The sequence below is a fragment of the Talpa europaea genome (assembly GCF_964194135.1).
Source record: "Talpa europaea genome assembly, chromosome: 3".
In the NCBI taxonomy this organism is placed as follows: Eukaryota; Metazoa; Chordata; class Mammalia; order Eulipotyphla; family Talpidae; genus Talpa; species Talpa europaea.
In genome coordinates, this window is record NC_140069.1 from 49,293,293 (window position 1) to 49,437,471 (window position 144,179).

Sequence of the window (144,179 nt, forward strand, 5' to 3'; positions counted from 1 at the left end):
GCCCGTTAAAGGTTCTTTATCAATTAATTTAATGGTTTTCTTAAAATTCTCAATTACATCTTGCTTTTCTCTTCTGAGGTGTTGCCATGTATGATCTAGTATTCTCAATTTTCTCAGTTTCTGAAACTTTTTTGCTAATTTAGTTATTTCACTCAGTTCTTCAGGGAAGCTTGTGTTCATTGATAACTGTAATTGTTTTAGGTGTGGTAGTTCTTTTGTCTCTGTAAGTTGTTAAGGTAGTCTTCGAGAATGGCCATAGTTCCTTTCAGGGACATAAAGAAAATGAGTAAACACCTACTCCATGCTACCTGAGCTATTTATATATTGAGTGGTTAATATCATTAAGAGTTTCAGAATTAGAATTGTCAAGTTATTTGTCTTCTGAGAAATTACAGGATTTTTTTATATAGATAACTTTTATATAATAATCCTTTCTGTGCATTTGTATGTATAACAATTCTTTTTCTGTTTTCCAGGAATATAGTTTTGGCTTAGTTTACTTATGAATAATGAAGGTATTGAAATAACTATTCATTAAAATATCAACACACAAAAAAAGATAAATATTGTATACAATTCTACTTGTATGAGGTGTCTAAAATAGTCAGATTCGTGGAAACAGAAAGTAGTTAGATGATGGTTGCCAGGAGCTGGGAGGAAGGGGAAATGAGGAGTTGTTGTTTAATGAGTTAGAGTTTCAGTTTTGCTAGATGAAAAAATTTCCAGAGATCTATTACAAAGCACTGTGAGTAGATTTATTACTATTGAACTGTACACTTTAATATGGTAAAAATGAAAATTTTGTGTATTTTGCCACAATTAAAAGTAAAAATACACTGAAATTTGTTTCCCTTTTTGAGATGAGAAAACCAAGACCGTGTTTATAACCAAGAAATGTAAAATGCAGGTAAATTTGTTGACTTCAGCTTAACAAATTTTTCTTTTTATCTTAGAGGGTGCTGTGTCCTTCTGCTTATGTGCTGTGCTTCAGCACAGTCTGCTTCTGGAGCAGCTCTTCACCACTAGCTTTCTATTTTTTACATCCACATACATTCTTACACTTAATCTCCTTCCCAAAATTTCTTTATTGGTAGATTTTTTTAAAGTTTGAATATGAAATGAACCAAGTTGAAAATTAAGTAGGCATATCATTTAGCCAGCTGCTATCTCTTCAACCTGTTACTTGGGACATTAAAAAAAAAAAAAGTACAGAGCAGCCACTGTGCTGGTTATTGCCACATGTGTTTGAGAGTTGATCATTTATCAGAGGAAGATCAAATTGGACCAACTCAAAGATTGCTTTGGCCATGGGAATGTTTTTCTTCTTGGAACAATGTGTAAATTACTAAATGAGGATTTATCTCTAATAAATACATCTTGGTGTTATAAAGTAGGGTTTACATTGTTTTATTAATACAGAGAACTAATTCCGAGTAGTGGGTAGCTATAGTGTCTCCAAAGAGTTTGTTGTGCCAGATTTATCAGATTTTTATCATTGGGAGCAAACTGAAGAGAACCAGAGAGGACACATTTTCTTCTAACTGTCTCACCTCATATTACTGTTAATAGAGAAGGGTTTTTCACTAGTGTGCTGCATCCTACTGAAAGGAAGACCATAATCAGAATGTTTGTTTTGAGCAGATATTTTTAGCAGCAGATCCAGAAATTGCTAGTATTTTCATTTTAGAGTGTAGTTTTTAAATTTATTTATTTAATTTATCAGGATTATCCTAAGAAGAGTAATTTTGTGAATTTATGTGTGCATTATGTGCACATGCCTGTGTGTGTGTGTGTGTGTGTGTGAAAGAGAGAGAGAGAGAGAGAAAGAGAGAGAGAGAGAGAGAGAGAGAGAGAGAGAGAGAGAGAGAGAGAGAGAGAAGAAAAAGACATCCCCTTAATAACAGGAGGGGGGTAGAGGCTTACTCAGTCTATTATCATAAAGCTTTGCTAATGTAGCTTCTGAGTCATGTGACTGCAGAAACGGCTATTATCTCAATGAAAAGGAAACTGGTTTTTAGAGCAAGCAATAGAATAGAAGCAGGAAGAATTTTCGAGTGTTCCACCATGCTGGATTGTCAAAGGGGGATCTGTCTGATCAGCAGCTAAAAAAGGATCGTGAGGCTAGTTTGTCAGCTATCGGTTAGAAACAAATGATAGAGGAGATACACGGCAGGGTGCTCAGCATGTGCTTAGGTTTACATCAAGCCGCTGTGTTGGTTGGGTTAATAGAGCAGATTTATCTCTCAGGCAATAAATTTATTGTTAATTGTAGGATGGGTTTTTTTTTATTTTGAAGAGTGATGTATGGTATTTTTATTTACATCATTGTGAAGATAAAGAGAAGCTGCTGAGCTCTATTTGAACTGCAGAGGCTGTGGACAATTACAAGGTGTGTTTCACAAGTGCTCTGACTTAATATTTGGTAATGTTCTTGGAAATTCTGTGTGCGTGTGGATTGGATGTGCATGTTGTTGAGGGGAGAACTGAGAATGACAACCAGGCAGCAAATGTTCTCAGGAACAAATAGATACAATACAATCCAAATTGATTCCTTCCTGGCTCTTATTTCTTTTGTGTTTATTTAGTGATTAAAGGCGTTTTGCGGTTTCTTTATGTGACCAAGTACTTGTTTTTGATGCCTGTTTTGGGGAATATTTTGGTAGGCATTTTCTAAAATTCAGAAGAAGAATCCAATGCAAGTGTTAATCCGTAAGGAATAAATATAAGCTTTTTTTTGTATATATTTTTCAATATCCTGTCTAAATTGAAGCTTCAATGAGAGCTTTGCTGTCAATTTGACATTTTATTTTTGGTTAAGTGATAAAAGAAATCTTTCTTTTTGACTGAGGCCTAGATGAATATTTTTTAAGTTATATATGTACTACCTAACTTTCTCTGATTTATTATATTCTTAAGTTACTATATGCAGAAAGCTACATAACATGCTGTTAATCATTAGACAGTGCTTGTCCAGTTTTGCTCATGCTAATGCTATTAATTCTCTTAGCAGTCTGTACCTCCTTTTAACCTTGGAAGGTATGGTACTTAAAAATTTGAGACTGGTAAAAGATAATCATAAACTTTATCTGAAAAGAGTTAACTATTACATGATGTATATCTGAGCAATGAAATGACTAGTGTGTTTTATTTAACTAAACCAGATATGCTTAACTTAAGTATGTTTGCAAATCATATATTAGTTTTGAAACCAAAGTATATTGTATCCATTTCCCTTTTTGAAATTGACATTGAAGGAACTAGCTGGTGAGAGGAGCTCTAACATAAATTTTAATTATACTGAGGGCAGGCTATTCTCTTCCTTATAGTACAATATCTAAGTACAATATAGTTTAATAAATCATTAATCTTATTAAGTAGAATATTCTTCAGGAAAAAAAGCCACTGACACATTAGTTTGGTCTCTCTGTATAAAAAGACACCTTGGTTCAAATGAGGAGTTAATTGACTGTGGTTTTTATCACTCTGGGGTTTTTTCAAATTGTAGAACTCTCATATTCTGGAAGTATGAGACAGAGGTGCATATTGGTTTCAGTCCAAAAATCACTGACATCATATGTTAAAAATTCTGAATAATAAAATTTTAAAAGCCAGATTGTTTGGACTTTCTTTGTTCTCCATGGCTTTTGATTTATTTTATTTTATTTTATTGCCTTATGTAAAGACTTTGATGTGATCCTAGGAGTTGAAATAATTTATTGAACATCTACTATCATTACACTACAGCTTGAAACACTATGAGAAAACAAAGGCAGTTAAGATATTTAAACCAACAAGATAACTTGTAACTGACACTGGAACCCAGTTTCAATAAATGTAATTAACCTGCATTTCATAGAAATTTGAAATCATCAAAAGAAATTTTTTGTAAAACTTTCCTGACCAATCAGAAAATACATTGCTAATGACTTTATGAATGGACTTTTCACATGAACAGTTTTGAATGATAGTTTTAACCGTTTTCCATTTGTGCCTGTTTGTATTTCCTTTCTCTCATAATAGAAATAAGTTTATTTACAGTCTATTTTTTTTTTCCATTTATCATACTGTTTTTTGTGAAAGAGAACACAAACCTCTGTATTAGAAGGGATAATCTTTGAGAATTGCCAGGTTTTTTTTAATTTATTTTTTTATTTTTTACATTACTGTTCATTTTTAAACAATATTTGCCTCCCCCCACCCCCTCAGGTGTAGTCCCCATAGAGTTTCCTTCACCAATGCACCCGTTATTTACAGTATCTTTAGACTAGACTAGATTTTGTTACTAACCATGGTGATTTTTCCCTTAGGATGTTAAACATCAGCCTTTATAATTTTAATTTCATAAAAAGAGATAGGTTGTTATCTAAAAATATCTTTACTTTTGGAGATTGAGGATTGAAAGAACCCCACTCTTATTATTAGAGTTAAAAGAAGTTTTGACGTCAGGGTAGTGTCTAAACAAGCCAAATGACTAGCTTGCAAATCCTGCTGCACTTCAGAATTCCAACCACAATAATTAACCACAAGTATTATAATCAGGTCTGATCTTGTCAGACTGAGGGGGTTTGCTTCTGGAGCAATTTTTAATTTGTAGAAAAGGTAGGGTAAGAAAAGATGAAATTAAAGGTGATTTTGGTGGTATAAAACTGAGTAAAAAATATTCATAGGAGTTTCTTGTCTTTTTGAGAAAGTAAAAGTTTGAGAAGATTTAGACAGGATTAAGGCACTGGGATATATTTTGACACAATTCTCTGAAAGTCAGGGAGATATAAAATTCATGAAATGAAAAAGTTTGTGTAGTAGTTTGCAAATTGTTTTATAGGATTTACTGTAAAAATTATCACTCAAACAGTGAGGAAAGTTTAGAATCAGTTGACATCCCATATCTCACACAAGTGTTCCAGACCTTACCATTGAAGAGGCAAGATTAGGCACTTTCTATTTTAGTTGTATCAGTGATTCTTTTTTCCAAGCTTTATAGTTAACATAGGCTTATAGCTTATTAATTAATAATCAATAATAAAGTATAGCATAAACATTTGTTTTTACTTTAAAGATAATTATTACTTTCTATGTTTTTAAAAGATTTTGTCAGAAACCAAATACTATAATCTTGATCTTGAAGTAATTAATTTCTTTTTAAAAATCAGTCAAATGGAGAAATACACAGAGATAGACGCTAGATGTTCAGTTTCATCATTATAGATGTCAAATCAAATTATAATAGTAAATTAATTGCTTTGAATAACAGGTTGTAAAAGCATACTATGTGTTTTATATTTAAAATGGAGGTTTTGCCCAATAACAGACCTTAGAACTCTGACTGCAGAATTGAGGCTACAAGAGGAAGAGGGGGGAAAAAACAGTGGGGAAGGGGCACAATGGACTGTGGTGGTGGCTTTTGGATGCCTTAGTGGGTGAGGTGTGGTGACATGCACCTGAGGAGGTTGATCCTATACCTCTGAGTCACATACAGTGTTATGAACCATTGTTACCTTAGTTAGACAAAATACGGGTTTTGTTTCTGTAAATTCTTAATTTCCAATCAGACTGAAGGATAAATATGTTGAGACTTCATGAGATAAGAACAACTTTAAAATTTTTAAATTATTGACCTTCCATGATTTTGCTTTCCTATTTTGGAATTCTTGTAGTACTGTTTTAGATTTGCTGATTTATTCTGGTATGAGAAGAGCATGAACATAGAAACAAGGAGAGAACTATGTTAAGGTTGATGTGATTTTGTTTTTTAATGTTTATACTTTAATGAACTTCTGTTACCATCTCAAATATTTTAAGACTACAGCATCATTGTTTGGTTTGCACTGAAAAGAAACATGTTCATGAAAAGCAAGGCACAGCTAATTAATCTGCTTCAAAAGAACACAATATGAGGGAGAGAATTATTAGCATGAGGTAACAGATTGGTAGAAGAAATGGACTATGAATTGCTATGAGATTAGTAGTGAGGATAAGTTCTGAAGCTGTGGGATCTGGAAGGTGTGTGTAAAATATTTTCTCAGTTAGTTCCTTCTTTTTTTTGGCAAATGGAAATCTTGCTGTCTCCAAGGTCTTTTACTCACTGTAAAAGATGGAGCATGCAGGTATAAAAAAATCATAGAGAATCCAGGTCCCTTATTTAAGTTTTCTAAATTCTTGCTATGAGTGAGACCATCCGGTATTTTTCTTTTTCTTCCTGGCTTATTTCGCTGAGCATGATCCTTTCCAGTTCCATCCATGTTGCTGCAAATTGGAAAAAGACTAATTATAATAAAGTAAAAATCAAAATCAATTAAGTAACTCTAAACCAAAGACACAATGGGGGGGGGATGAAAACAAGGGGGGTGGGAATTGTGTGGGGACTGTAACCATGATAAAAATGCATACATTGTGCAAAAATGAAGTGATGTAAAAAAATTTATAAAATTTTTTAAAAAAGGAAAAAAAATCATAGAGAATCCAAATGAAGATCCTTCTTTCAGACACTGAGAACAGCCCTGGAATATAAACCACTGGTTGAAGATTTGTTGTAAATTATTTTACATCCATGCAAATTTCTCTAGAGAAATTGTCTACATAGTCTTTCAGATAGGGAGCTCTATGCTTTGTCAAACTTTACTAGTTAGTAGGCATATTTATTCCTAAATGATGTCATTCTTTCTGGTGGCTATTCATGGTGGAAGAGTTTTTACTTCAGTAAGTATTTGTAATTGGATCCTTGGGAATGAGAGGGAAAACAAGTGAAGATAGCTTTATTAGTTGTCTTTGGTCTTCCTCTGTATCCTCCTACATGTCCTATTTCTAAAATGTAAAAAGAACCCATTTCATTTTTGCACTTAAACCTTCCCGTTCATTTAAATTGTACAATTTTGTCAGCTGCATCACTATTACAGGAGAAGAGCAGCTGACCTTCCCTGGGGGTAGGGAGAGAATTGATCCAGGGACACTTACAGGACTGTGGAGGTTGAGCTGATTTTTAAGAAGATGGTATAAGATGATCACAGGGCACTCGAGGATGTACAGAATACTTCAGGCTTACACAGGCATCCAAAACAGGAGTCACTAGCCTGAGTGGCTTTTGAGCATTTGAAATATGACCTGTCAGAAATAACTATGAAATGCACTCAGATTTTGAAAAGAGAGTACAGAGAAAAGATCATAAAATATCTCATTAACTGAAAAATGTTGATTGCATGTGGAAGTGATAACATTTTGAACATATGTGTCCAATAAACTATATTACTAAATTTAAATTTACTTGTTGTTTTTGTTTTACTTTCAATGTGGCTACTAGCATGTGTATAAGACAGCATGTGTAAAAGGTGGTGGCTTTAGGTAGTAGTCTTTCTTGTAAAGAATGCATCTGTGCCATCTCTGAGGGATATGATATGGAACAGGAAGTTACAGGCTCTTTCCCAGCCCGTAGTCTCATGGTCTTCTAATCAGTAACATTCAATTAGAAGAAATTTCTAGTCCACTTTCCTTGCTAGGACATAAAAAGTCCTTTCATAATTTCCTTCTGCCCTTCCAACTTCATGCTCCACACATTCTCACCTTCTCTCACACTCTGCCTTTAATGTGCTACCACTGATTTTTCTAATTCACGTGAGCTCTGTTTCATGAAATCATGGCAAACACTGGATTAGCAAATACTGAGCCATTACTTATGGGGGAAATTTAAAGTTAAGTTTCTTCAAACCTGTGGTCACAACATTTCAGTTATTTGAGTAATATATAACCTTATTTTAAGTATGTTTTTGTCTGAAGACAATATATAGTTGATTTGCTAACATTGAACTCACAGCCAATAGCACTATAACTTACGCCTTAATGAAGTTTCTCTAACAAGTATATTTTCTCCGTGAGACACATCATGGCCTCATGTGCTTAAGAACACTAGGCAGCAGTTATGCACTATGCTTAGAGGACATTTCAAACAGATAAATCACAAAAAAAGCACAAAAATGTGAAAGAGATAAAGTTTCTCTAACAAGTATATTTTCTCCAGGAGGCACATCATGGCCTCATGTGCTTAAGAACACTAGGCAGCAGTTCTGCACTATGCTTAGAGGACATTTGAAATAGGTAAATCACCAAAAAAGCACAAAAATGTGAAAGAGATGGCCATAAATACACTTGGTACTTGGTATACAGTGTATGAGCTAAAACAAAACATCGCCTATATTTGTACAGGGATTTGTGGAGCATCTACAGTGAGCCAAGTATTCCTCTCACATTGACAATATTAATGAAGGCAGCTAACTTCTATGAGGCAATTTATATATGTACATAGATATCAAATTATATACTTCTATACTAGATCTCAATTTTCATGCAAATATGTGAAATTTGATATTACTTCAGAATTTCATAGACATGGAAACAAAAGCTCATAAAAGTTAAATTTCTTTCCCAAGTTTGCACATCTAGTAAATGGTGAAAACAAGAGAAGACCCAAGCTTATCTGTCTGAGCCCATTTTTATCTGGAGGTTCAAAGACTGCAGCCAAATTAGGCAATGCAGTAAATAGGGCTGCCACTCTCAATAGAGTGGGAAGAGGTGGACTTGTAGCTCATGGGCCACAAATTCCCCCAGATCAAAAGAGTCTGTGTCTGCTTGATAGCCTAACTACTGAAATCTGGAAGAAGTTAGCATGTGATGTGACTTACTGTGAGCAATGGTTGAGACTCACAACGTGTTTGTTGACGGGTGGCAACGGTGCTCCCTCTGTATGCCTCAATTGCTTCTGTTTCACCAACCAATCAACCTTTTAATGCTTGGTGCACATCATTCATTGCTCCTTGAGCCTGTATTACTTTGTGGTTTCTTCCTATGTGCCTTTTCAGCTTCTCTTCCCTCTGTGCACTGAATATTTCTTTCTTGTATGTTCCACACACTGAGACTGTTGGTCTCAACCATTACCATTGTCTTTTTCTGGATAGAACTTTTGTGCCAAGCTACCCCAGTAGACTGCTTGGCAAGCTGGAGATGGAATACCTGCGTTAATTGCTGGAGGAGCAGTGTCTCTTGGTGCTGTTTTAATGTCTTCTCTATGAGGAGCTGGATAAAAGCTGCCTCTTAATAGCCCGCTGAGAGTCCTTAGGAAGGGGCGGGGGCAGAGATTTTTCAGTTCGGAACAGAGTGCAGTAGAAGTAGAGTCTGGTACTATGTGACATTTACCAAGAAAAGCTATGGGACTCTGGGGTCTTGTATTTCTTCACATCTAAAATTAAGGCTGATTTAAAGTCCCTGACTTTTTTACTTGGTTGTTTGTAGAGTTTAGTCTTTCATTTAGCTCATTAGCCAGGATATGTGTTTTTTAGAGTTAACCATTGTTGAAATAGGTTATTTCTGCCAGGGTTGAAATAAAATTCCCCATAATGACCTATTCCAGAAGCCCCTCTGTTCTCCCTGGTTTGATTCTCCTGCCATCCTCACATAATTTCAATTCCCTGGTAACTTTAAGATAGTTGGAATTAGATCTTGGAACATAATTTTCTAATGTACCTGATTGGAAATGTTATGAGGGCTCCTAGGATTAGGTAACGCAAAAGACAATCTAAGTGGAAAGTTTTTTCCTATACAGGGTTATTGTGAACAGAATTACCAAAATAAGAGAAATAGACCCAATTATTGCCCCAACACAAAAGACAGAAGTTTCAGTGGAATTGAGGATCAGAGCTACAGGTCTTAAGGAAAATGAGGACACAGTTGAGCTTATGGGGGCCTGGCACAGCCCTAAGTATCTAAACTACCTAAGTTTCGTATGATTTTTAAAAATTTATTTCATATATATATTTTTATAATAGATCATTTTTGTACAGTGTTTGCTTTCTCCTCTTAGATGTAGTCCCTGTAATATTCCCACCACCAATAAACCTGTGTGCCATCACCATAGTCCCTTGTGCTCTTCCCTCTGTTTTGATCCCTCTCCCTCCCCTGCAGTATGTATGTCTCTGATTTCTCGTTGCCTGTTAATTTTGTTTTTTCATTTTTTTTCCTGATCCCTTATGTGGTTCCCCTATTCCTTCTATAAGTGAAACCATCTGATATTTTTCTTTTTCTTTCTGGCTTATTTCACTGAGCATAATCCCTAGTAGCTCCACCCCTGTTTCTGCGAATGGCATGAGTTTATCTTTTTTTGATTGCTGAGTAGTATTCCATTGTGTGTGTACACACACACACACACATACACACACACACACACACACCCCACATCTTTTTGATCCAGTCACTTATTTTGGGGTATTGGGTATTGGGGTCATTTCCATATTTTACCTATTGTATTTTTTTTAATTTATTTAATTTATTTTTTAAAAAGATTTATTTATTTATTTTATACAAGAATCGGGTACAGGCCAGATGCGCGGGAGGGTGCGAGGATTCACCAAAGACAGAGTGGGGAACAGAACAGGAAAAGCGACAAAATACATTGCTGAGAGGAGCAGCCGGTGCAACAGGAGAGGTCTGCCGCGCCGTGTGGGACCCTCGCCGGCCGACCGGGATCGAACCAGTGCTGCAGGCTGCGGACAGCTTCACAGCGCGGCGTTCAACCACCTGCACCACCAGGGGAGGCCCTTACTTATTGTAAATAGTGCTGCAATAATCATATAGGTGCAAGTATCCTTTCGAATTAATGTTTTTGTGTTCTTTGGGTAGATCCCTAATAGTGGAATTGCTGGGTCATATGGTAGCTCTACTTTTAGTAGTTTGAGTAACCTCCACACAGCTTTCCATCATGATTGGACCAGTTTGCATTCCCACCAGCAGTGTAGGAGAGTTCCTTTTTCTCTACATCCTTGCTAACATTTGTTGTTTCCTGTTTTTTCTAACATGTGCCATTCTCACTGGTGTAAGGTGGTATCTCATTGTGGTGTTGATTTGCATTTCCCTGATTACAAGTGATGTTGAACATTTTTCATATACCTGTTGGTCATTTTCATTTCCTCTTTGGAGAAGTGTCTATTTAGTTCTTCTGCCCATTTTTTGACTGGGTTGTTTACTTTGTTTTTGTTGAGTCATGTGAGTTCTTTGTAGATCTTTATGATCAGTTCCTTATCAGTTGTATGGAGTGCAAAAATTTTCTCCCAATTAGTTACTGAGATATATGTCATGTAGTGTTTTGCCTATATTTTCTTCTATATATTTTATGGTTTCAGGTCTTCTGTTTAATTCTTTTATCCATTTTTGAGCTGGTTTTCGTGCATAGTGTGAGGTAGTAGACTAGTTTCATTCTTTTGCATGTGGTTGTCCAGTTTTTCCCAGCACCATCTACTGAACAATATGTTTGGTATAATTTTATGGTTCAGTCAAGTGTACTAATGTAATACATTCATTGTTGGTTTTAGTTGGTACTTGAAAGTTGTTAGACCAGCTTGGGGGAAAAAAAAAAAAGAAGTACAAATAAGCTTAATCAAAATGATGTGAGAACTCAAAAGGAAATACAGAGAAAGTTAATGCTGATGATGCTGAGAGGACAGAACAAAACTTTGAATTTGTTTATATCATAGCACTTTAAGGTAATTAACTTTTGTGGTTCCTCTACTTGACTTTCAGTTCAAATTGGAAGGTGATCAGTTAGGTACAAGTGGTAATGCCAGTAATACCTGGCACTCCGTGTATCCCTGTCATGATGTTCCAGCCTAAGGTCTCTAGGGATGGACATTCTACGAACTTGGAGGAGGATATGTTAATTTTCTCTAATAAATTTTTTTCTAATGATTACTTATCTGTGCTATCATTGACAATTCTTCTGTTATGCCTTTTGAGATAGTTATTTAATGACTTTTATTGTTTTTTTTTATTAGAATTGTGGAATAAGCATGGAGTCAACAATCAGAGCTTGTTTTGAAGCTTAGCTTCATAAGCTTCTTTGAGTCTTTTCTCTTTGTAGAATAGGGAATGATACCTGCTTTGTAGAACTCTGAGAATTAAAATAATCCAGTGCTAGTAGAGTGTCCCAACAATTAATAATTATCACATACCTAAGAGTTCTTTTCTGTTAAGTATCCTTTCAATATACTTAGTGTGTTTTCTCACCTATCTATGTTTTGTCTCCCCCAGTGATTCCAGTCTCTTTCTCTCTCTCTTTCTCCACCTCTCTCTTGTGCGCACGCACGTGGGCACACACACACACACACACACTCACACTCTTTCTCTCTCTCTCTTAACTAAATTCTCAGTGTGTCTGTTCATTTACTAAATTCCCCACGCACCTGTTATTTCTATCTTCTGGAGCAATAGGGAGTCTGTATTTCTGTCTGAATTGCAGATTTTCAATTTTACTTTTGCTTTTTCAGTCTGAGTGTTTTTATTATTTTATTTTTAGCATTGAATCATTTGGTTGATTTATATTAAGCTGACTATCAGCTAAAACCCCCTTGTTATCTTCACCTAAATAACCTTCATCTTGGTTTTCTCTTCTTAGAACTTCATACAGTTAGTTTCCCTTCCTCTCCCCAATCTTATTACAAACTTCTACCTTTGTGTTTATGGGTAGTTATCATGTTGTTTATGAAAACTAAATTTCTTAAATTAAAAAAATACAAAACTGTTAAGATTATAATCTAAAAAATTCATAGAGAAGAATATGGGGTAAAATACATGTGTATGAGGAGATGAGACACACACCAGTGTCTTCATCAGGTGAAGAGGCAGCAAGCTAAAGGGAGAGTGCAGGATCTCGAGGCAACCACTTGGATTCAAATCTCCTGCCTGTTGGCTGTGTTTTTCCTTGGGCTTGTATTTTATTTTGTGTGTGTGTTTCTGTGTATAAAATAACAATAATAATAATAATAATAATAATAATAATAATAAAACTTGGGTAAGGAAAAAAGACAAATAAGTATGACATATGTAGTTAAGGTAGAGCTATAGGCTGTTAACAAACAGAGGAAGAAGATTAAATCTTGGGAATAGGGTCATCTTAAAAGTTAGGCAGAGGGCCGCCCCGGTGGCGCAGCGGTTGAGCGCTGGGTTGCGAAGCTGCCCGCAGCCTCCGCGGTGCCAGTTTGATCCCCGGCTGCTCCCCGGCCACTGGAGGAGGGTCCCACATGGCGCGCAGACCTCTCCTGCCGCCCGCTGCTCCCCTCAGCAGTGTACTTCGGTCCTTCTGCCTGCTCTGCTCCCCGCTCTGGCTCTGGTGAATTCTCTCACCCTCCCGCGCTTCTGACTGTACCCAGTGCTTAGATAAATAAATAAATAAATCTTTAAAAAAAAAAAAAAAGTTGATAAAGAAGCAACAGTTCCTAACCCTGTTTGAACATTTGAATTACCTGGAGGACTTTTGTGATACCAGTCAGATGTTCAAATGTCCATTTCCAGAACTACTTTTGTCATCCCAAACAGAAACTGTGTACCCATTAAACAAAAAAACTATCTGTTCCCTTGTCTTCCCAATCCCAAACCTCTATTGTATTTTCTGTCTCCATGAATTTGACTATTTAGGTACCCCATATAAATGGAATCAGAATGTGTGGCCTTTTGTGTCTGACTTCTTTTACTTATTGTTTTTAAGATTCATCCATATTGTACCATGTCTAACTATTTCATTTGTTTTTAAGGCTAAATAATATCCCATTGTGTGTATATGCACACACATTCCTTTATTGATTCTTTTATTTGATGGACATTTGGGTTATTCTGCCTATTATAATAATGCTGCTATGTATATGGGTGTACACACATCTGTTAAGTCCCTGCTCTCTATATACCTAGAAGTGGAATTGCTAGATCATGTGGTAAAACTGTATTTTAAAGAAGTTTCCCCAATGATTTTAATATATATATAGCCATGACTATGGTATACAGCAAGGGTGCTTAATTGGAGAGTCCTTAAATTGTCTTCATGGGCTAGTGACTCCTTGGAAGACTGTATGCCTAATTTTGTATGTATGTGGTTTTTACTTTTTGGCTGTGTTCACATCCTCATAACAGTTCTTAACTCCAAAGTAGTGCTAAGAATCACTGCAAAACCTAATTTTAAAACGTACAATGATTTGAATAGACATTTCTCCAAAGAAGTTGTGCAATGGCCAAATAATCACATGAAAAAAAATGTTCAATATCATTAGTTATTAGGGAAATGTAGATCAAACTAACAGTGAGATACCACTTTATATGATAGTTTTAAGAAAAGGAAAATAAAAAGTGTTGGGAAGGATGTGGAGAAATTGGAACCCTCATACATTGCTCGTGGGAAAGTGAAATGGTGTATTCACTTTGAAAGCAGTTTGGTGAATCTTTAAAAAGTTAAACATAGAGTTACCATATGACTCAACAATTCCATTCATAGGTATATATCAGAGAGAACTGAAAGCATATGTCTATGAAAAAAATTGTACACAGATGCCCAAGGCAGCATTATTCCTAATACCCTAAAAGTAAAAACAACAAATCCATCAATTGATGAGTCGATAAACAGTGTGGTGTATCCATACATTGGATTGTCTGGTCATAAAAAATAATAAAGTGCTGATATGTGCTGCAGTATTACTGAATCTTGAAATGATTGTGCTAATTGAACAAGTGAGACAAAAAAGGCCACATATTATATAGTTGCATTTATATCCAGATTAGACAAATTCATAGAGACAGATTAGTAGGGGTGCCCAGGGTATGAGGAGAGGAAGGAATGAGATAAAATTGCATATTGGGTATAGGGGTTCCTTTGGAGTGATAAAATGTTGCGGGATTAGATACGGTGATGGTCATACAACTCTGTAATTAGACTAAAAGCACTGAAAAGTATACATTAAAAAGGATGAGTATTATGGCTTCTGAATTTATACCTCAATATAAATTATACCTCAATATAAAAAGAAGACAACTTGTTTTTAAGGAGAGGATTGAACTAGTAAGATGGAGGCCTGGATAACTCTAAACTGGAGGATCCCACAGAAGATGGAAGAAGGATAGTTAAGTAGGTTAAGAGGAAGACCTATGGAGTGCTGTGTCATGGAAACCTTGGAATAGAGAAATTCAAAGAGGAACTGCTGGGGATGCAGTTATGAGTGACAAACAAAGCAGAAAGCCTTGGTAACATAACATACGGTATACCAAAATTTTTGTAAATTTGGCGTTCAAATGTCATGGAAGACTGGGGGGGGGGCAAATTCAGTGGCATGATGGGGGAAGAAATATAATTATTTTTGATCATGGAGTGAGTGGAAGGGGATAGGAATACACTCTAGGCCTGTTTTCCTTTTATTTGAATCTCAAAATTCTCTGAAAATGGTAAGGTTTTTGTAATTCATTTGGCAGTAAAACCTGACCTGAATGGATGTGAGATGATTTACAATCTTCATTTGTCCCACTTAGTGTGAATATTCATACATTTCACTGCAGAAATAATATTGAATTCAATTACAGAATGCTTCCGCAGGCCCCTGTGGAGATGTTATGAAATATGGGATCTGCCATGTATTCTCTTTCTAAAATTAAAATATAGCTATCTATGTGCATTCTGAATTCTGTAGCCCCCAAGTGTTTTGAATAAAGGACCCATAGTGTTTGGACAGACCTGGGTCTGAAGGAAAGATGTGAGGCTGGATATTAGCTAAAGAAGGATTCAGACACAGGGGACAATTTTTTTCCCAGGATGGAAATGACCTGGGTATGCTTGTCGGTTAAAATAGAGAGGATGCGATTGACAATTTGGTAGAGATGCTTTGTAGCAAAATCTCTGAGAATGTGGGACAGGGATAGGAAATGGGGTTGTTCTGGTTAGTGCTACAAGAGGTGGAATCACACTTCCTCTGAGATATCAGGAGTGAGGTTAAAGGAACAGTGGATATCTTTGTCAGTAGGGGGAAGGAAGGTTGAGTAAAATTAAGTTGAATGGACATTTGCTGAAACGATAAAAGCTGGAAATAATTCTTGGGGTAAAGAAGAGTTGCTTATTCAAGAACAAGTAAAAGGTTTGTAGAACAGGACTATGGGCCTAAGGCAAGTTTAGAAATCTTGAAATATCTGCCCCTTAGCGGTATGATTTTTCTCCATCTGTGCTCAACTTCCCATTTAAAGGATTGGAGAAATCTTGGAATTTAGTTTTGCAGAATGAATGTGTGAGAGGAGATGTGTGAAAGGGAACTGAGAGTGAAGGGGGGTTGGTGGTGGATCTAGCTAAGTAGAGAAGGAAATGAGATGAGCAAATGGGACAAGACACTAGATTTCTTAATACATTGGAAACCATTTACTGAGGAGGCAGATGCCTTCTAGGAGTTATGAAGTTAAAGTGGCGTTCAGATGAGAACATCACCAAAGGAGTACTCACACAATGCCAAGGACAGTGCCAAAGGGGGAGACAGATTACTGTCTGGATACCTCTGCGCTAACAATTGCAATACCTCTCAGATTGGGGAATAACAACAATGGGGTCTATTTAATAAATTAGGAGAATGGGAAAACAAAGAGTTTCTGAGGCCACGAGTAGCCCCTTTCTCACCCTAGATAGTGTCCGAATTCCCAAACAAAAGGCTGCTTGTGCGGGCTGGTAATGTCTCATCAAAAAAGGCCTGGAGCTGGTGACACACCAGCAAGCCGTGTGCCAGGACCCACCTCACGATGTCAGCTGCAAGTGCTTACAGGTGTGGCCAATGAGAACACTGAAGCAGCCCACAGCAACAGTCTATAGGCCAGGCTGGACAGCACCGAATCTGGACTGAACAGCAGCAGAGGCAACAACATGGCAGGCAGTGCTGGATGATCAGAGGCAATGGACAGCTTTCATAGGTGACCTGACCCGGTAGCATCAGGAGGCAGTGTCAGAGACACCAATAATTCTGCTCTTTGTAAGCTATTGATATGAACCAATAGCCAACAGTTTTTGAAACACCGGGCCTTAGGCCATCGATGCTCTTTGCAAGCAATGTCAGCAGGACCTCATGTAGCAGCCAGGTTTCTGCAAAGGTCTGTGGAGGTCTGCGGAGATCTGCTGAATCCCAGGGAGCTAGACTGCTCAAAGCTTCTTCAGAGGCAGCTGCTGAATCCTTCTTCCTCCGGCAGCCAGAGTAGAATCAATTCAGTCTGGCTCTTGCTCTGCCTTATATCCTCTTTCAGGGTCTCCCACCCCACAACCTTGGTTGAGCCATTTTCAATCCTAAGTGTTTGGTTCCTATTAACACCAGTCTGCTCGCTTCCATTTTTCAACCTAAATAATTTACCACCATGAATGAAACTGAGTTCAAACCTGGTTAGTCCATGTATTATCCAGGCACCAAATACAAAAGGAACCTGGTGCCTGCACAAAACCAACTTACTCTGTGGTCAGGGCAGGTTCATGGGCTCTAGGGCTCTGAGGAGCCATGGCCAGGCTCAGCCTCAGGGGGGCCAGGTGTGACACTGCAAAGGGGGCCTTCAGAGCACTGGGACATGGGTTCCAGCTGCTGCAGGATGGCCTCTGCTGGGATCCTGCCATACAGGCCCAGCACTACATTGGCCTCTCTTGCCAGCAGCGCCCAAGCTTCCCCATAGTCTGGGAGTAGTGAGGATTGGGGTTTGTCTTCTCTTGTGGAGGGGCAGCCTTGTTGCTGCATCCTCAATGGATTTGCATGCACTGGGGCAGCATGGCAGGAGAACCACATCACTGGCCACCTCTGTCACTGCCAGTGGGGTGCTCACACTAGGGGTGGCATGTGATGGAATGCTCACTGCTTCTGCTGTTTTTTTAGAGCAACCTGGGGCTGTGGCCCACAAGCAACACTGGGGCATTGGCTAGGGAAACTCCCATCACTGCAGCCCAAGGGACTGCTGCCTGAGCCCTAGGAGCTCTGGATCTGAAACCTCGCTTGGGCAGGGGGAGAGGCCCCTAGCTTCTGTCACTGCTACATAGTGAGGGTGGGGGGAATCAGGTTACAGGAACAATTTTGAGTGATAAGGTTCAGGGTATGGTCTTAGGAGGCAGTGGCTGAAGTAGAGATGGACTTTGTTGGAGTTGAGACTTGTGAGGAAAGGTATTAGCTCATCCACACAGACTTTGAAATCACTCAGAATAGTGACCAGATTTAGAATAGAGAGGAAGTAATAAATATCAAAATCACTAGTAAATGCAGAGGGTTAAATGGCATATTGGTAAATCTTAGACAGAAACATTGGTAGAGGATGTTCCATGGCATGGAATTCAAAGAAGCAGAGATTTTTGTACAAGCCTAGTGGCAACTCTGAGGAGTGTGGCGAATATAATCCATCTCCCATCCCTAATATGAGTATTAGGAAAGAATAAGCAACTTCTACCAGACTGGATGATAGGGATAGCCTGTATGGAGAACAAGAAAAGCTCGATAGTCTTTTAATATTCTGATAAGGGTGTAGGCGAATATGTTACTACAGAGTAAGGATTTCAAAAGGCACAGGGATGGAATAGAATTGTTATAGATTGTATTAAGGAAGAAGCACAGGACAGAATGAGAATAACTGGATATGCTAGAATACAAATAAGGGTCTTACCTATTGTTTTGTAAATTGTTTTTGTATGTATTCACATTTCTTAATGATAAAAGATACTGAATAAATGTTACTATGCTAGTTCAGATCCTATATTCTAGACTGCTAATGTTAAGATTTTCAAAAAATTAATATTGTAATCAAACTTGATAGCCATGCTTTGTGTCATTTATATAAACAGATGCTTTTACAAGTAACTAATTAAAAGAAATAAACCAGACTATACTGGAGAACTTGTTTTTGATTATAATAATCAGTTAATTAACACCAGGAATGGTATTCCACCAGCATTGACTAATTCTTTCTTGTTAACCTGACGCGGTAGTTGTAAATGCTACTCTCCTTTTCAGTCAGTGGTAGGCAGAATTCACCTGATGACCAGAGATAATCTGCAGGGGATTTTGATTTTGTTGATCTGAGGTGGAACCAGGAAATCCATATTTTGAAAGGTTCTTGGGTTGATTTGTTAGTAACCAAATTTGGGAACCACTAGTGGAACCCACATTGTGCTATTGTCTACACAATAGCATGATATCAAATGCCTAGTCAACTTGATCATACCAGATTGGACATACCATAATGTGCTGTATCCATGACTGGACATTCTGCTATCAAAATAAAAACAAAGTGCTTATAAGCATTTTAAAGATATGCAATTATTAGTAGTCACTTTAAATTATAAAATAATATCATGCTATAATCTTCAAAGTCTTAATACCCATTAATTGTGACTTTCTAGTGAGATGGGACCTATCTCACTGAGGTGGTTGTAAATGAATACAGCCTTTGGGGGAAAAAAATTGACTGTATTTAAAGATTTAAATATGGTCATGTACCCTTTGATCTAGCAATTACTTGTTTGAGATTATTATAGTTAAGCTATTGATTATTGCTAATAATCAGATAAGAATCAGTATATAAATGATATTCATCAGAGTATTATTTGTAGTAACAAAAAATGTTAACAATCTAAGTGATTAACTGTAGAAAATGGTTGAATATTTTATGGTGTCTTCATATGATGATAAATCACAAAGCCATTAAAAATTGTATTTATGAGGACATTTAATGTCATTTTAGGGACATTAAGAAAACAATTATCTATAAAATTATATATACAGGTTGTGCTTAATTATATTTGCATATGCAATACATTAAAATATATAAGTTAATGGTGATTTTCTGGGTGGTAGGAATATATGCGATTTTATTTTTTAGCATTTGTATTTTATATTTTTTTTTACTATAAGAATGTGTTAACTTAATTAAATGTAAATAAAAATACTTTTTTTCCCAAAGATTTATTTATGCATATAAGAACGGGGTACAAGCCAGAGGTGTGGATGGTGAGAGGATTCACCAGATACAGAGTGGGGAACAAAACAGGCAGACTGACTGAAATACACTGCTGAGGGGAGCAGTGGTTGAGTCAGGAGAGGTCTGCTGCGCCATGTGGGTTGCTCCCTGGCCAGCTGGGGGATCAAACTTGTGCTGTAGAGACTGAGGATTGCTTCACAGGTTGCGTCTTAACCCCTTGAGCCACCAGGGAGGCCCCTAAATAATAAAACTTTTGTTTTTAAGATTTACTTATTTATGCATACAAGAGCTGGGGTATAGGCTAGAAATGCAGTGGTTGAGAGGATTCACCAGAGACAGAGAGGCAAACAGAACAGGCAGACTGACTGAAACATACTGCTGAGGGAAGCAGCGGGAGACAGGAGGGGTCTGCTTTGCCATGTGGGTTGTTCCCTGGCTGGCCCGGGATCGAAAACTTGCTGCGGAGACTGCGATTGCTTCCTAGTGCGGTGCTTAACCCCTTGCGCCACCAGGGAGGCCCAATAATAAAACTTTTTAAAAATAGTATTCTCAGTCTAACCTCTTTAACAAAAGGAATAAGGACTGTTCATTTGGGTTGAATCATTATTAGGGAAGTCTTTTCTTGCTAATAATAATCACCAGTGTGTTTTCTAAATGATTGCAAACCATCCATTTATCTATTTCCCAATTTTGCCTGGTTATGAGCATCATACTTGATAGCTTGTGGGAGTTTTATTGTCATTATATTTTGGTTTTTGTTTTTATTTTTAACAGCTTTGTTGAGTGTAGTTTACATAATATACAAAGTTACTTTTTTAAGTGTGAAATCAATGGTTTTTAGTTTGCTCACAGGTTGTGCAATCATCACCACTATCTAGTTTCAGAACATTTTCATCAACCCAAAAAGAAACCTTATACTCATTGGCAATCACTTTCCATTTCTCTTTCCCCTTAGCTCTTGGTAACTGCTAATCTGCTTTCTGTTTCTATGGATTTGCTTGTTCTGGATATTTCATATAAATGCAGTCATACAATATGTGGCCTTTTGCAATATCCTATTAGCTACTTTTCAGCCTCTCTTTCCTACACTCCTGAAAATGTCATTTATAACACTATCATGCTAATCTTTCCAGCAGAACTGACTTTAACACCTCTGGCTCAAAACTTCATTCTACCCATGGTTTATTAAATCAGCAGAAACTACTACTCATTCTATCACTTCAGGTTTTCTGCATTCTGTCTCTTTGAAGTAGGTACTTAGTAGTATTAGGTGAATGAATGAATTCAATGAATACAACATGCTCTGCTTTATTTCTCCCTTTTCTTCCTTTCCTCAGAAAGGCAGTCACTGATTGGGGCAAGAAAATTTCTCTCTCAAATTTAGGGCAGTGGTTCTTAAATCCCAGGAGGTATCAGCTCCCGGGGAAGATTTGTTAGAATGCTGCAAATCTAACAGCCAGAGCTGAATTTCTGCATTTCTGACCCTTAGTTTCTAGGTGGCACTTTGAGAACCACAGTTGTAGGGCAGCTCTGTAGGCCCTGACAGCAGCCTGGGAGTGAAAGAGATCAAGTGAGGAAGGAAAGCTCCAGACTGCCCAATTCCCAAGGCCCATGACCAGGTAGTCTCACCCTGCAACTCTAGCCTAGCTGTGCGTTTATTAACTGTACCACTTGGGAGCCCTGCATGTATCTCATATCCTTAACACCACCTCATCTTCACTTTGAAAAATTGAACCCATTTTTCAAAACCCAACCCAGGAGTTCATAAAACTTTTGCTAAGGCTCTTCACAACAAGAAGTAATTTTTTACATATACTACATTTGACGCTTATTTGTTCTTCGGAAATTCATTTTTTGAGATTGAGTTCTGTTTCTTACTCAGTGATTATATTACAGTGTCCATAGAGCACAGTAATTTACCTTTGGCAGCTGCTCAGTAATTATCAGTGCAGTGGAACATCAGAAGGAAATAAATGCAAGCAGATTTTAAATTAAAACCCTGTAATTTAGGTTATATTTTTAATACCAAAAAGAGACCTGTATTAATTAGAAACTTAACCTTGTATAAAACTTAATTGTCAAGTGTCCAAATATGTTTTCTGCCTTAAGTAATAATCATTGCTCTAGGTTTTGAAACACTGACTTAAAAGAAAACACCAGACTGAAGAAATCATTTGCCTATGCCCCAAACACTTGTTCAATGAGTTATTGCACTTCTGAGAGCTAGCTTAGTTCTCTCCACATCTCTCTAGTCCAACTAGAACCAGTGTTTAGTTCTAGCTTAATGAATTATTAGCCTTTTGATTTAAGTACCAGACCAAAAAAATAAAATATAGTGTGCTGTCTCTATGGTGTCAAGCAATTATCTTAATTTCTCTGGTTTCATTTCATGCTATTATGTGCCAGTTATAGTTAAATAAGGTATAGTAGGCTTACAGATCTTTATCCGTTGGTTATATAATACAATTATTCTTTATTGTCAGTGCCAACAGCTTTTAGAAGTAATAACAAAAAGGGTAGAAAACAGGAAATTAAACAATAGGAGTTTGTTTTAGTCTGTCTAATGCTTGGTATAGACCATCCTTGAATCCATTATTTGTGATGCAATTTAAGCTCATCTGAGTTTAAATTTGTATTAACTATCCAAGGGGTCATTAAAAACTACCATTCTACTTATGTTTTTAGTTCCACAAAATGCAATAACACTTCCTCTGGCTCTATAAAGGCAAGAACCACTCCCCTCCCCACCCCATTTGCAGCTTTCCAGGCCAGCTCTATGTTTTTCACAGAAGTTTGTCAAAACTGGAGGAGACTCTGGCCTCTGATCTGAATAATGATATTGAAAGCTGTTTCTGTGTCCCAAGTTTGAAACTTAAACAGCAAAATAAATATCTCATAAACTATAATATGGTTAGTTTTGATTATTCCAAAACCCAACATTTGAGAAAAAGAAAATGGTTAAAATAGGTGTTTTAGCTCATTTTCAGATACCAAAGTAATTTTATAAATGCTTTCAAATAATATATATAACTTTTCAAATTCCAGTAATTCTCAGTCCATCATTCTGTATTTGTTATTTGCAACTAAAAATGCTTAATTCAGCTTTTTTTATAAGCTTTTTTTAATAAAAAATAAGATTTTTTTTTTTTTGGAGGAAGGGGCCTTAGTTGATCTGGAGCTGCCTTTTTCTGTTTTTAATGGCAGCCATTGCCTCAGAGCAAATTCTATTTGGAGTTATTGAAATTCTCAGATTAAAGAAAAGTTTATGCGAATTTGTATGGTGAAAAATGATACAGAGGTCCTCCCAACAAGCCAAGTTTGTTCTTTTTGTTCATTTTCTGCATCTGTAAAAGAGTACTAAAAAATTGGGAAAGAGCACAAAAAAAGAGTATTTCAGAAAAAGACTTGCCCTAGTAAGGAAATATAACGTAAATTTCCAAAAGGGATTGTAACTGTGTACTGCACTAATTCTTCTCTAACCAGAGGCATGTAATTTGGTTCCTGTACTTGTCCTTGAAAGTTTTGCCCCTAGTCTGTTACTGTTTGGTTGGAGATAACTCAGAAAGTTAAGTTTAGTGCTCAATGTGAATGAGAAAAAAGAAGAAAGAATAATGAACATCTTAAGTCTCATCTCTAGCACCCAGATACTGGAGTGGGAGGCAGCCGTTGTGAGGCTGGAACCCTGTGCAGAGCTGACTTGTGGGGCTCTGTGTGGTAGGAGAATGCCAGGACCCTCTCTGGGAGAGAAGCAACTAATGATGTAGGAGAAAGAAGTGTTATTTCTCTTTGGGTGCTGTTACTGGACAGAATATAGAAGCAGCAATAAATCTGTGATTTACAGAGGGGAATGAAATTCATGTGCTTAGTAGTTCAGCCTACCAGTTCAATGAAGGTTAAAGAAAACCAGAATTTATACAAAGCTAACCTGAAAGCAGAGGTTGTTTATTCATTCAACAAATACTGAATACCTATTACATACCAAGATGGTTGTAGGTGTTAGAGAATATAGCAATGAACAAAACAGCCAAGTTTTTTGTCCATGACTTTTATGTTCTAATAAGGAAGGGGTTGGGGTGAAATAGTAAAACAAACAAATATTTACTTTATCAGATAGTAATTAGAGCTGTAAAGAAATGACATATACTTAAGACAGAGAACAGTGTAGATGAGGGTGAGGGGTGTGATTTTACATAGGTGGTCAGGAAAACCTGATAAGAGTGATGTCTGTCCAGAGATTTTTAAAGCAGAACTCTTCAAGTCTTTTTTTTTAATTCTTTTTTTTTTAAAGATTTATTTATTTATACAAGGCCAGATTTGTGGGAGGGCGAGAGAATTCACAGAGACAGAGTGGGGAACATAACAGGCAAATTGACTGAAATACACTGCTGAGGGGAGCAGCGGGCGCGACAGGAGAGGTCTGCAGCGCCATGTGGGACCCTTGCCGCTGGCTGTGATCAAACCAGTGCTGCAGAGACTGCGGACAGCTTCACAGCGCAGTGCTCAACCACCTGCGCCACCAGGGGAGGCCCAGAATTCTTCAAGTCTTAATGGAGTTTTGTTACGCAACCATTAAAGCAAAATTTATGAAAAGTTGTACAATGTAGTTGTGAAAAGCACATCCTTTGGAACTCCTGGAATAACACATATTATTTATGCTAGTTATGTTAATTAACCTGTTTGGACCTAAGTTTCTTCATTTATAAACTGTAGAAGTAATAATACAGACTTTTTAAAGTATGCTCAGAATAGGCAAAACAGCTATAAAAGATTAGGGAAAAGTACTAAAAATCTGTACCTCATAAGCAATTGAAAGAAATCTATTTTAAATTAACAAAAAGTAGAAATAGTAGACAATGCTTAATTATAGACACAATTTATGTAAGAAAGACTGTATGAAACGCCAATGGAGACTGAGAGGCAAATGCATATTTTTATGTTTAAGTTGAAGGATTAAAGTAGTGGGTATCATTTTCTTTAATTGCTCATGATAACTGACTTTTTAAATTAACCAATTACTACTTTGGTTTGATAGGAAAAGAAGGCATTGACTGTTTTGAATGAAACTCGGTATTCTTGGTATGCCAGAGAAAATTTCTAGCTGGTTGTGTTATTTCAATACTTCATAGTAAATTCATTAATAGCACTAATACTCCATTTCTCTTCAGGGAATAGTTGCTCATGAGCTGAAGCATGATTTCCTTTTTGTGCTAGAATGTGATTTTCAGCAGGCCAGGCATTTTGTCCATTTGGATCATGACACTCTCTCCTGTGTCTGTACTGATGCCTGGCACAGCAAATATTTACTGAGTTCATAGTAATTGTTTCTGAAATAATACATTTTTATCTTACAGAGTGAAGTGTTTTTTATTTTGCAGTGACACTGCTACATTTTTAGCAAAAAGAAAAGTTCTTTTAAATGATATGTTCACTGTTTATAAAATTTAAATATGTTGCTTTCTCTAATCTCATAAATTTGTGTCTCTTCAATGAAGTGTTAAAAGTATAGACACTTCAGTGCTCACATTACAGTGGTTAAGAATTGAGGGACTGTTTGGATTCACTCATGAGCTCTAAATCTTGCTGTGTGGCCTTGTCTTTTGTACATGAATTTCATCATCTGTAAAATGTTGATAATCATAGGTTGTTACAAGAACTAAAGGAGTTCATATATGTAAAGTGCACAGAGAATTGTCTGCCAAAATATAAACACTCAATAAATGATAACTATTATAATTACACCTGAGCTTGACTCCTGACCTGTCATTTATTATCTCTGTGACTTGGGCAAATTATTTATGGAAACACATCAGAGAAGTTAGATAGTCCATAAGGCATGTGCGTGTGTTTGTATACGTAGATAAAAACATAAAAATGTGGGTTTTTAAAAAGCAGGAAAATATGTGCAAAGTACTTTAATGCATAAGTATTCAATAAATGTCAGCCAAAACAAAACAAAAAAACCCAATACACTATTCAATAGCAGAGTACTCTCACATATTTATTTTTAAAAGTTTACAATTGGCATAATAAAAGTACTTCTTTATACAGGTACAGACTATGTTGTCTTTGCCATTTCACTTTTTTCCTGAGAAATTAGGAAGTTTAAAATTTGTTTCATAAAGAAATTTAAAATGGGTTTCAGAATAAAGAAATATAATTGAATTTTAATCTGGGCAAGTTATGAAACTCAAACAAGTGCTACATTGTTGTTCTTAGTTTGATGACTTCTTTCCAGAATACTAAGCCTCTAGTGAAAACTGTTTTTCTGAACATTAAATAGGAACTCAGTATGCCCTGCTTAACGAGAGAAGAATTGCTTACATGATTCAGCTTCTTCCTTCAATGTTTTCTCATCTGTAGCCTTATTAAAACCTAGTCTGGCTATTCCTGGCCATATTGGCACTGGCTGATGTTGGATGTATAAGCAGCCCAGTGACTGGCTATATTAAGGAGCTTAGCCTATGAGAATTCAGAAAGTAGAAACCATCTTATGCCACTGATGTGAGACTAGACATTTTCCCCCCTGTTGGTAATGATAGTGTAGAACAGCTCTCTGCTACTTAACATGTTCTGCACTGAATTTTACTAAGATAAGACTTTAAGAGAGGATTTTCCCCTCCTTTTTAAAGAGAAATGTAGATGACGGAACTGTTGCAGCAGTTTCAGTGAACATGAATTTAGCCATTTATTTGATTATTGCAGCATGTGTTAAAGAGCTGCTGCTGCCCATTTGCAGCCTAATGTGTTTATTACAGTCTTCCCAATGGCATCTTGAAGTGTCTTTCAGCTAAAAAATTCATGAGTATTATTGGCTTTCAGTCAGAAAATGGAATATGTCTTCTAGTTACTGTCTAATATACATACCACTTTAGGGCCATTATACAAAAGTAAATCTAAGAGCAGAGCATATTGAAAAGGAAGAAATTTTTAGCTTAAACATTTGTTTATGCACTGTTATTACTGTTCCGTGGAGTAAGAAACAACATAAGAGAAGGTAGGTGCTGCCATTTTACTTGGGAAAGAATAGTTGCAGTTGTAGGACATGTTATTTCTTTAATCATGAAACCAACTGAAAACTTAACTGCTCTTTTTAATTGAAAAATCATATCCTAATAATAGTGGTTTGTGTTTGACTTAATTGCAATGAATTAAAAAAAAGTCAAGTGTACATTAAGTTGCCAAAACTAGTAAACTTAAACTGAAAACTTATTTTCTAATAGGATAACTTTTAGTCTGGATTTATATGAAGTGAGTCTCCTAAAACTTTGCAACTTAACTATTTATTGCAGTATGAATAATGTGCAGTTTTATCTGTAGATACATGCTTTCATAAGTGAGGGTAAATTACAATTTTATCCCATGAAAAGGAAGAAGCAAAGATACTGTTAAAGATGTAAAGATGAAATTAAACATGTTTTATAATCTAGTAAAAAAAATAATAACACTATGAGGGAAAAAATTTAACAACTTACTAGCTAAAATTTATTTTTGAAAAATTGTGTAGCATTTTTTTATCACTGTGTTAAATGTGTCACTTTCTTTGCCAATGGGAAAAGAAGTCTTATTTTTCTGTGTTACTCTCATTCCTGTATTAGTAAATTTAAATAGTTCTTATATTTATTTGCATGTGTGCTGTGTTTTTCTTTGTTTATTGAATCAAGAATATGTCCTTTTATAATCAGTGTATTTACTACATAGAATATTTATTTAACTCTTGCCAAAATAATGTTTGCTTTGGGTAATGTTGTCCAGTTGACACTATTTGGAAAGAGGTATTTCCTCTCCTCTGTCAATTAAATGTCTTTACCGCTGTATCATCTTACCACCTTCCAAGGTTTGTCCTACACTGTTTATACATTTCAGGTATCTACATCCCCAAAGCATATTTTGCACATTTAAGTACTAGATACTGTATTTTCTTGAATTAATCACAGTGTGGCCCAGAAATTATGCTCTTGTACAATGAAAGGATCCCTTCTGGACCAAAATACACTTTGAGGGAATAATTGTTTTGAGTTTAGCGTAAGCAAATATTATCGTTCATGTTAAAGAACTAGCAAATGCATCTTTTTTGTTGAGGTGTGCTGCTTGCTGAGTGATGGAGTGCTCTAAAAGAGTATTCTTTCATAATTTAATAGAATAGAAATGGAAAAGTGTTTAATGTTTGTGTATACTTTTAATATTACTTGAGTATTTTTCAGTTTTGCAAAGTTTGTGAAAATTGGACTACAGTACAACAAGACTATGTATCTCTTGTAAAGAGTTCAGAAAGAACCTGGAAGACTTTGGAAGTTGTAGAAGGCTTTTTGGTCTCATATCAAGAAATAGATAATTTTTCAAGCAACTCCTCCTTATGTAGCTGTTGATCTGCGAAGTTGTTGCAATAGCTCTTTGTATGTCATTTCATTATAAATTTAATATGAAAATAAGGGATTTCAGAGAGGACCTAACTTTAAAAAAAAATAATTATTGAAACTAGCAATAGAGAATTGATGTTAGATCACTTGATTATGTTTGGATTTCAGCAATAGAGTGATCCTTATTTATTTTGTAATTGAATTTGTTCAGCATATAACAAATCTGACAATTTTACAGGCTTTGTTTAGAAAATGGCTAGTACTGATAAAAGATAAAAATGCACATTATGGTTTACATGAATTTGGTATGATCAACAAACTTTAATCTTATGAGTTTGTATTGTGAACAACAGCTTTGTTACCTTATTAATTATATTGATGAATTTCATGCAAGATGAGTAGAGCTTTTAACTGTGTTGAGGTTCAGCATTTTATTTCTCATTCTAGTATTATGCTAAGGATTAACTGACTTTGTTTACTCTCCCTCCCTATATTATTACTTAAAAAAAAAACTTTTCCTCTTTTCTTTCTAGTTTATACAAGTTGTTATCAAAGGCTGTAAGAAAGGATGTACTGTCACAGTGAAAGCAGGACTATTGTTTTATTATAGATAACAAGAATGGGCAAATTGAAACTTCTTTCCTAGTCTTGTCCTTTCACAACACCCCAACATCTGGTAGAAACTGGCTTGTTCTCAAAGACTGTAATTACCATCAGATACCACCCAAGAGTTTACTATGTCATTTTCAGTTTTTGTGATTTACATTGAACAGTTCCAGAATTGAGAGTGAAACTCTCAAGAATTTTAATTTCATATGAATGTTGAAAACATGCAGAAAATGTAAGACACTATTAGTTTACGTCTGCTTGCAAAATAAAACGGTTAAATATTCAATGCTGCTCTTTAACACCTTCCATCTCTTACCTTTTCACTTGAAGTTAATTTTAAATTTTGACCTACAAAATTTGCATCAAAATTCATATATCCATATAGTTTATTTTAGCTGATATTTCTGTAAGTGTATATCTATCTAATCTAGTATTCTATGTATGTATGTATATATGTATCTATCTATCTGTGTGTCTGTATTACTCTGATTTTTATTTGCATCACCTGAGTGAAGAAAAAAAATTAACTCACCTTTCCCCACCATATATTTTACTGTGAAATACTAGCTCTTTAACATTTGCTGCCAGTGGAGCCTCACTTAGGGCATTAGAATGTCAGTAAGAATGTTCTAGATTAGAGCATCATGTTCCTCTCTGAGTGCATCCCTTTAATGAGGCTCAATGTTACTTATTTGGTTCTCACACTAAAGAGCAGGGCATGAATCCTAGTGTCTGTTCCAAGGCTCCCTCTGCTTCTGACCCCTTGGCAGACAAGAAAGAGGTGTGCAATACCGCCTGTCACACATTCTCACCTTCCTCCTTTCTCTGCTCCAACCCAAAATTCACTCCCATACCTTGTTTTTTCCCTTGGGAGTCTGTCTGCTTTTTTTCTTCCCTGGTTGACAAGCAGTGATTCAAAGGAGACATCCCCAGACACTATGCCAAACCTGCATAGTGTGTCTGCCTATCCTTGACTTGGGAAATTATTCCAGATCCCCTTCCTCTGCTTTATTTCTGTTTTTCTTTGGTGACTTAAAGGTTGTTTGGAATTGTGTACTGGGCATACACAGCCTAGGAAAATTGCTCAACAAAAAGGACAGCAGGGAAGACACAGAAAAAGAGGGAAGTAAGCATGTTCATAAAGCTCAGGTTTGTAGGTTTTGATGAAATGTATGTAAGGTACCATCACATAACAATATAAGGGAAAACTCAACACTTAAATAACTTATTCTAAAAGGAAATTGATAATGTTTTAAAGCTACCAATAGAGTGGTTTGTAAGCCAGCCTCGAGTAGATACCAAAATGAATGAATAAATAAACTGGTTTGATGATTTTACTCAGACCAGAAAACAGTAGCTCCTTGCTTCATTCTTATCTCCTTCTAGTCCCTTTGTTGTTCTATTAGTACTGTCCCTTTATGCAGAGTTATAATTATTAGTATCTATATTTTGGGAAATTTAAAGGTAGATGACCTGATGTTAATATTAAATCTCCAAACTAAGTGTGTATGTCTTTAAGTAAAACAGTTATTTTAATTGTCTGTTGAAATGCTTTCTGGTCTTTCCAGTAGTCGTCTACTTTTTAATACTCTTAGGAATACTTTTAGGAGAAAGTCACCATTTTATCAACAAGCTTATCACATATAACTCTAGATGGGACATTTTGTTCTATATCGAAGGTTATATTTTGATGAAAATTTACTTTTTTGGTTTATAGAAACCTGCTTCTAGGCTGAACATTCCCTAGGCCGTTTATTGAAAGCTTGCTTAGATTGCATGAGTAATGTCTTTTTTTAATATGGTCTTAAGTGAAACCATGGGAATTTTGGTTCCAAGAGAAATACTGAAAGTGAATGTCCATGAGGTTTCATCTGGTATTCAAATTTTCACTTCATTCTCTGCCCTTTAACATCTTCCTGCAATGCCCTGGCTCCCCTCGCCATCATTAGAACTCACACCTTCCTCAGGGCGCTGCCGGGTACTTCCTCTCTCCCCCAGCCAGCAATGTGGTCCTCTGTCCTTCTCTCACAGTTGAGAGGAGTATACATGCCAGCTGTATAATACCTTACCTATTTTTACTTACTGGAGTTTTCCCTGTACACAAATTTATCTCCTCTCTCACCTGTTTCATTTTCTTGAAAGCAACATTCCTTCTCACGGTCCTCACAGCACTGAGCTTGACTTAGACTGGCAGGCATCAGTCATTTTTTACCCCATCAGTCATTTTTATCAGTGATTTTTTTTTTCCGTATTTTTTTGGTCAGAAATTTAACATGGCTATTAACTTTAGGTTCACATTTTACTCCTCAATATGTGCAGGTTTCACTAACCCTCCACCAAACCTCCCATGCCAGTATCTTTTATCCTCTTCCTTCCTCCTGCTTCCCTCTGGTAACCAGTATATTTTTCACTCAGTCTAAGAATTGTTTTTCCTGAAAGTAATGTGCCAGTATGTTTTTTGCTTAATTGTTTCCTATAGATATGTGAAATTATTTGTCCTCCACTTTCTGACTTGTTTCACTTATCCTAATTATCTCAAGTTTCATCCATTTTGCACCAAAAGGTATTAATTCTTGTTTTTTTTTTTTTAATAATAGTTGTATAGTATTCCTTTGAACATATATTCCACAATTTTTTGGGGGGCATCAAAGTACCTTTTTTTTTAATTTTTTAAGGTTAACAAAAGGTTTATTTACAAGAGAAGGTGAATGAGGAAATGTACAACTCAGGGAGAAAAGAGGGAGATAAATTCTTAAATGTGTCCTACCCATTCTGCTGATTTGGAATCCCAAATGACCCGCGGAGACCAAACCTACCTGGCCTAGAGCATGAGCAAAGTGTGTCCGACCCCACTAACATGGCTAGTTTTTATTTACAAACAGAGAAAATGGCTGTTTAACTCCGCCCTTAGCTCCTCGCAACTTCCCTTTGGGGATCCTGGGATTTGTAGTTCCCAGTGTCTTGATGGAGTGGAGGTGGCATCCACAAAGCCTATATGGTTGGTATATTCCACAATTCTGACGTTGTACACTGTCAGATGGTTGGTTCTGTGTCTTGGCAGATGTGTACAGTGCTGCTATGACTACAGGAGTACATAAGTCTTTTCATATTGTATTTTCATATTCTTTGGGTAAATACCTAGCAGAGAGGTACTGGTGGATCATATGGGGTTTCCATTTTTTTAAAGGTATTTCCATACCATTTTCCATGGAGACTACACCAACTTGCATTCCCAACAGTAGTTAAGTATTCCTTTCTACCATATCCTCATCAACAGTCTTTTTGATATGGGCCATTCTGACAGAAGTGAGGTGATATCTCACTGATTTTGATATGTATTTCCCTTACAATTAGTGTTGTTGGGCAATTTTTCATATGCTTATGGGCCATCTTAACGTCTTCGTTAGAAAAGTGACTAAGTCTTTCGTGATGTACAAATATCTTCTTGCAGCCTGTAGGTTGCCTTTTTGTTTTTCTGATGGTTTCTTCTGAGGTACAAAAGCTTTTTAGTTTGTTCATTTTTGCTTTTGTTTCCCTTACCACTGGGGTTGTATCCTTTGTGTTAGCTGTCCTGTAGTTTTAAGTATTTCATATTTCAGTTCTTATATCCAAATCTTTATTCTGAATTAAGTTTTCTGTATGGAGTTAAGTATAGATCTAGTTTTACTTTTTTTTTTTTTTTTTTTTGGCATGTGACTATCTGTGTTTCCCAGCACCAGTTGTTAAAAAGACTTTCCTTTCTGTATTTTATGTTCATGGCTCCTTTGTCAACGATTAACTGTCTGTATTTGTGTGTGTTTATCTCTGAACCTTCTATCCTGTTTCATTGGTTTCTGTTTCTGGTTTTGTTCTCATACCATACTGGTTTCATTACTGTTGCATGTAATATAGTTTGAAGTCTGGGAGTATGATACCTCCATTTTTCTTCTTTTCTCTCAGGATTGTTAAGGCTACTAGGGGTCTTTTGTAGTTCCATACAAATGTTATAATTGTCTCTTTTATTTCATTGGAGAAAGTCACGGTATTTTGACAGAAAATGCATTGAATCTATAAATTGTTTTAGGTGATGTGGCCATTTTAACAATCCATGAGAATGTGTTATCTTTCCATTTTTTGTATATTCTTTTATTTCCTTTGACAGACATCGTTTCTCAGCCTTTTGGCTAAGATCAAGTGTATTTCCTTTGACAGAGTCTTAATGCATTTTTTCAATGATTAGATCCTTTATTGCCTTCATTAAGATGGTCTTTGACCAGTTTGCATTCCTGCCTGTAGTGTAGGAGATCTCCTTTTTCTCCACATCCTCACCAACATTTGTTGTTTGCTGTTTTTTTAATATATGCCATTTTCACTAGTGTAAGGTGATATCTCATTGCTGGGTTTTTTTTTTTTTTTAGTGTTTAATATCAAGTTTCATTATTTGATACTATATATTATAAACACCTTACATTTGAAAATATTTTACAAAAATAGAAAAATATCCAAGAGATATTATTCCAAAGGAAGGTATGCAAAATTGTCCAATAGGAAGAAAAAAGAAAAGGCAGCTGGCAAGTATGAAAACTGCCATGCTAACTTTTTTTTTCACTCTTTTTTTTAATAAATTTAATTTTTATATTCCCCATACAATTGCAACCCCCTTATTTTGACCCCAATCCCTCCCCTCCCCGCCCCCCCCCATTGCTGTTTTGATTTGCATTTCCCTGATTACAAGTAAAAAGTAAAACATCTTTTCACATACCTGTTGGCCATTTGCATTTTCTCTTTGGAGAAGTGTCTTTTTAGCTCTTCTGCCCTTTTTTTGACCAGATTGTTTACTTTGTTTTTGTTGAGTCTCATCAGCTCTCTGTAGATCTTTGTGATCAGTTCTTTTAAGATGTATTTATTTTATATATATAAACACTGAGTATAGTCAGAAGCACGGGAGGGTGAGAGAATTCACCAGAGCCAGAGTGGGGAACAGAACAGGCAGACTGATGAATTACACTGCTGAGGGGAGCAGCAGGCGTGGCAGGAGAGGTCTGTGCGCCATGTGGGACCCTCCCGGTGGCCAGGGATCAATCCGGCACTGCAGAGGCTACAGGCAGCTTCGCAGCCCAGCGCTCAACCACTGCGCCATCAGGGGAGGCCCTGTTATCAATTCTTTATCAGTAGTATTGTGTGCAAAAATTTTCTCCCAATCAGTAGGTTGTCTCTTTGTTTTGGTTAATGTCTCATTTGCTATATAAGAAGCTTTTTAGTTTGATGTAGTCCCAGCTTCATCTTTTCCTTCACTTTCTTTGCTTTGGAATGTGTCTTTAAAGATGCTACTGAGTTGTATGTCATGTAGTGTTTTGCCTATATTTTCTTATATATATTTTATGGTTTCAGATCTTATGTCCAATTCTTTTATCCATTTTGAGTTGGTTTTTGTGCATGTTTTTTGTGCACGGTGTCCATTTTGAGGTAGTAGTCTAGCTTCATTCTTTTGCATGTAGCAGTCCAATTTTCCCAGCACCATTTATTGAACAGACTTTCCTTGTTCCATTGCATATTCTTTGGTCTTTTGTCAAAGATTTGTTGTCCATAAATATGTTGGTTTATTTCTGGGTTTTCTATTTGATTCCATTGGTCTGTGTGTCTTTTTTTGTTTCAGTACCATACAGTTTTAATTACTATGGCTTTGTAGTATAGTTTGAAGTCCAGGAATGTGATTTTCTCCATTATCTCCATTTTCCTTCTTTTTAGTTTAAGATGGTCTTTGAAAGAGAAAATTAAGATGCTAAATATGTAAACATGTGCAGTCCAGATCTTGGGGTTTCTCCATCTGAGTTTTGACTATGTGTTTGGAATGGTTTATTTGGTGAGGAGACCCTTTACCCTGTTTACCTTAACATTTTAGTTAAGAGTAGGAGGAGTGTGTAAACTTGTGTATAACTCCCAGTTGTGCCATTTATTAATCCTCCCAATAGTCTGGTGATGTAGTTCCTAATGTTTACCTCCATTTTACAGAAGTAGCAACTTTTTAACTTCTTAAGGTCCCACAACTAATCAAGTGGTGGAGTTTGGAAATGGGTATCAGCTGTTAGCTTCTCTATTGCCTCTCATAGTTGGTTTTTGATGATTAAATTATGTCTGTGAATTTCTTAGTATCTAATACATACAAAATGAAGAGTAACTAAATGCTGCTTACATTTTTTATCAGTCCAAAACTGTGACCACAGTACAGGACCTTGGAACTTTGTTACATTACTCCCACCAGCAGGAAGCTTAGGCATTAGATTTCAGTATTATTCCCTCCTATGTGATCTCTTGAATAGAATGTGCTATTGATGCAACCTCCCTAAACTGATAAAATGTTTCTTCCTCTTACACATGACTCTTTAAAAAAAAATTTAACTCCTCTATCCCCTTGAATCAGAGTTGAGGTCAGAAGTAGTAAGACCAAGCATCCCTGATTACACCGAAGGAAGCACCCAGGAAGTTTGATGGGTATGTGACAGTGATGAAATGATCAGTCTTGGGTGGTGCTTTTTCAGCCCACCTTCCTCTTTGTGCTTGCTCTTGATGAAACTGTTGCTCTTTGGCAGCTTCCTAAAGTCCTTAACCTTCAGCCGACTTGCACTTACCTCTCAGATTTTGCTAATATCAAAAGGAAGAAAAGCACTAGAAAATAAAAGAGGGTGAAACCCTCTTCATTTTAGAAGCCTGGCATAAGTGGATGGGGGAACAGCATAGAATGGGAAAGACTTTTAAATACAGATTTAAACTTTTTGGGATTGCTGCCTTTTTTTCCTTTAGCAGCTAGTAATAAGCACCCTGAATAACAGCCATCTCCAGTTTCCTAAAAACTTTGTTAAGTTAGAACTTAAACCTATTACTTTTGTTCTTTGCATATTTTAACATCATTTGATTCTGCTAATAGTGACCAGTGTAAACACAGATTCTCTTATCTTATGTCCTTTTATTTTCTTACTGAAAGGAATTCAACAAACAGGAATCAGTAGTTGTCCTCCTCTGTTAGGGTATAGCATTTCCCGAATTTCTGAGTGTATTTTAAGACTTTTGGAGATAGCAGCTATAGTCAACTAAGGAAGAGAGCGTCAGGGGCAGCAGGATGTGAGAGGAAACCACCACCACCCAAGCTCACGGAGGCAGCTGCCATGGAGAGAGGGCACTGAGGGAGGAGCAGCTAGGCAGCTGCTGCCAAGAGGAGGGCCCAGGAGACTCCAGAAGGAAGCAGGAAGATCCTACATTTGAGAGGCAGGATGGGATATGGGTGTCAGATCTACCTGGTTAAGTTGATAAAATTCAAGTTAAAGGCATGACACTACCTCTTCCCCGGACTGCATGGGTGGGTTACTATAGCACATGCTTCCTATTGGCCAACCAAATACAGTGACTGGGAGGATCCCCTTACAACACCTGTGGCTTCCACATGGTGTAAGCTCCCTCCTGAAACTGGAGGCTGGCTGCAGAAACACAGGTCTAGCAGATTGCAGTTCATGGTGCTGTTGAAATACTACTTCAGTTTAAAGAGTGTGGGCCTAATGAGGTAGGATTGTTTATTTATTTTATGTTAACCTTATATATGTCCTTAACCTTTAAGCCAGGCTTTTAAAAAAAAATGCAACCTTTTCATTAGAAGATGTAAATGCTTACTAAAGTGTTTTCATTACTATTGTCAAATTTCTCATTAAAGTAAATTGTTGTAAATTGATCAGACATTTTATAATCAGTTCTTTTCACTCCCTCTTCCACCCTCCTGTTTTCTATTTTAGTTGCTGATATGTGTTCAAGATGAGTGGGATGGGAGAAAATACCTCTGACCCATCCAGGGCAGAGACAAGAAAGCGCAAGGAATGTCCTGACCAGCTTGGACCCAGGTTAGAGTCTTGCTGAAAACAGAATGAGTATTGCCCATGAAAGCCATAAACATTATCCTTTGATATTTTTACAATGACTTTACACCTGATTCAAGTATTGTTTAATTTTCTTCTTTTACATTTAAACCTTTGAACATGCATTATTTACCTTATGCTTTGGACAGGGTGATCAGTTACAGATTTTATTATTCTTTATAAGAAAAAGGGAAATACTTATGATGTCCCCATAGTACTTAACTCTTAAAACTAGCTTATTCTATATTTTGAGTTTTTCACATTCTCTTTCATTAGATCACAGAATATTACCGAGACAATAACATCCCAGAATAAAAAAAAAAAAAAGATTTGTTGTTAATTTTGTACTGGACTTATTACTCTTTTGTTTTTGTGTTTTTTTTTGGAGGGGGGAGAGGTCTTTTATTTCTTAATGTTAGATCTACCTGCTTTTTAGATGGTGACAAAGATTGAGGCTCTTAAGTGAATAAAACACAATTTTAAAGCCAGTTCTATCTAACATATCATGGGTAGAAGTGTGAGTTGTTATAACCTCCGTGCAAGGTTATTAGCAGTGTCTATTAACATTATAAATGAATGTCCTCTTTGAACTAGTAGTTCCATTTCTAGGAATTTTCAAACAATATACCTCCACTCATGTAAAATGAGGCATGTATGAGGTGACTTCTAGCATTGTTTATAATTGCAAAAGATCATCTGTGTGTTTAAAGGGAGCTATTTAAACAACCATAATATATCCGTTACCTGGGCCATAATACAGCTATAGAAAAGAATGAGAATACTTTTTATGTCAAGCTGCCTTTAATCAGGAGTCCTGATTGAGGAGGCAGTTTGGTAAAAGGAAACAATTGCAGTGGGAGAAGTTGTTTCCCTTACCTAGTGATGTCCAAGTACCACAGTGGGTGGACTTTTCCCTTTGTATTTCTCTTTCTGGTGCCCTTGGTTTGTGATACAGCGCCCCTTCCTCACCTGTTTGTCATTTATTTATTATTCTCTGTGCATATGGGAGGAGGGGAGTCATGGAGGAAAAAGGTAGTAGGGGTCCCGAATTCTATCTGCTCTTCCACACATTACAGCTGCTCTCTCCCTTTCCCTGAATTTAATAAAGCAGAAGCTAGGGATAAGAATGAGACTCAGAAAAGTCAAATTCTGATTGTTGCTTTCTCAGAAACTCACAGATAATCTTGACAAATCAGGCAGCTTCTAAAAAATGGAGAAATTGTGTTCTGTCTTATGTTTATTAGTTTATGAAAATAAAGCTAATATTTAGAGGTAAATATATGGAATGTGTTAGAAAGTATAAAATTGTAAAACTTAGAGTTGTATACAAATAATTTTATGAAATTGTAGAAAGCTGCTACTTTGAACTTTTTTATTGTACTGTTTTGAATATAATTTAGTGGGTCCTTACTTGACAGAAAAATTGCATGCTGTTATTAGCTAAGGGAACTTTTGAATTTGCTATTTTATCAAATTCAAGTGAGAAGATCTTTCCAGTTTTTATTTACTCCCTTCCATTCACTTCTAAAAATTTTAATGGGACTTAGATTATTTATATTTTGCTTATCATTTAGTTTGGACAGTTTTAACAAATATCCTAGGTCAGTTTCACTTATTTTTTAGTTCTATTGTGTAATTTAGGATTAACTAAAAGGCTGTTATTGCTAACATCCTGAAGAAGTCTAGGAAATCATAAAGAATTGTTTTAATTATTTTTATGCTTTACCAAAAATCTTTAAAATTTATACATATTATAATATTACAATAACTAAGTTAACTTTCCTGTCTTTTTCTAATCTTCAATATACTTAAAAAAATTGTAATTATATATAAAGCCTTTTTTTCCTGAAACATGCCTTTATTTATTTAACAATAAATTTGATGACCACTTCTACCAAGCATTATATTAATAAGCACAGTGGTGAACAAATCTCCTTGATCATTGTTATTGTAAAACATATAGTCCAGTGGAAGACATTGAGCACATTGAAAAAAAAGATCACATAAGTAAATACATAATTATAAATTAGAAGAAGTTTGATTTCAATGAAACATGCAGCATTAGGTTTTTCGCTCCATACTTATGTTTATATGAATAACTTTGCTATCTTTGTATTAGAACTTGTTTAACATACCTTTTTTGCATAATAGCACCTTTTCAAAGTCATAATAAAAACAAGTTTCTCCTTTTTAGCCCCAAGAGGAGCACTGAGAAACGTAATCGTGAACAGGAAAATAAATATATTGAAGAACTTGCAGAGCTGATTTTTGCAAATTTCAATGATATAGACAACTTTAACTTCAAACCTGACAAATGTGCAATCTTAAAAGAAACTGTGAAGCAAATTCGTCAGATCAAAGAACAAGGTAAGAGAACTGAATATTTTGGAGTGTTTAGCTAGTGTCTGGTTTTCCAGAAACTTCTGTGGGAAAAGTTCTTTTAATCCATTTCTTATGCTTAAATTATTGATGAGGAAATGATGTCACAGTGCAAGATGAATGCAAGTATCACTTGCAGTGGTTTATAAATAGGCTTTATATAAAATTCAACAATTCTCCAAAGACAGAGGAGTCTGAGGTGAAGCAGGGTGATGTAACTTTTCATCTAGTAAAGCTCAATTAGGTGCCCACTGACTCTCCTTCCTTACCCTGGAATTCTCATAGCTGGCACAGCAAGTGACTGTCCTCATTTGCAAGTGAGAAGTCAATTGAAGATGGAAACCAGAAGTAAGGAAGTGAAGCACCTCCTGTTTCAACTAGTCAGCATCTTTGATTAAGTCTGAGCCTCAACTGGTCACGCCACTAGATTAGAATTTCATATCCTGAATGACAAGAGATTTGAAAAGCTCAAATCGCTAGTCAGAATTCTTTTGTGAAGTTGAGATACAGAGCATGACAGCTTTCTTCCTAGGTTTTTCTTTCTTTTTTTTTTTTTTCTGAGATAATTTTCTGTTTTTCTTCTTTGATGTTTTTGCCTACAGAAAAAAAATTAAGAAAACCATATTTTAAAACACACATTGGACTTTGTGGTGCCAAAAAATATCTGTGTAGTCGGCAAGTATGAACAGTGTCTCGGTGCTCAGGGGCAGTATATGCTCTTGAAGTATTCATGCACTGCTTCCCATCAGGGCTAGGGAGATTATTATCTCTTGTAATCTGTTTTGAATACATCCTCTTAGAGTTCTTTTTTTTCCCTAACCTACCTTTTATATAAGATTCAGAAGAAGCAGATTTTAGAAAAATATGTCTTTATATAGGTGTAAGAGCCTGAAACTTTGCCTGCTCTCATCTATCATAAAATCCTAGCTGCCTATTACCATATTATTGTCATAAAATTTTCCATTTTGACACATTTGCTATTGAGCTAAGGTTTGTGTAAAACATTTTAACAAATATAGTTGCGTTTTCTAAGAACTTAAGAACATGCACATACAAAACACATTTTCTAATATCAGTCCACTTTGAAAATCAGTCTTTATTTCTAGTTTCTCCGTCAAAATTATAGCATGTAACTTTCAAGTTTCTACACTCAATGTCTGTCTCAGTCTCCCGTCATCTCTTTCCTCTGCCTTCTTTTTCCTTTGAGATTCATGAGTAATCAAAAACTCAGTTTAATCTCAACTTTGTATCCTCTTCATTTTTTTATATCAGTAAATGGATAAAATGGCATTCTTACAGCTCTTAGGAGAAATAATCAGTTAAAGTTTTAGAATGCTTTGGGCCTCCCTGGTGGCGCAGAGGTTGAGCGCTGGGTTGCGAAGCTGCCCGCAACCTCTGCGGTGCCGGTTCGATCCCCAGCTGCTCCCCGGCCACTGGAGGAGGGTCCCACATGGCGCGCAGACCTCTCCTGCCGCCCGCTGCTCCCCTCAGCAGTGTACTTCAGTCCTTCTGCCTGCTCTGCTCCCCGCTCTGGCTCTGGTGAATTCTCTCACCCTCCCGCGCTTCTGACTCTACCCAGTGCTTGTATGAATAAATAAAAAATAATAAAAAAATTAAAAAAAAAAAAAAGTTTTAGAATGCTTTGAAGTCATCATATCTAGTCTCTGATATCATCGCAGAAGTCATTAAGCTTCTTGTTTCAGGTTTCCAAAGATTTTGAATGACTCAATTTTGTGAGCATTGCATGATAGGTAGTACTGTTTACATTTTAAAACAATTGTATACATATATATACACAAATACATACATATGTTACCACTGTCTTGCACAAGATTTTAAAGTTTTGCAAAACCTTGGTAATTCCCCCTTCAAACCATAAAACACGTTAAGATGTGTCACGCTGGGACTCTGCCATACTTTCACTATGGGTTTAATCATAAAGCTGCATATACCACCGCCACCCAAGAAGCAGCAACAATAAACACCCTGTCAAGTCTTATTCTTGTAATAATGTTCCTATTAATTTGAAAAGGAATGTGTTTTGAAAGGTAAACAAAGCTGAATGGATAGTACAAATATACTTTTAAGTTCTCAACTAATCCAGTATTTTATGCATAGTACTGGTTTAATAAATTGCTATAAAAAGAATAGGGACTTTAGAATCAAATCAGACAGAAGCTAGATATGAATCTTGGTTCTGTCACTTAACAGGTTTTTTAAATTTGGGGAAATTATTTTTTTTCTCTGAGACTCAGTTTCCTTCTATAAAATTTAGGACTCACAACGTCTAGGTTGCATAGTTGCTGAGGACATTACGAGCTGTATAAACACAGTGGTACCTGTCACAGTAAATGCTTAGTAGGTACTGAGTAAATATCTTTTCCACATTAAGCAGAAAGGCCCCTTTTTTCCTTCACCTATGCTAAGATCTTCAAACAGCGAGTTCTTCCTTCTGATGAAGAATGGGGAAATGATTATGAACATCCTCCCCTACAAGTTATTTGAAGAAAGTAAAACTTTTCTGGTACCAGAGAAGTCTGCAGCCCCAAAATACACCAATCCATGCAGCTTTGTTAGGGCCAGTTTGATTTCCCTCAGCAGCTGGCAGCTTCATCAGGTTCAAGAGCAACGCATAAGATGAAGCCAAGCCCTTCTCGCTCATCCTTTTTGCCTGCCCACTTTACTGATCCCAAATCAATCAGTATAAATAAACTCTAACTACCATCTTTACAACATTATCCAAAACTAATTTGTATTTCAGTTGCAGGTATCAGCCTGAATAAAATCATAATTGTCCTAAAGAAGTCAAAGTGGATTGAATGAGGTGCCACTCTGAAGAACACATAGTGAAGACAGCCAGGCTCATATTTAGGAATCATTCAGTGTCAAAAACTGAGGCAGATCAGCCAGGCGTTGTGGGCTCTCCCACTCACATCTGCTTTCTCATTAGCTGTTCCTCAAGTTTCCATATATTTTATAGATAAAGGGAGAGAAGAAAGGAGACTTTTAAATGGCCTAAAGGATAGGAATTTGGAGGGAGAATTACAAGCTATTTAAATAAATAAGCTTTCTCTTGAGTCTAGCATTTATGGCACACATGTTTGGCAGACACTAGCTTTCCAGGAGCAAAGAGCATTTGCAGTGCAGCGGACTTCACAGAAGCAGAGCAAGCACACATAGACTCTGCACCAGCTTTTTGATACTAGACATGATGTTTCTTCCTGTTTGTTATAATGCTGATAATGTTTAAAATTTCTGGTTTCTATAATTTACAAACAGTAATCATAGATAGTAAATAAACCTTTTTTTCTCCCCTGCTTCAGCAGGCTAATGCTGCTTCTATTTCACAGGATAATAAGTAGTATGTAAATGCAAATAATTTACTTTTGGATTACTGTGTTCAATTTCACACTCCTTAACTCGAAAATTAAATAAAAGTTATTATGGAAAATACATGATGATTCCTATACTCTTAAAAAATAAAATTGAAGTATAAAGTAACTGAAACATCTAGGGAAGTTCCAAAAGTTAATTTCTCTTGTCCTGTTTAAAGTGGTATCTCCAAAAAAAAAAAAAAAGTGGTATCTCCTCTGTTAGCCCAATGTGGCCACACATTTTACTGTTTTTTCCTAAAATAATAAAATGACTTATTTTTTTGGAAAATATTTCTCACTTCCTCTAATGCCACTTTAATGCTGTGTATTTGAATACAGGGTGCATTTATCAGTTGATAAAGTTTTGATTCAACTTTCTGTTACTATTTTTCTAATAGTAGTTTAATTAGTGGATAGCAATAAGAATGAAAAAGGTACATTTCAAAAATCCATGTTGGCCAACTCTCCTGCCTGCCTGTGACTATACAGGTGCCTCTCTCTCTTTTTTCCCCTCCTTTTCTTAATAAACCTGTCCTTTTAAAATGTTTTTTAAAAAAATCCATGTTGGTACAAACTAAATTTGGAGGGGAAATTTCTTAGAGTCAAGCATCGCAAAAAGGCATTCTGGTTTCTTATTATGATTGTTCTAATGATATCATATCAATCTGCAGTGCCAGTATGAGAGCATTGGGATTCCAGATTGCTTCATATATGTGAATAACCCCTACTGTTGAGGATAGGATCAAAAAATAAATATTTTAAGAGAGGGTGAGGGATGTTGGTGTGCATGGAGTCAACACGTATCAAAAAGTGAGAGACATTTGTTAAATTTAAGAATTCTATCAGTCATTTCCCGAAAGCACAGGCATTATTAAAAATCATATAGACTTTAATTATACAAAGAAATAAAGGTAAAAAGACTAAAAGTCATCATTTCCTAATTATTTTACTATTATCAATGCTCTAAAGATTGTCTTCTATCTGTCTATCCATTAAAAATGTTATGTAGTGGTGACTGCTGCACATTTCTTTCTGGGTCCACAATCAGTAATATTAAACTGAAATTAGCCATGGCAAAAGTATTCACACGATGGAAATCTGAAAATCAGTAAACTGCAGATCAGGGCTTGATTGATTGTTTTGTTAAATGCCACTTTAGACTTAAGAAAGTAATGGAGAAAATCTTAATTAAGATTTAGCATTTTAACTTAAGTAACCATACATGCACATATCTGTATTTGTAGTTAAATCCAAATTTAGGTTTTCTTCCTAAGGATTCAGTATTGATAAGGAAACAGTTTTTGGATCGCTTCCTTGTTATAGTTTTAAACCTTAATATTCTTCTGATGTTGATTCTTTTAATACAGAAATAAATAAATAGAGGCTATCAAAACTATGCTTTGGGGACAGAAGTTCGAAATGTAGTACTTGGTGTGACTCCACCTGCACCCCTCTGACTTACTCTTTGTTTCTGCTTAATCCCTGAGTAGCAGTTTCAGAATTTTAAGGATAACTGAAGAGGGCCAGAGTCTTGGCAGTTTTTTACCTCATCCTTTTACTTCAATACAGGCATGAATCTGGTCTTGGTTTACTCTTGAAGATATAAAACTATTCATGGTTTCCATGTAATTAGAAATTTTATTTCCTTGTTTGCTGATATAACTTATAATTGGTAATATATCCTTGATATTTCAGCTTTTAATGAAGATAATTTTTTCAAATGATCTGCCTGTAACTCACTTTTATGTTTTTGTGTGGCTTAATGGCTCATATTATTAATGAAACACTTAAAATTGGTGAGCTGGGATGGAATTCCTACTGTCATTTCATTCTTGGATCTCCTTATGTTTTATTTTTAAGTATATAGAAGGGTTTTCTGTTTAACAGTTTTCAGATAAAGAGGATTTAAATAATTTAATATGCTTTAGGGTTTTAACAGTTTATGACTTGAACTGTCATTTCAAGAACTTAAACCAGCTTTCATACTCTAACTGAATGCAGAAATCCCTGTTTTCTTGATCACCTTATACTGCTATGAATAGAAGTTAATTTTCTCTCCCCCCATTTGATTTCATTCAAATGTAAACATTCATTCATTTTAATTGAGTAAATACTCTATGCAAGACAGATTGTTTTTCACTCTGGAGGAACCCAATAACCAATAAATACATAGTTCTTTAGCGCACTCACTTGGGAGAAATCAGCTTAAAAACAACCATCTGTGGAACTGTAGGGGAAGGTGGGACAATGTGTGATCAAAGACACTGATGCAGACTTTAAAGTGAACAATAACTTTGAATTGTGCCTTGCTGTCAGAGAAGATTTTAATAGGTGAGATAGTAGGGGATGGAGATGGGGAGAGGCATTCCAACCAGGGAACAGAGGAATCTGAGCAAAGGTCCAGGAGCTCTCAGGGCACATAGTGAGTGCCATGTCAGACTGTGTAGCTACTGACAAAAGATGTATTGAAATATTTGTTTGGATTTGAGACTGAAAAGGGTAGATCAACCAGAAGGGAGAATGAAGCACAGTACTGTTAAGCAATATTGAAATTTGGAGAAGGTAACAAAATATGAGAGCGCCCCTAGCCATTTCAACAGAATTGTCTTAAAGTCATCTACCATGGTTTCTAGACGCTAGAGATACCCCTGTACTAAGAATGGGTAAAAAAAAAATAATAATAATGCTGCTGATTTTAGGGAGTAGGAGTTGGGATGTAAAGGGCATATAATGAAACAAAAAGTAGAAAATACTAAGTTAAAATATTCTAGAGACTTACAAAATGTCTAATTCATCTGTACCAAAAAATAATGAATATAATCTTTCACTCACTTTTATAACTTGTTATGGGGACAAAGAAGGAGAAGGAAGAAATGAAAGGGACAAAATGATAAAGTTAGAAAGTCAATGAGGAAGACCCACAAAGACAGACTAACAGCAAGCCTGACAGAGACAGTGAAGGTGGGGGAACATACTCAGAAGCAAGGGTGTGCAAGTTCAAACACAAAGAGAAAACTTTATAGTTTCCTAGATGTTTGTTACTAATGGCTCAAAGGGTGTCATATTTGACAACTTTGGGCACTCTCACATAAGAACCCTTGAGCTGAGCCCCTTAGGTGTCAGCCCTCTACTTCCACTTATTCTCACCCTAGCTTTAGTGGTGTGGCCCCTCAAGTGAGTGGCTTGGCTGCTCAGGCCTCCCCTATAGTTGTACATGGGGAGGTGAACCAATATGCCACCTGCCCCTACTTCTTTTTCTGCCAGGGCTTGAAAGTAGTTGTATCTGCCACAGTGCCCATGGGAGCAATTTGGGGCTGTTCCCCCACTAGAATCAATTAAAAATAATCCCTAAAAACCCCCTTGAAAGAGGAGCCAGGTTGATCCTAGTGCCCCAATTTCCATAACTGCCAGTAGACTCCATGAAAAGTCCAGAAGAACCTGCAGCATAGCATACAGTTCTGTCTGATCTTTCCCCAACCCTGCCCTATTCTCCTCTTTCCTAAGCCACAAACTCCTTGAACCTAGGAACTCCCCCACAATATTACAGTGACACTTGCTTCTGTGTCTTCTACCTGGAATGCTTCTCTCTTCTACCCCCTTAGTTAGAGTGACAATATCCACCTTTATTAAAAACCACTAGGATAAAGTACTACAATTTTGTGAGTTTGTAGAGCACAATCGGTGGGTGATAATTGTCCAGGGGCAAGGATGCTTCACCCGTAGTCCATATCTCATCAGGTTGATCCACTGTTTTCCTCTCAGATTCCATATTAGTATGTATACACCAATGCTGTACTCTAGACTACTTGTTGCTAACACATATTTGTGGTTTAAGGGCTTTATGTCATTATTCATAACCTCATGCCTCCTTTTCCTGTCTATTTTATTCCCAATATAGTCCTACTCTTAACTCTTCAGGCCCATCTCAAATACTCCTTTTTCATCAAAGAACTTACTATTTCCCAGCCATCTCCTTTGAATCTTGATTCTTGTGCTATATAATCTCAGTTGGTTTTTTGTGTGTACTTCTCTTTTTCTTCCCCAATTGAATGACAAATTCTTTGATAATGGAGATTGTGTCTCTTCATGACTCACGCCTGCTGCAGTTCTGAGCACATTTGTTCTTAGTTGATGTAAAATATTTTTCTCATTGCTAATGTATGTAGTCTTCATAATGGCTTTACATGTGGGAAAAGAATACCCTAAATTTAAGAACTTTAAGTTTTTATTCTAACAATTGAGTACATTCTCTCTTGTTCAAGGTTTATAAATTATAAGCTATCTTATGACAAACAGTATTTACAACATTTTAGTTTGTATCCTGAAAGTGCATTTGTGTCTTTAGAAAATTTGGGTGGTCAAATGCCCAAAAGTAGATGACTGGATCAAGATGATGTTGTATATATACACAATGGAATATTACTCAGCAATCAAAAGGATAAACTCATGCCATTCACAGCAACATGGATGGAACTGGAAGAGATTATGCTCAGTGAAGTAAGCCAGAAAGAAAAAGAAAAATATCGGATGGTTTCACTTATAGAAGGAATGTAGGGAAATCAAATAAGGGATCAGGGAAAAAAATAATAAAAAACAAAATTAACAGGCAGCTATAAATCACAGACACTCTACAGCAGCGATGTGGGGAGAGGGATCAAAACAAAGGAGGGAAGAGCACAAAGGACTATGCTGATTGATGCATGGATGAATTGGTGGTGGGAATTATATGGAGACTACACCTGAGAGTAGAAAGCAACATTTTACAAAAACGAAGAATGATGTAAAAAAATATATATATATATAATTTTTAAAAATTGGTGTAGTGAACTGTTAGCATTTTTAGCTATTGATAAGTTTAACTCTTGAGACCCTGTTAATATAAGGATGAGAAATCTATACAGCTTGTCACCTAGACCTAGAGTATACTTTGAAATCCTTGGGGGAAGAAGTATTTTATAGTTCTTATTATGATTTATTATTTTAGTTAATATGGAATTTTTCCTAATGAGTTTAAATAGACATTGTATTAGACACACATGATATAATACATAATAAATAGAAAGCACATATTTTTTTTTAGGTTCATGCTGTGCAAATGCTAGATATATTGGTTTTGAAACAACTCACGTCTATGAAACTATCATATATGTTTAAATTACCATGAACTAAAATTTACATGTCATTCATTCTTAGTTTAAAGAATGATGTAATTTTTAAGAATGAATTCAATATTTGGGGTGCAGGAGGGAGGAGAGTACAAGTTTCCAATTGCATTATAATTTATGTACTATTTAAGTGTGTATTTTATATAATTTATTCACTGTTAAAAGATTAGAAATGGCAAAATCAGATTTATGCATAATAATTTAAACATTGCAATAAATAAAAGATATAGATCACACATAGCACTATTTGACTGCTTTTTTTAAAATTCTCTGGTTGACTTAGGGTAAAAGTAATTTTTTTTAGATTTTGTTTGTTTGATTTTTTTTTTTAAACAAATGAATTAGAACAAACCTATTTGCCCAACCTGTTGTACTGGTAGAACAAGGAAAATGGAAATGTGACTCTCTTTATGTGCTTCAGACTTAATTTCCAGACTAAAATGGATTATGCAGTAATAAATTATTATATATGCAGCTATTTTAATTGGTTCTCCCAAGAAGACTTTCCCCCCGGAATGATAAGTGCGTGTGGGGGGGGGGGTTAAAAATGCATAACATAAATTTACCTTAATAATTTTATAAAACTGTATATTAATTTTTATAACTGTATATTAATACACTGTTGTTCACTATAGGCCTATTGTTGTACAGCTGACCTCTAGAACTTTCATCTTACATGATAGAAACGCCATATCCGTGAACAATGTATGAGAGGATTGTCTTCTTAAAGCCTGAATAATATCCCATTGTGTGCATACATCATATTTTCTTTATCCATTCATCCACTGCTAGATATTAGGGTTGCGTTCCTATCTTTGCTATTATTAATAATGCTGCAGTGAAGATGGATCTGAAGTATCTCTTTGAGATCTTACTTTCAGTACTTTTGGGCATACACTCTGAGATGGGAATGCCACATGATAAGGTGGTTTTATTTTTGCTTTTTTGAGGAACCGCCATATTGTTTTCCATAGTGTCTGCATCATTTAAATTTCCACCAACATTACACAAGGGTTCCAATTTCTCTCTTTCTGCACCAACACTTGTTATTTTCTACTTGGGGGTTTGTTTGTTTGATACTGGACTAGGTATAGGTGTCAGGTGATAAATCTCATTGTGGTTTTGATTTATATCCTCTTGATGATTAATGGTGTTGAGTATGTTTTCCAGTGAGAAAGAATAAGTATCTAATATATTATTTTAGCAATGACTGCTTTCCATGTAGTCAAATATTCTAATATCATGTATTGCTATATATGACAGCGTACATGACCATAAGCTAAGACTGTATGTCTGGGGAGAAGGTTATAAAATTCAGGAAATAAGATCCCTTAAGGCAATTCTGAAGTTAAGAAAATGAGAGAGAACTACAGTGGCAGTAAAATCTTCCTGTTAGATATTTTGCCTCATTTCAACCATTTCTTCTAAATGTTTCTCTCCCTGCAGCCTTGTACTACTAGCCTTCTTTCTGTAGGTTGCAGGGAGGAAGACCTTCATCAACCAAGAATACTGATTGGTTATCTTTTTTTTTAAGATTTATTTATTTATGCATACAAGAGCTGGGGTACAGGCCAGAGATGTGGGGGTTGAGAGGATTCACCAGAGACAGAGTGGGGAACAGAAGAGGCAGAATGACTGAAATACACTGCTGTGGGGAGCAGCAGGTGAGACAGGAGAGGTCTGCTTCACCATGTGGGTAGCTCTCTGGTCGGCCGGGGATCAAACTTGCTGCAGAGGCTGCGGATTGCTTCATAGTGCAGTGTTTAACCTCTTGCACCACCAGGGAGGCCCTAATTGGTTATCTTTTTATCTGTAGTTTGGGGTGTGCAAATGGAAGCACTCACATATCACATCCTAGTTCTTTCCTCTTCTTATTACTGTTGTTGACTCTGAAACATTTTAGTTCATGTCTATTTAGAAAATGCTCATCTTCTGCTAATTACTGAGGCATTTATCTCTGGTAATAAAGTGTAGGAGTCCTTTTATTTTCTCCTGTCATCTTTTCTGTCACCCAAATGTTTCTAAAGTAATAATTCCAGGAAAACAATGATCATATTTTTCATCTCAGCTTTGTTGTTAAGAAATGGAGACCCTTGTAGCTTATGCTTTGCCATGAGTGCAAAAATCCAGTAAAGATTGACTTTTATCAGTTTTGGACCTTATTAGAGTTGCTAGTCCAGGTTTTTACTCCACAGTTGGTCTTATCAGCATGTCAGTTCTTGACATGCTGTTTTCTATTTGACAATGAAGGAAAATTCACAGAACACAAGAACTGTATTGTAATACTGTTCTACTTATAATACTGTTGATTAAAGACTGAATACCAGTTAACTTTAACCTGAGTATTGATTTTAATTTGACCTTTTTTTTATTGTGATAAAATATATAACCAAAAAAAATACCATTTTTAAGTGCACTTGAGAGGCACTCAGTTCTTTCACATCTTTAGGCAACTATCACCACTGTCTATCTCCAAAACTTTTCACCGTACCAAACAGAAACTTCTGTAAACAATAAATATTTGCCTCTCCTCCCACCAACCCCTGGTAGCCACCAACCCCTGTCTACTTTCTGTCTCTTGGAATTTAATCATTGTGAACACCTCATTTAGTGGAATTGTACAGTATTTGCTTTTTATAATAGGCCTATTGTCCTTAGCATGAGGTCCTCAAGATTCATCCATGTTGTGGTATATAACAGTATGTCTTTGCTTCTTAAAGCTGAATAATATTCTATTGCATGCATATATGATATTTTGTCTATCCTTTGTCAGTGGACATTTGGGTTGTTTGGCCTTTTGGCTTTTGTGAATAATGCTGTTATAAACATTGATGTATAGTATCCCTGCTGTCATGTTTTTAGTGTTTCACCCAAAAGTACAAAAACAGTAGAAAAATTGAGACATTAAAACTAGTAAGTAACAAATTCACCCCAGCCTTTGTTGATGATGATTCTGTAATATTTCTCCTGTGTCCATTATCTATCAATAACCTCTGGAAATGGTGGTCGTGTCTTCAACGTTGCCTTTGTTTATTATGAGAGAAAATGTTAATCTGTATAAACATTCCAAAAACATACACTCAAAACCAAAATAAAAATATGCAGTAGCTACTGCTGTGTCATTGGAGGTAATTTTTTTTAAAGATTTATTTATTTATGCATACAAGAGCTGGGGTACAGGCCAGTGATGCAGGGGGTGAGAGGATCCACCAAAGACAGAGTGGGGAACAGAACAGGCAGACTGACTGAAATACACTGCTGAGGTGAGCAGTGGGTGAGACAGGAGAGGTCTGCCTACCATGTGGGTTAATTCCTGGCTGGCCGGGGATCGAACTTGTCCTGCAGAGGCTGTGGATTGCTTCATAGTGCGGTGCTTAACCCCTTGTGCCACCAGGGAGGCCCTGGAGGTAATTTTTGTATGTCTTATACACAACAGAGATTTTAATGATTTGGAGTTAGTTGTAATTTCATTAAACACCTTAGATCCTGGGCCTCCCCTGGTGGCACAGCGGTTGAGCGCTGGGCTGCGAGGCTTCTCGCAGCCTCTGCAGTGCTGGTTCGTTCCCTGGCCACCAGTGAGGGTCCCACAAAAACAAAACAAACAAACAAACAAACAAAAAACACCTTAGATCTTAATGGAGACTGTCGTCAGGGGCTATGGAGCATTGTAGGTTAAGGAACTATTACAGCATAAGGCTCCACTGCCTTTAACCCAATTTCCTGTGTGTTCTGGCCACCTAGATGATTTCCTAACCAGGGCTGTTTGATTACTGATGAATATCTCCCAGTGTTGTCTTTTGTATTGTTTTTTCTAGTTACCTCAATATCAAAAGATAAGAAAACAAAGATGCTAAGATGTTACTGATCAGTATAAATATTTCATAAAGGAAAGCCTTTTGAATACTATTGCTGTGTATTCAGAGCATTCACTTTTTCCTGTGATCTCAAGAGGAACATAAAATAAGGACTACAATGATGGCCCCTGTAATGCTGCTCCTTCTTAGTAGCTCATTTCACAGCATCTATAGTTTGACCTGGTGTGGAGCATGGCAGAAAGTGACCACACTTTTTTGGGGTAGGAATGAATTGACTCTTCCCACTGAGAGGAATGCAGTGAGATGACTATTGGAAAGAAAGTTATAGGCTTCACAAGCAGGATGAGGTGGAACATGGGATTTCTATAGCTACCACAGTTACACAGATCAAACAGCCATTCTTATTATGACCATATATATTTAAGGGACATACAGACAGCAGAACTTTTATTCTACCAATCTGGCTGCAAAGATGAAATACAGACCATAAACCATAGTATATTATAAGCCAAGAGTCACAGGAGAACATAAAAAAGAAAAAATAATAAGTTACCCTGTAAAGTCTTTATAGGCAGAATTAAAACCACCAAGGTAATGAAGCTTAAGGTTCAGGTCCTTTTGCTTGTGTAGACCCCTGTGAGTACTGAAAATTGTCGCATGTTCTAGATAAGGAAGCTTCATTCCCATCAGGAAGCACTTCTTTATAAGCCTTGCAGATAATTATCTGAAGAAATTTCAGAAGAAAAATTTGAATCTTCAGAGTTATAGTGTTAATGCCGCTGTACTCTATAAATAAGAACGAGATTTATACTTAATTTTGTATTCTTAAAAAGAGCCCCCTCCCACTAATTGGATAAACCTTCAATTCTATAAAACATAGCTTTGTCCACATAAGACTAAATCAAAAACAAAAGGGTCAACTGACACAGTGAAAACAAGAGCTGATAAATGCCAGACTTACTTTATGCCAGGCTTACTTTATGCCAGGCATAAAGTAACATATGCTATTTACATATGTTAGCTCATTTCACCCATGCAACGTATCTGTAAGGTAGGTTTAGTTATAAACTCCATTTGCAGATGAGGAAACAAGGATTTATGTGACTTGTCTAGCGTTACCAGCTAGCAAGTGGTAGAATTAGAATTCAAATCCAGATGACTGCCTATTCCAGAGCTGATGTTGCCCAGTAAGGTAGGAGGATAAAATAAACACATCACCCAGTTGTATACTCCTGGGTTTTTTGTTTGTTTGTTTGTTTTGCCATTTGGAATAAGTTGTCATAAATGAGTTATGTATGTTATTAGTCAGAGTGTAAGATATGTTGAGACACTGTGGTTTAGTTACTAGGAAGAATACTTTTTGCTGATCCTTATTTCAGAAGATGATGTATTCTTTCAAGGCGGCTCAACTTTTCCTGTCAGGAAAAAAAAAAAAAAAAAGATGATAAAGGATCCCAAGAAAATAGAAAGTTGCTGTCTAGGCCAAAAAAGACCTCTTGGTATGTAACCAGAAAATTGGATACCAAGCTTGTTTTAGAGCATTCATTTTGTACCCTGATGTGAGCAGATGAGGAATTGTTCTGTCAGAGTGAATGTTTCATCATTTTATCTGTCTGTCTTTTTGTTCAATGTAACCTCTAGATAAACAACAATTTTGACCTGGTTAAAGTATCATATTCTATTTCAGGATATATATTGAGAGCAAAACAGACTTCAATAACAATCATTGTGGCCACCCCAATATTTATTGCATTATTGACTAGAAGTAGAGGGATTGGAATCTGAGCACCAAGTTTCCCACAAAATTTACTTACCTGTATACAAGAATATATAGTGTTTTTCACTTTACTTTGCAAAAGAAGTATGTAAAATGCAGACCTGCAGGTAAAAAATGGATTTATTAGATTTCAAATATCTAAACTTAAAATTTAATATCCATAGCTGTTTGAAAGGGTACCCTTTGCCTTATATTTCTCATTTCTGTCATTTTGAGCAAAAGAAAGTCCCAATTCAACATAATCACATAGAAAAATGTGTTGATTTTACCTAAGAGAGAAAAATTGTTCATTAAAATAGATTTGGACTCTGCTCTTACAGTGTTAGAACTTTGATTGCTTATAATAGATTTAAGAGTCTTTTTTGTCCTGCCAATTTTGGAAATAAGACATTTGGTCTTGTGGGAAAAAAGAAAAGTGAATAAATAATGCCAATACTTGGTTCGTGCTACCTCCCATACTCATTACTGAGGTGCCTCTTCATTCCCGTAAGGCCAGATAAGGGACACGCCAGAATTCCCAAGCCATCTGGGGAAGCCTGTATCTTCTCTTTCTTTAGACCTAAAGTGCCTCTCAAGTGGAAGCACTTGAGAAAGAGCAGTGATTCCTTATTTAAGCCTATCTACATTAGACAGGCATATATGTATATCACCATTTGGCAGGTTTCCAAGTAACATATTTATCTTTCTATATCTGATAGAATTGAGAGGAGAAAGGGAAAAAAAAAAAAAGCAAGTCTTATTGGAATTGATATGATTATTCTTTACCATCCCTAAATTAAGCTCACCATCTTAAAAAAAAAAACACTTTCTTTTGATAGTCTTCAGTTTGTCGATTCTCTATGTCAGATTCGAAAAAAAATAACAAAGTGAATTTCATTTGGAATATTGTTAGAGAACTAAAATTATCAAAAGAGGAAGAAATTATGTTCCTGTTTATGTGGTAGTATATGGAAGTATGTCCCCTGTATAATTGGATTAGTGAGTCTGTTTTCCCCCGCTGCCGTACTTTTTTAAATAGTAGAGGCTTTAACTTTAAAAACAATTTATTCCCTAAGGTTATTTATTTATAAGTTAATTGTTTAGAATATAGTATATTTCACATCAAAGCAATGCAATTTGGATGATTAGATTTCTGGTCCTTTTCCATAAAGTCTGTTGTAACCAATAATGCTTCTATCTAGAATAGTCCTTAATATGTGAGGTATATACAGCTGAGGTTCAAATATATAGAGATAGTTAGTGATTAATAAGATACAAGTTCTTACAGCATCATTACTAAACATATTATAACCTTTTCTTTCTGTTACGTATTTCATGTATACATAACTGTCCTGTGTGGCCCCATGGACAACATTGGTATTGAAAGGGGCCTTCTTACCTGTGAAGGTGGGAACCACTGACTTGATATTTATTCCATGGTGAAGGATACTTACTATAAAAGCTAATCAGTCATCACATCCATATATTTCCTGTTCTGAATTTCCAGAGGATTGGGTCTTCCTTTCTGCTCTGGTAGATATTCTGGACCCCACGTCTCTAGGCTTCCACTTGCCAGGGAACACCAGTCATGAATGTTAGGACAGGAGCAGAATTCCAGAAGTGCTAATTAATGAGTGATGGGGAATTTCAGACATGGCTATGCCAGCAGTCTGTAAACTGGGAATTCTAGACGTTGGGCAGGCAGCTTAAACTTATAAAGATTCTGGACCAAAGTCATCTTTCCTTTTCAGAGTTCACCTGCTTTCCATTCCACTGTCTTCCTCTAGCCATTCTTTTCATTTCTACTGGGATTTTTCTTCTTCCCTGATCCACTGAAGCACAAAATCCAGTTATATATGTTCAATTCTTATCTCTGAAACAATTGTTCAATTCTCGGATTGCTTAGCTAGTAAAACAATAAAGCAAAAATGACGAAGGAAAAGTCACAGACTTTCAGGAAGTCTAAAACTCAGTCGTCTTCCATATACTCTTTGACATATACGTGAAAGTGTTTCAGTCTTCTTCTGTATTCCCAGCTTCATCTTCAGTCTTTAGAAACCTCTAAATTTGATCCCCCAGGAGGTACTTGTGGGTTCCCCTCATTTCCACATATCCTTCCTTGTATCTGTCTCTTTCTCTTCTCTCCCTTTCCTTAGATTCTATTGAAAGAGACAAAGGTTACACTAATAAATCATAGGTCATATGTTATATGAAGAATTAAAGTATGGTCCATCCCTATTTTGGAGGAAAATTCAATCGAATCTTCTAAGAGCACGCTTTATTACATAATATTCTAAGTGAGTTACTAGGAAATGGAGGTGAAGCCATTTGTGCATATGGAGAGGTGATTGGAAATCCACTTTCAACTCTCTTTATATCAGTATTGAGATGAATATACATTACCTGACTGACTTTCGGATTTTTGGTCCTTACTTTAAAGGCTTCAAAGCAATAGCAGTTTTATCTTCTAGATATAGTAGTTACCCAGAATTGTAAGAATATATTCATTGCCCATATTTTGCCTATATAAATAGTAAAACTATTCTCATTTTTAAAAAAACAAATTATGAATAGTTTATTCTTTTTTCCACACTGACCTTTGGGTAGGAGCTAGCAGGAAGTGGTATTCATGAACCTGGAAGATTATGAGCCAATGTTAGTATTTTTAAAACCTGCAATCTTAAATATTCTTGTGCACAGTCATAGCCAAAAGTTTCTTAGTTTTTTAATCCTTTTCTATTAGGTTCATCCCTTAATTCCCTTACCCAAGATATTCTCCCCAAAGTAATCTTGACTTTTATGATTACATTACCCCTCCCAAATTTGTCTCTTCCATAATATAGTCAACTTTCTCCCAACTTCCTTTGACTTGACTTCTTACATGTAGTTAAGCCCTTTAGGTTCTTTCCATGTTCTGCATACCAAGTCATCCTTTTTGAAACAGATTTTAAAATTGAGCTCCTGATTTTCCTATTGGAATAAATGAGAGAAAAAATCTAGACACTTGCGTTTTTTAGCTCCACTTCTGACTTAGTGACTCATGCTTTTCTTAGAAAAGACAGATACATAGCCCATCTTGTATCTCCTTTGTAGTTAGTGATTGTAGGTTTTTCTCTTTTAAATTTAGCAGTGGTTTAACTTTGAAAAATTGACAAGTTATTTCTATTCCTGTAGAGTATGCTCTCAGCCTGAATTTTTAAGACCTGTAAGTCTAATTTCCTTAGCAATTGGGTTTATCCTGAGAGGATAATATAAAAGATCATTAACCTTCTCATTTTTATTTTCCAAAATTCTTCTAGCTGCTACACATCAGAGAATTAATTAGGCCCTGTTAGCATCCTGAGGTGTATGCATTGTTCCTGGTGTGTTGATGGAAGTTTATTTTGAGTTAAGTAATCAGCTCTTGCCATATTCAGTCTCTGATGAAAGCATTCTTAGTGAAATCTTAGATAATTAGAGTCTTCATTCAGCATCTGGATCAATGCTGTTTCCTGAACTTAACTCTCCAAATAAGCTGAGTCTTCCAGCTAAATAAGTAAAAAATACCTCCTAAAACTTACAAATTTATAAAATTTAAACTTTTTTTTTCATTTTATTACATAAATCTATAACACTTTAAAAAGATAATCCATTAACCCCATTTCAATGCTTAGCCTAACCATGGCAGTATGTCTTACTTATTTTAAAAGGGTCTGTCTTTTTAATCTTTGCATCTTCACCATCTATTATTGTGTTTATGCTTCCTTTTAAAGTATACCACTTTTTGGAAAACAAAATTACAAATAAGAATTGGAAAGATTCAGAATGTGGATCAGTTCAACTCACTTTCATTGAGTATCTATATGGGGCAGCAGTTATAGTAAAGGATGAGGATTTAGAGGTAGAAAACACAGCCTCTGACTCAAGGACTTGATAGCCTTAAGGAAATGCTGAGGAGGTCCACATTAAATCAGCTGATTTGCATTTTCCTTAGGATGTAGTCAATAATTGTATACTAGTGTTAGGGAAGAACACAGGGTAAACAGTTGGATCTGCTGAGATTCTCAGAATATTTCCTGGAAGAAATGATACCTGCCACCCCAGAAAGGTCCCAGGCACTATTCAGTAAACGTAGTAGTACCCAAGAACCCATCAGTGCTACCTCATGCCCTTTTGGGGGACATCCCAGTTGAACTGGACCTTCATGCATCGAATTTCCCTGATGGGCTTATCCAGAGTCTAATATTTCCCATCTAGGAAACAAATGCTGATGTCTCTCCCTCACAACTCCCCCCGCCACCACCAAAAAAAAAAAAATAAAGCAGCATTATTTTAATATATTAAAAGGGAATAATTTACATTTGGTAAAGTACTCATGTTTTAGCCCAATGAGAGTTAAAGTTTATGTTTTCAGTGTTACTGTTGATTACAAAGAAATGAAATTATATTAATGTTAATGCTAACTTTGAAATAAAATTTCAAATTCATTGGTAGGAAAACCAAAGAAATGGTATTAAGTTTAATTCACTAATAGCACTGTCTCTGGATAATGTAAGTTAAATATACTCTTCTTATAAGTTTCTGATTCAATTTCTCTTTTATCACAAAGAGATGTAATTTTCTTTTAGTGGAAACTTGTCTAGTTCTGTTTCTTTTCATTATTACTTAATCTTATGAAGTCTGTCCATTCCATTTTTAAAACATGATTGATTTCACAATCTTTGTTATACAATGATTTATATTAAATTATTTAAGGGTCTCATTTGTAATTTGTGAACAGGTTTATTGGATTCTTGTCTTTGTAAAACTACTTGTAATTATGAATGCAGAATACTGTTATTACTTAGCACCTTCCTTCTGTGGAGCTCACCATGCTTCACATGCATTATCTTATTAAGCTTCATAACATCCCTGTAAGGGAGGGGCATTTTGTAAGCAATTATGTGTTGCTTTGCTGAATCAGCACTGCCTTACAGCATTATGATAAGCTTGGAAAAGATTGAGGTCATGTACTAACTTGCTCATAGGAAACCCTATATGCAGCCAAATATTTTCCTTGGCTATATACAGCTAACAACTGCCATTAGTCTAGTCTCTGGGAAACCCACTGTCCATTGATGCAATAAAAAAAAAAAATTACAATTTATTTTGAAAAAGCAAATCTTGGACAGTATATTTGAGAGACAAGCTAATTGCATGTGGCATAAGGTCAGCATCACCATATAGACCAGACTTTAAATCTACAGATAAAAGTCTACCTTCTGCTCTTGCTACAACTTTCAGAGCTGGACATGTCCACCTGTCATTTCTGTCATCTTTAGCCACTTTATCTGCCTCCCTTCTGTAACCTGACAGACAGGATTTCCAAAAACAGGTTTCTGAAATTCAAGTTGTCTATCTGTTTTGAAGTGAAACCAGTTTCAAATGCCATTGGGTAGAACTTTTCCTGAAGTCTTGATGACAGCATAATACAAAATAATCTAGCATTTGGAAGCTTAAGTAGGATAATTAAAATTGAAAATAGGAAAGAAAAATCTTATGAAGATTTTACTTCACTATTGGAAGGGTTATGGAATGGTGAGGAAACTTATCTCAAAATTATCAGACTTTAAATAAGATGATTTTTAAAAATTTCTTGGAAGCGTATTTGACTGCTTAAATAGTCCTTATATTTGAAAGTATATAAGTGATAAAAAATCCAACTGCATTTTATTGGAGATGCCATTATATTTTCCCCCTTAACTTACAAAATTTACTGGAAAATTACAAGACTATACATAAAAGGGAGAATTCAATTGTAGAAAAGATAGTATACCAAATTTAGGATTTGTTGTATATGTCAACCTTTGTTAACTTCCCTTTTACCACATCATACAGAATGTGACTACCCTTTGTCCACACTTTGCTGTGCTTACAACATGCTGTTGCTAAAGTTTTTAAGGCCCTCATTTGGCTTTGCTGCTTGGTGAGGCATGTCAGTTCTGAGTGAAGCCGACCCTTGTTTTCTTTTAATTGACTCCTGCTTTAAATAGTTGGGGAAGGTTGGTTGATGATTCACTGCCACTCCTGCTTAAATGGGAGAGATTTCATGTCATAAGGTATTTAAATGGTCACTTAAATCTTCCTGTTATTATGCAACACAAGTAACTATTGAAGGGATATTTTAGTAAGAAATCTTTCTTGAATGTCTTTGAACTGAGGATACTGTGATAATGTCAAACTTTGTGTTCTGGTAAATCAATAAGTTTTACTTTGGGATTATATACCAAACGCTTCCCAGTCTTTCCTGTCACCAACCTTTTATCTAATCTGTTACTCTAAATACAGTCATTATTCTCCACAGTCAGAAAATGTTTGGGTGTGTGTATTGAAAATCTATAAATCCAAACTAAGTTTGTCTTTGTTGTATAGACAAACCTTGCTTTAATTTTTTTTAATTTTCTTTTGATTTATGTATTTTTTCATCGTTGCTTGCTTTAAAATTGTGTGTCGACATATATTTTGTCTTCAAAACAAGTCGGCTCATTTATTTTATGGTGCTTTACTTCATATTTGGTATAGACAGTTGAGGATGCCATCCTAAGGTTATAGGTCTTTTCTGAAAGAAGCCCTGAATATCTCAATCCAGGTAAGTAATTCATGACAGCTTTGTCCCTTGTTCTATGTGATCAGCCCTGATGGCTGCACTCCGGGCTCAAGTTCTAAAAGTGTGGGAGTCCCCACACTTTTATATGTAAAAAGTGTGAGTTCAAATTAATTCCATTTCTAGCATTTTAATAGATCAAACTCCTGTTTCTGTAGCATATGTAAATGATTCTTGATGTAGTTTCTAGCAGGACAGTTCTATTTTGGGCAATATGGACATTGACAGTTAACTTCTTCTTAGACTGGGAATTGGTCACTTTTTCACTGCATTCTTTCTTCTTGAGGTCCTGGAGAATAAACCTGGCTTCTTTTCACCAAGTTGGATTTCTTTGGAAGAAATAGTTAAAAAATTTTTTGGTTTGGCATTTGTGTTGTATTTTTTTTTTAACTGTTAGCCCACCTCTTCCCACACATAGTTCCTAAGAAGCTAAAAGGCACACACACACTAAAACTCAATCTTTTGTGACCCAGCCAGTGTATAAGTAAACACAGAGAAGATCTTGGTCTAATGAAACAACCAGCAGTGGTAAATTCAGAGTCCCAAGGAATGGTAAATTTTGCCTGCAATAATTGTGCAAAGTGTCTGAAATGGGTTTCAGACTAGACCTATTCTCTTAATAGCCACTTCTTTTTTCTTCCTAAACACTTAATAGGTAATACCTTGTTTGTGTTCCTGTCTTAGGAATTAACCTGCTGAGTCGATCTGTGCAGAACCTCATAGACTAGAGATTTTTTCCAGTAGAAGATTTTACTGCTCATAGTTGTTAGATTATTTGGAGCCTGCCTCTGATGGTGGGCCCCCACGTGCCCATGCCCTGGCGTTGTGTGTCCTGGCCCTTCTCGGTCCCTGTCCACAGTGTTCTCACCAAGTATTCTGCACTCACAGTCAGTTCCTCTGTTCTCCTGAACTCAGATTGCTTCCATCTTTGGTTCATGTGCCTTCCCTTCTGCCTCACACGCCAGCACTTCCTTGACTGGTAAGGGCAGGATACCACATATATTTATGCAGCATTCTCACACTGTTACCAATGCTTTGCTTCTTTCTTTATGAGATGATATGATTTGGCATAATTTAATGTTTTAGGTCTCTATATTAGATGATTCTAGGCTCTATTATCAGCTTCTTGCACTAGGTGTTTTAAATTGAGAACACCTGGTTTTTAAAAAGTATGGGGGCTATAACCGAGATGAAAATGCATACATTGTGCAAAAATAAAAAATGATGTAAAAATATATAAAATAAAAAATACAAATAAAAAGCATGCCAGTGAGGTTCTCCTATGATTGCTCAAGCAGCAGTTACAAGTGAGAGAACTGGGAATAGATGGTAACAGGTAAAATGAAACCAGGAATTTTAACCTACTGGTGGTATTTGTCACAGTGCAGGGAAAGGAGAGGTGTACAGATACAACTAGCTGTAGCAATTTCTTTAGGAGGCATGGGCATCGGGGCCTGTAAATGTAGAGAAAAACTGGAAGAATGAAAATATCCAGATGGGAGGAAAACCTGAAAGAAAATCTAGCAGGTCTCAGAGAGCAAGATGCATGGCAGTGAAAGGGAAGTAGAGGGCACAGAAGAATGGACCCCACAGGGCAAATGAAGCAAGTCCTGGGATGGTTTTCTGTCCTTTCAGTGCTGTGTGATGCATCTCTGGACCATTCTGCAAGGTGAAGCAGAAGCTTGAGATTAAAAGTGTGAATACTCCAAATGAAGTGAGGATTCATGGCAGGGTCAGCAAGAATGGATAATGGGGAGTAGAGTAACCAACCTCTACCATTTCCTTCACCCACCCTCTGTCCTTTTCTTCCCTGCACCATTATCGGGAATTTTTATGTAGTAAGCATATGTTGGTCACCTGGTATACAAAGTTGAATAAAGCAAAAAGCATGCCAGCTTCTCCAGGGATTTTTGCCCTTCCCTGGCGTTATCTTACTTTCTAGATGGCTCTCCTGGCTCAGACCATGGCCTTATCCCTACTCCCAGCCTACTATGTGGGAGGAGCAAGAAACCTGATGAAGCACTCTATTATACTGGGTCCTGGAGCAAATAGGTGGTTTGTAGAACTATTTCTGGGTCAATTTATTTTCTTAAGAACTATGAGTGACTGAACAAAACCAACATCTGATAAAAACTCACATGATGGCCAAACTACCTTTTTTTTTTCTTTACAAAGCAGGTTGTAACTTCCTGGATGATGATCTGGATTTACAAAGCTGACCTCTTTTTGATTTTCCTGATAATGCAGATATTAGGAAAAACATTGGTGACTTCTCCCATTGGCCTGAGCACCATAGGAATTATCCTGATGCGCTTAACACATATGATCTAGCCTCCCCCCACATTCATTTTCTACTTAATATTTTGACTCCCAAAATCAGGGTCTTAAAATAAACCCCCATTATTTTAAATACACAATAAAGCTCTTCAGAAAAGATCCCTCTAAAGAGGCATTTGTGATTTTTTGATCCTGACTAAACTAAATTTCAACTCTAGCTGTAAAATTTCTCAGTATTAAAGCAAATTTTATTGAGTACGCTATCGGTGCCAACCAGTGAATAAAATAACCACTCTGGTAGCCAAGGAACCAGCAATGCCGTCAAAGGGACAGATAAAAAAGGAGATCAGTCATTTCAAAATGGGGTAAATGGACTGTTACAATGGGATGGACATAGGATACTGCAGGAAGGTACGACACTGGCTTGTGATGAACTTCTGGAACAACCATGGGGTCTCCAAAGAGAAATGGGTGAAAGGACATCTGCACAAACTGAAGAATTTGAGAAAATCCTTGAAATGATAGGCTGCATTTGGGCAGATAAATATTGTTGGAGTATAACGTAGGAAGAGTGAGAGATGAGGTTTGTTATGCACATAAGCAGAATAATGATTTGGAAGATAAAATATTAATACTACTAAGATTGAAGTCTTTTAAGTGATTTTAGAAATAACTATATAATTTCCACATTTTTCTTTATTCATCAGAAACTTTAAATTGCTGTTACAATTCACATACAGATATGTTAGAAATGTTATATGTTATATTTGGTCTTTTGAAAGGCTGCCCTTAAAATATTCTGAATTGATGCTGAATTAGGACTTCACTCATTTCTCATTTCTTTCATACCTACTGATTTTTTTTCTGCCTTCATCTTGTCCCAATCTCACCTGTCAACCTTCTAAACAAATTGTGATTTCTCCATTTCCTTACTCAGATATCTCCTAAAGCCTTCGCTAGCAGCCAGCAGAGCCCAATGAGTTAGAATTAACTCTAAATAAGCAGTTTTCATATTTTATTTTCCTTCATCTCTCAGTACTCCATTACTGTCGAAGATTCAAACAGAGACACACCATTATCACATTGGGGAGTGAATGAATGCTGACATAATAAGTTTAATAACATGTACTTGTTGCTTTTCAGGTGATTAACTTGCCTTGCTTCTGAAACTGTGTTTCCATGGATTTAAAAGGCTTCTGTCAGTGTCTATATGGTTTACTCTGTGTCTGATTCTTTTCTCTTCTGTGATAAGCACATGTGTTTTTTAAACATAGACTATGTAAAAGTAAGAGATTTTGGATGAATTGGTATATACTCGCATGGCTTACTACAAAAAGCTGTTCACTTTTACATATTAATAAATTCAATATTGATAGATAATATGTGGGCTACTAAATAAAATTATATATTGACAATAGCAGATACAATGATGGAGAGTTTCTAGAACAAAAGCATTTTCTGGCCTGTTATACCCAGAGTCTTTTCTGGTAACTGTCTTCTCTCTTGTAATACAGTAATTTTAAAAGTAGAACCTATATGTCTCGTGATTATTGGTTCAACTTAAGTAGTCATGCCTTACCATTGAGGAAAATGAAACCAAGTACGTTGCCTTCCCTGAAGCAGCGAGTGAGGGGTTTTTGCTGGGTGTAGATGGCCTTGAGAATGGTTAATTTTGCCATTCTTCATGCTGAGGGGAAGCCATGATATGTTAACAAGAAGCTCAATGTCAGAAAGAGAGGGAGGCAACTTGGGGCTTAGGTTCCTCCCACTACTCAAGAAAGTGCAGCTGCGTGTTTTTAATATGCACGGAAGGAGATTTCAGCAGCCTGATGATATATAGTGCATTAATGTTGAAAAGATAAACACATTTGGAGAGCACAGGAAGGGCCTTGTGTTTTTATGTTAGCAGAATGCTTCCTAATGAATAAGAATGTGCTGCTGGCTTCACAGAGCCATATGGCAGCTTTTCTAATTTTAGTTGGGTGCAGATGCATAATTCTCTGGTTTTACCTTCTAGAACCTTTGAGAAGCTACATAACTTTTCCTGCAATATTTAATCTGTACTGCTTGGCCAGAAACTGCCTGTCATTCTTTCAATGTCTTCTCTGCTCTGCATGGGTCTCGCTGCTGTGAGACTTGACAGTCACTTCACCTGAAATCATCCAGCTCCTAAATGCAAGAAAAGATGGAAATTGTGGATGTATTCCCACTAGAGTCTTAAAATTTGTTGTGGAGGTGATTAGACTTGTGTTTGACGTCAGTCTACTGAAAAATTGATAGATTTCTGGGTGAGTGATTTTACTCATTTTGAAGCAGTGGAATTAATTATAAAACCTGCATAAGATATTAGATTCCATTTTAGTCAAAGATTCTAATGCTTTAAATGATGCTGCTTCAGTAAAGGCAGCTATCCTCATACTTGACCAAACATAAAAATAACTTATAAACTCCTACTTAGCTTTATATGCAGGGACAATCTAATCACAGGCAGTGTTAATTTAGTGCCAATTTTTTTATATATTTATAAATACCCTGTGGATTATCATTCAGTTGACGTATTTTTACAGACTGAGTAGTTGATATTTGTTTTAATTCAGACTTTTTAAAGATTGACTAATATCCTCAAATTTTCCGCAGCCTCTTCAGATGATTAAAAAAAAAAAAAAGAAAGTACAAACATCTTCCCTAATAGCCATAGCACCCTATCCCTCTGATGCACAGTCATTAAATAGCATTTAGGTTTCTAAGTCATCAGCGGTGGTTGGCACTGCACGTGGTTGTCCCCCGAGCCATGACTCTCGTCCCTTTGAGGAGATAGGACTCTCTTCTGGTTTGTGGAAAGCCCTTTGAGTGTATGTTCTCAGGTCAGTTGCCTAATAAACAAATACACAAGACTTCCTAACATTGTAAGATTCATTAAGTTACCAAAAATCACTAAATGATGTTTAGAAGAAAATGTAAAGGGTTTTTGTTTTTTTTTAAGTACCACTTCATAATTTACAAATAGCTCATTGTACTTTTTTAAAGGTAATTTTTTTTCTGGAATCACAGTTTGTGATTTGTTGCTCTTCTCAGCAGAAAGCTTCAATTTTACTTTTAAATGTATGACTGTAGATACCAGTGATAAAAAGCAATTTAATCCAGCTGCTTCAAAAAAAATGTTTTTCTTTGTATTTTAAATCACTTGTATTTCTAGAGATCAAATGTTTCCCTATTCACCTTCCTTTTGTTCTGAAAGGAAACACGAATAATTATTTTTTAAAAAGCATATGGAATATAATAATAATGATTTTCCTCCAGTTTGTGGTATGACTCATCTTAACATGGTCCCTGAAGAGATGGGGTTTTGTTCTTTGCTTTGAAACTGGAAATCTAATTAATTGGTATTCGATTTCTATAGTGCAGGCAAATGGAGGAGGGAACCGGATGGGATTGCTCTCCAAGCCACCACCCAGGAGCGAAGGGACACTCAAAGAAAGATTATAGAGGCTTCCTTGGCCAGTCTCTGCTCAGTCTCTGCTTTTGTAAAAGTGTGCTGTTAAAAGGGTCATAGGTATTTTATGATTTTTTTAATCTTTTGGGGAATGAGGAAGAAAAAGGCTGAGTTATTATTTCCATTGTTACTCTCAGGTTGTATTCTTTATCTAAAAAGAATAACTTTAATGGTTAAGGTACAAGAGAAAGAAATGGACGTCAAGGCAGGAAGGAAAGGCTTTTTGGAGGCTCTGAAATTTAAATGTTACCGTCCTTCTCAGATTTAAGAGTCTATCTGTGATGAAGAGATATTTTATAGATTTTGATCATATGAAACTCAGGGATGATCTTTCTACTGTAGAGTTTACTGAAGGATATTTTTATGACAGAATATATTTTTAGGGTTAATGGATGCAAATATAGAAAAGTAAATATAATCTGTGACCACTGAGAAAACGGCTTAATTTAAAAATATTAAATAGTGTGTTTTAGTATAGCAGTGTTGTACTTGCAAAAGTATAAATATATCTAAGGACTTAGGCTTATTTTTATCTGGTACATAAAAATAGCATACTCATTACTGAAATGTTCCATCAAGATACCAGTATATGTCCTGTTAACATAGTAGTATATCTCAAAGGAGTCCTTTTCTTCCTCCTGTTTAATTTCAAGGCTTTACTGAACATTGAACAGAGGTAGTAATTACTTCATGAAAAGTACCCCAGTAACAAATTCATGGCCAGTTTAAGTTAGATTCCAGTTACATTGGTTAAGTCATATTTCTGGTGTTTCTCTCTATTATTGATTTTTTTCTTTTAATATTGAGAAGTGGTCAAAGCACAAATTCAATACAGAATCAAATAATAGATGGCAAAATTAGCTAGAAAGTACCTGTATCCAGACATTTAGTGAGGACGGAAGTGAAAAGCCCTAAATCTTTTTTACCTTTTGTCTCTTATTTACTCTATGAATAATGAAAATTTCTCATTCTCTCAAAATATATGAATAGTACCGCAACATCTCTTAAAGTTCTCTTAGGGGCCTCCCTGGTGGCGCAAGGGGTTAAGACACAACCTGTGAAGCTGTCCACAGCCTCTGCAGCATGAGTTTGATCCGTGGCCAGGGAGCTACCCACATGGCGCAGCAGACCTCTCCTGTCTCGCCTGCTGCTTATTTCAGTCAGTCCTCCTGTTCTGTTCCCTACTGTCTCTGGTGAATCCTCTCATGCCCCACACCTCTGGCCTGTACCCCAGTTCTTGTATGCATAAATAAATAAATCTTTTTTTAAAAAAGTGACTTTACCTTCAAATAAATTTAAGTAATAATAATAATAATAAAGTTCTCTTAGAAATAATGTCAATAAACTCATTTTGAGTTTTCTTTCAAAGCACATGTTCTGCTAATATTATTTCAAGTTGACCTTGTGAAATTTTTGTTTTCATTTGAAGTTAGGGATTCTAGCTTAACAAACTTTTTGCCAATATTTCTTAGCATTGGTTTTCAAAATCCAGACTAAATTTTCCCAGGAGCCAGACATCTCATGCCATTCCCTCTGGTTTCCTTGTTGGGCCCTTGCTTTTGCCATTCACTGGTAGATCCTACAGAAGCAACTCAGTTACAGTGTATGTGAAATAATTTCAGCTATGTCCTGCCATTTTCATCTCTTCTTTTTGAAATTAAAGTGTGTCCCTTCAGTATAGTCCTAACTTTTTTCTCATTTGGTTTGAATATAATTGTTTTGCCCTCCCAGCTACGTGTAAACTCTCGCCTGATGAAGGTTGTTCATTCTACATTCACCACAGTGTAGCGTGGACTGGAAACACACAGTCACAGGACCACCAAACTAGTCCTGTTGTCACTGGTCGATTTCCCAGCTAGGTCCCTTACTCTTTGACATTCTGTTAGTTGCTTCCTTTCTCCTTTTAAAGATTTATTACAAGTAAATTTTCAGGATGATAATTTTTACCCAGGCTTACAGTAATACATAATTTCCAAATACATATTTTGTCAAATCTAAATCATCTAATTTAAATTTTAGGTCCTTACCCTCCATTACATCTCATCTGTTGATTCCTAAAAAAAATAAAGAAAATGCTGTGCAGATTTGATCTTGATTCTCATTGCGGGAGATGGAGAGATTGGGACACCCTTTGGGAAAGATGTGTCACAATCTCACTCAGAGGCCTTTTCAATCTGTCCATCTTCTAACTGCAGATTCTTACAGACCATGTCCAGGGAGGTCTTCTTCTCATGTAGACCACTCCAGTTTGGCAGTCACGGCTGCTGCTGAATGATGTTACTGCTGGGAGTGTGATCCTCCTGTGAATAGTCAGGAGGGAGCAGAAAGACTGTGGGTCACTCATTCTACAGATGCTAACATATCGCTCCTACACACTGCCCACTGTAACACCAAAGAAAAACATAATAAGAATGCAGTAGGACCACATAAATATATAATACTTGTTACAGGGATCATAAGATTTAGTATTAATGAAACTCAGGGATCTTTAGACCTGAGGCGCTCTGGACCTCCACAATGTAGGGCTGATAAGAAAGCACATGAGTCCGATTTACATTTATCTAGGCTCCACAGAAAGCAGTTTGGACAGCGGTGCATGAGGAAATATGCACTGCAAATGAGTTGAAAGAATAGATGATGGTGCTAGGCCTGTCCCCGGACTGGTGGATAGGAAAGTGAGTAGAAACAGAACGGAAATTGACAGCATACCAAGTGAACGAGCCAAAAGCAAAAGGTATCTAGCATGCCCCAGTGTGTAGGTATTTAGGGCTTATTTGACAATGAAAAAGATTCTAGGAAAATGGGAGTGGGAGGTGATAAGCAGTATTCTCTGGAGAGTTTGAACTATTCCTTTGCTCTGTAAAGACTGGTTGAGCATTTGGCCTGAGACTAAGCCTGCAGATAGGGCAGCATTAAAGGAACTCACAATGGTGAACTAGAGGGCAGCAAGAAAGAAAAATGAAATCAGGGCTGACAAGTTCTCACAATGTGGAATTGTAAAGACTGCCGGACAAGTCATAGCTCTCTTTATAGGTGGTCACAATTATGTAGATCTAAAGCAGTGAGTTGGGAATGCATTAGAGTAATTGCAAGAGCAGGTACAATCTGCTTATCTGCAAAGAAGTAACTACCTTTGGAACTTGCTAAGGAAGAACTAGTAAATACAAATAGGCTAGTAGTTACATATACAAACTATAGTTTTTAAAGCATGTTTTACATATCATCCCATTTACTCCTGTCATAGGCTGTGATGTACAGAAGCAGGTAAGAAAGCTAAGGTTTTAAAAAGTTGAAGTGACTTATTCTTACTTCTGTTACGTGACTGAACAGAGACTTGTACTCCCTGGGCCCTCTTTGCTTCTCCATTGTTGATGGAAGCGCTCCATCATAGAAGTGGCAGGATTTGAAGGACCTACATAACTCCTAATCATTTTTTAGGTTCTTGAGTACAAAATAAGCTATACAGATTTTCAAAATACTGTGTATAAAGTCTTTTTTACCAGAAAAAAAGTTTTATCAAGGTCATGAAAGCAGGTTGATTCTCAGTACTAAATTGATTTAGTTTTATTTGCATTTGATTATTTGCATTTGATTACAATGATAACATGCAGTGTAAACAACTATATAATTTATGCAGGTACAAATAATTGACACATTTTTGTGTTGTTTTCTAGCAAGTTGTTAATATGTATCTGTTACACTTTAAACTTTTTTTAGTGTACTTGAAGTAACTAGTTTGTTTATATACTGATAAATATGCATCTATTTCTTATGTGAGATTTTACCATGGTAAAAAGTCTTCTCAGGCTTGTGGCTCTAAAAACTGCTTCACACATTTTAATCCAGGAGCATGTATTATATATACCTCTGTCCTAGATACAAAGACAGCCATTGAAATCCTCTGAGTGCCCCTTCTCTGTCTTTAATGGTTGTACACCTTAAACAAGATAGGGAGGCAAATCCTCCTCTCTACTTTAAATGTGAGTGTGACAAATGGTGGTAGTACAAGAGTCAGAGTGTCACATGGGAGCTGCTGTAGCAGGTTAGGGCCCCTTTTTTTCCTCCATCAGAGTGTGCAAATGTATCTCAGATTGTGCTACTGGATTCTGAACAACAGACCCTCTGTTATCCTAGTTCGGGGAATCTCTTGAGTGCCATAGCTTATAGCAGTTTTGTAATCTGGAAAAAATGTTTGTCAGGAGCTAGAATAAAACCACTCAACTCATTTTGTCAGTAGCCTAAAAGGGGATCTGAGCCACCGGTTATGGAGACGAAAAGTTAATGTTCTGGCTTCTGTTTCCAGCATTTTTCCCATTCAGTGGCTTTGGGGAAATACTCTGACTCTTATAGCCATGTCTGATCCACTAGATATTTTAAAAATCGTTACAATAAAAATGTTCCTGTGGCACTTTGTCCTTGAAATAACACTGCCATTTAATTCACACTTAATGTTTGTTGCAGAGAAAGCAGCAGCTGCCAACATAGATGAAGTGCAGAAGTCGGATGTATCATCGACAGGGCAGGGAGTCATCGACAAGGATGCGCTGGGGCCTATGATGCTTGAGGTAGCCCACCCTCACTTTGCTTCTGTATTTTATAATGTTGTTAATCTTTACATTATCACTTTTAATGTCCAGGTGATTACAACTTAAGGAAATCAACACTTAATTTTAATTCTCAAGGTTGAAATACTGATCTCTTGAGCTGACTGATTATGTATCTGTCTATATATCTATGTATGTTCTGGCACCTGATTCCACCATGTATCCGTTTTTTCAAGTTAATGATACAGAATTAAATTAACCAGAATAAACTATAAATTAACAGGCATTAATTGCCAGTTGAACATTCATTTTGGAAAATCAAGTTCATAAGTTCTATTATATTCTGATGTAATATATTTTTGTTTGAAATGTTCCCCAAATTATTAAACTTTTATATATGCCATATATATATACACCTATCCATAGATTAGAATTTGAGGAGAGGTTTATGGTTTTTATTTACATCACTTCAAATTTGTGTTCTAATAAAGATGATAATTGAGTGATAGAAGGAACTTTCAAGTTAACCATCTCAAATGTAATGATTGGTCTTAATTGCCTGTTCTTTATTAATGTTAGGAGGCTTTATGAACAGACTACTGTCTAGAATTTGTAAAGTCCAGCTTTCTCTCTTTTATTAACTAGTACAGTGTTAAATACCAAGTGCTTTGCTGTACCTATTCTAAAATTAAAATTCAAGATGTAGGCTTTGATAAGATGAGGGAAAAAATGTCAGTGAATATATAACAAGAAGCAGAGGAGCCCTGAGACATAAATTATGTCAGTTCTCAGGATAATTTACTCTGCTGCTGATATGATGAGTTGAAAAGAACTGCATGGCCGGAAGCCTTGCAGCATTGTCTTCGTAGAGTCAGTTAACTTGCTGCAGCAGCCACACATATATAAAAAAATGAGAATTTTTAAAGCAAAGACAACCAATAATTGCCCACTTTTTTATAGTTAGTGTATAAGGCAGTTTTTATTTTTAGAAAGTTTTAATTCTGTGAGAATCTATCAGAGATTTAAATGAAGGCACACAGAAAAGATCATTTGACCCATTTTTCATATGTACAAATGACAAAATTCATTCTCTGAGGATAGACCTGCTGGCCAGAAGGCTTTAAATGACTCCATGCTGGCCCTTGCTTATTTCTCTTGAATCACTGGCTCGAAAACATCCAAGTACCGTGTTCAGGAGCAAAACAAAAACACACTCAACCTGATTTTCCAGAATCAAAAAGGCAGTGGAAAAGCCAGAGTGCTCCTTCCCCCCTTGGTTCTTAGAAGCAGTGAAAAATCTCTCACTAGGTGGACTGTTGAGAATTAGATGAAAGAAAGTTGATAACTTTCTGTGAAAAGAATTTTCAATTACAGAAAAAATTGATTTAAAAATTATGGTAATCTGGGCCTCCCCTGGTGGCGCAGCGGTTGAGCGCTGGGCTGCAAGGCTGCCCGCAGCCTCTGCAGCGCTGGTTCGATCCCCGGCCAAAGGCGAGCGTCCCACCAAAAAAAAAAAAATTATGGTAATCTACGTTAGTGCAATTAGGAAATCCCCCTATATCTATGTTTATTCCTTATATCAGGGTGGAAATGAAAGTGGGGTGGAAACTCCTGGGAAGATTTTTGAGTCTTCTAAAAAGGAATGCTTGGGGTCACCACAAGATTGTGACTCAAACCCTTTGGAAGCAAGTTCATTAATTGTAGAAATCAGATTGTTAGATTTCAGTGGGCCTTATCTCATAAAAGCAAACCAACATTTAGTTTTTTGCTCATTCAAAGTAGTCTTCTGAGAAATCACTGTCTTCAGAATTGACCGAGTACTTGTGTAGCAGGACTTGCTGAATATGTTGAAGAGGTAAACTAGAGACTTAAGGTTTCAGTTTAAATCTTCATCCCTGTTTACATGTAATAACTTAAACAGAGAAAGCTTGTTCTCATGGAACTGTTCCTAGGCATAGATGCACACTCATGCTTACATCATAGCATAGTGGTTGCTAGGCAACAAAACCAAATGTCAGCTTTTTTTCATCAGAGCATATTATACTGAGATTTAAAAAAAAAAAAAAAACACAGTCTCGATAAAATGAAACAGTTTCATTTTTCAGTTATACTATGCTGCAAATTAGTCTTTTTTACCATGGCACAAAGCAGCGGGGAGCTACATGCATTTTTAAAAGCGAATTATAGGTAATAGAACTATGGAAATCCTTGTTGAGTGTGTATCTGAAACAGTGAGTTTAAAAGGACACTCAGTATATAACTACTCAGCTGACATCCTGTCCCCATCGCCTCACGCACGTGCAATGTGCGCATGCTCACCAAGGCTTTTTACAGGTTGATTCCAGCCTGCTATAGAATGCCATTTACATACAGCCTTGCTTTGCTCTATGTGTTGTTTATATCACTGGGAGAAACCTGACAGAATATTTAAGAAAAATTTAAAACCTAATTTTTTAAAGAGCTTTTCATAGCTGCCTTATGGTCAGTTGTAACTCAAGAGAGCATTTATTTTTGCAGTGAAAATAGAATTAGAGATGGAATATATTCAAAAAAATTTCATAAAATAAGAGCCTATAATAAATTAAAGAAAAAAACAAACTAGGAAAAAAAAGGAAACACCTCATGTCCCATCCATATACTTGTCATATCAGTATGTACAGGTAACTTTCATGCTAAAAATAGTAAATACATAACATGGAGAAACCGTGGCATAACTGGATAGAGCAGGTGGCCCTGGTTCAAGGCAAGATTGATTAACAGCAAGTTTTTTCTAGTCCTGGTCACTCGTCTGGTCCATAGAACACAGAATAAGCAAAATCAGAAAGGGGAAGACATAGGAACTAAGAAAAACTCACTGGGCTGCCAACCTTTCTTTGTATCGCCAAGGCAAACACTGGAAGAAAGTGGACTGAGATAAATATTGGAGGACAGTGCTTGGTGACATAGTAATTAAAAGTGTGAACTTTGGAGTCCCTCCACCTGGATTGAGATTCCAGCTCTGCCACTGACTGGTTGCAAGAGCTTAAGCAAATCACTTAACCTATCTGAGCCTCAATCAAGAGCCTCCTCTATGAATTAGAAAAGCAGTAACAGTCCTTCAGTGGTGTAAATATTAAAATGACACAGTGTGTTTGAGGCACACTAAATATGTTCAATATTATTTATTATTATTTATTTCCTAAAATACTCCCAGATTTTTCATCTCCTTCCCGAATGTACATTGGAATAACAATGAAAAGTGAGGCTATACATCTAGTACAGAAGTTACTGATACCTGGGTAATTTAAAAGCCTGTATCTTAACACTTTCTAGAAAAAGTCGTACAGAATTAACTTTACAACTCTTACTGTTATGAACCAAAACCTCAAGTCCTTTTCCACTCTCAGGACAGTACTGGCCATCTAAGCCTGATGTCCCCACAGAGACCCCAAGAATTTTGTCATATAAGAGATTAATTTTCTGGACCCTTTCCTCATATACAGCAAACAGTAAAGGATTAATATACATTTAAGAACCTGAGAACATGTGTAATTCCTTTCATTTAAACTCTGGTAATTTTAAAGGTAGTAAAATTTTCAGTTTTTTCTTGGTATTTGTCCTTAAATTGGGGGAATTGGATTGTACATCAGAAACTCTACAATGGAATTCTTTTGTATTGGGTTGGTAACAAAAGTTCTGGTACATCAGTCTTACTTTGAAAATACACATAAATGCCTGTACACTTTTACTTGACAATAATTATCTCCTGATAAATTAACAGAGTTGGTGTTTGTCATTTAGTTTGTGACAAGAAACCCTGATCTAGACTCTCTCCCACTTAATAAGATGGAATAATTTCACCAAGAGAAAATGTGTTAATTGTTTGAGAACTTGGAGAGAAGTAAGATCCATTTTCTATCCACATGTGAATTATGTTTCCCCTGACGGGATTATTTCCTTCTTTAACAATTGCATGTAATTTTTTGTTGCCTTCTTTCTAACACAATTTATCTTTTCCTTTAGGCCCTTGATGGGTTCTTCTTTGTAGTGAACCTGGAAGGCAACGTGGTGTTTGTTTCAGAGAATGTGACACAATACCTAAGGTATAACCAAGAAGAGCTGATGAACAAAAGTGTGTATAGCATCCTGCATGTTGGGGACCACACTGAATTTGTCAAAAACCTGCTGCCAAAGTCTATAGGTAAATGATTGTCTGCTGCATCTTGACTGGAGGGAGTAAAATAAAACTGTTATGTCAGTTGGAGACATGAATAACTCGTTAATTTTTTAGAGTTGCTTATTTTAAGTATTTTAAAGTTTAGAAGTCATGGAGAAAAAGGACATCTGCAGATACTGGCCTTGAATGAATGATCACTGGGATCCTATATTTAAAATACATGAAAATAATTCAGATGTACATTATTCATATGACAACTGTTTTCATGGGGTTTGTTTTATTGTTTTTAAAGGAGGTGCGAAATTTTCTTCCACCCTATCCATTGTCAGCCAGCTTTGTTTGTCCTTTTTTTCTTCTATGACTGTCTAAGAAGTGGAAGGTCATGAGACATTTGAGATTCAGCTCAGTCCTACATGTGAAGAGAATATGTATGTGGGTGTATACAACATTCTAAAAATAAAATATAAAGGAACAAGTGGCATATAGAGGTTCAAATACTATCAACTGGGAGCCCTAAGGAGCTCTTTTATTTCACAGACTCTGTGACTCTGCAGGGGTTACTGTCAGATATTGCCTCCTTACCTACTCTCCTTGTTTCAGATAACCTGACTTCATCTTATTCTGGAGCTACGGTCCAAAAGTGTATGTGATTATTAAGGGTCATATTTTATAGTGGATGATTCAGTGTGTGGGCCCACCTTAGTTGCTGCTCTGGAACATTGCTGTTCCCACTTACTTAGTTCTTTTTTTAATATTCTCACTTAAACTGATGATGATAAGAACATCTTCACTGATAAAAAGAAGTACAAATTTTAATACAGAATAAGGTCAAGTCCTGAGTTAGCTAGTATTTCTGTTCTTTTTCTTAAAACTATTTAGTCAGTTTTATTGTTATAGTAAATAAGAAAAGGTCCTTTTCAAATTCCTTAATGGCTAGCTTTCCAAGATATGCTAACTCTTTGTTCAAAGTGACTACAACAGTAGTACAAAAATACATGAGTGCTTATGTGAGATTCTTTTGTTATAGTCTCTAGTAAATGAACAAGAAATTGGGATTTCTTATTTCAAGTAACTATTAATTTCAAATCTCTTCAGTAATTTTATGACTTCCTCAAAGGACTGTACTTGCTAATTCAGTATTATTAATTCACTTGTCTAAAGAACTCTTTACTTTCCTTTCTATTGTGCCTTTATTATACTTTCAAATTACTTATTAACCTGAGTTAATAAGAACTTTTTCTTTCTTCTTTGATTACTCCTTATAGTCTCCATTATGTAAATAAGTTTTTAAGAATGCTGATGGTGAAATAAACTCCCCAAATGTCTGCATTGATGTATAAAGTTAGCTGTGCTTCCTTCTGCAATTTTACAGTAATTTTTTGAAGTTAGCTTGATATGTACATTTTTCTTTCTAGAAAAATAAATCTGTTTCCTTTTTAATTCTGCAGCCTCATGGCTGGCCGTTTAGCATTGAGTTCACCTTAACACCTAAATGTCCTTTAAATGTTTTCTAACTAGTAACCTTTAAGACTGTGTTTGCTTTCAGTATGACCAGCATTCCCCCCCACCTTTTTTTAAATCTTATTTCATTGTCCTACTGACCCTAATATTTTTCAGTTAAAACATAAAGAACAGTAAAGAAAAGAATTCCAAAGTGAGAATTAGGATTGATTATGATTCCAGCTCTTCTAGCATTTCTTTGGACATCCATTTTCTCATCTGTAGAATGAAAAAGTTGACTCCGTGGTCCATAAATACCTTTGATTCTCAAAATCAGTCATTCTTTCATTTCTCCCACTTGATTTTCTCTAATGTATTTCCCCCAAAATGATGTCTTTCCTTATCTCTGTCTTGAAATAATACATAAATTTTTAAGTATTGATACTCATATAGAAGACATGCAAAATAATTTTCCACTTGAAATGATATTAGAAATTTGTTCTCAAGTGTGGTTCAGTCTTATTGAGCAATATACATGAAACAATTTAAAACATATGTAGTGTGGGCCTCCCCGGTGGCGCAGCGGTTGAGCGCTGGGTTGCAAAGCTGCCCGCGGCCTCTGCGGCGCCGGTTCGATCCCCGGCTGCTCCCCGGCCACCGGAGGAGGATCCCACATGGTGCGCAGACCTCTCCTGCCACCCGCTGCTCCCCTCAGCAGTGTACTTCAGTCCTTCTGCCTGCTCTGCTCCCCACTCTGGCTCTGGTGAATTCTCTCACCCTCCCACGCTTCTGACTGTACCCAGTGCATGTATAAACAAAACAAACAAACAAATATAATAAATAAATAAATAAAAGCATGCCTCTATTAAAAAAATAAATAAATAAATAAAACATATGTAGTGAAATACTTTGGCCACAGCCAAATTATGGAATATGTGTTAATATTTCTGTAAAATTTTAGAAAAGATCTGAAAGAGGAGTCAGTGTGGGGTACCTGCATAATTGGTAACTGTATAGAAGATCACAGCCTTTGTAGCATGAATACCTTTGGATGGGAGAAAGGAAGGCAGCCTGGAGTTTTAGATAGGATTGCAGAAGCAGAGGCATTCATGTTGGGACTGGGTGTTTGGAGTTGGGGGAACTGTGCTGGGGAATGTGGTCGATCTGCTTAGACGGATAGACAGGGCTGCTGGTTAGTGAAATTTTGATTTGTTAGTTCGAATGGCCTTCTTACACCTGACTACATCAAGTCCAAATTCTTTTAGAGAACTTAATGCTGCAGTTACTGCCACGTAACACATATTTTTCAGCAGAGGATAGCCTATCTAAAGCTGGAATGCAAGTAGATTAAATTTCCAAAAAATCAAAATTGGAAAAACCAGAAAATAGAGAACTATAGTATTTTAGTAATAAAAAAGGAAGGCCTGAACATGAGAACTATAAAAGAAGTTTTGAAAAATTCCAGGATTTCTCTGGGATTTTTCCCCTCTAGGTTATGAAGTTATTTGGAAAAGTATAAATACTATGTAAAATTACATAACCATATTTCCTATATCACTTTGATAATTAAGCAGCAGCAAATCTGATGTTGGTGTCTTTATCTCACTGGATTGCTTTTGCCTTGCTCAGTGAATGGAGGATCTTGGTCCGGCGAACCTCCTAGGCGCAACAGCCATACCTTCAATTGTCGGATGTTGGTAAAACCTTTACCTGATTCAGAAGAGGAAGGTCATGATAACCAGGAAGCACATCAGAAATATGAAACTATGCAGTGCTTTGCTGTTTCTCAACCAAAGTCCATCAAAGAAGAAGGAGAAGGTGGGCACTATTTCTAGAATCTTTTGTGTCTATCTATTCCCATACCACTTCTTTCACACTTAATAATCTAAATTTATTGGTCACGCAGAGGTAAATTTGGAGGCAGTTTATTTGCTTTATTCACAAATTTAACAATTTTGGGGATAAATTCCATTTTTAAGTCTCTATAATAGCCCTATCCAATAGAAGTTTCTGCAGTACGAACAGAGTTATATATCTTCATTGTGCAACATGGCAGCCATGTGTGGTTATTGAGCTTTTGCAATGTCATTAGTACAATGAGGGATCTGATTTTCCTATTTATTAAATTCGTATTTAAACAGCTAGTGACCACCCTCCAAGGGCAGTTCTGTTAGTGGTTAACCCTTACAGAAATTCTAGACTCCTCAACGTCTAATGCTAACTCTGTATTATTAACTCTAGACAGTGCAAAGCAGCATTTTCCATATTCTTTCAAAGCTAATTAGTGGATTCCAGACAGCCTTTCCACAGATGCTGGTTCCAGAATATAGTGTAAAATATTATTTGCAAGAAGGATGCCGATAGGATTGGGAAAGGGTTCAAGACTACTCCTAAAGAGATGTGACATAGTTTCCACTGTCTGTGTGCGCCAAGCAGCCATTCCACACCACTCTGTGTTACTTTGTAACATGAGACATTGCTGAAAAGTATATTCTGTGTGCACATCAGAAGGGGAAGAACTGAGACCTACTGGTGAGTGGAAACATCGTAGACTTTATAATCAGACAGGCCAGCTTGTAATTTAGCCACTTTCCAGGTCTGTGACTTTGGGCAAGCTTCTTGACCCTCTGAACATCCATTTTTTTCTTAGCAAATAAAGTCCACAATGCCAGTATCAGAATGTAATAAGGATTAAATGAATAATCTTGAACCATGATTGGCCTTAAATACCGATAATTTAAATCCTTTTAAAAAATACGTACTTTTTAATAGATGCTTTATTGGAAAGGAAGTAATAGAGTTGTCATAGGTGACACATAGTTTTCAAAATTATATTTTAACATAGTATTGAATATCAAGTGATTTTATTCACTTTTATACAACAGAATAAGTGCTGCTAATTTATCCATCTATGATAATATTCTAATGCAGTATAAAGAAGCTAAAGCTGGGCTAATTTATGGTTTTGTTCTGTATATTTAATTTTTTTTGTACATATAAAATCTGATTCTGATTGTTAGCACGAGATGGCATAACAGTAGGGTTTCTGGGCCATGGCATGCTATGATTTAAATTCAGGCTTCAGGAAAGTTTTATATGATGTCGGGCAGGTTATTTAAACTTCACACTTTGATTTTCTTCTCTGTTAAATGGAGCTAATGCTAAGACCTGCCCTGAAGAGTTATTAAGAGGGTTAAATGAATTGGTAGCCTATAAAGCAACTAGCAAGAGATCTATCGCATAGTCCGTACTTAAAAATGTAACTTTTCTTATGTTGAGGATGAAGATTACATTTAATTTTGTAATCATTGCTATTAGTGGATTTATTTAAAGAAATTCTTTTCCAAATTTAAAAGTAAACAGTCAAAAATTATTCATGTAAGATATGCAGAGACTACTTTTTAACAATCCTTTATCCAACATTTTTGAAATTAAAAGGGCTGTGCAATGTGCTCTGCGTGCTGCAAAGATAAATAAAGCATTCCCCTGTTCTCCAGAAGTGAACACAGATGCATAAAGCAAATGAAATGGGGTAAGGAGTAAAGGCTTAGCTTTGGCTCTGGGAGAAACCAACCACGTATGGCCAAGACTCTGAACTGTCGGCCATGCATCTGCTCTGGCCTATGCTGCTTTTTCAGGGATTTTTTGTATGGTTATGTGTCCAGAGTCCATTTATATTCTTTACTTTAAATTGCATATTGCCATTATAGGGGCATTTACATAGTTAGGTAGAAGATATGTGTCGTTTTCCTATCTCTTGGTACCTAAAGCTGAAGAAGAAACCCCATGACAAAGCAGAGCATCAGATACTGGTTTTCATAATTGTTTTATTATAGTATGAATTAAACTCTTTGTTATTATCAGCCATTTAATAAGAAGGGATTCCATTCTTTTCATCAATGGGGGGATGGTTTCACATGATTAACTCTAGTACAGTGGACATACTTTTATCAGCTGTATTATGTGGCTTTAGCAGTTCATCCTCTTTGTCCTTCAGCTGCTTCCAATTTCAGTTGAGGAGAAAATATAGGCAGTGAGTAGCAGAGGTATATTGTGTTCTGTCACTCTTTCCTGAATGAATTTGCAAAGTTGTGGTATCATAAATAAATCTGAGTTTGACTCACTGAAAAAGCCTAACCTGATAACCTTAAATGTATTTGTTGAAGATCTGCAGTCCTGCTTGATTTGTGTGGCAAGAAGAGTTCCCATGAAGGAAAGACCAGTTCTTCCCTCATCAGAAAGTTTTACTACTCGCCAAGATCTTCAAGGTAAATTCTCTTTTCAAAGACCACAAAAGAAATCATTTTAGAATGTTTACATATTAGTAAATGCAAGGAGTTTATTTAGAAGACTGTCATAATGCTGGACACTTATTTTCATTGTCTACCCTTTTGGTCCATGTACTTGTGCTAACTAAATAAATCAATTGTTATCCTTTTAAAATTTAATTATTGCCCTAAATAATAGATCAGTATGTAGATATGATGCTTTCTGTTATTTAATAGGCAAGATCACTTCACTGGATACCAGCACCATGAGGGCAGCCATGAAACCAGGCTGGGAGGACCTGGTGAGAAGGTGCATTCAGAAGTTCCACGCACAGCATGAAGGGGAATCCGTATCCTATGCTAAGAGGCATCATCATGAAGGTAAACATGTCTACATGATGCTTTTCTGAAGTTAATTTTTGCCAACTTGCTGCTCCCTATGGAAGCTTTCTCTGAAACACTAACTCCTGAAGTTCTCCTTAGGGGACTTGGATCTGGTGACTCTTTATGTTCATATGTATTGGCATCATCTGGCCCAGAAGATGTTGCCATCTGAAAGAAAATTTAATGGGAGAACATGTAGGACAGAAGATAAAGGAAATAGAATAGGAGATAATATTTTCTCAATGACAGATGAAAGGTAAAGGGAAAAGTTCTTTTTCTTTGATACTAAGGCTTCTAGATGTAAAAGAAAACACAATAACCTAACATCAAAAGAAATATTCTCTGAATCATAAGGTAAATCTGGAATATTTGCAAACCCAGGTGAAGTTCTAACAGAGGTAACAGTGGGATCCCAGGCCCTCCTTCCAGAAAGTGATCACAGAAGATCTCCTCAGTGTTGTAGAAGGCCCAAAGATAAAGTGTTTTATCTGAGGTCACATGGCTCATTAGACATCTAAGCCCAGAACTTTAGCTATTTAAGTAATAAAAGCAGTTTTTATTGAGTAACTGGTCTCTGACATTGTCCGTCTTTACATTATCTCACTGGTTTCTCACAACATGTGAAGTAGATAGGCAGTAGCACTCCCGTGCTATAGATGGGGAGACTGAAGCAGGTGAAATAGCAGGCTCATGAGCATTGAGTTAGTATTTGCACTGGACTGCCTGTCCTGGCAGGCTCTGCTGTACTGCTCCCAGAGTTCTTTCCACCGAATCACTTTTCCTCTAGTACCTTCTGGCCTTCTGTTAAGTTGAGAAAAACAGAAAAAAATTCTTTCCTTAGCACTTATTATGGTGGGGGAAGGAGACACTTTTTCCTTCTCCTGGTCTTCTGCTTTTTAGACTCTCATAGGCACTGCCTGCTGGGGTAGGTGCAGCTGCTTAAGAGATGTGGCTTCCACAGGGGCTGCCAGAAAGGGGCCAAACCGCTGTGAAGGCCTGGGTGCAGTGCTTGCTGTGTGTCTTGGGACTCTGCTTGACAAATTATCTGCATCTTTGCAGAAAATGTTTCTAACTCTCTATTGAAAATAGAGTTTTAGTTTGTCATCTTCTGTTTAATGCACATCCTTGGCATTTTACCAGTGGTGTTTGTATGTTTAAACTTTATACTGTTAAGAGCACTTATAACAAAGGTCATTTAGTAATTAATATCTCTCCCATTCCCTTATTTTTTTCATTTTTTTATCCTTTCCATCCTATTCAATATTATTTCTTAAAAATAGACACATAATGCAGCAATATATATCTTCCATTATTTTTCTTTAATTTGGAAAAAATAAGAGGAAATAAAGATACTATGTTTGACAGAAATCAATGTTTAACCTACCATTTCACTAGATCTGGTTTAAACTAAAAAGAATAATAGCAGCAAAGAATAAGAAATCACCATGAGCAGATATGTTCAGGGTCCTCATAGCAGTGCCCTATAATTAATTCTGTAGCTTTCTGATTCCATACAAAAGGGTCTACACAGAATTACCAGGCAGTGTGCTAAGTTTAAATGAATGGGACCCATTGAAGGGAAACTTGCAAATGTAGGAAATACATTTCATCTAGATGCATGAAATAGGTAAGATCAGCATTGAATAAAAACCTGCTGGAAGGCTTTGTTTAACTAGCAGAGCTTCCTAAATGCATTCAGGTGAACGCTTACTCCTCCTATCTTTGAAGCAGAGATGTTTGATGTAGACCAAATGGAAATGGAAAATCTTTAAAGATCACAGCCAAGGTCAGATAAAATTTTGAAATTATAAGCCATTGGAAATATGAGTCCTATCATAACAGTGTTAGGAACATACTTACTGTGCAAAGCAAAATACACATATATATAGTAATATATTTCCATTACTGCCACTTCAGAATAACTTCCTGCAACAGTTGATGGCAGAAAGTAATACCTAAATACTACATCTAAGTGAAACCGAAGAGGGGGATTTATTAGAGAAATTGCTTAGTGTGAAATTTTACCAGAAAATCTGAATCCACATTATATGTCACTGTCTTCTCCCCCCATTTCTTTCTCTTATTGTGGCAATTTTGTGGCATGATAAATGTGTTTGGTCACTTTGGGGCTAGCTGTTCAACCCACAAAATTTGTGCTGAGGATTATGTGGTAGAAACATGGTGGTGGTCTTAAAATGGTTTAAGAGGTGACTACATTATATGACTCCTTTTTTCTAAATTGAAACATTCTTTTTAAATATGCAATATTTGAGTTTTAAACAAACAATTGTATTGTAAAATTATAAAAGATACATCTGAAATTTTATTTTAAGAGAAATTATTTTAACCTAGTTAACTTGTGCTTATTTTCTGCTATTGTCTTGAATATGAAAACATCTGACTCTTCATACAGCAGTTAAACCAATTCCATGTCACTAAAATTTATACTTTTATACTTTTCCATTTAGCCCTTTTTCCCTGAAAATATTCTTTTGTTTATCTTTTACTTTCTGTTGTCCTCTAACACAGAATTACTACTATTTTTACACCAAAAAACAGAATTGGGAAATATTCGAGTACGATGAATTGAACAATATTTAACATCAAGATAAATATTTGGGGAATATATTTGATCTCGTAAATTTTACTGTAGCATTAGTAATAATTTTTTTTTATTTATTTATTTATACAAGCACTGGGTACAGTCAGAAGCGGGAGGGTGAGAGAATTCACCAGAGCCAGAGCAGGGAGCAGAGCAGGCAGAAGGACCGAAGTACACTGCTGATCATGCAGGACCCTCCTCTGGTGGCTGGGGGTGGGGGGGAGCAGCCAGGGATTGAACCGGCGTCGCAGAGGCGGCAGGCAGCTTCGCAACCCAGAGCTCAACAGCTGCGCCATCGGGGAGGCCTGCATTTGTAATAATTTAAAGGGAAATTAAAGACATTGTACACTTTAGAGGTATCATGTCTGCATTGTATTATTTTCTAACATTTTATTCTAACATTTTAAACAGATCATTATAAAGCTAATTTTGAGTTTATAAATTGTACTCTGTTTTGCTACTATAGTGAAGATTTTTTCAAACAACATAGGTTAAGGGTCCAAGCTTTATTTTGAATATATATATATTGAATTTAGGGGTATTTTGAGTGAAAAAAGAAATGTGCTTGTGCTTTTAAAAGTTTATGGTATTTTAATGTCATGAAATAAAACTTTGCTATCATGAAAAAGTTACGTTTTGATTTATATAGATTCCTACATGTTAATAGGAAAATATTAAGCTTGATTAAAATTAACTGTCTTGTCTGATTAAAATTAAGTGTCTTGTCCCACTCTCCCACCCTGATATTTTTCTAAATATGCATTTTTTTTCCTTGCTTGCCTGCAGTGCTGAGACAAGGATTGGCATTCAGTCAAATATATCGTTTTTCCTTGTCGGACGGCACTCTAGTCGCTGCACAAACGAAGAGCAAACTCATCCGTTCTCAGACTACTAATGAACCTCAGCTTGTAATATCTTTACATATGCTTCACAGGTAATCCTCGCTCTAAGAAATCATTGTTCCTTCCCAATTTGGGGGGAAATGTTACAAAAGCAACAAATTTTAGAGTGTTTGGGGTTTATTAACGTTTCTGTTGATCAACCCCACACATGTGAAATATGAAATTAAATTGTTATTGCTTGTTGCCTCAATGACCGTTCATGTTAATAGCCAAGTAGGGATATTCTTTGAACTTTAGCTTTCATACTAGTGAATTTTAAAACTTAGCTGGAAGAACACAGACTAGTACTAACTTTGCTCTGACATGACTCCGCATTACAGCAGGGAAGGGAAATGATCAGTTCCTAGTGATGACCTGCGCAAGAAGGAATGTTCAGAGCACTGGCTGATTTCTCTTCCTGAGTGTTAGAATCTAAAGCTTGCAAGTGTATGTACTTACAAAGAATATTTTAGATCTTTATGCTAAAGTTTAAGTTAACTTTCTGACCCTAGGCTAAATTGAAAGGTAACAATGTTTCCATAAAAAATAAAGACAATTGAATGTTGACTTTAAAATAAATACCACACTGTATTGTTTTAGAGCACAAAGCTAGGAAAATGGTTACATTTCAAGTTATATAAATATTTATGTGTAAAAACTTGATGAGAGGTACTCTAAAGAGTTTCGTTTTCTTACCTTTCTCAATTATTTACTTTTCTTATTTAGGAAAAAAATCATTAGGCAGTCCTACTTGCCAGCTGTTAATAAAACTGACCTCAGACTGAAACAATTTGAATGTGATTACAGATGTGCCAAATTTCACTGCTTCTCAACTGAAAGCTGATGTTTGACAATTTGTGAAACCTGTTTTGTTTGGATTTGTGAACACGTTTGGTAACTCACAGTGACTGCCAAGGCTGCAAATTAAAACTATAGGACTTGGAAAATCATCTTGTTCTGAAAACCTGCTTTTAGTCATTAGTCAGGGAGAGGATTAGAGTTGTCCTGGAATTGGGGAATAAGATCATAATAAGGTCACTCTGCAGCTCCTACTGTCCATGTTGTTCCCTCCTGTGTGGGTTTTGCTTTGACCCGCAGGGAGACCCCCAGTGGGGACATCTGTTAGACAAGGTGATCCAATTCTGAATACTTTGAGCAACTTTATTGGGGTTAGAACTTGCAGAGTTTCTGATAAATACTTAAGGGACAAGTTTTTTCCCTTTAAGTTTGCTCTTCATCTTGCACCATATAGTACATATCAGTGCTCTCCAAGTTTATTATTAAAATTATATTTCAGGCAGATAATTGAGGGTAGCTATACTTGTTTGGATCATTTCTTTAAGACAGTATAAGCTGTCAGTTATTCATGATGATATTCCATTTAATGTGGAAGATGCATTATGTAATTGGAACCCCTTTAATGTCTTGTCTACAATTTCAATATGGAGGTAGTCAAATTTAAACACACACTCTGTAAAACCGCAGACATCTTAATAAGTTGACTGAAAAACATCCCTCTTGGTCCAAAACTCTACATGTTCAGTCTTGTCCATAATTGCAGATTGTTTCATCAAAGCATTATCTTTCCTTTAGATGATGTCTGTTCTTTTAAAGAAAAAAGGCTATCTCATTTGTTAAAATTGATAACGCTTGCTAAGTATTTTTCCTTTTATATTTCTTTCTTCATCATACAGAGAGCAGAATGTGTGTGTAATGAATCCGGATCTGACTGGACAAGTGATGGGGAAGCCATTGAATCCAATTAGCTCTAACAGCCCTGCCCATCAGGCCTTGTGCAGTGGGAATCCAGGTCAGGACATGACCCTCAATAGCAATATAAATTTTCCCATAAATGGCCCAAAGGAACAAATGGGCATGCCCATGGGCAGGTTTGGTGGTTCTGGGGGAATGAACCATGTGTCAAGCATGCAAGCAACCACTCCTCAGGGTAGTAACTATGCACTCAAAATGAACAGTCCCTCACAAAGCAGTCCTGGCATGAATCCAGGACAACCCAACTCCATGCTTTCACCAAGGCATCGCATGAGCCCTGGAGTGGCTGGAAGCCCGAGAATCCCACCCAGTCAGTTTTCCCCTGCAGGAAGCTTGCATTCCCCTGTGGGAGTTTGCAGCAGCACAGGAAATAGCCATAGCTACACCAACAGTTCCCTCAATGCACTTCAGGCCCTCAGCGAGGGGCATGGGGTCTCATTAGGGTCATCGTTGGCTTCACCAGACCTAAAAATGGGAACTTTGCAAAACTCCCCAGTTAATATGAATCCTCCCCCACTCAGCAAGATGGGAAGCTTAGACTCCAAAGACTGTTTTGGACTTTATGGGGAGCCATCGGAAGGTACAACTGGACAGGCAGAGAGCAGCTGCCATCCTGGAGAGCAAAAGGAAACAAATGATTCCAGCTTGCCCCAGGCTGTCAGCAGTGAAAGATCTGATGGACAGAACAGACTGCATGACAGCAAAGGACAGACCAAACTCCTACAGCTGTTGACCACCAAATCTGACCAGATGGAGCCTTCACCCTTATCCAGTTCTTTGTCGGACACAAACAAGGACTCCACAGGTAGCTTGCCTGGTTCTGGGTCAACACATGGAACCTCGCTCAAGGAGAAGCATAAGATTTTGCACAGACTCTTGCAGGACAGCAGTTCCCCTGTGGACCTGGCTAAGTTAACAGCCGAAGCCACAGGCAAAGAGCTGAGTCAAGAGGCCAACAGCACAGCTCCTGGTTCAGAAGTGACTGTTAAACAAGAGCCAGTGAGCCCCAAGAAGAAAGAGAATGCACTACTTCGCTATTTGCTAGATAAAGATGATACTAAAGATATTGGTTTACCAGAAATCACCCCCAAACTTGAGCGACTGGACAGTAAAACAGACCCTGCCAGTAACACAAAATTAATAGCTATGAAAACTGAGAAGGAAGAGATGAACTTTGAGCCTAATGACCAGGTAAGTTTTGTAATGTGTTCTCCTACGTGTGGTAATCCACATCCACCAAGGATTTTCTCCACAGGGGCATTTTGAGAACTCAGTTGATTAGATAAAAATAAGCCTCCTCCTTTATTGTTCTTACTTTGAAACAGACTTAATTCTCACTGTAGCTGCTTTTTCCAAATCCTTTATCTAGCAAAGAGTGACATTGTTATATAGCAGGGGTCGCCTGACTTGTTTTTGGTAAGGGGCCAAATGGTAAATCATTTAGGCTTAGCAGGCCATGCAGTCCCTGTCACAGCTATTTACTTCTGCCATTGTCATGCAAAAGCAGCCATAGCCAGTATGTCAGCAAATGATTGTGCTTTGTCTGAATAAAAGTTGCAGACACTGATATTTTAATTTTATACAATTTAATGTATCACACAACATGCTTCTTTTGATTTTTTTTCCAATTAATGAAAAGTAAATCTGTTCTTGGACCATGCAAAAATGGGTGGTGGGGCAGGATATAGCCCCCAAGCGAGCTTACTTTGTTTACTCCTGTTACAGCAGATGCCTGAATTGGAGATGGTCACTTCTTCGCAACTGGGCTTGGTCAGAACAGACTTGATTGAATAATTTCTTTTTTTTTTTTTAAGATTTATTTATACAATCACTGGGTACAGTCAGAAGTGCGGGAGGGTGAGAGAATTCACCAGAGCCAGAGTGGGGAGCAGAGCAGGCAGAAGGACTGAAGTACACTGCTGAGGGGAGCAGCGGGCGGCAGGAGAGGTCTGCGTGCCATGTGGGACCCTCCTACGATGGCCGGTGGCTGGGGAGCAGCTGGGGATCGAACCAGCGCTGCAGAGGCTGCGGGCAGCTTCGCAACCCAGTGCTTAACCGCTGCGCCACCAGGGAGCCCATTGATTGAATAATTTCTTATTTACCCTTCTCTCTTTTTAAGATCAGAGTTTGACTGGTTTTCAAACTTAATGAAGATTATCCTCTTTATAGTCTCAACCAAAACTGATTAAAGCTGAAGAAATTTTTAAGCCTTTGGTATAAAAGTATTTAAGAGGGAAATGGATGGTCAGAAAGGTGAGGTTACATTTTACTGGATGTCAGGATATTTAAGCCATCATATATTAATTCAAAACTAAAGCCAGAGGTTATATTCTCTGTTGTTCTTATCTGAAAACTTAATTCCTACTCAGAATCATTCTTGATGATGTACTAAGGAGATAATGACATCACAGGGAAAATAGAAACCATTTAATATTTTCCTTCATTTAAAAAAAGTTATTACTGACATAATAGCTTAGCATAAGGTATTTCCTGGGGAATCAGTGACTGAGTTAATGATCCAAGACTTCACCCCATGCTATCAGCTCTCCCTCTAATCTTGCACACTGCCCTTACTTCAGTCTTTTAAGTCATGCGTGGTTCAGAAGTGAAGAAGCTGTAGAGGCCAATTGTTGGCCTATTTGTCCTTGAAATTTTTATCAACTGTCTTCTCAGACTAGTTGTGGATGGAGAGAGCAGAGAGAAGCACCCCCTTACTATAACCTTGAATTCCACTGAGTCAGCAGAAGCAAGTCTAGGATCCTAATCAGGAAAACAGAGGCCACTCATGCCTTCGAGCTGCCTCCATCCTGGTTCTAAGCACTTCACAGCCTTTGTTTCTTTCACTTAGATGTCTTGACAGCTGCTACCATTCCACTAAGGCAGATATGATTTTTCAAGCCTTTGTGTCTTTCACATGGGAAACAGCCTGGTTATATAAACATTTTTGGTAATTAATCCTTAAACTTCTATGATAGTGTTGTTCTGTAATGCTGTATAGTCATCAGGCAGAGGAAGCCAAAGTCTCAACAGAAAACTAATAGCAATGCCTTAGATAAAGTGGAGCGTAAAACCAAATTGACAACTGTAAATGTTTTAATCTTTTGAGGTTTGCTAGATTAGAATATCCAGAGCTAGTGGCAGTTCAGAGTGGCAGGCACAGATACTGTCACTCAGTCTCTTGACACATGCTAGAGGGCAAGATGGTGACTCATGAGGTCCACCTTAGCTTAATGGCTAAGTGACTGGCCCCTCCCTCCATAAACAGAATTTATTTCTATCCCATGCCTGAGGCCCTAGGGAATTAAAGGGTCAGGGAAGGGGGACACTGTTTGGCATTCCTATATTTAGATATATGATTACCCTAACAGACAAAAAAACTGATGACAAAAGAAGTTTAAAAAAAAAATACAGTCCTAGAGTCACCTGTAGTTTCTGATTCTTGTTTATGAGAAACAATTTTCTAATCAAAATTGTTTCACCTAGAGAACATAAAGCCCAGAGTGTAATGAGCACAAATCTGTTATTTTGGTGAGCCAAAAAATAGTGTGCACACACACATACAGTAAGTATTTTTTTCTTAATGAAACCCAGCCCCTGGTCTCACCCTCCATCCATTCCCATTTTAAAACTCCACCAAAAATACTACTTCAGAGCAATTTTAACATCAAAAACATTGCAACTTGAAAAGAAAGGTTACCACAGGAAGTATGCATTACCTAAATTTAGATCAAAGCTAGAATGACTTACTTTACAAAAAAAAAGCGATTTTCACCTCTACTCTCCTTCACTATTCCTAAGTCCAGATTAATTGTGGCTCCTGTTAACTGCCATACACTTTTATTGAAGGTTTTTTTTTTTTTCCTTTCAAGGGAATGTAAAAATTTTTTTGTCAAGTAAACTGTTAGGGAGCCTGAATTGCAGCTAACTGTCTTGTAATTTTGACTCAGAAAAGAGCCATTAGCTGAGTGTGTTTAGCCTATCACTAACTTATTAAGGACGGAAGTACTTCAATGGCACTGTTAAACCCAAAATAGCATCTTTACTGGGTATTTAAACAACATTTGTTTCTACAGCATTTCTTAACCAACAGGAAACAGTGGCAGAAAAATTTTCAATGTGTTTACTGACTTCTAAGTTATGTACTTATTAGCACAATGGAACATGACCAGATGATACTCATTCTTTCTAATGCTACAGGGCCATTTATGATGAGGCCTTAGAAATGGTTTAAAAAGAATCTCCTCCTATTATTTGTTCCATTCGAAAAACAACCCATATTTTTTAAACTGGCAGTATCCTGAAAACCTCCCTACAAATGTAAAATTATATTATCATTTATAAAATTATATTATCATTTTTAAAAATGTTATGTTCGGTAAGTGTAGTAACATTACATTTTTTATTTAAAATTTTGTAAAGCTCTTTTGTAAATTATTAGAAACTTGGGCTATTAAAATGCACATGCTCTTTATATTTGCTTCAGAAAAGAAGTGGATTTGACACATGAAAAATTCATAAAACCAGAAAAATTAAAGAAATCAAGTCTAATTTTCATTTTGTAGAACTTTTATAAAAATCTTTCTGACTCATTTTCTGCCAGAAATAGTTTAACTATTCAAATTGATGTGGCTAATTTGAGCATTCAAATAGATGCCTAAGCAAAACTTTGAAGTATCTTGGCAAAGCATTTTAAAGGAAGGCATTAATCTTTTTGTCTTGTGAAGAAATCTTGCCTAACAAAGTGGATAGAGACTAGAAGAACTTTTGATGAGAATTAAAGCTTCCAAAATTTGATCAGTAATTCCATGTGATGACATCCCTCCCTTCCAGAACTTACATGACTACAGAGGAAAATGTTTTAGTCATCGAATTTTCTTGCTAAACAACTAAAGGGGCAAGGGAAATAGACATTCTGAACATGACCTCCGTGAAGAAGAACATTTAAAGTAAACTGAAGGCAGTTAGAGTAATGTTAACTGTGCACTCCAAAAATTAACAAGAAATAAACATGGGCAAGGCATTATTTTCTTTAATAAGGAAAGTTTCATAGTGCATTTTTCTTATGGTTAGCTAAATGAATTTAATGTCCATAGTTCTGAAACTCCAAACAACCAATTCCTTTTGAATAAACACCTGCCTTGCTTTCTTTTTTTTTTTTTTTTAAGTATTTATTTATTTATTTATACAAGCACTGGGTACAGTCAGAAGTGCGGGAGGGCGAGAGAATTCGCCAGAGCCGGGAGCAGAGCAGGCAGAAGGACCGAAGTACACTGCTGAGGGGAGCAGCGGGCGGCAGGAGAGGTCTGCGCGCCAAGCAGGACCCTCCTCCAGTGGCCAGGGAGCAGCCGGGGATCGAACCGCCGCCGCAGAGGCTGCGGGCAGCTTTGCAACCCAGCGCTCAACCGCTGCACCACCGGGGAGGCCCTGCATTGCTTTCTTAAGTCATATGTTACTTGTCAGAGCTAGACTATGCTACAGTTGAATTTGATCACCTGAAGTAGCATAGTAAAATTTAAAAATTGGTTTTCAATTCATGCTTTTTTAAAATAATCAGGAAAATAATAGATTTTAAATGTCTAATTATTTCAAATAAAAACAATAGATTGATTCAAACTATTCAAATTATTTATATGTAGAACATTAAATTTATTTTAAACTCATTAGACGTGAGTGGACTACTGGGGAAGAATCATGAGTCCTGTCATTAGACTCTTTGAAACTATGATACCTAGTTATTTTTCTCTTTAAGATTTTTCTCTTCAAAATTATTTTGCTTCAAGGCTTACAGTTTATTTGTACTTATGTCAAAAGATTAAAGGTATAAAGAAAATGGGGCGGGCCTCCCCTGGTAGCGCAGCGGTTCAGCGCTGGGCTGCGAAGCTCTCTGCAGCCTCTGCAGCACCGGTTTGATCCCCGGCCACCGGCGAGGGTCCCACATGGCACGCAGACCTCTCCTGCCGAGCTCGTTGCTGCCCTCAGCAGTGTATTTCATCAGTCTGCCTGTTCTGTTCCCCACTCTGGCTCTGGTGAATTCTCTCACAGTCCTGCGCTTCTGACTGTACCCGGTTCTTGTATAAATAAAATAAAAAATAAAAATAAATAAAAATAAAAAAACTGAATTAAATGGTGGTGACGGTTGCACAACTTTGTAAACACAGTTAAAAATCACCATACATGAAAAAAAAAAAAATGGGGGACTCTAAACCCAGATGGTCATTAATCTATATTGTAAAAACTTTCTTTTATCTAGGTTGGGACAAATATAATAGTATCCATTAAGGAAAATAATATATTTTTATTATTGTTTATGTAACACATATTTTTTTAGTGGATGTTTTTCATCCAAGGCAGTCTTAACAAAACTTTCTCAAGAAGCAAATGGTTATAGCCTACCTCCATTACCACCACACACAGAGTGCTAAAGTCCATTTTTTTTCCTTTTATTACTTCTTAAAATTTTTTACATTGTTCATATTTTTACAGTATTTGATTTCTCCCCTCAGGTGTAGTCCCCCTAAATATCCCACCACCACATCACCTGTGAACCATCACTTCGTCCCTTGTACTAGCCCCACCCGTTCTGATGTTAGTACCACTTTTTTAAAATATTCTACATAAAGCAGCATTGAAGTAGGGAAACTTGGTTTCATAGGACAGCAATAAACTTTACAGTTTATTAGAATCTCTTATCTCTATTGCTATTTTCATGATACAGCCATCAGGATATTTACCACACAATTTTTTAAAGTACCATTTAATATGGTGAAAGGAATTCATCACATTGCCTGAATGTTCATTACCATGTTCCAGGCACTGGCCTCAGAAAGCAATAAGTATTTAAATGTTTATGCTGATGTTTATACCTTTTGTATTCAACAAAACATGATATATAGCTGTATAAGGAAACCATTTTTCATGTACATTATACTTACATAGAAAGTGAATGCATTCAGGAAAAAAGGAAGAGGTTGTTTAAGTAGTGTGAGAAGTTTTGACCACTGTTCAACCCAATCAGCATATACCCTAGCAGAATGATCATGAAGTTGGTGACAAGAGTTTACTGAATTTTGATTCCCTTGTGGTTCTTCCAGTATGAAAATGTAGCCACTGGTTTTTAAATTCAACTAGGTGCCTACACGTCATTTAGGACTCAGCCAAAGAAGTAGTGATTTGCTTCCACTCTAGAGGACAAACTGTTGCCTCTGAAGAGGATATACAGTGTGGTGCCTTCCTAAGGATATTTAAGGATCATTTTGTCTGTGTATACTTTCTTTGCTAACTTTGGAAACTGTTAGCTATGATGTATCTTTCCCATTATCTATTCTTCTTTTAGAAATGAATAGAAATGAATAGATAGATTAACTAGAAAGTGGTCTTATAATTGCTCTAAAAGAACATTAAGTATTCCTGGAAAATGAATCTCCAAGTTATTGCTAAGCTGGTTGACTTCAAACAAAAATCAAACAAAATGTCACTTCTACTTATCCTTGCAAACTTGAGATGTATGGCCAGAAAAGGACTATAGGTGCTTGGGTAGTGGGTATGGTATGGTGACATACATTTGAGAAAGTATGAGCCTATTCCCCTAAATTATATACAGTAAGTCATTTTTAGTTACCTCAGTCTAAAAAAAAAAGACTTCCTATACAGGTATTACATTTGCCATAAATTGCAAAACCTCAGCAAAGTCAGCCTCTTTGTGGGAAATAGGAATTATATGTAGAATAAAAACTAAACCATTCTGCTTTAAATATCTCTCATATCAGATGTAAATGATTTCATTTGAATTCCCAGTGTAGGCAAAGGGTTGGTCACAGTCAAGGATTCAAAGTCCGTCCAGTGAAATTGCCTAACATGTTTTTCTACCTGCACATCAAGAGAATCATTTTTAACACTTTCTTCAATAGAAAATAACCTAGCATGTAACTGAGTCATTTTCTTATGTGGTAGGCACTGCTTGATTTTAAATACTTGGAATGTCGATATCTTCTGGTTAAAATAATTTAAAATCAGTTGTGCCTTCTGAAGAAGAGGATTAGGGATGGAATAGTGGTGATATTTAACTTATTGTTTTAATGTTGGTAATGGAAATGAAATTATTTTTAAAAAGGGAAAAGTTCTAAGAAATATTTTTTGTGACTTCTATGAAGTGAGGTTAATAGAGGCTGTGTTTAAGGACAACCCATTTCTGCCTTGCTTCCCTACATTTTGTCATCTAAGCTGGTAAGTGACTGAGAAAGCCAGTGTTACTTGAAACTGAAAATGCAAGCAAGAAAAAAAAAAACCACCACCCAAGTTGAAAAGACTAGTTTGTGGTTATGTAAAATTTATTTTGTATCTTCACCCTTTAAAAAAAAGCTCTAAAAGGACTAAATAATGATAGAGTATAAATTTGAGTCCTGTTTTTGCACCAATCTGTTATTTGTTATTTCATGGGGACATTTAACCACAAAACCCAGGCCTAGACTCTTTAAGTCATAATACATACTCAGTTAATTGGAAATATACATACTTGTGGTTAATTGGATAATTAGCATAAAATAAAGGGGGATTTATAAATTGCCAATAAATCACAGTGCTGGAAGAGAGCTTTCTAATTCAGTCATCTTTGTTCTTACAGATGAGGAACTTGAGGACAAGAGATTAAATTGTTTGTCCTTTGTCAATTTAATTTTTTTTTTAAAGATGATCAATTAACTGTTCCACCTGAAGTACATGTAGATGTATACACTTTGGTGTCCTATTCCAGTTAGGTCTGTGATTGCAAATGGGCCTGTGGTGCCCACTCTTGGAGTGAACTGGATAAACTCTTCTGTTTGTTAACTGCAGCCTGGCAGTGAGCTGGACAACTTGGAGGAGATTTTGGATGATTTGCAGAATAGTCAATTACCACAGCTTTTCCCAGACACGAGGCCAGGCGCCCCTGCTGGATCAGTTGACAAGCAAGCCATCATTAATGACCTCATGCAACTCACAGCTGAGAACAGCCCTGTCACACCTGTTGGAGCCCAGAAAACACTGCGAATTTCACAGAGCAGTGAGTATGAGATCCTGATGGTTATGCCAAGAAATTCCTGTAGAATCGCCATCAATAATAAGGATTATTAAAATCTGATGCCGATAGCTTAATCACTTCAAGGTTTTGATGGTCAAATAGCACCATCTACTGTCCTGGTCCTTCAAAACAGTATTCAGAATTGATTCTAGTGAACACAGCTTCCCAACATTTTCTTGTGGTTAATTTAATCACCATGGAGCGAAATTGATCCACATAGATAAATTTATTTGGATGATTGTCATATTTCTCTTTAAGTTACTGCCTTCAGAAATGGAGTTTAAGATAGATTGTATGCATTTTAATATGTAACAGAATAAAATATGGAAAATTAGAGAATTATGCTGGCTTTTAGGTATAATATACTATTTAAAAATTTCTTCTCAAAATCCTTAATCATTATATGTGAAAGGGCTACACACATTAAGTATGTCCTCTTTGGAATCCTCAGTTAAATACCAGTTCTATGAAGAACTTTATTGAATAAATGTTTTCTGGTTGCATTTTAAGTTTAGTTTGATATAAAGAAGACTGTAGACTATTTCTAAAATATAAAATTTCATATAATACTTTTTAAAATTCTTTTTATTTTATACATTTGTAAGTTTAAGATAAAGTCTTTGATTTTTATTATAAACACTAAGTTTACAAATCTGATAGCTACCTGAATTTGTCCAATCGTTTTAAATAAAATATCTTTCCTACACCAGGGCCATAATTTGTGGAAAGATATTCATGAACCAGAATTCATGAACAGAATGATTTTTTTTCCCTCTTTAAATACAGTTCTCAAACCAGAAATGACAATCATCAACCACATCACATATATTTAATTATTAGATATTTTCTCAAGTGATTCCTGATCATTCTGAAAAGGATAAAACAGAGATGAGTTTTTGCTTGTTACCTCTCAGACCTATTTCTTGGAGAAGGGAGGGTCTCATGGACCCTACGAAGTAAGAAAGAAACACACTAGACAGTTTATGCTCATAAACCAGAGGAGTAACCGAAGGGCTGTGGGACCTCCTTTATAAGTGCCTCCTAATGACATTAGATTAGTGAATGGTAACCAGGTAACTAAACTTGATGAAATCATGGTTAAGCGTATATATGATTTTCATTCCAAGTCTTAATTCTGCTAAATATTTTATATCTGTTAAGAGCTTATTTTTTGTTTTCTTTGATCAATTTCATACTGTTAATATAAGAGAAAATAAAGTACTTGATACTGTTTTTTAGGTTGTAATTCATAATATCTTTGTATCTTAAAGTGTAATGTTATCAAATTACTGGTTGTTGTCAATGTGATAGAACAGTACACTGGTATAGTGCTTAGTACCCAATAAATTCTTGTGAACTAACTAAAAATCATCTGTCCACAATTTGAAGAAATTGTACTTGGAAAATTAAATAGGACCCTAAAGCTTTGATTTAATACTAATTTCATATAACAGAGTTCACACTTAAAGATTTTAATTCCAGTGAAAGTAGCCACTTGTAACCTAATTACTCCTGAGAAAGTTCAGTTAATAAATGATTTTCTAACATTCAAACCACATGTGTTGTTTGGATTCGATGCTATATGCACGAGATGTTCATAGCTTCATAACTGAGAAAACATTAGTCTTAAGTTCGTGTAGCATTATGAATAAAACTATATTAGTGGTTTACTTTTAGCAAGTTAAATTGAATATTAGAAATTAGTACAGAAGGAGAAAAATAATAGACTTTTTTTTCAAGATTGAAAAGAATTTGGAGACTTGATTAGATTATGAATCTGCGTTTTTGGCACTGCATTTTTTTAATCTGTGAATTTGTTTTTTATTTAGACTATTGGTCCCTGATGTATATATATATATATGTGTGTATATATATATATATTTGTTATTTTACAGACCACATTTTCCCTGACACTACTTCTGTTACTCTTCTTTTCTATTATCCTATATTAACCTTCAATTTTCATTTGTTTTCTCCTTAGCTTTTAATAACCCACGACCAGGGCAACTGGGCAGGTTATTGCCAAACCAGAATTTACCACTTGACATCACATTGCAAAGCCCAACTGGTGCTGGACCTTTCCCACCAATCAGAAACAATAGTCCCTACTCAGTGATTCCTCAGCCAGGAATGATGGGTAATCAAGGGATGATAGGAAACCAAGGAAATTTAGGGAACAGTAGCACAGGTAAGGGCTCAAATGCACTATTTACTTTATTGGTGGGTTATTTAACTAAGTGACGTATTTATCCACATCAAACTAGTGGACTATTTGAAGTGGATTTTTTTAATGTTAGATACTAACATTTGAATATAAGAAAATTCTATGAATTTTTACTGTGAGAATGGCCTATGAAGCAACAAAAAGCATTTTATTCTGTCATTACAGGATGAGGTTTCTAATCATTAATGCTATTTCATTTACTATTCTAGACTGTTATGATATGTGTAAAATAATTTGATACTTTCTATCCTATGATAATCTATCTTAATAGTCCCAGTGCCTCCTGTTGGTGATTTATGTTTGGAGAATTTAAAAATGAAAGTTTAAAATTCAACCAACCTTTCATACTTACAAACAAAGTTTCTCACTCAGAAAAATACTAAAAATAACAAATTTTAAATGGTAGTATGTCTGGCCTAGTAGTAACTGGTCTAGGACTCCATTTTTGAAGATGTGTAAAGTTGCCTGTCATGTAGTTTGGACCATGACTTGCTATAATTTAAGGTGTCTGCCAAACTGCCCAAGCACATTTCCTAAGTGGTAATCACTGCCATGTCAGCTACCATATTCCCAAATTTTCATCCAATTCAGGTTAGAAATCATTGTGGCAGCACTGATTGCTACTACACTGTTTCTAGTAATTTGCTGAGTTTTCTAATGAAGTGCTGCTAACAATTTACAGCTTTCTTCCTTTGTTTGTATGATGTACTAGACAACAAGGTACTAGAGAACAAGGTACTGAAAGAAATAGAAATGATAAGAACTTATACTTGCAGGTGTTTAATTCTTTTTTTTATCATAGTGTGTAATTACTGTATACACGTCATATTTAGATTGTTATAAGTGGGAAATGTGATATGTGCTGTATTAAAATAATTTATTCATTCAACAAATACTTACTGGGTGCCTACTATATGTGCTGGGCACTGGCTACTTCACTAATTTACATAGCCACAGAAACAGTGCCAAATTAATTTGTTCTACTTCAAGACTTACCTACATTTATTTTTAAGATAAAGAATTGACTTATATAAATGAAGTACTGATTTATATAAAATTCTGTAAATAAAAAGGAGCAAAGTATTTATTAGAATTTTTACTCCTTCTTAGCAGAATACAGGAAATTCTGAGTTCTTTAAGACTCTGACGTAGGAATTTAGGGGATATACCTATATTCAGATTCAGTGTAAAGGTGAGGAAGATCATATAATACCTGTGTTGCATTTCCAAGAAAAGAAAAAGATTAAAAGAAACTACTCCACTCTATAGTTGCACGGATATTGTTGAATTATGAATTATTTTCCCTTTCTGCTTTCTAGGCTTTCTAGAACCTTGTCATATTATTTAGAGAATTTAGAGAATAGAATTTTAGAAAAATAAAATGCCTATTCACCCATAATACCTTTGCATAGTTCAAATCTAGTCTCAAAATGTTTTTTAAAATAATAATACTCTAATTTTTTCAATCTAATTACTCTTCACCATTAATCTTAACTAGTGAAATGAGAATTCATATCCTCTCATTTCTTAAACATAACTGTTTTTAGGTGTTTATCCTGGTTAGAGTAAATGAAAGCAAGCTAGGTTTTCAAAAGTAGAAGTCTTATGCATCCATCATTAAGCTCTTGAAATTGAAAGGTTCTTGTTTGTGGGTTTTTCCTCGTTAGAATATCAAGTATTAGCAAATATGTGACCATAGCCAGCATTGTTTTATCTTTTATTTAAAGATTTTAATTAATTTAATTAATTTTAATTATTTAAAGATTTTAAACACTTGATAGACTTGTCAGTCTTGTGCTCTTAGTGTTATATGTGGTCAGAGAACTGTTAACAAATATCAAAGGGTTTTTACAATCTGTCTGAACCCATTATATATCTGTGTATAATGAGGAATATAGTGATTCAGGTATATTGAAGTAAGAGTTTCTTGGCCTTGGCTGTAAATAAATGAAGTAAATACCAAAAAGATCCAGTAATTTCCCCATGTTTTAGGGGCTACCTGTGTCAGTTTTGAAGCTTATAACAAATTAAAATGCTCTGGCAGAAATTCAGGGATTTAAAAATCTGGCATATGCTTTATGGGATTTTCTCTGTGATTTTGGTTTATAATCAGAATATTGATTATCAGTTTTTACCTTGTTCCTCTAAGCTTCACCTCCGTTTTGGAAAGTAAAGCGTTGACGTGTATATCAGCTAATGTGATTCACTTCCTGAGGAAGGAAGTTGGGGTTATCCACATGCAACAGCACCTGTTTCTGAGTACATATGGGAACAATTTTAACAGCTTTTCCGAACTATAAAGAATATAAGTCCATGTTGTGAAAAACTTTGTAGTAATTGCCAATTCTTACTTCTTAGCCACAGGCCCACGTCTGTCCCAATGAGGGAGTTAGTTGTCAGACTAACTGTATATTACAGAATGATTGTCTTGTACAGAGTTAGATCATCTGGTGTTCATACATGCTGAATATGTTTTCAGTTACTTCATCTCTCAGTTTTCTTTGGCTTGCCTGCAGGGATGATTAGTAGTAATGCTGCCCGGCCCAACATACCATCTGGGGAATGGGCACCACAGACTTCTGCTGTGAGAGTCACCTGTGCTGCCACCACCAGTGCCATGAACCGGCCAATTCAAGGAGGTATGATTCGGAACCCAACAGCCAGCATCCCCATGAGACCCAACAGCCAGCCTGGCCAAAGACAGATGCTTCAGTCTCAGGTCATGAACATAGGTAAGATGCTTCCAGTACTTTTTGCTTTAATTTCTACCCTTTCTAGGAAGAGAGTAACAACTCCATAAGTTTCAAGGCATTCTCCTAATTTGCAATTTAGATGATCCCAGTATACCATGCTGAGATGATGGGATTTTGCTGGAACTCTGTAGAATCATAGAATCTGAAAGGTTCTCCAATTATTTAAGGAAGTCAATTGTCTTTGTTTTATTTTCAAATTTAAGTCATCTAATTTCAGCTTTGGGGGGCAGTAGAGTGTCACATTATAAATGTTGTGTATATACTATTTTTAAAGATATATTTCAGTGATACAACATTGGTTCCTAACTCTGGGTAATCATCAGAGTTATCTCAGTATCTTACAATGCATTTTCTGGACCAGTAAGCTAGACTATTAAACCAGACTGTCCCCTGAGATAGAACATCTCATGAAATGTGAGGGTCACTAGAATTCTATTTGGATACAGTTTATATTATTAAAATTAATCGTCTGATATATTATATGATACCATCTATGTGAAATGTCCAGAATAGGTAAACATAAGTGGGCAGAAATTAGATTTGTGGTTGCTTAGAACTGTGGGTCTGGGAGAAATAGTGAGTGATGCCTAAGAGTTTCTTTTGGGGGGGAATGAAAAAATGTTTTTAAATCAATAGTAGCGATGATTGTACAATTTTTTAAATATACCAAAACACACTGAATTGTACATGCTTAATGGTTGGATTGTATGATATGTGAACTATTTCAATAAAAGTTATTTTAAAAATGGTCTGTGTAATTCATATTTGCAATTATTTTCTTAATCATTGACATACTAACCTTCCTCTTATCTTGTACATTAGCATATTCTGATAAGTTAATGTTTGTGTACTTTTTCTTATACTTAGATATTGCACAATGAGTAAGAGCTAAATCATCAGTGGAATGATGCCAGGGTTGTTTTGACAAGATAATGCAGAATTCTCATCCTGCCTCTGGCATCAGTTTTCTTACCCAGTTATTTAATTGCTTAGTATATTTTGGCTTTTGTTTCTGAGAGATGACATTCTACATTGAAAGTGTTTCGAATTAATTAGTGGTTACCAAACATAAATTTATATAATTTGAGGCTTGCACAAAAATGCTAAAAAAATGACCAAATTTTCATGCAAATTTAACTAGGAACTTAAAAAAATATTCATTCATTTAAAATTATAATAAATCCCTTATATCCAGAAATATTAATTTATCTTCAGTCTTTCTTCACTGAAGGGCACCTGATTTTTGAGGTTAGAATATGGCTCTATTAGCTTTATTGAGGAGCTGAGTTTCTCCAATTTTTAATAAATTTTAAAATGCCAAAATTCAACAGAAAATAATCTAGTATAATGGAAGACAGATTTATATACAGTGATAACAAAAACATCACTTGAAAGTTCTTACCAGCCATTAGCTTTACTCTGAAAAGAACTTCCAAGACACCACATATCTGAGTTGTCTGGGCCTCTATTTTGCTCCACTTCACTTAATGCTAAGGCACTGATAGCCTTCTTCACACTCATTCTCTCATGCTGTACAATAGAGTTCCAAAATTTGCGTGCTGTGTGGTATCACACATGGATGGACTGGATGGATAGAAGGTGAAAATAGGAGATTCTGGCTTTCTACTGTCAATCCAGATGTTAATTTGCAAAAGTGTACTACAATCCACTTTAAAAAAAACCTTGTTTGTGGTGCTTGCTTTTTACAGCACATATACTAAAATTGAAGTGATGCAGAATTGATTAGCATGGCCCCTGCCAATTTGTGAAGCTATCCGTATATTTTTTAACTACCTCATTCTGTAACTCTTTGATTATGAACTACGAAGTCATAAATTTCTAAAAAATATCTTTTACCTGAGATAATTAATCTATTAAATTGCTTAATAGTTTGCCCCATCTCAAAAAAATCTTGTTTGTTTTAAAATATAATGGATTTATTATGATGATTTTTATGAAGTTAAATTTTTCTATTTCCCATGTTGAATTTCCAGTAGAGTAAAATATCAATAAGATTTAATCCACATAAACAAAAGCTTTTTGTTTTTTTAAAGACTATAAGGAGTCCTAAAGTGCAGAAGGTTTATAAGTGTTGACCTAGATATTTCCAAAGTAGGTCATCAGTCTTCATATTTATTGCCTTTATTTATACTCAAAATAAAAATTGTCTTCATTGTTTTTACCTGATTATTATTGCTTCAGTCTTTTTCATATAAGCCAGACATTTCACTTTTTATTGCATAGCAAAATAGATACTTCCCTGATTACGAGTTGTAAGATTTTTTAAATTTTTTTCTTCTTTTTTAGGGCCAACTGAATTAGAGATGAACATGGGGGGACCTCAGTATAGCCAACAACAAGCTCCTCCAAATCAGACTGCCCCATGGCCAGAAAGCATCCTGCCTATAGACCAGGCATCTTTCGCCAGTCAAAACAGGTTAGTCATCTTCACCTAGGGGATCCAAGAAAGTGGGTCATAAGTTTTAGGCATATGGTAGCGTGCACTATGAATGTCATAGAGCAAATAAACCCTATTTGAACTGAGGTGATTTGGGGAGGTTTCAGAGTCTTAAATAAAGGGTGTAAGTTCAAGAGGTAGAAGTGGTCAGGAAGTCAGTCCAGCTGGCAAAGGCATCATAATCAGAGGCCTAGAAGTCACAGAAACAACACAGTATGCTTAGGGTAACAGAACAGTCTAGTGTTACCTTAGGTATATTTTACTACATTACAAAATATTAATAGTAAAAGGTAGTCTCAGAAGATTTGGTGTAAAGAGTAGATTAGAAATAGAATAAATTTATATATGTCTTAAATACCAACCTTTGAAGAATTCGGCTCAGGGCAGCAGTTTCAGGTTAGCCGTGTCACTTCGCTGTGGCACGAAGCCTCCTGCTCTCTTCCGCCAAGTGGGTACAGGTACAGCTGCCACCAGGAGCTCAGGGAATGTTCAAGTTTTAGCTCACAGGCAGTTTTGTTTTGTGTTTGCTGCTTTAAGAGTTTCATTGTTTCCTCCAAAGCTGATATCACAGTTGTGAGATATAAATATATAATACTGCTTTTAGCAAAGCACAGGAAGCAATCAGTGCACAGGTGATATTGAAACCTAAAAGATGGTGCTGCTTGATGGGGGATGAGGGGGGAGGATCCTGAGGCAGGGAGCCAGGAGCCTAAGCAAGAGGCAGTGTGAGAACTTTGAACTTAAAAGCTCCAGCGTTGTTTTCTAGAAAGTAAACTTGTTAGAAACTTCAACTGATGAAAAGTGACCCTGAGGTGCATATGTAAATAGTTGAGGTTGGAAGTTCAGTGAGGACCTGATTACAGACTGACATTTTCATTTTTCAGGCATCATCGTAATCTAAAATTATGTAAATATACTCTTATCAAGTTCACAAGTAATAAAGTCCAACAGTTTCTGAAATTCGTAAGTGTAGAATACATTTCTAGAACTTTTTGTCTTTCAAAAAACACAGGTTGGTGTCGGGTGAGTCCTGTTCTGTGGTATGATGCTTTCGTCATACTCAGCCCTGCAACTCAGAAGTGCAGTGTGCCCATGTGCCCTCTCTGCATCAAGGGCGTAATAAAGGACTCAGGGAATACAGTGATGTTTTTGAAAAGCAAAATAGCAGATGTCTATGGACCCAACAATAGGAAATGTGGGAAAAAGTTGAGAACTAGTTATTTCACCCAAAAGATTATAGAAACGATTTAATGACCATCTTAATGAGATGAGGAAGCAAGCATACTCAGCAGCTGTAAGCTGCTCATGTAGGGGGAAAAACAAATGTTTTCCAAGCCCTAGTGTGCCAACAAACCTCCTCCGGAAGCTCATTAAAGGGCAGGTCTGGGCAGGGCCCAGGATTCTGCATTTCTAACGAACGCCTGGTGGTGCCAGCACCACTTGCCCTCCCACTGCATTTGGAGTAGAAATGAGGCAGTGGAAAATAAAGGAACCCTGACATCTGTCAGAGGGGCTCCTCCCAGACTAGCCACCCAGTGCCAGCGTTTAATGCTCTGCACTGGTTTGCTTGGGAATGGAGCATCACATAAATAATCACAGCGCTGGTGCTTGCAGAACTTTCTCTAGCCTTCCAGATCTCTGAGTCTAACTTTATGGTGTCAGTGAGTGTTGTGCTTTTTTCCTAAGTATGTTTATTTGGTAAAAGAGAACAGATAGAAACCTATCTGTTTCCATGGAAACTTGTACATAATAAAACTGTAGTGCAGTAATTAAATCCAGCACCTAATAGTTGTTTTTGGATCAAATATCAAAGATTAGTTCCTAGGGAAAAGTAGGCTGAAAGTTAGAATTTTTGACTGTTGCCCAAACACATGACAGTTCTGTTAAAACAAAAATGAAAGAATTCCAGGGTTGAAACTGAGGCCCGCTGCAGAGTAAGCTCGTTCAGTTTTCTGTGCAAGTTTCTTTGACTCAGCACTGCCCTGTTTTGTTATTGCTGTAGTTACTCTGACAGTTTTCTTTGTTTAAGAACTGTGTGGACAAAACAAAACATTTCACCACTTTTAAAGTGTTTTTCAGTTTTTCTAGACACATACCTTACTCTTTCATGTTGAGTAATTCAGTTTGAAAGAAATTTAGGAACACCTTTATGGTAGACTTAGCGTTTACAGGAATTCAGAAGTGATAGATAACGAAGACTAACCGTGTCTCTATTTTGTAATAAAAGAAAAGCAGTGCTTTCTAGGATCCTCTTTATAAGTATCACCAATAATATTTTTATTGTCTAGCTGTGTAGGGATAGGTTTTGTAATCCCTTCTTATCACCATTCTTACTGTCTTATTAATCCAGAAATAATAGTGTAGATTTCAGGAAATTAAATTTCTACTTATGATGGGTCTGTCTTCTGCTAACTTACTACTCACCGTTTTGCCTGATACCTGTGTATGTTTGTCCCGTTATTCTTTAAATTTCATCTTTGTCTTAGTATTGTATTTATCTGACAGACATCTAAATTGTAACTATATTTGTAATTGTCCAAAACATAGAAAAATAATTTCTTCACTATTTTGGCAGCCGTTTACAAAGTTGGGATGAGAAGTACAGATCCCTATTTTTTATAAACCAAGCATATTATGGTGTCTTGAAGGGAAGTCATAGAACTTATGATATTCCCATATTTATAATACCAAGCCACAGTACTGTATTTTTCTGACTGTAAGGTAGGAAACTTCCTTTCTTTATGCTCACATACTGGGTCAACAGAGATTATATCTGTTCTCACTGAGTACAGTATTATGGTGTTTTTAACATAAATGGCAATATTAATTCAACATAGTACACTTAGTGGTATTGGAGTGGTGGGGGTGGGGGTGTGATCAGGAGGGTTGTGAAGAAGATACATCAAACCCTGAGGGGAGAGCCTCCCTGGTGGTGCAAGGGGTAAAGATGCAACCTCTGAAGCTGTCCGCAGCCTCTTCAGCAAGAGTTCGATCCCCGGCTGGCCAGGGAGCAACCCACATGGAGTAACAGACCTCTCTTGACTCGCCTGCTGCTCCCCTCAGCAGTGTATTTCAGTTGTTCTGCCTTTTCTGTTCCCCACTCTGTATCTGGTGAATCCTCTCACCTCCCATACCTCTGGCCTGTACCCCAGCTCTTGTATGCATAAATAAATAAATCTTTAAAAAAAAAAAACAAAACCTGAGGGGAGAATATATTCTTAGATAGAAAAGAGATTGGGGAGTATGGAAAGGTAAATCTTGGGATTGTGGTGGCATATTCCAGTAAAAGATTAGTGAACCAGAGACACTCTATGGGGGGTGGGGGGCGGGGAGGGGAGGGATTTGGGTCAAAATAAGGGGGTTGCAATTGTATGGGGAATATAAAAATAAAATTTATTATAAAAAAAAATAATGGAAAAAAAAAAAGATTGTGGTGGCATATTCCGGTAAATTGGCATACTCCAGTAAAAGATCAGCAGCCCAGAGTTGCTGGAACTCACAGGGAGGTCATCATAGGTACTATGTTGGGAAAGGTTAACCTCTGCTGAGGTGTATGTGTCTTTGAATTCTACCACCACCAGGACTTAGATATATTCCTGGGAGAACTGAAAAAAACTTTTGAGTTAGCTCAGTAAAGTGTGTTTTGAGAAAAGGAACCTGACAATATCATCTTAGGAAAATTGCAGAAACTAGAAGCAGGAAAGTTACTTTTTGATCTGTGTCATGCATTAGTTTGATTTTATTTTTTAAAATGGGTTATCTATATAGAAATTTGGATAAATGCAAATAAACATTTGCAATTTTTTTTTCCTGTAAGAATCTGGGTGTGTCTTTCCTAGGATGGAGTTGTCTTGCAAAGATAAAGGACATCACCTCCTCTTCCTTCTGACACTGGGTTTCAGTCAGATGTAAAACTGAGAAGTTCGATTTCCTGCAGAACCCATGTACTTTGCTGGAGCTAAAAGAAAAAGTAGATTTCACTTCAGCCTGTCATGTCCAGAGAAATCTGGGATGGGGGCTGGGGGGTTGTGGTTGTGTAAGAATGAAGCTTCTGAACAGACGGAAGTTGAAAATTATAATATAAAGCCTCACTTAACTAGCATCTTTGGGGAATGAAGTCTCAGAGCCTAAGAGAATTTAGCCAGTAGACATCTATTCATGGCTCACTTGAGCATTTTCTTTTCTGAAACTTAACCTCATCCAAATGATGGTCATTCTTCTTTGGGGAATTTCCTCCTCTCTACTTTCATGACATACTTTTCTATGCTTGTTCTCCCTTTTGTTGCTGCTTCTCTATGTCAGCTCCTTCCTCCCACTCCCTAAGTGTAGAAGTAGTGGAGTGATCTGATCAGATTTGTGCTTATAAAGTTAATTCTGGAGAGTGTGGAGGTAGAAAAACAGGAAGGACAGTGGGGAAGTTATTCCAGTGCTTGATGACTCACTGAGAACCAAGGCAATGATGAGAGGAGAGGCAGGTTCAGAAAGATCCCCAAATGAGAGTTTAGGCCTCTGGGAGTGTTGGTGGGGGCCTTTGGCAGTACAGGAACTCATGCATAGAGCTGGCTGGGTCATTGGCACAGACACTTGGCCCGGGGCAGCAGCTGCACAGTTAGGTTGTGATGCCTTGGGGCAGCAGGATTGTGGGGTTGGAGACAGGGATCAGCTCGTCAGCAGAGCGTACATGTGGGTGATTTTCTTTAAACATAGGGATAAATGGAGAGTACAGATTGTTCTCTGATGCACCATACTGTAACTGTTTGAAATTAATTGTTGGTTTTAATTCTCAGCACTTCAATATTTCAAAGGTTCTAGGACAAAATAGCATATTAAGCTGTCTTTACATGGCATCTTGAGCTGGGTTAGACAGCTAACTTCATCCCTTAATGAATTTACTCTTACCTAAGTAAGTAATGAAACTACTTACCTATAAATTTTTATTTTCTCCAAAGCATCAATCATATAGTATGCTAAAAATAAAAATTGGACTGGTTAGATAAAATGCAAGTATCCATTCCCCTTTGTTATTATTTGAACACATAAATATCAGAAATTCTTTTTTAAAAACTCCCCCAATTTTCCAATTAATTTAAATTATAGGAGTTTTATATGCCATAAATTTGCAGTTTAGTGTTAGGGTTTTATCAGCTATAACTTTATTTAACAAGTATAATTTGTGATCGATTTTTCTTAATATCTAACTCAGGAAGGCTAATAGCCATGATCTTGAAAGCTTTCAATAAATGTTTACAGTTCTGCTTGTGCATGCATAAGAAATTTCCTATTAGTCCAGGCAGGTTTAGTCTAGCAACACATGAGTTCAAAAAAAACTAATGTGGCTTTTATGCTGATAGTTCTATAGTTTCTCCCAGGTGAGTTACATAGCCTTGTAGAATAAGGCTGTTCAGTCAATTCGTCTTTCCTACTAAAGTCACAAAGGTCTTTGATCACTTCAGTTAAAGCGTAGGATTTAGGGTAGATTTGTAGAAACAGAATGGGCAGGTGGGCCCTGAAATCATATAGGTCTGGTAGAATCCCAGGTTTTCATTGTTTGCCTGCACCAATCCTACAACAAATGGTTCAACCTCTTGCCCCCAGTCTTGCCCTCTCTAAAATGGAAGAGACAGTCAAAATCAAAGTCATATATCAGATGCTGAGATTTGTGTCTCACCTGTCTTTTGGTATTGTATGAAATATGTATTTTGGGGGGGTTGTCATTTTGTTCTGTGTCAGGCTGGTGAAGTGTGGTATTGCAAGTCAACTCTCACCTTTAAGGGAAAAAAAAAATTCTCTGATCTGGTTTTCCAGGGGCCTAAAATTAAGTTTTTCTCTTTACAGGCAGCCATTTGGCAGCTCTCCAGATGACTTGCTGTGTCCACATCCTGCAGCGGAGTCTCCAAGTGATGAGGGCGCACTCCTGGACCAACTCTATTTGGCCTTGCGGAATTTCGATGGGCTGGAGGAGATTGACAGAGCGTTGGGAATACCTGAACTGGTCAGCCAGGTACGTGCAGAGGGAAATTGGTGAGGTGTGAGCACTCACAGGGCCACAAAGATGTCTGGTTCCTTTTTTACCTCATAATGAGCTAGCTCTGTTTTCTTTCTCTCCCCTCCTTGTTATGCCCACATAAACTTTTACCCAAGAATGTACAATGAGAATGAGCTTTACTTAAAAACTTGAGTTATTGAACCGAAGGACAGAAACTCATCTAATGACAGGGAAGGACATACAATTAGCAAGAAGCAAAGAAACTAAGAACAGAACACTGCTGCCCCAGTGACCTGGAACTTTTTCATCTAAAAACCCACCATCAGTGACTGCCCATTAGTCTGACTTTTGTGGGTTAGTGATAGGAAGCTATTGGTGCTAAAACAATACTTTGTATGTAAATTAGCAGAAGTAAATTCAGACATAGCTACAGTTCATTAGTCATTGTGACCTTTGTGTGGTTTTAATAAATCAAACTCATTTTAGGAATAGTTAGACATAAATGGGAATATAAAAAAGTTGACCAATTTTAGTGTGCTTATTAACTTTCCTTCTCCTAGTGATCCGTTGATTACATGAAGTGAGTCTGCTTTAAGAGTACTTTCTAGCAGTACTATAATAAATAAGTCTGATGAAATAGTATAGTACTTTCTGAGGGTACACAGCTACAGTTGTATGAAGCAAGAAACCTGGCTTACTGTATCACATTCTAGCAGCTGCTGTCTTCTTTACTAAGCGTGAGTCGTCTTTGTTTCTTATTGCTTAAAAGTACCTTCTAGTGTCCGATCTGCTTCTTGGACATATGATATGTCATGAAGGTCTGTGAGAAAGAGATGCAGAGTCATTGGAGACTTCTCTGAAGCATTAAAAATAGTCTTGTTATCATTCCCATAGTTCAGCAGATGTAAGTGGGAGTTAAAGCTTGTCAATTCATATTGAGAACAGCAGTGGAAAGAAATAACTTGAGGTTACGTGGTATAACCTGAAATAAATCAAGAAAGGAAAATGAAGTTTAAATACTTCCTGTGTGACTGGTGTGCTTTGCTTTTAGTGGCAGTTAAAATTTACCACTCAGTATTGTTATCCATGAGCTGACTCTCAGTGACATTTAAAAATGTAATTCTTGGGGTGGCTGAGTGACTGGCCCCATTGTGTTTATCAAAACTGGTGTCATTTCTTTATTTAATATCTTTGGTCTTCTTTTTTTTTTCCACTTACGTTTTTGTATTTTTGTCTCATCAAGTCCATCATTATAACAGGCAAAATAAACTAAATTACAGAACTATACCAGGTGGAGTCAGGAGAAATGCAGATTAGCAAATATGCATTATACTCATCAGAGTTGTGTGTTTTTTTAAAAAATGGAAATTACCAGATTACATTTCTCTCTGTTAAAGATGGGTAAATGTTTGAACTTCTGGGACTATTTTGTGTATGTAGTTAAAGCAGTAATTCAGTAATCTGTTTCCCCACATAGGCTCCATCCACATAATAAAAACCATAATGGGGAAGGTAATGGACTCCATTCTCACAGGTGGATTTCAGGGCCCTGCTGGTCTTAGCCCAGGATACTGGATGGCCCCAGGTCACTGCTCTAATGTGGGTCGGCAGTTTTGAGGAAAGCCTCCGATGTTACTAGGCTAATGAAAACCAGAGAGATGTTTTTTTGCTGCTAGATCCTTCCCTCCATCATGAGGTTTGTAGCAGTTACTTCTAGACATAGGAGAAGGAAGAGGAGACTTAGCCTGGTGCCCCTTTCCACTCTACATGTAGACATTTAGGTCACCTGGGTCTGAGGTATTGTCCCTTCAAGAAGTTCTGGATTTTACATCTGTCCCATTCTTGTCCAGATAGTTAGGATAGCCTTAAAAAGAACAAATAAATAACATTCTAGCAGGTAATAAGATGGTGGCAATACCTGTGGGAAATTCTGATAACCACAGAAAACAGTTAAATAAGATCAGTGCATCACACTAGCCAGGAACTTAGATCCTAAATCACAAATTGCACTGGATCTTGCCACTTATTAACCGAATAGACTTGTTGAAATTGAGTTCATGTCTCCAAGTCTTATCTAATCCACAAAATGGGAATAATGGTACTGGTGACCCCAACACTGCTGATGCCAGCTAGGAACCAAGGTGATCGTCTAATCAAAGTGATTTATAAATATTCATATTTTGTGGATAACCAGTCAAACTTAAAACTTCTAAAGGACGTTTGCATTTTAATATCCAAGTGTCTGGTTGGTGGAGTGAGTAGGAAGCATTCTGGAATCTCCTCTTAGAAGAAACATTGCTGGGCATTAGGCCCAACCCCTGCTTCACTGAATCTAGTGAATAAAGCTACATTCTCCAGGGAAATAAGAGTCAAGCTAAAAGTACCTTTTTTTAAAAAAGATTTATTTATTTATGCATACAAGAACTAGGGTACAGGCCTGAGGTGTGGGGAGTGAGAGGATTCACTAGAGACAGAGTGGGGAACAGAACAGACAGATCGACTGAAATACACTGCTGAGGGGAGCAGCAGCCGAGTCAGGAGAGGTCTGCTGCACCATGTGGGTCAACTCCCTGGCTGGGGATCAAACTTGTGCTACAGAGGCTGCGGATAGCTTCATAGGTTGCATCTCAACCCCTTGCACCACCAGGGAGGCCCCTAAAAGTACCTTTTTTTAGGCAGTACAATACAAAAAACTTCAAATATATTAAGTCAGAGAAAACAGCATTCTACTTACTTTGTTACTCTTAGTGGTTTTATTTGTTTGTTATCTGGGACTTTTTCCTCAGAGCCAAGCAGTAGATCCAGAACAGTTCTCAAGTCAGGATTCCAACATCATGATGGAGCAGAAGGCCCCTGTATTCCCCCAGCAGTATGCATCTCAGGCACAGATGGCCCAGGGTAGCTATACTCCCATGCAAGACCCAAGCTTTCACACCATGGGACAGCGACCTAGTTATGCCACACTCCGTATGCAGCCCAGGCCAGGCCTCAGGCCCACAGGCCTAGTGCAGAACCAGCCAAACCAACTGAGACTTCAACTGCAGCATCGCCTCCAAGCACAGCAGGTATACTCTGTGGTGCTTGGACAGTCGGGGTGGTGATGGGAGGGGGCAGATGGAAGACTAACGTGCGATGGCGCAATAGTGATGTGTCCTTTTGAAGCACTGAAACCTCATTCCCTCCTTTCCTGCAAAAGTGAAAACTTTCCTAAGTTAACCCTACAATTTTCATATTCCTTTCTGTTTTCCTTCCTTCCTTTCATCTCTACTAACTCCACTATAGCATATAACAACTAACCTTTTTTCCTCCAGCTCTATTATTTACTAGCAGTCTAAACTTGAGTCCTCTGGGCTTCTGTGTTCACATCTGTAATATGGGGCCATTATATGGAATAAGGCAGTCTGTATCTGTTTAATGGGGTTAACATGGTTTCTAGCCCCACATGAGCACTCAGGACAACAATAGTCTCTGTCATTAGTCCTATCTCATTGACAAAAATAGTCACTATATCTGAGTGGTGGCGTAGTGGTGCTGCTCTATGGAATGTCCACTTGGCTCAGAAGATGTGTTCTCACTGAAGCAAGCCCAGACAGATTTCTGTCATATAATGAACAGTAATGCTGCAGGCTTTATCATCTCTCTGCTTTTCCTCCAGTCTTTCTCTTGGCCTTCTTTTCTGATCACTCCACTCCCTTCCTCCCTTGCAAACTGTGTGCTTTCCAAACAGCCCGAAATAATTTCTCAGTTACAAGCATTGGGAAACCTCACTGATAACTTACTTTTTAAAGGAAATTCAGTTGCAAATGTGGTTTCACTATTCAACAGCATGCAAATATTAGGTTGGGGAGGACAATTTCTTGGGGAAGGTGATTTGAAATAGAATGTATTCTGTTAAAAAAAAAATTCTTGTGTGTATATATTTAGAATCGCCAGCCACTTATGAATCAAATCAGCAATGTTTCAAATGTCAACTTGACTTTGCGGCCTGGCGTACCAACACAGGTAAGAAACAGAGCAGCCATCAGCCTTCACTGTGTGCATTCAACTGTCTTGTCACTTCTCTCCTCTTGATGTCCTGTAAAGTAACTTACAAGGCCGTAAGATTCAGATCAACACAGTGGATCTAAAATGTCTTGAAGGTGTCTATCTAATCTGTTGTTTTTGTAGTTCTCTTCCCTTCTGAACAGTGCCATTTTTTTTACTAGGTATAGTTGATTCTCATTTACTTTTGTTGTATTCTATGGAGTTACAATAAATATGGAATTAGTAAATATTGTACTGTTATTCCTAGAAAAATTAAAGGGTTAGGTTCCTGTGAACCTCTGATCACAACATTTTCATTAGCTGATCAGCACGTAACCTTGTTTATGCGTGTTTCTGTTTAAAGACACCTTATTTAATATAAATTGTGAATTCATTAACATTGAACTCAGAGCCAACAGCCCTCTAACTCATCGTGAGTAAAGCCCATCAAATACACTTTCTCCAAAGGCACATCACAGTCTCTCTTCATTAGGGACACTAGCAGCTCTTCAGCACTGCTCTCGGGAGACATTTCAAAACAGGAGAATCACCAACAAAAGCACATGGAAGTGTGGAATAAATAGCCCACATAAAGGACACTTGGTCACAGTGTAGGAGCTGAAGCAAGAAGTCAGACTGTGGCCTTTTCTCGCCTTCAGGTGGCAATGTGCACCTTGGGCATCTCAAATTCTATGCCATGTGAATACTGGTTTGGGGGTTACAAATCAATGTTAGCAAGTAGACAAATTCACAGATATGAAATCCACAAATAAAGAGGATCAACTATGTATTGTCAGGACCCATAAATAGTCTCTGTCTTTTACTAGCAGCAAGCACTGGTGCCTTTATCCCGCCTCCCTTCTTCCCATTCTGTCCTGGCTTTCTGGTATACTCCTGTCCTCTTTTCTCCCTACTGTTCCTTTTCTTCCTCTTTAGCCTTGTCTGAAGTGCTTCAGGCCACCTTTCGGCACAATGATTTGCTTTCTTTTTAAACATGAATGTCCCTTGAATGAGAATCTAAACTGCAATCTGCAAAGTTAACATCACAGTCTTCTTATAGACAAGACTGGCATTACTCTGAGGTAGTTTAGTTAACTGTTTCCTCTTACCATGAGTCTCAAGTTAATTGACATTAACATTGAATTTACCCTTGTAAGTCCTTGGAAGATTTCAGAATAATCAAAGTGTCTACAGAATCTAGGAACTTACATTCTCAACCAATTTGCAACTCTAAAATGTTCTTTCACTGTAATTTTATTTCCCAAGTAATTTTTACACAGGACAGTACCATTTGTTATCTTATTTCTAATGTGCACTTCATTTTCCATTTTGTGCCTGCCCCCAATGTTTTCCTCCATATATTGCACCCCCATCACAGGCACCTATTAATGCACAGATGCTGGCCCAAAGACAGAGGGAAATCCTGAACCAGCATCTTCGACAGAGACAAATGCATCAGCAGCAGCAAGTTCAGCAACGAACTCTGATGATGAGAGGACAAGGATTGAATATGACATCAAGCATGGTGGCTCCTAGTGGTATCCCAGCAACTATGAGCAATCCCCGGATTCCCCAGGCAAATGCACAGCAGTTTCCATTTCCACCAAACTACGGTACTGGACTTTCATCCCCACCACCTTTCACCAGTCCTTTCTCCCCAGTGTCCCCCAGTCCTGGGTCACAGCTCCTCTCTCACAGCTCTTTGCATGGCTCCCAGATGAATCTGGCTACCCAGGGAATGATAGGAAACCTGGGAGGACAGTTGGGGCCTGTCAGGAATCCCCAAGTCCAGCACAGTACCTTCCAGTCTCTGAGCTCAGGTACCACCTTTTCTCTGAGTGCAGGTCTTACTTTAAGAATGACCGAAGTAAGTGTGCGTGTGTATAGTGTATCTATCAGTTGTGTGTATGAGTGTGTATGAATATAAATGTTTATGTTAATGTCTGTAAACACAGGTGCAAATGTATACATTTATATTGTAAAATCTCTGAGACTGACTTAAGCAAATCAATAGAAATACAAAATGTTCAAAGACACATATAAATATTATAGACCTTCAACAAATTTGGAAAAATAGAGATTAAAGATTATACCAAATCTTCAATGGCTAATTCTTGAAAAGTGCTCTATAGAAACCATAGTTTTCTTCATATTGACTTGTTACTTAATGTCAGTCTTTCGAGACAAATGTGTAATATCATGAACAATAATTATGTGCATGTTATGTTCAATTAATAGCTGAATTATTGATAAAAGTGCTTACATTAGCATTAATATTCAAAACGACTTTCCCTGTCTTTTGCCAGCATTTTATCTCCAAATAACTATCAAGTCTTTGGTGCTTAAAGTCATGTCTCCTCTTTCTTAAAGAAAAAAAGATAATGTACAACTTTTTCCTGCGTGATCTTAAACTTTTATAGCTAATTTAAGTAGTAATTAAAGATGCATGTCTTATATACATTGTGGGCAAAAATGTGCTTAATGTCATCCCTGAAATTTTAAGTCCCTTTCCTCTATTTTCATTTTGATTTTTTTAATAAGCACGCTAACAGGTTTTTTTCCCCTCTCCACATAAATGCTATTTGTTTCTAAACTGAACAGGAAACTTAACAACTTTTCTAATCTTGAATAGCACTAAAGTGCCACCAAACCATTATGAAAACAACCCAATTGTGAATGCAGTAGCTTATTTTTAAAAATACATTAAGCTCATCATAGAATGACATAATTCTGTAGAAATTTATTTTGGGTTGAACTTTAATCCAATTTAAACTTAAAACAGTCCAGTTGTAATATAAAAAAGTAAAGAATGACTATTTCAAGTCAAACTGAAATATACATATTTGACCCAGTGTTGATTTGAAGAGGGATATGGGGAAAGATAGTATTTTTTATCTCCACCTCTAGCCATTATGGTTAATATGGTTCCTAGAAGCCCCACTAACTACTAGAGAGAATCAAGGTGTGATTATTTTTTTCTTCATGCATTTTATTCCAACTTGTAATCTTCTTTAAATGGATGTAATTTAATCAGGTAATCAGGTAGTATTTAAAAGTAATTTTCTGTATTTAATTTGAATGTTTTCTTTTCCTCCAGTTTCTATTATAAAACTAACAGCCTCCTTTGGATTTCTGTTGTGTTTTTTAAGGAATAAGTCAGCAACCTGATCCAGGCTTCACTGGGGCTACGACACCCCAGAGCCCTCTGATGTCACCCAGGATGGCACATACCCAGAGCCCCATGATGCAGCAGTCTCAGGCTAATCCAGCCTATCAGGCCTCCTCTGACATGAATGGATGGACGCAGGGGAATATGGGTGGAAACAGGTACAGGTCTTTTCTGTTTTGATAAAAGTCATCACTAAGGGATCTTTCTGTAGGTCACCAATATCAAGTAAACTGCTAAGTAAGCCAGCTTATTTTTCCAAGGATAGACGTTATCAGAAATGACAAGAACTTTGGGTAATGTCTTTTATTTAGGAGTAAAGGAACTCCCCCAAAAGGTGTACCACCACAGCTGATCATAGAAACTGCTTTGAAAGACAATACTTTGAAGCCATCCTTATCAATACATGTAATAAAAACCAGCAAAAACCTTGCTGATGCAGACATGGAAGTGGGAAATACACTTCCAAATCTTCCTGGTGATGTTAGAAAAGAAGACCGAGCTCATCCTGCCCTCCCCCCCACCCAGCCATTTCTAACTTTACTACCTACTGGCTGTCCCATCTGGATTCTTTCCATCTCAGTTTATTTATTCTGAACTAAATGCATGGGAAACAAGTGCTCAACATTGCCTGTAAGTTTGCCCTAGGGCTCTAACATTTTAATCTTTTCATTATGTTCCAGCATGTTTTCACAACAGTCCCCACCACACTTTGGGCAGCAAGCAAACACCAGCATGTACAACAACAATATGAACATCAATGTATCCATGGCGACCAACACAGGTGGGATGAGCAACATGAACCAGATGACAGGACAGATCAGCATGACCTCAGTGACCTCCGTGCCTACGTCAGGGCTGTCCTCCATGGGTCCCGAGCAGGTGAGCACTGGACAAGCAGCCCATTGTCTTCTGATCAGAGCTGCTTGTCTCTGCATCAAATGCATCTTTCCATGTACTTAACCAGTTGCCATGTTTATTTTGAAGAGCATTTTTCACCTTGCTTTAACATGTATTAATGTGATTATCAGAAAGACTTGCTAAGGACAAAATAAACATGAAAGGATTCCTGATTGCTGAAGGATCTCTTAAAATATTTCTTACCTTTCTTGTCATTTAAATTTTTTTATTTGAGAAATTTAGCAATATAACGAACCTCCAAAAATGGAATGGTGTTTTAAATTCACAGTTTAAGAACTGTTTTTTCCCTAAAAGTAAAATCAGATGAAATGCAAAAGCTAAGCTACCAGACATCCAATTAGCTTTATGTGGTGCTTCCCTCAATACTTTACGCAAAACCTTTGATATCTCACAAGGTATCTCTTGTGGGATAATACAGAGGTAAAGATACTGGTTAATAATATTTTTTAAATGTATTTACTAAAGATAGTATTTTTGAAGGGCCCTAAAGGCTGGACATTCTGCTACTCAGTACTTCACACAAAGTAGTGATATGGTTAAAGATCCTGAATCTTCATATATGGAGAAATTGAGACATTATTAACTAATAAGTTGTTGACAGCACTGTAAGTCTCAACATGAACATGATTGTAAGATTTGTAAAATATTGAAACTTGGATATTTATTTATTTAATCCTGATGTTGGTAAACAACAATTTGCATGAAAATTTGCTAAGTTCTACCATGCCTCAGTATTTTCATCTATAAAAATAGAAAGTGTTGCTTGGAAAAATTTAAAACCCTTTGCAATTTAAAAAGGAACTCTGTGTGTGTGTGTGTGTGTGTGTGTGTATGTTAATGGTGATGATTTGTATGTCTGTATTTGAATTGAGGGAGACAAGACACTTACTTGGCTAAATTAAGCAGACATAAAGAAATAAAGGCACATCTCTATCAGTGAAGAAAATATTTTGTTGATGTTGAATTATCTACAAAAATGTGCCACTGATGGTTCCTGATATACTCCAAGACACCTCGTTCTAGCTAATGGTGGCAACGGATGTAATAGAAAGAAATCCAGATTTTTTTTTAATTTTAATTTTATTTTTATATTCCCCATACAATTACAACCCCTTTATTTTTACCCCAAGCCCTCTTTTCCCCACCCCTCCCCCCCAACCCCTGTAGAGTGTCTCTTGTTCATAGTTATTTGTTGATTTTGATATTTTCTTTCTTATAGTTATTCTTTTTCCTGGTCCCTTATTTAAGTTTTCTAGATTCCTGCTATGAGTGAGACCATCCGGTATTTTTCTTTTTCTTTCTGGCTTATTTCGCTGAGCATGATCCCTTCCAGCACCATCCATATTGCTGCAAATTGCACGTGTTTATCTTTTTTGAATGCTGAGTAATATTCCATGGTGTATATGTACCACATCTTCTTGATCCAGTCATCTATTTTTGGGCATTTGGGTTGTTTCCAAAGCTTAGCTATTGTAAATAGTGCTGCTATAAACATAGGGGTACGGGTGTTCTTTGGAATGGATGTTTCTGTGTCCCTTGGGTAAATACCTAGGAGTGGAATTGCTGGATCATATGGAAGCTCTATGTTTAGTAGGTCCAGAAATCTCCACACAGCTCTCCATAGTGGTTGGACCAGTTTGCACTCCCACCAACAGTGCAGGAGAGTTCCTTTTTCTCCACAACCTCACCAACATTTGTTGTTGCTAGTTTTTTAATATGTGCCATTCTCACTGGTGTAAGATGGTATCTCATGGTAGTTTTGATTTGCATTTCCCTGATGACAAGTGATGTTGAACATTTTTTCATGTGCCTGTTGGCCATTTGCATTTCCTCTTTGGAGAAGTTTCTCTTTAGCTCTTCTGCCCATTTTTGGACTGGATTATTTTCTTTTCTTTTGTTGAGTCTCATCAGCTCTTTGTAGGTTTTTGTGATCAGTCCTTTATCATTAGTGTTGTGTGCAAAAATTTTCTCCCAGTTGGTGGGGTTTCTCTGTGTTTTGGTTATTGTCTCTTTTGCTGTGCAGAAGCTCTTTAATTTGATGTAGTCCCAGCTGTTGATCTTTGCCTTCACTATCACTGCTTTGGGTGGAAATCCAGATATTTAAATGGGACTGGAATTAAGACTCATTGTTGCCTCATGCACAAGAACAATTTACTTTTTGCTAGATTTCTTAATCTTATGGGACCTTGCCCAAAGCCTTTACTTTTAGCTCCACAAGTTTCTTTTGCTTATTTTTTAAATTTCTGCTTGAATTCCTTATCTGCTTGGCTTGCTTCTTGGACTGCTTTAGGGGATTCTTCTTGACACCTTCGCAGCTGGGCATGGTACCCTTTCACCAAGCCCTGCCCTGAATTGCTTTCTAGGGAAATACAAAGTAAGAGCTGGCCTCCCTGGTGGTGCAAGGGGTTAAGTCGCAGCACTATGAGGCTATCTGCAGCCATCGCAGCCCAGAATGAGTTTGATCCCAGCCCACCAGGGAGCTGACCCACATGGCTAAGCAGACCTCTCCTGTCTCACCTGCTTCTACCCTCAGCAGTGTATTTCAGTAGATCTGCCTGTTCTGTTCCCCACTCTGTCCCTGGTGAATCCTCTCATCCCCTGCACCTCTGACCTGTACCCCAGCACTTGTATGCATAAATAAATAAATATTTTAAAAATAAATAAAGTAAGAGCCACTGGGATGGTCTAGTCTCGCATGAGTCTTAGTTAACCTACCCAGAGGTAAATTGGTGCATTTTCAATAATCCAGGTTGCTTTGAAACTTTCACACAGATTTAAATCTTTTGAATATCAGAATTAATTTGGAAACCAAAAAGATAACTGTGATGTGTATCTTCTGACAAAATCAGTCTTGTATTAACATTTCTACATTTAGTTTGTAATTTGTAAAAAAAAAAATGTATGAATGCTAATAAATAGAGAAGACTCAAAATCCAGCACTGTTTTGAATATTCATACTTGTGCTTGCTAATCAGTAACATAAAGATATCAGGAGCTTCTCAGATGATTTCAAAGTGCCAAATATGAGCCATTTGTCAAATATGAACCAACCAAAAAAGCGAACATTTTATGTCTTAAAAATGTTTGTAGTATTTACTACTTCTTCAATTTCTATGCAGATGCAAATAAAATTTGATTTTGTAGGCAACTATCACAAGTACTTATTTTGTTGCTCCTCTCTACTCCCTGCCCCTGCCCATGAGTGTGTGTGTGTGTGTGTGTTTGTGTGTGTATTTATGGGAAAATAGATACAAGGATATAGCTATTTTTATGTTGCTCTATAATTCTACTTCTAAAAACAAAGAGGAAGAAAGTTGATGGTTGATTAGTTCCCAGTATACTTTTGTCTGTCCTGCTAAATATTGCCATTGTCCTGTGTCCAGGTTAATGATCCTGCTCTGAGGGGAGGCAACCTTTTCCCAAACCAGCTGCCTGGAATGGATATGATTAAGCAGGAGGGAGATGCATCACGGGTAAGAAATAACAAAAGAAATGCATGAACATGGTAGTAAAGTGATACACAAAAATTGGCACAGACATGTTGTCAACTAGATGATTTAAGATATAATGGTTGTGGTTTTTGTTTTAATTGCATTATTTTTTTGAGATGACATTGGTTTACAACACTGTATATGATTTATTGGTGTAAGTTCACACTTCTTCAGATGTATATTACCACACTATACCCACCACCAGAGTAATCCTATACTATAGGATTTCTTTCCTTCATGTGTCGCAAATGGCAAGATTTTATCATTTTTTGTAGCTGAATAGTATTCTATTGTGTGTATAATCACATCTTTTTTATCAGTTCTCTTTGGGTAGTTAGATGGTTTCCATACCTTGACTATTATAAATAATGATGCAGTGAAATTAGGAGTTGGATATATCCCCTGGAATTAGTGTTTTGCATTCTTCAGAGAGCCACCTAAGAGTAGAATTGCTAGATCTTATGGTATATTTATTTTCAGTATTTTGGAAAACCACCTTCCTGTTCCATAGGCACTGCACCAGTCTGCATTCCCACCCACAGTGATGAGGGTTCCTTTTTCTCCACATCCTTTACAACATTTGTTGTTTCTGGTCTTTTCAATATGGTTCTTTCTCACAGGCGTGAGATGATAGCTCATTGTGATTTTAATATTTACTTCCTGATGATAAGTGGTAATGATCAATTTTGATGTGTCTGTTGGCTATCTGTATGTTTTCTTTGAAGAAATGTCTAACTGATCTGCCCATGACATATTAAAGAAACTACCTTATCGATTCTCAGCATATAAGTGTGTCTCAATAAATTTTTTTTTACAGTAACAGGAAAACAGAATGACTTTTTTTCATATTTCAATCAGAGGCTTGGGGTATTTCCATATAAAATCATGTAAGTGACATAAACTATGAACAGATACTCAGCTTTATGTTATAAAGTACATTAATTGTTCTCTCTAAAAGAAAATAATAATCAGAGAAATACTCCTAAGCTAATTTTTTTCAAATTTAGGGGAATTGTGTACCTGGGCAGCAATATAACTCCACCTGTGACCCATAGAAATAGTAGCTCTTTTCAAGGTGTTGTGGACTTTGAACTGACTTTTTCTCTAATCTTACTTAAATTAGATCATCTCTAATGGTCCTGATGTGCTAAAATTTTTTCTAAATACCTAAATCCCAAAAGCTGTTGGTATATGTTTCCACTGCAACCAGTATTTCTCCTCACATAACTCAGATCACATTATTATTTAACCTTTTATCTACCTAACCCATTCAGCAATGTTGTGATAGCAGTAACTGGAACTATCTTGTTAAGCTTATATCCCCAGCACCTTGCACACAGTATATGCCCAATTACATTCTCTGAGTGGATAAAAACTTGGTGTGGGGTAGAGGGGGGTAAATAGACAACAGCTAAAGAAAAGGACTGATAGATATATTTGTACCAGCCGAGGACACCACTTCTACTTGATTCTTGCTCACTACATCCCTTGTCATTCAAATGTCAGCACATAGCAGCCAGAAAATGGTAAGAATGCCCCTAGTATCAAAACCCTAATTTATTTAGCTTGCTGAAGCCAAGGAGGACATAGCCCATGGAAACTTAAGAATATTTCAGCAAGAGAGAGTCAAGAGGACATTTTATAAGAAGTAGGTTTGTACTAGATGATTTTGAGAAACAATTAAGAAAGTGGCCACTTGCAAACTGAATGCTGTCAAGCATGAGTAATTTAGCAACTGGGTATCTCAGTAATCTATGTTGAGAAGATGAAGAGATTAAATTGGCCTAGGATGTCAATGGTAAGAGAGCAGCAGTCATTCAGAAGGAGAGTTTGGTAATCCGTTAAGTGTACATCCTTCAAAATAGCATGTAGATTCTGCTGACATTTTGAAACATTATTTGTGTTCAGTTAGCAACAGTGCCATCTGCTTGTCTGCATCAAAATCAAGTGTAACCTCTCCAAATGCAGCCTTCGTGATTGTCATTATTTTAAAAAGCAAAGTGTTTTGATGTTTTGTGATGGCCTTTATGATGGTTTTCCAAAGATTTCAGAAATATTTCTCAACTTTCTCTTTTCCTGCAGAAATACTGCTGACACCGAAGGTGGCTGGTTGCTTCTTTCTTCAGTTGACTGGGCTCACTTGCTCAAAAACACTTAACCGGTCTGGAGAGCTGCGTCTATTTGTTTTGACCCAACCTACCTGCCAGCCAGTTCTGCCAGAGTAAGATCAGCAGAGGGCCCTGGGCCCTCACTCCCCAGGTGGAGTCCACTGGGCTGTTGCAGGAGGAGCTGCCTCTTCTCTCGACAGTTTGAAGCTCGCGTCCAGACAGTTGCTCAGTCTGTTCACTGCATTCACCTTAGTGCAACTTAGATCTCTCCTGCAAAGTAAATGTTGACAGGCAAATTTCATACCCATGTCAGATTGAATGTATTTAAATGTATGTATTTAAGGAAAACACCATGCTCTTGTTCTGTTCCTATTTGGTTCCAGACACTGGTTTCTTGCTTTGTTTTCCCTGGCTAATCGGTCTAGTACAAACGAATAAGACTTCATCTGGGGGAAAGAAACGAACTTTGGAAAATCAAACTCAAGGTGTTTTAAGCTCAAACCTGCATTTGGGATAAAAGCAAAACATACCATGGACAGCGCTGTGTGTACAGAAACACCCAAGAAGTGAAGACCAATAAAGTCATACCTGTATCTTTGTAGAAAATTCAAAATTTCCTATTGGAAAGAGTTTCCAGTCACTGAACATATGAAAAGGAGCCTGTGAGAGGGCTGTTAATAGTAACAAGTACTTTTTTTCCTTTCTATTCTTTGTTTAAACATAATTAGTTCAGCTAAATTGTGAATCAGGATAAAATATTTTCATTTCCAAGTTCAGCTCCCTTCACATCGATCAGACAGCTTCAATTAGCATCTCTTCTTCCCCTTCTGATCCTTTCTTTTTCTGTTCCCTCTCTGTCTTCTCCAATTCTCCCCCACTTTCATATTTTTAAAAAGTAATACAAGCAACAGAAACCAGGCAAGCCCTTTATTTCCTTAAATGTTTTGCCAGCCACTTATCAATTGCTAATGATTAAATTTCAGAAATAGGCATTTACTGGCAAGGAGAGGAGCAAAGTTAGGACTTGATACCAATCAAACTAAGGATACCTACTTTGGAAGCATGTTTATTCTGTTCCCCAGCAACACCGGCCTACAAAATAGGAGAAAATAATCGTGTGTTTAAAATTGACAGCAGATATCACGACAGATTTAACCTCTGCCATGTGTTTTTTATTTTCTTTTTTAGCAGTGCTGACTAAACGAAGTTTTGTAAGGTACATAAAATCCAATTTATATGTAAACAAGCAATAATTTAAGTTGAAAACTTAAGTGTTTTAATTGTATAATTTTTGTGAGGTATACATATTGTGGAATTGACTCAAAAATGAGGTACTTCAGTATTAAATTAGATATCTTCATAGCAACGTCTCCTAAAGGTGTTTTGTAAAGGATATCAATGCCTTGATTAGACCTAATTTGTAGACTTAAGACTTTTTATTTTCTAAACCTGTGATTCTGCTCATAAATCATTTATCTATCTATATGATATGCAGCCGCTGTAGGAACCAATTCTTGATTTTTATATGTTTATATTCTTTCTTAATGAACCTTAGAAAGACTACATCTTACTAAGCAGGCCACTTTTATGGTTGTTTTTCTTGCCCACTCTGGTAGGGGAATAATCTTTTATTAATTGGTGTCAGTTTCAGACAACTGCAATACCTAGAAACTGATGACCTTTTTTGAGCTATTTTTCCCCAACCCCTAATACACATACTTTCTTACCTAAATTTCAGATTGATGTCTTTTTGATGTCTAAAAAGCAAAGCATTTTATATCTCATTAACCAGGCTTTTTAGGAACAGAAAGGTTTTTCCTTGAAATTTTATTGTTTGTTTATTTGTGGCAGGGTGAAAAATGTACAAACTACCCCTATTTATATATATGTATATCTCTCTCTATATGTACAGGTTATGGGAGTATAGAAAGAGATATAGCCCAAAGATAAATGCTAAGTAGACAGTCTGAAAGTGTTGCTCCATACTAAAGAAATTTTCTGGAAATTTGCATTTCGATACTTTTTTCCACTTGAGTGGGGTCTCACTACAGGGAGGTGGCCAAGGAACAGCACTTCTCGGCGGCCACCAGTTCACATGTCCCCCTCAAAAGGCTCTACTTTTCTCAACCAAACCATTGGGTTGCCCAGCGGTGATGAAAAAAAACGAGCAAGATGTTGGCCCAGAACTCCATGACCTCATTGATGTGATGAGGCTTACATTTTACACAGTTTAAAATGACCAGTTTTAAGTTGATTTTTAAAAATATGTGAATTCGAATTTTAACTTGACACAGCACAAAAGAGAAATGGAGTTTAAACTGGATTGTTTTTGTTTTGAGTTTTAAGTCCCTTTTCACTATAACACTGTCTAAAAATATCTGTGCATCTTTTTTCGTTTGTCCATCTGCCCACTGTGTTTTAATGTCAGTCCCAATTCAGACAAATCTGCAAGCCTGTGATACTGGTAATTAAGAATAATTCATGATTACTGTTGTGAAGGAAAAGAGATTACAAATTCTCTTATGGCTTAGATCAGGTAATGGATTTTGCTTTACATCCAATTAAGAGAAGAAAAATAAGTGAAGGAATCCTCTGATCATATTGATCACTATAGAAGCAAAAGCCAAATCAATGCCCTTCATTATCAGTATTTCTCATGCTGTACACAATAAATTTATTAGACTGAGTACTTGGTTTTTGTTTAATAGAACAAATAATCAGTGTTTTACTTATATTACTAAATGTGAAAAACATAATGTGAAAAATATACATACATTAACTTGGTTGTAAAACTCATTTAAGTGTTCATGTAATGTGGTAAGTTTTAAAAGTGAAGTGAGCTGTTTTACTATAATGAATTCATTTGACTCAAAGACTAAAATGCCCCTTCCCACGTGTATCTCTTATGGCCTGTAATAATTGAAAGCAATGTTTTTGCAGTTTATATAATGCAATTTTTAATCTGTGTTTAAAAATGGAGTTCATATGGGCTTAACACATGAAATGGGTGGCACAGATCCACTTGCAGAACCCAAAGATACACAATCAATTTTGAAATGCAACTTAAGCCATTAATTGTTGGTGTGAATTTAAAATTTTCTAGTATTTGTATGGTAGTATGCTGCCTAAGAGCAAAGCATTCTCTGCACAAAAGAAAATTACTGTAGTGGCTTCGATTTTAATTAGAATTTTCTCCCTGGTGTTTCTTTATAGACTAAAAGAAAATCTTTTAAGTTTCTTACTACAGGTAAAAGCTATGTGCAAGAACCTCAAAATGCTAAAATCTAGCATAATGCCTTAGATCTGTTTTTAAGTCTTGTATATTCCTACATAGCTGTCCGATGTATTATATTTGTATAGTGAATTGTGTACAATTTTTGAATAAGTGCATCATCACTTAACCTTTATGTTGTTGAATAGTGATGATGATACATTTCTTCAAACATTTGTCATTTTTTTTCTTTGTCATTTGTGGGTTTTATTTGTACAGTTCCTCATGAAGTTGCATCTGAGATATGTGTATATGAAAAGATTATACAAGGGTAAAATTAAGCAATATATTAACTATGGTTCTTCAGGAGAAAGCTTACAGTGTTTCAGGTTGTGATTTATTTTCAAAATGGAGTTGACTGAACATCACTTTGTTCACCTGCATTGATGTTTGTATTTCTAGTGTGAGCAGTTTATGCAAAGGTAGATATATTCAGAGAAATTTTAAATACATTTATGCAAGTTAATATTGCTTTGCTGATGCTATTTGCTTATTTGATGTTAAATAATGCTATTGTAAATAAAGAATTCTGTTGTTATTGCATCATTTAATAAATTTTAATGCCTTCGGGTTTTACATGCCTTTGGAGATCTTAATGTGTTTATATTGCATCTTCATTCATAATTATATTTATAATTAAAATTTCTGACTTGTAATTTAATAATTTCTTACATTTATGCAGTAGTTGACACTATTTCCAGAATTTTATTTGATTCTCCTCATCACCCATTTCATAGATTTTCAACTTGAAGTGAAGAGGTATTATCTTGTTTTAAGATTATCTAACAACTTAAAGGCAAATACAGGTCAATTCTAGAACCACTGAGTCCTAAACGTTTTATGACTCATTAGTTAATCTGTTTCACTTCTCACCCTATTTATCCAAAGATATTTGGAGAATGTAGACTTCTGAATGGCTTATTAAGGTTAGATGTTAAACATTAGGATATTCATGATGGTTTTTATAAATTGGCTTGTTAATAATCGATAAGTACAATACTAAAGCCCCAAGTCATAAATTACCTGACATACTAGTATGTACCATCTGAAACTGAATTTTTAGAAGATACCAAAATCAAAATGAGTGGAAAAACATGCTATTAACAAGGGAAGAAAAAGAAACATGATTAATTTAATAACTATCGTTTCATAAAATTACATAGGATTGATTTTAGCCCCTGTTCATGAGAAAACCTCATATTAAATCTCTAGGGGAAGTAAATGTCCTAACGTTATTTAAGATTATCTGATGCAGTCCCACTGTGCTATCACTTAATAGTGAAATAATAAAAGAATTAAAATGATAACAAGGAGGCCCACTACCAATGTTAAGAAATAAGATATTGCTATTGGAATTTGAAGAGCTAAAAATTCTCAATTTGACCATCTGTAGGGAAAAACCTAAATGAATTGATTGGCCAGCATATAGAATAAATACAAAAGTGTGATCAGAAGGTTCAAATATACAAAAAGCAATGCCTTCTAGCTATACCAGTAGTCAATTTTTTAAAATTTTTCGTCAATGTAAATTTATAATGCAGTGCCACTTCAATTTAAAGGGTCTTCTTAGTAACAAAATAATATGCTGATACAATAGTATTATAAAATAAGTTGAGGGGGCCTCCCTGGTGGCACAGGGGTTGGGGCACAACCTATGAGGCTGACTGCAGCCACTGCAGCACGAGTTCAATCCCCGGCCAGCCAGGGAGCAACCCACATGGCACAGCAGGCCTCTCCTGTCTGGCCCCCTGCTCTCCTCAGCAGTGTATTTCAGTCAATCTGCCTGTTCTGTTCCCCACTCTGTCTCTGGTGGATCCTCTCACCCCCTGCACCTCTGGCCTGCACCTCAGCTCTTGTATGCATAAATAAATCTTTAAAAAAAATAAAGAGATATGAAAGACATTTTGGAAATGCCTTTGTAGAAAATTAGTTTTATTAAAAGGCATGAGAACATGACATGCATGAACCCAGACAAGAAATGTCCAGTATTGTAAAACCATCACTTTCTTCCCCAAATAGAATTCCAATCAAAATCTAAAAAGTAAAATGCTTTGAGAAGATACACAATAACTGAAATTTTGAAGAAAAAATATCTGGGACTTCTAAGAACATTAACTTACACAAAGACGGATAGACAGACTAGCGGGGACACCAAGGACATGCATTGGTGTGCAGAGAGGTGGGTGAGAGAAAGGCCATCTGGAGGGGACATGGAGGCCAGGAGAGGAGACCAAAGATGATGTGGAGGCACATACCCTTGGCCGAGGTGAAGCCCAAAGCAGAGCACCCAAGATATTCCACATGAGCTCAGTTTACCACTAAGGGGTGTTCTCAACATTTCAGGCTGGAGCTGCCATTTGTGACCTTGAATCTCTGAGTTTCTTAAGGATAAATATTTTTCACTCTATCTGATAAGGAAATACGATTGCTGTTATGTCTGAGGTTGGATTCTGGAGGGTTGTTCTCTCCTTGTGATGTAGGCTTTGAGGTCCAACTTACCAAGTGTTAGGGTTTTTTGTTGGTGCATTTTGGTACTTTAACTTTCCCTGACTTTTAAAAAGAAATGTGGATCTGCAGCTCACAGCTGAGCCACTTAGCTCTGAGCTGTCTTCTGCAGGAACTTATGCATGTATTAGCAGAGCCACGTCAGCAGGACTGGAGACACGCAGTGTCAGCCACCGTTGTGAACATACAGGAAGATTGGTTTGTGTTCCTGGCACTGCTAAGAGCCTCTTCCACTGAAGAGTTTGGTTGCTTCAAGTTTCAGATTTGAGACTTGGCAGCCTAGCTGCTCTCATTAACTTCACCGTCTCAGTGCAGGTAATGAGAGGTGAGAGAAAGGAAATGTCGTCTACCGTAGTTTTCTTTGGTGTTCTCCTTGCCTGGAGAGAAAAGCCTTGGAACCTCAAGAGAAGGAAATCTACCAAAAAGTACAAGTGGAGCAAATGGAGTCAGATGAGACTATTCTGTGGCACGGTTCCCCAGGCCAAATGTTGAGGGACCAATCTTGTCCCTTACAGAAAGTTCCAACAAAACCAACAGAAATTCTACTTGGTTATTCTGTCATGAGTTTATACAAAAACAGATCAAGTGAGGGGCCTCCCTGGTGGCGCAGCGGTTGAGCGCTGGGTTGCGAAGCTGCCTGCAACCTCTGTGGCGCCAGTTCGATCCCCGGCTGCTCCCCGGCCACCGGAGGAGGGTCCCACATGGCGCGCAGACCTCTCCTGCCGCCCGCTGCTCCCCTCAGCAGTGTACTTCGGTCCTTCTGCCTGCTCTGCTCCCCGCTCTGGCTCTGGTGAATTCTCTCACGCTCCCGCTCTTCTGACTGTAACCAGTGCTTGCATAAATAAATAAATAAAACAAAATAAATCTTTAAAAAAAAAAAAAACAGATCAAGTGAATTGAAATTCAGTTTAGCATACAAATGCATTTTGCTCTACTAATTGGTAGAGTTGAGAGAAGGAGAAAATGATTTTAATAGTAGCTTTCCAACCCTTTATGAGATTTTTTTTTTCTTAGCTTGCACTGGGAACTATTGGGATGTTGGAAAAATTATGACGTATTTTTTCTCTGTTTTTCAAGCAAAAATGTGTCATGACTTTTCCAACTACCTAATATTGTCTAGAAGCAGAGGACTTTGACACCCTGGCTGTGCATGAATGATGCCTCATGACTGCTAGTTCCTTTGACTACACTGCAACTCCAGTGAAAACTCCTCTAAGACCACATTCCAGTGTCCAGCTTTCACCACCATAGAAATGGTGCCAAAAATTGAGGATGGGGAGATTGTAAAAGAAAGTGAGCACTGGGCCTCCCTGGTGGCACAAGGGGTTAAACATAGCACGATGAAGCAATCTGTAGCCTCTGCTGCATGAGTTCTATCCCCGGCCAGCCAGGGAGCTACCCACATGGCATAGCAGACCTCTCCTGGCTTGGACCTCTCCCACTGCTCCCCTCAGCAGTGTACTTTGGTCAGTCTGCCTGTTCTGTTCCCCGTTCTGTCTCTGGTGAATCCTCTCACCCCACCCCCCACCTCTGGCCTCTACCCCAGTTTTTTGTATGCATAAATAAATAAATCTTAAAAAAAGTGAGGAGCACTCCGAGCCAGTGAGTGGCACTCCTAGCCAACTTGGTAGAAGGTAGAACTTTCCAGAAATCACCCCTGAATAGGGGCTGATGGAAAAAAAGGATGAACTCAGGCTGTAGTTAAACTGCTGGGCTTTTGGCAGTTAAGCTTCTGACACTTTGGTAGCTAACCACTGGTGAGGATGGACTGTTGGTGGAAGAGCCTCCAGTTTACCATGAGCGACTTCAACTTGGATCTTGGTCTCTGCACAAAGGATGTTCTCTGGGGTAAAACAGATGGCATTTGGTCATGTGTCAGACTACACATATTCCTCTCTCTCTCACTTTCGCTCTCTCTCAGCTCTCCCTTTCCTTCCTGTGTAAATAAATTATGTCATCATTGTCTCTAACAATGTCTCTGTTTCAGGGGCCTATGTTCTTCACTGCATGGGTGAGGACCCACCAACTGAGTCAACCCAATTCCCTTAGATTTGCTGTTTAACAATGAGCTTTAAGATAAAAACCTGGGCCTCCCTGGTGGTGCAAGGATTAAGACACAACCTGTGAAGCTATCCGCAGCCACTGCAGCAAGAGTTCGATTCCCGTCCAGCCAGGGAGCAACCCATATAATGCAGCAGACCTCTCCTGACTCGCCCCCTGCTCCCCTCAGCAGTGTACTTTGGTCAATCTGCCTATTCTGTTCCCCACTCTGTCTCTGGTGAATCCTCTCATCCCCACCACCCCACACCTCTGGCCTGTACCCCAGCTCTTGTATGCATAAAATAAAATAAATCTTAAAATAAATAAATAAAGATTAAAAGCCTACAAATAACCATGGTAGAAGAGAAATAATATTAAAAAATGAAGAAACACTATGAGAACTCTGCAACTCCATTAAGTAAGACAGCATAAGGATAATGGGTATCCCAGAAGATGAAGAAAATGAAAATGGAATAGAGTTTATCAAAGAAATAAAACTTGAAAACTTCCCAAACCTGGGGAATGAGTTGAATATACAAGGCCATGAAGCTAACAGAACACCTAGTTAAATGCAATGAGACCTACAACAAGAAAGAGTAGTGAAACTATCAAGAAAGAATATTGAAGATGGCTGAGGGGGGGAAGCAGGTCTTATAAGGTTATTCCCACCCAGGCTATTACCAAACTCTATAGAATCAACAAACCAGGAGAGAGTCAAAGGACATATTCAGAATACTAAGAGAAAAACTTCTAGTCAAGAACTGCAAGACTGGGCCTCCCTTGTGGTGCAGGGGTTAAAGTCTCCACACTCTCAAGCTATCCCCAGCCAGGGAACTGACCCACATGGAGCAGCAGACTTCTCCTGTCTCTCCCACTGCTCCCCTCAGCAGTGTATTTCAGTGGATCTGCCTGTTCTGCTCCTTACTCTGTCTCTGGTGGATTCTCTCACCCCTGAACCTCTGGCCTACACCCTGGCTCTTGTCTGCATAAATAAAAAATAAAAAATCTTTAAAAAAATGTCTTTATTGGGGCCTCCCTGGTGGCACAGGAGGTTAATACACAGTGCTATGAAGCTATCCACAGCCACTGCAGCACGAGTTCGATCCCCAGTTGGGGAGGTGACCCACATGGCACAGCAGACCTCACCTGACTCGCCCGCTGCTCTCCTCAGCAGTGTGTTTCTGTCGATCCACTTGTTCTGTTCCCCATTCTCTCTGGTATATCCTCTCACACCACCAACCTCTGGCTTGTACCCAGCTTTTGTATGCATAAATAAATAAATTTTTTTAAAAAAAAGTCTTTATTAGCTAAAAAAATAAACAAATTCAACAATCCCAATCTAAATCCCAGCAGCATTCTTCATAGAAATTGAACAAAAACTCATCAAATTTATTTGGAACTACAAAACAACCCTCATAGCAAAAACAACCTTGAGAAATAAAGAATGAAAATAGAGATATCATGCATTCTACCTTCAAACTATATGGCAATGTGATAGTAATTAAAACAATATGATACTGAAATTTAAAAAGACATCCAGGTCAATGGAACAGAATTGAAAGCCCAGAAAAAATCATTACCCAATGAAAATGAAAACATACACACTCACCCCTATGCTCACCACAGCATTACTTACAATTACCAAGATATGGAAACAATGGATGAATGGGTAAAAAAGTTATGATACATAGGTGGAATATTATATATACATAAGAAAATATAAGATAAAATAATAATGGGCTAAATTCAGTCATAAAACTGAACGAAATATTGCCATAAGCAACAGCACTGGTGGGCCTTGAGGATATTATGCTATGTGCAATGTTAGACAGTCAAATATCAAATGATTTCACTTATATTTGTAATCTAAAAAAACCAACCAACCAACCAACCAACGAATCAAAGCAAAACAAAAAGCCTAGAGTCGTGGACATAGAGAACAGATTGGTAGTTACCAGAAGGGAGGGAGGTTAAAATAAGGTGAGATAGGTGAAGGGGAGCAAGAATATGATACAGTACAATGATAGAATTATGATATGATATAACATATAAAATATATAATATATGCTATGTAATGTTATGTAATGTAGCACAATATAATTTGGACAGAAATAGCCCAGAATATTAACAGTAAAAATGAGTGGAAAGCAGTTGCTACTTTTTTTTTTTTTAAAGATTTATTTATACAAGCACTGGGCACAGTCAGAAGCACGGGAGGGTGAGAGAATTCACCAGAGCCATAGTGGGGAGCAGAGCAGACGGGAGGACCAAAGTACACTGCTGAAGGGAGCAGCGGGCGGCAGGAGCACCATGTGGGACCCTCCTCCGGTGGCCGGGGATCAAACCCAGCGCTCAACCGCTGCGCCACCAGGGAGGACCAGCAGTTGCTACTTCTAATAGGCTTGAGTCACTACGTTTGGAATGTATTTCCTCCTAGTACTCAGAGGAATTTCAAAAAGAAAATAAGTCTATAATGCATTAAATTTCTGTATCCTACTTTTCTTATTTTAATTAAGTGTTTTCTCAAGTTAGGAAAGAAAAATGAGTGTTTATAAAATTAATAGCTTTCATAACATCCCATTGACTTGTCATCTCCAATTTTTTGATAATATAAGTAATACCAAAATAATTGTGTGCTTACAGATTTCATTATTTCAGATTATTTGCCTTAGGGACAAGGCTCTGAAATGGGACCAAAACAAAACAAAACAAAACAAAAAAGGCTGCTCATACAAACTGCCAAATTTCTTTTTGGGAAAACAAACACTGTTATTTATATTACTACCAACAGCATAAGAATACATTGACCAGTTTAAATTAGAATAATTTTTCTTAATCTTTTCTAATGTGATAGACATTTCAAAAGAGCACATTAAATTATAGGTAACTTTTTCTCCAACTCTAACCTTTATAAACATCCTATAATGACAATGAATTTACAGGAGAAATTCCTCGTGAAGGGAAAGTATAATGCTTCTCCCACTGGAGGGCCCCAAACCCTAAGCTAACCATGGGCCTTCCTCTGGGAGAGGGGGTACAGCTTACTCACCTGTTCCGAGAGTGTGCTCAGGATCATAGCACATCACCAAGTCTGCTTTTCACTATCTGATCCCTTATTTTTATTCCATAAAGCTGACCACTTAGTCCCACCTGATTTTAAATGTCCACTTACCTTTTTTCAAAAAGATATTCCAGCACCCTCAGACTGGCATCTCTTGCCTGTGATTTCTCACAGGAGTTCTTTTAAAAGTCTGTTTGGTTTGAACAACCGAGAGGAATTTAAAAATAAAGCACAGACATTGAGAATGATACCATGTATAAAGTAAGTGTTTTTCTGGATCTTTCCTTTTCTAATCTGCTCTACACTTTGTGTGTGTGTGTGTGTGTGTGTGTATACATACATATATATACACATATGTGTGTGTGTTTATATTTAAGAAATGTGTCTAGGGCTTCCCTGGTGCAAGAGATTATGTCTCAGCACTATGAAGCTATCCGCAGCCACTACAGTGCAAATTCGATCCCCCCCAGGGAGGTGACCCACATGGCACAGCAGACCTCTCCTGTCTCGCCCACTGCTCCCCTCAGCAGTGTATTTCAGTAGATCTGCCTGCTCTGCTCCCCACTCTGTCTCTGGTGAATCCTCTCACCCTCCCCACGCTTCTGGTTTACACTCCAGCTCTTGTATGCATAAATAAATATATCTTTTTTAAAAAAATAAAATAATATGTCTAGTGTAACAGGAAATAAGAGTGCAGAGCTGGTAATTCCTGGCCCATCCATGCCCATACCCACAGCCTAGTGGGCACAGAAAATGAGCACGTGAGAACTGGTGAACAAGGTAGAAACTGCACAATGACCTGAGCTTTGAAAGCCTGGTGACAGCTGGGTAGGGCAGAAAATGCCATTAGAGAGCTGGAGACCACTCACACTGAACCTATTTGTTCCCTTGAGATAAAACAGTTCCAATTCCCAAGTAAGTGACCATGCAGTTCAGACTCTGATCCCTGAGCTTATCTACCCTTTTGGGGGTTCTCTTGCATCCTGTGCCCACAGAAACAATGACTCCCTTTATGGCTCTGTTCTGTAGTCAGAATTTGTGGTGCTAATTGGCAGGGGTGGAGATAGGGGTCAGCCTCTGTATATCTTCTTTTACCAGCACCTTGATTTTCCAGAAGCCCCCAATAATCTCACCTAGTGGGCAGTGAAGCCAAAAACACCCATCCAAGTTTGCCAACTTATAGTTTGGAACTCTGTCACACAGCATACTGTTCTATGAGCTGGCCTCAGAAAATCTGAGAGGCTCTCCTGCCTGGATAGGTTCCCCCCCCATACCTACACATGGTACCCTAACTAGCAGGATACTGTTACTGCAGGTCACACTAACTTCTTGCTTAGCAGATGGCTAAGCAAGGCATCTCAAGCTATTGTGTGCGCATTCTGTGTATGTGCTAGTGACTAGAAGTTCTTTCTTCTTTTTCTACATCCTCACAAGTATATGTATAGCCCCATCTAAAGCACGGGGGCACCCCTTAAAAAAAGCACAACTGTGAACATGACAATGAAAATGGTAGTTCTATCAAGTTGAACAGTTTGACTACAGCAATGTAACTATGGGAAAGAGAGAAGAGGCATTTGGGGGCAGAGTAGTGGAAAGGGAAAAGGACAAGAGGAGGTGCAGAGGAAAATGGAAGAAAAGAAATGAAGGGGAACATTGTAATTCCTCCCTTCAATGAATCACAAAACAGATGTTTATTTCACAAGTCACTTTGGGAATAAATACAAAAATGAATGTTCCCATAATCTACATAAACAACTATTAAAAATAGGGCCTCCCTGGTGGCGCAAGGGGTTAAGACGCAAACTATGAAGCTGTCCGCAGCCTCTGCAGCACGAGTTCGATCCCCAGCTAGGGAGCTACCCACATGGCACAGCAGACCTCTCCTGACTCGCCTGCTGCTCCCCTCAGCAGTGTGTTTCAGTCAGTCTGCCTGTTCTGCTCCCCACTCTGTCTCTGGTGAATCCTCTCACTCCCCACACCTCTGGCCTGTACCCCAGTATTCATAAATAAATAAATCTTAAAAAAAAAACTATTAAAATAGGCTCAAGGTTATAGTAACCCCAAGTAAAGTCCATTTAAAATATCATAGAAAATCAGAATGACTGCTGTGTATGCAAAGGTTTCATGGAAATGGCATCATTTAATGTTCCCAGAGGGCAGGACTTACAGAGGTAAAGGACGTATATTCCAGTAAGGAATCAAGAACTACTGCACGCTTAACAAAAGGGAAACCTCTGGAACCAAGTTTGGATAGAAACTGTGGGGTTCTCCAGGTGTGTGAGTACCCTGCTAAGACAAACAGCCCAACTTCCACCCTCCTCCAACAGACTCAGAGGAGAGCAACAGAAGCAGCTGGCCTCACCCCAGCACAGCAATCCATTGTATCAATAGCTGACAGTCTTAGATGAACTAACACCCAACTGGTGGCCATCAAAGAAAGCTACTGCTCAGCAAGTTACTTACTCTTGTCATGACTGTCAATAGTTTTTTCCTACATTTCCTACAGTCGCCTCCCTTCAGATTGGGCAGATTTCTTTCAGAGAGTTTAATCATGGAGTGCTAGGGGTAGAGACAATTTCCCTATAGAAACAGGTCCCTCATCACAATTAATTGCCTTGAACAGCACCTCAGTTGAGGACGATCAGGATCCTCTCTGAGCTCTTGATATCTTTGTCTTACAGAATGACAGAGTGAAAAATCGGCCAGTGAGACAAACTCCCAATATCATCATTGTTAATATCAATGCTTTTATTAATTGCTGGAGTAAAAGCATACAAATATGAAGGGAGGGAAAAGTAAGAAATATGAAACAAACAAAAAAAAACCAATAATTTTCCTACAGAGAGAGAGCTGTCAATTGTAACACACGACCCCAGGCTGTGCGTCTCCCATAGTATGAAATGACCCAGAGACAATCAAAGTAGAACTTGAAGGGAGCGGGATGGGAACACATGGGGAAATATATTGCTTTTACTTTATTTTTTACTGCCATAAGCAGAATGTTTGAGTCTCCCTAAAATTCCTATGTTAAAACCAAATCCCCGGGAGATGGTTCAAAATGGCGCCTAGGAAGTTTCTGGGATCCCCTCCTCCCAAGGACACACCAAATAGACACTATATATGGAGCAGTTCACTCTGAAAAAGATCTGAGGAGAGGAGATAGTGAGCAGCTATGCCACAGCAAGGGACAATAGGCCCACACCGAAAGAGGCAGGAGAGACAGAGCTGTGGTCTTCCCACCCCTGATGTGGAAACCATAGCTTGGAGAGACCTCACAAACAGGCTTCTCCCTGAGGAGTGAGGACTTTGTGTCCCGCAACATGTACCTAATCCTTGGGACCTGAACTAGAGAGACAGATTCTCCACCCCCAAAATATCTAGCTTGGAAAACCAGTGGGGCTTACAACCGAAAGACTCAAGAGGTGGCAGAGAATGGACAGCCCTCCCCTAAAGGGCAAGCAATCTGACTCACTCCAGGATCCAGCACAAGGGTAACACTTTGAAAAGCACCTAAGTGATGCATGAAGGAGTCTTAATAGCTAATCTTAAAGTGTCTACCAGGGAGCCATGTCTGTTGGAAATTTGTACAGGGTCAGAGGCACTGGTGGGCACCACTTTTGCAATTTCAACTTATCATTCTAGAGCAGAGGTAGAGGGTGCCATTTTAGCACACCATCTTGCTAGAGCCAAGGGACTCCGTATATGTCAATCCCTTTCCCGTGACGAATGCTGGCTGAACACAAAAAAAAAAGGCACACAGAATACCATGCTGGTGGTAGCTGAGTCTCCCACCCACCCACACACACAATGCCATAATTGCCCAATGTCTCTGTACCACTTGATGAGGCACTGCTCAAAGCCCTGACACAAGACTCACAGCTCCCTCCCCGCTCCCTCCCCGCTGCCCTGGCCCAGCCCCAGGGCTTCCCCCCCACCCTACATCCCTGAAGTCTGAAGCTGGAGCAACTCTCTGGGAAGGTAGACAAGTCTGGACAAGATGTCCCCACTCATCCTTGGCCTCACTCTAGTTCACAATATCTCCCAGAAAGGAGATTACATTCTAGACTACGCTTAAGTTCATAAACACTGAACAGGCTCTGCAAAAAATAGTAAAGGGTCTTCTTTAAATTGAAAAGAAAATAAGGTTAGCATGAAGGTTAAGAGAGAAAAGTAGTAATATTAAGTAAAACACAATAATTAGTTAAGGGATATACAGAAAGGAACAGTAAATAAAATGTGACATTAAAAATATAAGACATGAGAATGGAAATAAAAATTGAGTTTTAAAATGAGTTAAAAATTAATTAGCTAGAGGCCTCCCTGGTGGTGCAGGGGTTAAGATGCAACCTATGAAGCAATCTGCAGCCACTGCAGCACAAGTTCGATTCCCGGCCAACCAGGGAGAAACCCACATGGCGGGACAGACTTCTACTGTCTCACCCACTGCTCCCCTCAGCAGTGTACTTCGGTCCGTCAGTCTGCCTCTTCTGTTCCCTGCTCTGTCTCAGGTGAATCCGCTCACCCCCTGCATCTCTGGCCTGTACCCCAATTCTTGCATAAAAATAAATAAATCTTTTTTAAAAATTAATTAGCTAGCAACTTTAAATAGAATGCTATATACATAGGATATGTATGTAAACCTTACGGTAACCACAAAGAAGAACTTATCTAAACATAACTCTAAATAGAGTTATCAAAAGATAAGGGAAGAGAGAAGGAAAAGAAAAAAAGAGAAGAATTATAAGAACATCCAGAAAACAATGAACAAAATGGCAATAAATATCTACGTATTAATGGGCCTCCCCTGGTGGCACAGGTGGTTGAGTACTGTGCTGTGAAGCTGTCCGCAGCCTCTGCAGTGCCGGTTTGATCCCAGCCCGCCGGCGAGAATCCCACATGGCACGGCAGACCTCTCCCGTCATGCCTGCTGCTCCCCTCAGCAGTGTGTTTTGTCAGTCTGCCTGTTCTGTTCCCCGCTCTGTCTCTGGTGAATCCTCTCACCCTCCCACACATCAGGCCTGTACCCCCGTTCTTGTATAAAATAAATAAATAAATCTTTTTTAAAAAAGGCAAAAAAAATGGCAATAAATACCTACCTATTAATAGTCACTATATTACAAAGCTCTAGGGATGAAAACAGTGTATGGTATTGGCATAATTATAGACACAGATATCAACAGAATAGAGAGTCCAAAAATAAATCCAGGCATGCATGGTCAATTAACTTACAACAATGGAGGCAAGAAAATACAATGGGGAAATGACTCTTCGATAAATGATGTTGGGGAAACTGGACAGCCACATGCAAAAGAATGACATTGAGGGGCCTCCCTGGTGGCGCAACGGTTTAAAACACAAACTATGAGGCTGTCCACAGCCACAGCAGCACAAGTTCGATCCCCGGCCAGGGAGATACCCACATGGCATAGCAGACCTCTCCAGACTCACCCGCTCCTCCCCTCAGCAATGTATTTCAGAAGATCTGCCTTTTCTGCTCCCCACTCTGCCTCTGGTGAATCCTCTCACTCCCCACATCTCTGGCCTGTACCCCAGTTCTTGTATGCATAAATAAATAAATCTTTAAAAAAAAAAAGAATGAAACTGAACCACACCAATTGGAGTTACACCACAAAAATTAATTCAAAATAAATTGGAGACCTGAATGTAAGAGCTGAAACCATGAAACCCCTAGAAGAAGACACAGGTGATAGGTGCCTTCACATTAGCCTTAGTGATATATTCCGAGGCAAAGTTATAAAAGTTATAGGCAAAGTTATAAAAGCAAAAATAAGCAAATGGAACTGTGTCAAACTAAAAAGCTTCTGCACAGTAAAGAAAACCATCAGCAAAACAAAAAGTCAGCCCACTAAATGGGAGAAGACATTTGCAAAACATGTCTGTTAAAGGGTTAAATCCAAAAGATGTGAACAACTCCTACAACTCAATAATAAAAAAAAAAGCAATCTGGGCCTCTCTGATGTTGCAGGGGTTAAAGTCTCAGTGATATCAAGCTCAGTGATTGCCAGCCACTGCAGCTTGAGTTCCATCCCCAGCCAGGGGGCTAATCCACATGGTGTAGCAGATCTCTCCTGTCTTCCCCCACCCCCCGACCCCCCCACCCTGCCCCCGCTGCTCCTCTCAGCAGTGTGTTTCAGTAGACCCACCTGTTTTGCTCCCTACTCTTTCTCTAGTGAATCCTCTTGCCCTGGCAGCTCTGGCCTACACCCCAGCTCTTGTATGCATAAATAAATAAACCTTTTTAAAAAAGGGGGGGCCTCCTGGTGGCACAGCGGGTTGAGAGCAGCACTGTGAAGCTATCAACAGCCTCTGCAGCATGAATTCGATTCCCGGTGGACCAGGGAGATTCCCACATGGTGAGGCAGACCTCTCTTGTCTCGCCTGCTGCTCCCCTCAGCAGTGCTTTTGGTCCGTCTGCCTGTTCTGCTCCCCACTCTGTCTCTGGTGAATCCTCTCACCCCCTGCATCTCTGGTCTGTACCCAAGCTATTGAATAAATAAAAAATAAACCTTTAAACAAAAAAAAGACATAGGGGAGAAGACAACTCTCTGTGAACCAGAAAGTGAGCCTTCACCAGACAATAAATTGGCCAGCACCTTGATTTTGAACTTCCTAGCTTCCAGATTGTGAAAAATAAACTGCTCTAGTTCATAGACCATCAAGTCTATGGTAGTTTATTATAACAGTCCTAAGAGACTAAGACATTCTTTCCACTAGGAAATTGTTGATGAGCCACAAATCACAAACACACACACACACACAAACAAATTTCTGGAACAATTTTTTTTTTAAGATTTATTTATTTATGCATACAAGAACTAGGATACAGGCCAGAGATGTGGGGGGGGGGTAAGAGGATTCACCAGAGACAGCATGGGGAACAGAACAGCAGACCGACTGAAGTACACTGCTGAGGGGAGCAGTTAGTGATGCAGGAGAGGTCTGCTGCTCCATATGGGTCACCTCCCTGGTTGGCCGGAGATCGAACTCGTGCTGCAGTGGCTGCAGATAGCTTCATAAGTTGCGTCTTAACCCCTTATGCCACCAGGGAGTTCCAGGAACTTTAGTGCTTTTTAAGTGCCCTTCTGCTGCCCTACATTGCAGCCAGCAACATTCAATGGCCAGCAGCTTCTCCCAGAAACTCCCTTAGGCCACTTTCCAGCCGACTACCTGCAGTATTCTTCCTGGGCACAGCTTTCTCCAGCACACCAGAGGGCACACATCCAGTAAGTTCTGCCAGTGTGGTACCAGGGCAACTTGTCTGCCTTTCAGTAGTCACAGCTGAGCCTACTCCAACAAAGTCTGTATCTTTGCCTATAAGCTGTTGGCTGGCTAATAGATCAAGTATTATGTAATATTATATCTGCTATTACATGTTAAATCTGCTATTCCTATATTCTTTCAAGTTCTACTTATTTCTTGCTAGCCAATCCCTGGCCATTCAAATCCCCTGCCATGGGTATAATTTTTTATTATATGCTAAACTTTTCCCTATTCAAATTTTTGTTCAACTTCTCTCTCTTGATTGATCCCAAACAGATAGGAATTTTATTTTTTTAGATTTATTTATTTATTTATACAAGAACTGGGGTACAGGCCAGAGGTGTGGGGAGTGAGAGGATTCACCAGAGGCAGAGTGGGGAGCAGAAAAGGCAGATCTACTGAAATACATTGCTGAGGGGAAGATCAAGTGAGTCAGGAGAGGTCTGCTGTGCCATGTGGGTAGCTCCCTGGCTGGGGATCAAACTTATGCTGCAGTGGCTGTGGACAGCTTCGTAGGTTGTGTCTTAACCCCTGTGCCACCAAGGAGGCCTGAATCATGCTCTTTGAAGGTAAAAATTTTGCACATGGGAGTCATGTATATCTTACAATTAATGAAACTGCAAAAACAAATGAATGCCAGAGAAATTATATATATCATTCAGTTTCCTAGATACTTTCTCTAAAAAAAAAAAAAAATTGCCTTGACATTTCAAAATGAAGGATAAACTAAAGCCATATTAAGATAACAGAGCATATCCAGAAATAGAGCACTAAAGGTATACTAGAAGAAGGAAGACAGGAAGTAAATATACTCAGAGCTAAAGACATTATGAATATTTTCTCATTAAAAATACAAAGATAGGGCCTCCCTGGTAGTGCAAGGGGTTAATATGCAACCTATGAAGCTATTGGCAGCCACTGCAGAGTGAGTTTAATCCCAGGACAGGGAGCTACCCACATGGCACAGCAGACCTCTCCTGACTCACCTGCTGCTCCTCTCAACAGTGCACTTCAGTCAATCTGCTTGTTCTGTTCCCCACTGTCTCTGGTGATTCCTCTTACCCCCCACACCTCTGGTCTGTACCCCAGTTCTTGTATGCATAAATTAATAAATCTTTAAAAAACACAAAGATATTTGAAAAAAGAAAAGAAAATGTAAGCACTGAGGAAAGAGAGCAGGTGACTAATGAAAAATAAAGCAAGGAGAATTAGATGAAATATATAAATCGTTAAAAAAAGACATTTACTTCTCCTTATCTACTTCATTGAAAAGGTTGCAAAATTTCTAAATGGCATTTTTTTTTTAAAATCATTAGATTCTGGGAAGATAGTATCTAAGCAAATATTTGGACTTCCTCTTTCTTTCCATCACTCATTCCCTATCTGGAGGCCAGAAAAAACATCACATGCACCTTTGAAGCAGGAGTCTCCAGGAAAGTAGGTGTTGGGAGACGATTCGCCATTGGTCTCACCATATATCTTGCAAGCAAAGCAGACTTTCATCTGCTCTGGAATAGGTTTTCAAGTACATTTGAATGACACCCAACCTTGGAAGATAAAGACAGCTGTCTCCCTCCAGAATAAAGAGCAGGTTTGCTTACTAGCTTGGAAGTAAAGGGCAAGGCAAGAGCAAAGGGCAAGCATATTTACTGTCCATTGTAAGAGTCCAGTTCCCACTTGTGCACTGGAGTCTTCTGACCCTCTTTGCCCCCTGTAGAATTGGGACTTGACCAACGGGTACCAAAATGCTGATATTCTGATTGTTCCTGTGATTAATAAACTACCTTCCTCTCTAATCCAGGAAAGTGTTGTCTTTGACCAATAACCATGAATCTGTTATGGGCTAACTTGGTAACTTGCAAAGTAATGTTAAGTCTCAGAACTTTCAGTCCCTAACAACTAGGGGCGTTCTTACAGCCAACCCATAGTTAGATTCTGTGATATTTTTCAGTCCAGTCTAATAATCTCTGTCTCTTAATGGGGGTCTTTCCTCTATGTATACTTAATACATACTTAATTACCGATACAGTTGTGCATAAATCTACCATGTTTCCCTTTAGCATTTCTTGGAGTGCAGCACTATTGGTTATAAAGTATATTTGCTTTTGTGGGTATGAAAAGGGATTTCACCTACATTTTTGAAAAATATTTTTGCTGGGCATTGAAGTCATGCTGACAGCTTTTCTTTTAGTATTTTAAAGACATCCATGTTTTTTCTAGTTTGTATGGATTCTAATGGAAAGTCTGCTGTCATTTGTATGTTTGTTCACCTGAAAGTAAAGTCTTATTTTTTATGGTAACTATAAGTATTTTTTAATCCCTATTTTTCATTCATTAATTAGTTTTTGGTATTCATCATAGGCTTCCTTCCTACTCTTTTTGTGTACTTTTTTTCCCCACCACCATCCCTTATGTTCCTTTTAACCTTTCTCCCTTCCCCTTCCATCTTCACCTCAAAAATAAACTTCATTAGTGTCCCCTAGCTTTTGTGTTTTCTTTGTCTATTTATATACTATGTAAATCTGACTTGCATCATTCTGACTTGCTTTACTACACATAATTCCTTTGAACTCCATCCATTTTGCTATAAATGTAACAGTTAGTCTTTTCTTGCGACTGAATAGTATTCCATTGAATGAATACACTACCTCTTCTTGAGTCAAAAGTGGGCACGTAGGTTGTTTCCATGTTTTAGTTATTAGTTATTGTAAATAATGCTGCAATAAATATTGCAGAGCATATAATTTTTTGAGTTGATGGTTTCATGTTTTTCTGGAATAATGATCAGAAATTTGTTTGCTGGTTCATGCAATATTTCCATTTTTAGTTTTTTTAAAGGTAAATTCAGATTATTTTCCAAACTGTGCCAGATTACATTCCCACCAACAGTGTAATAGGGTTCTTCTTTCTCAGTATCCTTTCCAGTACTTGTTGGCTTTGTTTTTTTAATATGTGCCATTCTTACAAATGTGAGATGATATCTCATTGTGGTTTTAACCTGCATCTCCCTTATTAAAAGTGATGATGAACATTTTTCCATATATCTGTTGGCCTTCTGGATGTCCTCTTTGGTGTCTTGTCTATTCAGATCTGTTGCCCATTTATTAATTGGATTGTTTGCTTTTTAATCTTAAATTGAATACCTTTTTTTTTATCTATCTTCGATATTGACACCTTGTCAGACATGTAATGTGTAAATAGTTTCTCCCATTCAGTAGGAGAGCTTTTTAATCTACTTTTATTTTCTTCCCCTTTTTAATTTGTGGTAATTGTGGTTGCTTATTTTGCTTTTATTTCCCTTGCATAGGGATTGAGTCTCCAAAAACATCTTTATCATTGATGTCATGAATCTTATTGCCAATGATTTCATCTATTATATTTTATTGTTGCAGGTCTTATGTCTCAGACTTTAATCCAGTTTGAACTTATTTCTGTGCGTGAAGTTAGAGAGTGACTCAAATTCATTCTTTTAGAGGTTGTGGCCCAGTTTTCCCAGAACCATTCTTTATCATGAATTAAGTATTGATACATACATGAATTTATTTCTGAGGTTTCAATTCTATTCCATTTATCCATGTCTCTAACTTTATTTATTTTTTTTTTTAGGCATGTTTTATTTATTTATTTATTTGTTGTTTGTTTTGTTTATACATGCACTGGCTACAGTCAGAAGTGCGGGAGGGTGAGAGAATTCACCAGAGCCACAGCGGGAGCAGAGCAGGCAGAAGGACCAAAGTACACTGCTGAGGGGAGCAGCAGGCGGCAGGAGAGGTCTGCGCGCCATGTGGGACCCTCCTCCAGTGGCCGGGAGCAGCCGGGGATTGAACCGGCGCTGCATAGGCTGTGGGCAGCTTCGCAACCCAGCGCTCAACCGCTGCGCCACCGGGGAGGCCCCCCATGTCTCTAACTTTATATAATAGCATATTGTTTTAATTATTGTTGCCTTATAGTGCAGTTTTTTTTTAAGATTTATTTATTTATGTACACAAGAACGGAGGTACAGGCCAGAGGTGGGGGGAGGTGAAAGGATTCACCAGAGACAGAGTGGGGAACCGAACAGGCAGACTGACTGAAATACACTGCAGAGGGGAGCAACAAGTGAGTCAGGAGAGGTCTGCTGTTCCATGTGGGTGGCTCCCTGGCTGGGGATAGCTTCATATGTTGCTTCATCGATTGCTTCATAGGATAGCTTCATAGGCTGCAGATAGCTTCATAGGTTGCATCTCAACCCCTTAGGCCACCAGGAAGGCCCTTATGGTGCAGTTTTAAGTCATGTAACATGATGCCTCCATTTCTCTCCTTT

At 37.2% G+C, this 144,179-nt stretch overlaps 1 protein-coding gene across 2 annotated transcripts; it reads left to right on the plus strand.

Annotated features, from left to right (window-relative positions):
- Positions 1 to 36,503: 36,503 nt before the first annotated feature.
- On the plus strand, positions 36,504 to 119,655 carry NCOA2 (nuclear receptor coactivator 2; the record flags this gene model as incomplete). Of its 2 annotated transcripts, XM_084230330.1 has the most annotated exons (20): positions 36,504 to 36,589; positions 38,799 to 38,971; positions 69,947 to 70,050; positions 74,032 to 74,209; positions 77,255 to 77,443; positions 79,792 to 79,893; positions 80,131 to 80,274; positions 83,666 to 83,813; positions 85,455 to 86,724; positions 94,363 to 94,570; positions 96,570 to 96,776; positions 99,329 to 99,544; positions 101,873 to 102,002; positions 107,859 to 108,024; positions 110,796 to 111,074; positions 111,934 to 112,011; positions 113,411 to 113,645; positions 115,182 to 115,359; positions 115,882 to 116,080; positions 119,503 to 119,655. In XM_084230330.1, the coding sequence occupies 20 exons, from the start codon at positions 36,504 to 36,506 to the stop codon at positions 119,617 to 119,619; spliced, it is 4,407 nt and encodes a 1,468-aa protein (XP_084086456.1). In that variant the 3' UTR covers positions 119,620 to 119,655. The 2 variants fall into 2 exon arrangements, with proteins under 2 accessions (XP_084086456.1, XP_084086457.1); XM_084230331.1 differs by lacking the exon at positions 96,570 to 96,776.
- Positions 119,656 to 144,179: the final 24,524 nt, after the last annotated feature.